This window comes from Podarcis vaucheri (assembly GCF_965113315.1).
Source record: "Podarcis vaucheri genome assembly, chromosome: 5".
Lineage (NCBI taxonomy): Eukaryota > Metazoa > Chordata > Lepidosauria > Squamata > Lacertidae > Podarcis > Podarcis vaucheri.
Window position 1 is genome coordinate 53,955,039 of NC_138763.1, and position 126,056 is coordinate 54,081,094.

A 126,056-nucleotide genomic window follows, 5' to 3' on the forward strand; every position below is an offset into this window, starting at 1 on the left:
GCTCCAGTTGTCCTGCTAGATTATCTTCACAAATGATGTCCCCAGGCTGTTGGTTCTGATAGACCCCTCCGCAGCTTCCATTACCATCTGCTATGTATCAGGATACATAGAAACAGGTCTCAGAGGCATAGTGTATGGTGGCTCTTGTCAGGGTATGTTTCAGAAGGTCCTGCTTGGGGATTCTTCTTCCCCATGGACTTGTGGCACATGAGCTGGGGCATTGTCACTGTACTACCCTCTTGGCTGTGATGGCGCTACTGCTCATCAGGACTAAGATGGGTCAGGGTAGGTGGCAACAAGGGCAGGGGAAACTTTGGGTTGGTGGGAAACTTCGAACTAGAAACTCTTGGGCAAGTCACTATCTCTTAGGTGGCCATTGTAGATATCACATTCCCTGTCCCTCTGTATGGTGTCAGCGGACATATAGGTCATGATCACACAATACTTCAAGGACGGCCTCTTTCCATATGAACTTACCTGGAAGCTGAGATCATCCTCTGAGGCCCTTCTTTGTGTGCCTCCTCCATGGGAGGTCCCGAGGTTGGCAACGCGAGAACGGGCCCTTTCTGGCTATCCATTTGTGGAATGCTCTCCCCCAGGAGGTTCGGCTGGCGCCTTCATTTTACACCTTTAGGCACCAGGCGAAACATTGCTCTTTAATCAGGCCTTTGGTTAATTGACATCCGATGCCCTTTTAAATGTTTTGTGGAAGGGGGGGATTATTGGGTTGTCCCTGTTTTTGTTTTTATTTGTGTGTTTTATATTGTAATTTTGTGTTATAAACAGCCCTGAGATCTACAGGTATAAGGCGATATGCAAATTTAATAAATAATAATAATATGTGTTGGTCTTCAAGGTCATTAGTTTTAAGCCTTTATGTCAAAAGCAAGTGTATTTCTCTCTTAAGATTATTAACCTTCTGCATTGGGAATGAACCACGCATCAAGAGTTGGGAGTGTTCCTGCTGTTATTTAAATCCACAAGCACAAACTTGTTCTCTAAGCACCATCAATGTTTGCCAGGTGCTGTAGAGCAGAAATGTGACCTGAGTATGAAGATAGGATTGTGGTGCAATTTGAGGATGAAGTAATGGCATCTCCCTGTTAAGTATAATAGTGGCACAAAACCACCATTCCCATTTGGCTCTTTTAAATGCTACTACAAAACTTGGCATAGTGGGATATGCCCTTGATACTCTAAATGGCATTCCTCAATAAGGCCCATCAATAATTTATCTAAGAGCAATATTTGTAGAAGCATTAAATTAAACAAAGGTGCCATGGGGAATTTAAAGATCCTCTTCTGCCAGGTTAAATCGGAAGAAGAAGAAAGCAGTAAGCAGATGCCCCATTCCTCTTGAAAGAAAGATTCCCCCAATTAAGCCAGTATCTCAGTGGCTAACATTAACTCTACCCCATACCGCACAACTGTCCCATTTCAAGCAAGACATCCCAGATTTACAGAAACTACCCTGGCTTCTGATCCCAACACCAGACGTCCTGTTTGGGCTGTGCCAGAGCGCAGGACCAAAAGACACAGATTTTTTGGTTCCATGCTGTGGAGCAAGTGTAATTTATCTACTAATTTATCCAAAAGAGATAGAAAAAGCAGATTCATGCTATTACGAGTTGTGTGTGAGATTCCTTCTGCCTTCGTTGCGATGTGCTTAGAGCAATCAAAAACAGATTCTTAACCCAGTCAACTCTTCAATACAACTCATTGTTTATTGTTGAATAATTTTCGTATAAAAATCACTGTATCAATAGAATAAGGGTTTTTTTAAGAAAAGAAAAGAATCTAAATTGTTCAAATGCAACCAGCACAGACACATAAAAAATATTTTCCTTTTATTTTCTGGTGCTGCCTAGATCTTGAGAATGGTTTATTTCAGTCCTAAACACACGTATATCCCTGTGGAACATATTCCAAAGTAAGCAAGTATAGTATTTAAGAGCATAAAACCACACTGATAACAACAATATTACAGTCAGCCAGGCTTACGATTGTCGCTTATCTTGATAAGATCACCAAATAATAATAATAATAATAATAATAATAATAATAATAATAATAATAATAATTTATTATTTCTACCCCGCCCATCTGGCTGGGTTTCCCCAGCCACTTTGGGCAGCTCCCAACAGAATTATATTATATCTAAATGTAAAAGGTTTTCCTTTATGATAACACAAACACAGTGAGCTTCTTTACTCCATAAAATGCACATCTATTGTTAGTTTAACAACATTCAGCTCCTCCATTTAAGCATTTACAGATGACTTGGTTCAGAGATCTATTTAGATGAATATTTATTAAAGGTAACTGAAAGACACCTTTGGCTGTTTCCACCCTGTTCATTATTTTTCCAGCTCTATGAGAAGTCTAGTTAATTTATATTCAGGATGTAAAGCATAGTTCATCACATATAAAAACTGTTTGGGAAAGCATGAATTGTAATTTAAAGGTACTGTGAGATATATAAAAAAGATCATACTTCTGGGTCAAGTCCTATTTATATCTGTACTATTTAAAAAACTAATATAATTGAAGAGAGGCCACCAAAGAGGTAAAAAAGAAATATAATTTCATGGCCATAAACCAGCGTTGGGTTATGTGAGCTCAAGACCATTGATTTTAGTGTAACGTTAATGTGCATGTGTTGGCTTTTGATCATTTGGAATGCATTGAAAAGCTACTATCCTGGCCCAGCAATGCCTAATGGAAGATACTATAACCCACCTATTAATATTTCAAGAGAGCAGCAGGCAAGAGCAGGCAAAATAAGAGATGAAAATCAATGCCCATATAAATGAAATGCGGTTGTTTGGTTATTGGCTATGGCTCTGTCACATCTAACCATATGGTTTCAGGTAGTACCAATCTTCACCATAGTAGTCTTATATTGTAAGATGTGAGCCTGGGATAATGGCTCAAAAGATGAAATGGAACAAATAACATGACAATCTTGATTTACGTACCCAGATTTGTCTTAGTATTAATATCTGGTCATTGTGACCACAGGGACCCCAAAACATGGAGATAGTGAGTTGCATCAAAGCAATAGCCGATCAGAGATTGTCCATTTAGACTGTATACAAGTTGCACCTGCAAGAAAACAGTGATGTGCAGTGTGGTCCTGTTAACAATTCTACCCACTCCAGTTCATTCCCCAACAAACTATTGGAGTGTGTTTATTATGAATGCATTTGCTTCACCACCACATATCTCCCCCCCCCCCTTATATGTCCTGGCAAGCAGCAGCAGCAGCAGCATGACTGACAGAAGGACAGGCACATGGTGCCACACTACCATGCTATCTGCCACTGCTTCTGCTCTTGATCTCCAAGGCTTGCCAACCTGCCCACTCAGTTCAGTGATCTTGAGGGTGGGGGATTCCTGCAGCTGTTCTTGTCCGATGGAATGCCTCGAGCACAGTGTGGCATGTAGCAAACATTGCCCCTTTCCTTTTACTCCTTCCCCCAATGAATCACTTAGTGATGGGCAGGAAGGGAAGACGTATAGTATATGTATAAATTATATGGACTTGAAATCTGAGCATTTAATGCTTGGAAGTACAGCAGTTGACTATAATGGAACACCTAAACAACAGCTCATTGATAAAATAATGCAGAGAGAGTTGTTATTGATTATCTAAAAGCCTTTCAGTATCCAAAGAAAGAGCTTTCTAATTTGAACTACTGTGATCCAAGAAAATTAGAAGAACTGCCTGCATTCTAATTTGCACTTATCTGACGGAATAATAGAATTAGGCTTGTCTGCAGTAATCCCCCTCCCCCTATTTCCACAGAATATTTTCATAGCACAACATCTCTGTGTTAGCAAATGAAGTAGAATTTTGAAAATGTGTTGGGCTTTACCTTTTATTAGTACAGACCTGAACATGGGGAGGGAGTGCACAGATACCCAGTTTCTTGATCCATGTAGACTGGATCATGCTCAGGAATGGGTCAGGTAGTCTGTGCCCAGTCAGAAGGCTACTCAACATCTTCTTATCCCAACATCAGGATGCTTTCAGGAGCAGATTAAACAATGTCCCAGCAATTTCATGAAAATACTTCTCAGAGATACAACAGCACATAACAAATAGGGACTGGCAGCCTGGTTTGAGAGAAATGAGTAGAATTCCCAGGCCTAGGAACTGAATGTGGTCCTTCAGGCCTCTTCCCAAGTGTCACACTCTCATCCCAAAACACAACAACAGTGGCTCTTAGTTGAGAATAAGAAAGGGATCTTTATTTCGGCTAAAAATGTTACAGGCTCAGCAGCAAGCATAGGGCCCAGAAATCAGGATCCCAAGGTAACTCATACAGAACTGAACAGAAGCAATGCAGATGTCCCAACAATTTCCCCTCCCCTCCCACCAAGCTTTTAAATATGAGTCAGGGTGAGTTAACTTGCAAGACTCTCTCACTTACATGACCATTTGAAGTCATGCTCTGTCTGGGTTAGTGCATCTGATCCAGTCCACAGAGGCAGCACTTGGTTACTGGCAACAAGACTGTGTCCTGCTAACTCCTGCTTCTCCTCCACCTCTTCCTGCTCAGCCCCTCCCGCTGGATGGAGTGTATCCAAACTGTCCAGTACCTTGCTGCAAACACTCCATTTGGGGGGTTTAATGTTGCCTACTGCTGGTGAGAGACTGTCTGGAGGAATCCTCTTGTCCACTTGGGTATAGGTTGGGCTCCACCACAGCAGAGCCCCCCCCCCAACTCATCTCTACTCAATAATCTACCCTTCCAGAACACATTTTAAAAGGGCCATCAGCCAAAGGCCAGGTTAAAGAGGAACGTTTTTGCCTGGCACCTAAAGGTGTATAATGAAGGCACTTAAGGCATTCTAATCTGTATATATACACAGGATACTGACCTACAACACAGTCCTAATCCTGTCTACTACTTGAATTCAATGGAGCTTATTTCCAGGTTTGTGGGGTTGTTGTTGTTGTTAGGACTGCAGTCTTAGTGCAGCAAACACCCAGAAAGCCAGGATGAAAGGGTGGGAGGAATAGCAAAACAGAGTGATATTTTGAATTCCCTGGGAAATAGACATTAATCCATACAATGGCAGAAGCACAATAGATACTACATCTTCACTCCTTGGGGACACCCCCTGATCATATTCCGATCCATTATCTGTATCCATTATCTATACTCTGCAGTTTGCTTTCTCTTACTGGAAATTTCGTTTCAGTTGTTGCCAGAGGGCAGATCGCAGGAAGTTATACTGCACAGTACCCAAACTATCCCCTCCTTTCAAATATCACGTAACTGTCGGAGAGGCTGTACTGTAGCCTGTCGTCTGCATGCATTATAGCTCCGGTGGAAATCAATAGCCATTCTGCACAAAGTATTAACATCTGACAGACGGATATTTCTCAGACATGATTGGTTGCAAGCTCTCTCCAGGCTCCTTTGGGTATTGTGAGGATAACTCCAGTTATAATATCAAGAGCGCTTTAAGCATGGAACAGAAATAGTGTATTCTATTCCTCTTAAGCGGAAGAGGTTTCACAGGAGTGCTGGAGCCTTCTTGAGTCTGCTTTTGCAGAGACAAAGTTTTGAGAAGATGAAGACAGAACCATCGCCTTCCCAGACAGAGAAAAAGTCCTGCAACCAAGTGTTTTGGACAGTCTTCCCTCATGTCTGCTTCATTTGTTCCTTAGTGATCTACGCATTGCTGGGTGCTCTCATGTTTTCTCATGTTGAAGGCAACAGAGAAAGCAATGAAACAGAAGCATATCAGACTTTCATGCGACAGCTTTGGAATCTGTCAAAGAATTCATCAGGTATGTGCACAAGTAGCATTGGCAGAGATGTATTAACCCAAGTTTATTTCACAGAGTGGATGTCAATTCTCTTGTCCTTTTGAATGTCTGAATATATTTGGGCACCTGTGACTCTGCAATATACTGTGTTGGGTGGTTGGTTTGTTTTTTGCTTGTTTTAATGTGAAAGGATTTCTCATCCTCGGAGGAATCTCTGCTCCCAGTTTCCGAACATCATACTTATCTCTGGTTTATGAAAACAGCAGCTCCTTAGTTCTTCTTCCCCATTTTATGACTTTACTGTTGTGTAGATCTTTCTCACCCCGCAATCTTGGTCATGGGTTGTGGGGCACTGCCCATGAATGGACATTTTGGTGTGAAACAGATTCCTTGGTTCCAGTAAAGCAGTTCATCATTTCGAGGCTTTCTTTCACACCAATTACTGTACCATGAGTGCCCTACAATGCTACAATCCTAAAGTCAAGTTTTGTACACATTCTAAGAAGCAATAAGTCCTTTTCGAGGAATGTGATTGTTCCAGGATGCATCATTTTAAGAAAGAATGGGTTTGGAGCAACGGTGATAATTTATTGAAAAAATATTTAAGATCCAAATTTGTCAGGAACATTTTGTTAAAATTATGCTTTAAATTCAATCTCAGGTTTAATTTTATGATGTTTTCTTTCTTCTGTCACTCCTCAGTATTTTCTCCATGCCTTCGCTCAGTGCTATGGAAAACATGTAAAAGCACATGATTGTGTTACCAAGCAGGTGCTGTTTGCATTTATTTCAACACCCGCTAGAGTGGAAAACCCCACCCCCATCCAGGAATTAGGGGAGAACAGCTGCCAGATCATAAGCGCCCCCCTCCCGTCCAATCATTTCTTTCCTCTCCATGGAATGATGCACTGGAAGAGAGGCGTGTGTGGACTTGTTTTTAAAAAGCTAAATCTCAATAAAAGCCAGCCAGCCAGTCGGTGCTGAATAATTCAATGGTCCTTAGCGCTTACTTATTGTCCATCATCCAGGACCATAATTTTCAGTTTGTTTAATACTAAATCCCACTTTCTTATGAACAGGAAATGAGATCTCCTTTGATGAGTTCAAGGAAGAAGCACGTAAGCTGATTGAAACAATTGAATGGGAATGGTTTGGCGACCCTAAAAAGAAATGGTCCTTTCTGGGCTCTCTCTTTTTCTGCTGCACTGTGTTCACAACAGTGGGTAAGTATGAGTTTTTGAAAGTATTTTGCACTTGACTTGTTAAGATAATTGAGCTCATCAGCATGTCTGCAAGAAATATATAAACCCCAGTGGGGACCTGTAGCTTCTTCAGCAACAGCATATGCCACCAGAATCTCAAAGTTACCTACATTACACCGTGAATATAGTCATTTGAGGGTGAATGTCGGTGTCCGTGTACATAGGAGTAACTCTTATTGAACTCAGAGAGATTACTTCCAAATATATATATGCATAGGGTTTACGGTTGCAAAACTACAATCCTGTGCTCATTTATCAGGCAGTAAGTCACACTGGATACAGTGGGATTTACTTCTGAGAAAACATGTGATTGTACTGCAAGTTACATCAAGGACCTCTCATAAAGTTTTTACGTACAACGTGTTATAAAAATAGCTGAAACAAACAAGTAAGTTAAGTCATCATTGGCTGCAGAAACTTCCCATAGAAAGATGGGGTAAAGCTCCCAGGATTATTCATTGGGGCAGCTATATAAGGGCGTACAGGATGTGTGACTCATGAGGGTCCCCAGGTACACCAAATCTAGAAATCTTCTTACATTTCTGTTTGGAAAAGGTTTAAAGTTATTGCTGTTAAAAAAAATAACATTTGCAATATTCGAATATAACTTTATTATGTCAGTTAGTATTATGTGTAAAGACATGTCTCTAATTTATATACATTCTGAAGATTTGTGCTTCATATTTTAATCCCCAATCAAATCACATCACATCAAATCTTTACTAATCTTGTTGATGAACAACATTTAGAGAACAGGATAAAACACATGTAAAACAAATTCATTTTATATTTAATTATATTCCAACAGAATATTAATACAGTATTAATAATAATAAAGTGATAAAATATCAAACATTAAAAACTTCCCTAAACAGGGCTGCCTTCAGATGTCTTCTAAAAGTCAGATAGTTGTTTATTTCCTTGACATCCAATGGGAGGGTGTTCCACAGGGCGGGCGCCACTACCGAGAAGGCCCTCTGCCTGGTTCCCTATAACTTGGCTTCTCACAGTGAGGGAACTGCCAGAAGTCCCTTGGAACTGGACCTCAGTGTCCGGGCAGAACAATGGAGGTGGAGCTGTTCCTTATTAATTTTGTTGGCCTCCATCTATCTTGAGAGACAATGGAGTGTGCCTGGGGGGCAGGCGCAAGTCAAACTGCTGTGCTAGCAGCACTGAAGTGACTCCCCTGGGGCACAAACCAGGGCAGTGTGTATGGAGGTCCAGGGCTGCCAAGATGACAAGACAAGATCCCCCTCTCAGCCTCTCTGTTGTGGTTCAAAGGAAAGCCGAGCAATATGTTTGGCACCAGCATTGCTGCAGGAAGGAGGTGTACAAGATGCTGTCCAACTGTCTTAGGGACTCCACTCAGGATTTGTGTAGGGTTTAGTCCTTAGCTTTCTCTTCTCCCAAAGATATCCCGCAAGGCAGCAGAGGTTTAGGATCAGAGTTCTCCTTCTCCTAGATGGGCTGCCTTCCCAGGTGTATGAGCCCCATCTGCCCGTCACTTCCCTCTACAGCATGTGCAGAAACCCCCTTCTTTCTTCACCATTGGACCCACTACTAGTCTTGCCCACTCAATCTGGCAGCGCCTGTCTTCACGGGCAGGAGAAGTCCCTAACTCACCATGGGTTTGAGACCCATCGGCTACCCTCACCTGGTTTCGCCAGCCAGTTGAAGTCATTCCTGGGATATGGCTGCTGTCATGTGCTGACAGCTTCTAAGAGCCACAGGTGAGAGCTGAGTGCAGGGTGGGGACCAAAGTGGACAAACTACCCCAGAAGGAGAACCACGTGTCCCCCACCACAGGTACTACCCCTCTCTTAACACCCCATTCACCCCTCATATTTAATTCAGCTGCTAATAATATTATTTCATCTCCTGTCAGAATATACTGGTATATAATCAAATTAAATTGGGAGCTCCCCCTGCAGAAAAAAACCCAATTTTTTCTCAGTGAAATATGATTGCCACTACCTCAAACCAGGAAGAAGAAACCAGTCAGTAGTCTCAAACCGCCATAGTGCATAATGTATAAATGATGATTTGGTTTCAGTGTCAGAGCATTGATGCCTCTCTTAGTGCTTAGGCTATGTGCACTATGTATATTCTTGTGATGCATGCACCAGAGATAGATTCCCTACCTCTGTATGCACAGATAGCCTGTATGGTATAGTGCTTAGAGTACCTGGCAGACTGGAGTTCAAATCCCCACTCAGCCATGAAGCTCACTGGGTCACTACCTCTCCACCTAACCTACTTCACAGCATTGTTGTGAGGGTAAATGGGAAGGAAGAGGAAATATGTATGCCACCTTGAGCTTACTGGAGGAAATGTGGAGTATAAATGTAAGAAATAAATGAATGAATCTTCAGGTCATCAGGGTATATGGTATACCCCAATTTATTTCCTGAGATTGAGGTAAAGACAATAACTTATAGGGGCCACTTCAATAAACATATTATGTGGGTAACCAATGATATTCAAGGAGCAAGTAAAATCTCACTTGGAGTTCTCTTAAAGATATATTAGCAAGGAGCAATGTTAGTTTTTAACATTTGCATTTTCCTTCCAGTGTAGTACATCATATGGGGAAATCTAGTCTTCTTCTGCTAGCTAAGTCATTTAAGATGACTGTTTCAAGAAAGAATCACCTAAGCAACATATGCATACCAAAAGATTCACAGTAATAGGGACCTAATTCGTTTTTGGCTGACAAATGTCATATTGCTATTTCTAGCAATTGAATTTATAGTAAAATAAGCAACAGGGTAGATCCAAAAGGTATCTCATAACAGAAATATTACATGACATGTAATAATACATGACAATTTTAAACAAAAATAAAATATAAATATTAGTATTGATGTCATATGATGATTTTCAAAAGTTAAGACGTGATTGACACTGTTCTGCATTCTCTCCCCCTCTCCTCACTTGTGGCTGGTTGCTATACATTGGCAACCTATTTCTTGATTGTGAGCACTTTGTAACTACACCAACTTTTTGCAATTATCATTTTTGCTGTCGTCAACAATTCTGGGATTACAAGACAGTGCATGTCTGATTGAATCCAGGCAATAAGGATTTGGGAGTTAATGGCCAATTATAGTCTGTCATTGATTTCTGTTTAAAAAAAATTCCCAAACTGTTTAGACAACAGTTTGGGAAAGAGGGGATGTTCACTGAGACCTTTCATGAGCACCAGAGGAGGTACCAACTGGCACAGCCATCCTTTGAAATTCGCACATCTTTGAATTTTTCAAATCACTCCTCCAGGGTAAAATGTGCATAAGAATCAACTTATTGTTGAAATATATATATTAAAATACATTATACTCAAGAAAACTGCTTTCCAAAAATGTGTATATTAGGTAAAACTGTGTACAAAAATGTGTATATTAGAAGAAAAAGAATATAAAGGGACAGAAGAGTAGAGACTACTTAGCTAGATGGACCTGATATGTGGCAAATTCCTACTATCTAACTGAGATCCAGTGTAGTATAGTATTTAGAGGGCCAGGGAGTTCCACGTTCAGACACCTGCCCTCTGTCCTTGGGCCAGAAGTTATATCTCAGTCTAGCCAAGACTGCTGTGAGGATTAAAATGGACCATAAGACATTTTATTTTTGACACCATACATTGCAATCCAGCAACAGCATTCCAAGTGAGATGGGCTGAATCAGTTAAACAGCTGGCCCACTGCAGTCAGTGAGGCTGCAACCCACAACCCACTTGCTAGGGTAGAGCATGACAGGTGTGTTTGGATCTTATGGCCTTTAGGTTGCAGAAAGCTATTGGATCAGATGTCTGTCAAGAGCCATCTGTCCCCGTCCCCTTGAGTAGGCAGAAGCGTGGAAGAGAGAGAATAAAGACGAGGATGGGTGTGAGGGTTAGGTCCACTTTCAGCTCTGGTTATGCCAACTGATGGCATTCAGCCCAGCATAGCTTATTCTCAAAGACAGATGAAAGATTGACCATCCTTGTACTAAGGAGTAAGTCTCATTAAACTTGGTGAGATTTGCTTCTGTAAGCATGCAAAGGGAGTTTGCAGTGATGCAAGTAGTTCATGCAGAGTGACCTTACTCATTCTGACTTTCCCATGCTGTAGCCTCACAGTTAGAAAAGCCGTAGAAATGTTTCTATAACTGAAGTATCAAAAAGTTGATTGTAAAAAATATTTCCAGTGAAATACTAGTTTTCAAATCCTGTTAGGGCGCAAATGATAAATGAGCAAATAAAGGAATCCAGTTTGAATATGACATTCTTAGCAGCTGCAGCAAAGTCCATTTGTATTAACCTAGAATAAAATCATTATAAAAATTCATATGTTGGGTATTTGCCACCTTATATGTTGAACAGAATAGATAACATTGACTATTAAAACTACTGGAAACATACAGGTGTTGTGAATGAGGCAGAAAAATAAGAATCTATCTTTTAAGGAAAGAAAACCTCCAAGAAATTTGAAAATATTTTCGTACAGCAGGTTTTTCAACGTTATCTTAAAGCAGCAAACATATAAAAGGATATTTGTCCAGCTGTAGACTTGCACTGGAGATTTCATACTATCATAAAGCTGGAAAGAATAATAATAATAATAATAATAATAATAATAAAATAGTTCTCTGCTCCAAAAGAAGGCTTATCCTTCTACCAGTTCTCTTCCCCTTCCTGTTCCAATCCATATACGTAATCCAGACTGTTGTGGCTCATGAACTAGAAGGTGCCTGTAAGGCAAATACCCCTGGACTCAGGAAATCAAGCCAAGCCAGCAAAATCATGAAAGCAATGCCAATCTATTTGCTGAGGGTCTTTTTTGTTTATTTGAGATAGGAAAGGAGGACACTCTCTTTTGCCTGTAACCTCAGGCAGAATTTGTTAGTATTTGGGTGGACTGTATTGTTAAAGTATTTTACAAATAACAACCCCACCCCACCCCCCAAAAAATCCCAGAGTCTGGGCTTAAGCCTTTTCAATTACTATCATTAAGAGATAAAAAGGAAACAAAAAAACCCCACTCCATACATTTAAATTATAGCAATTAACTCCCTCCTCTAGCCAATCCCTGAAGTCTACATTATTAGTTGCTTCCAGGTGGGAAAGTAAGGAGGGAAGGGCATTCCAAGCTTCAAGGCCACACATCAAGTTGGCTGTAAAGTTGAGAATGGAATCTAAAGACTGTAGGAACGCTTAGTAGCAAGAATGCATGCAGTATTTGGACGTACTTCTATAAGAACTTTTCTGGGAGTAAGTCCTATTGAACTCAGTGCAACATGCTTTTGAGTAGACACAAATAAGATATGCTGTTAAACCTTTGGTTTGCTAACATCTCTTGATGAACTAAGTAGCATATGTAGTGACAGATCTCCTCATAAACTATCTTCATATTGTACTTTGTATGCAGTGTGGAATCACTGTACCCCCCCCAACCCAATTTTCTATTAGTTCTTAGGAGGAAAGGATTCTGATCATAACATATAGGAATGTTATTAATGCAAGTTGACATTATATGATTTGATTTGTTGACACTTTGCCCTTTGCTGCTAGATCTTTAAGGGAGAGTGAGGCCACTGCCTCAGACAGCAGATACTAAAGAGAAGGGAGCAGGCAGAACTGTGTGACCCATACAGACTGCCCTGAAAGCCCTAAGGTAGCTTGCTGTCCTCAGATGGGGTGGATAATTTTGTCCCATTGCCAGATGTAAGAGTCAAGTACAAGTTTGATCAACTTCCGTGCATGGAATGGGAGAAGTACCATCTTTCCCTTTGCCTCAGGCAGCAAAATGTCTTGGTCTAGCCCTGTGTTGTAGTCAACCGGTGTATTACAAAGAGATGAAGTTGAAGTATGCTAACATCTTGCTAAATCACCTACCAGCACTTAAAAAAAGAAAAATCAACCAAGGATTAGCAATAGTCAGCCTTTAGTTGAGCAAAAGATACCCAAGTTAGATACAGTGGTACCTCGGGTTACAGACGCTTCAGGTTACAGACTCCGCTAACCCAGAAATAGTACCTCGGGTTAAGAACTTTGCTTCAGGATGAGAACAGAAATCACGCGGTGGCGGCACGGCAGCAGAGGGAGGCCCCATTAGCTAAAGTGGTGCTTCAGGTTAAGAACAGTTTCAGGTTAAGAACGGACCTCCAGAACAAATTAAGTTCTTAACCCGAGGTACCACTGTACTGGAAGAATGTTGTTATTTGCAGAAAAGCATGAAGAAACTAAGGATAAACTCTACAAAAGGAGGCAACTTTCCCAAAAAAAATTTTAAATGCACATAAGGGGACTTAAAGAAACCATTTCGTCTTGCATTGTAGGTAGGAAAACTAAATTCTGCATAGTATTTGTCACCTGCAATAGAAATACATGAATGTAGTAGAGCTGTCTGTTTTTAGACTTCACGTTCTGGGTGGCAGGGAAGCAATATTGGATAAACGGAAGAAATTCTTTGCATATTTCAGCAGCTTGGATTTAATTGACATACCAGTGAAAAAAACAAATCAAATGGAATTTAAATTGTACTTCTCTGATTCTGTTTGGTTTCAGGTTATGGTCATACCTACCCTGTGACAAGACCTGGGAAATACTTGTGTATGCTGTATGCATTATTTGGCATCCCTCTAATGTTCTTAGTTCTCACTGATATGGGAGACATCCTCTCATCTATATTATCCACATCTTACAATAAAGGGAGACAACTACAGTCAAAAATATTAGCCAGACTTTCTCTTGCATCCTGCTGGAAGAAGAAGAGAGACTCAAAATCTGGATCCTTAGCCCTCAGGCAAACCAAAGTAGTCCTTCATGAACCTTTAAACATCAAAGAAGTGCTAAGACATCATTCTTCACTGAAAATAAAGCCTTGCCAAAGTCGAAATGCTGAAATATTTGAACAACTTATTGCCAGGGAGAACCAGTTCCTTGCACCACCGAGACCTGGCAAGTTTGAACGATGGAGTTCATGCCCTGAACTGGATTCAGGGGCAATGATGAACCACATGATTGACAATATTGACAATATAGGGAAAAGAGTAGAAAAGCTGGATGTGCCATTTTGGTTGATGATGCTCATTGTCTTTGTATACATTTCCTGCGCTGCCGCCATCCTTCCGCGCTGGGAAAGCCGTTTGAATTTCGAGGGCGCTTTCTATTTCTGCTTCATCACCTTAACAACAATTGGCTTTGGTGACGTTGCCCTGGAACACCCCAACTTCTTTTTGTTTTTGTCATTTTATATTGTGGTCGGCATGGAAATTGTCATCATCGCTTTCAAGCTGGGACAAGACAGGCTCATTTCTCTGTACAAAAAGTTGATCTGCTGCATCGGACGAAAAAATACCCCACCAAAAATGGTATGAAGAATGTCCATCTAACTAAAAGGAGAGGCAGCAACATCAGTTCCAAACTCATGTTGATGGGCAGCTGCTGCAGGCTATTGCAAATGCTTTTGTTTTTCGACCTTTGATTCAGTAATGGAAAATCACGATGGGTGATTATTTTCATTGACAGTGGGATCTGCTGTAAACTAGTGAAATGATTATGTAGCAGCTGAACACAAATGATAGTGAGGGCATTCCTCCCCTTTAAGGAGTTAAAACTGATGGAATAAAACTATTCTTTGGAACACTAGGAAATATAGAAGGTGCCTCTCTGTTAAATATGAATATTTACAATTGTGTGGACATATCAACCATTTGGCTCCCCCCACTCCATTGGCAATGACAGTGGTGAGCTAGAATAATTGATAATAACCATGAAATATTTACAATATTAATATACCACATCTTACTGAAATTGGTTCCATGTACGTTTACGCAATTGAAATAAAATAAAACAGACAATTGGTAAGATTTCAAAATGTTTAAAGTTTAAAAGCCTGGGATAATAAAAGGGGGGTTGTTTGGCACCTAAAATATGATGGTGATTAATCAATCAATCAATCAATCAATCAATCTATATAACACTTGATGCAAAAAAAGGACTTCAACATGGTTTACAGGTATATAAAAATTACAGAATCATTGAAATATAGGCATCCAAAATTAAAATGTGCAATAAAACAATTTCATCAAAATATAGACAATTGAATCTGCAATTAAGGGGTCATCCATAACAGCAAGAACTCCTTGATGGACACTGGTGTGGAAGCTGTTTTTCTCTCAGCTGTCCCTGATCTAAGCATGGCAAATGGCTTTGAAAACCACTGAGAAGAAATCCAGAAGAACCCACCATGTTACATTCCCTCTGTATCTCCTAGAGGTGGTTATCAACCAGGGCAACCAAGGCAGTTTCAGATGGCAACATTACTACCATGTGAACTTCCTGGGGCATGCCATTCCATGAATGAGGCACCATGGCTGAGAAAGCCCCCTCTCCAGTTATCACTCACTTCACTGATGTCACCCAGGTCTATTTTTTGTGTGTCACATCTGAACCAGAAGTGGCTGTATAAGCTCTGGACTGGATGCTGTGGTGGGCTGGATGAAGGCTAGGAAACTGAGTGAATCCTGGCATGACAGAGCTTCTGTGGGCAAGTGGTTTCTGTTGTCAGAAGATAGGCCAGCTGTCTGTTCTGGGCAGGGTTGCATGACCTTTGAAAGTGCAGGCATGCAGTCTGGGGGATGCTCCTACAGGTGTCTGTCACTGGAAACTCAGGTATCTTCCTAGGCTTGAAAAATCTGCCAATAAGCCAATATGCTACTGGGTCCAATCTCTTCTTCTTCTTTCTTTGGCAATCACTCATAGCCAAATATGGTCTTAACAGTGTGTCCGTAAGTGACTGTGGAGGCCAATTCTGGACCCACAGATCAAATTTAAGGTGCTGCTGTTAGTATGTATATAAAGCCTTAAACAATTTGGGGCCACTGCCAGGCAAAGCCACCCCCTGAATGGTCGGCAGCAAGAAAGTGGACAGGTGAGAGATGGCTGAGGGCAATCTGAGGTTGGTGGGCCAACTGCCCATTTGCCCTAACAGATCAACCTCTACCAGTAGCAGCACTGATGTTATGGAATTCCCTGCCAAAGAAGATCAAGCAAGTTCCATCTGTATTAACTTAGAAGCAAAGATCTTTGTTTAATCAAGCTTTCCTGAAATGTGACCAGTTTTGTATTATTAGTTACTTGACTGACAGCACAGTATTCATGTTTGAATTTTATATTGTTTCATGTAATGTTTTGTATCATTCAGCACTTAGGTGGGACTTTCCTTTTGACTGAATGGTGTATAAATTTGCTAAAGAAAATAAAGAATAACAGGAAAGAACCTTAGCTAATGATCTGAGAGTGCAAGCAGGAAGGCACTCCTGCAAGTACTGGGATCCCAAGCTGTTTAGGCTTTAAAAGTCAATGCTAGCACTTTGAGTGGGCATAGAAGTGGGCAGCCAGCCAGTTGAGCTCTTTTAATGATATATGACCTGAATAGGCTGTGCCAGTTAACATCCTGGCAGCTGTATCAGCTCAAGCTTCCAAACTGATGCCTTCAAAGGCAGCCCCAGATGGAACACATTATAGGAATCCAATTGGGAGGTTATCAGGGCATGGGCAACTGTGGACAGACTAGCCTTGTGCAGGAGAAGCCACAGATAATAAACCAGGCAAAGCTAATGAAAAGCACTATGACAGCCTAGGCTGTAGCTTGCCCCATGAGAGAGAGAGAGAGAGAAGGAAGGCAACTAAACCAGTCCAACCAACCCCTTCTTGGCCACTTCACCTCTGTCACAAAGGGGATGTCTTTATTTTTCTCCGGGTGCCTCTGCTAAAAAGCCCTTTAATTGGCACAACTTGCTCCTAATACTGAGTAGTGTGGCATTTAGGGTGCAATCCTAATCCTGGCTGCCAAGCAGCAAGGCTTTATCAAGCAACAGGCCACATCTCCAGCCCCGACACACACAGCAGCCGACGTGGAAGGTGGAGGGAGGCAGCAAAAGTGCTGGAGCTGATGCATCAACTGGGCCCAGTGTCATCACACAACAGCAGTGGCTCAGGATGAACAGATCCTAGGGCAGCTTCCCTCCTCTACAAAAATACTCCATTTCAGGGTAGAGGAGATCCCGTAGGAAGCACTGCTGCACACCGAACATTTCGTAGGCAGAAGGATAATAACATCAATGGAATGAAACCTGCAACATTTCACCAGTGGCAGAAGGCTGGAGGCTAGCTTAGCCAGGAGAGCTGGGTGGAAATGACTGAACACTCCCACCCCTGGGCCTGGTGCAAGAGAGAAGATTGAATTGGTTTGCCAGGCACTGAATGAATAACAAGGTCTCATACCCCGCCCCCCCCCATGAAGCTTTTCACAATGTGTTCCTTGGAAAATATATGTGGCTGAGAGGGATATGTCAAATTTTCCTGCATATGTCCAATCTTTGTTTGTTACTTTGCAGAGAATACTTGGATAGAGTTTAAGCACTCCTCACACATCCTGATCTTCTTCTTTTTATGGCTCAACTATGTATTATGTGCTGCTGATAATGGATGGTGTTCAGAATTGTGTGTGTGTGTTACTAATAGCTTTTGTGGAATGTGGAGGTGAAGGGCCAACTGATTCTCATGCTTACAGAGCTCAAGAAATGAAACATGGCTGAGAGCAAAAAAACCCCAACAACCCAATAAATTCTCAAAATCATAAAAACCGCAATTTTTCTTATTAAGCATAGTGAATGCATTTCTTCTATTTCCTACAGTACTATCACTAGAAACTTTCTTTCACAACAATGTACTCCTGTTATTAAAGCACATAATGAAAACTCACCTTGCAAACAGCAAAGATTCCTCCCCCCAGGCATGCACTTGCTTTGAGTTAGCAGTCATTGTGTGCACAACTAACCTGATTTAATGTTCTAGCTGCAGTTACAATAATATTTTCAGAGAGTCAGAGTTGGGCATGCATTGTCAGTGTTTCTGTAAAACTGCAGTCTGAAAAGCACTTTAAATTCTTATACCAAATTTTACCAATAATAACTTGGCTGAACAGACTGGTGCCTTCTCACCAACCTTTCATTTTCACAGTGAAATCATCTCATAGCAGGGCTGTTACAAAGATTAAATCAATGACTCTTAATGTATACCTTGATCACAGAAAAGCGTTGTCATCCTAATGCATGAATATTTTCCCAATGGTGCTTACACTTGGTCTCGAAAGTGGGTTTGATTCTCTTTGTCACACAAATCCTATATACAAGTGCATTTTGATTGTCAGAAAGTTCAGTAGTGCAGAACTGGGTATACAGGCTTTCGTATCAGTGAAGTATTCCTGGTAGGGTCACTGCTCTGACTTTTAAAACCCTGCTTCAATACAAATGGGCAGTTCTTCAGTATGTATCATTTGATTATGCTGGACTCCTTTTACAGTTGACATTTTGATCTGAGCTGATTGTTTTTCCCGTATAAGAAGCAGGAGCACTGCTAGGTACTTAAGAGATTAACAACCCAGGCCCATGCCACAAATTGGCACAACATATGCATATGCTAATTTATATGCATAGATGCAAGTTTAGGTGTCTGAGTGAATTAAGATGGTGTGGCTGGGGTCTCTGCCACTGTGCTTCATAGCATCCCCAGCATGCCCTGTAAGCAAAGGCTCCCCTCCCACAACATGACACTAATTTATTGCCCTGCCAGTGCAAGGATTTCTGCTTGCACAATGGGACTTGCCCCCTTCCCCATGTGTGCCCCTCCCCAAATCTGCTCCAGAGGCTAGGGGATACCCCCAGATCAGATTTAGGGGGCCTGTGAGGGAAGAAAGTCCCACTGCACAAGCAGAAATCTTTGTGCTCATGGGACAGTTCCTTAGCACTACATTCAATGCAAGCCCAAGCAGATTTTTTAAAAGTTTGTTTTTAATGGTAAAGGAGTCCAGAGATCTGGGGCCCAGCATAAAAGATGTGGGTCTTGGAGGGGGCCTGCTAAACCACCCACTAACCACACCCCTGGTAAGAAGTGAGAAAATAAAAATCCACGTTCTGAGTTCCTGATCTTTTTGCAAACTGTTAATGACGTTTGTCCAATAAAAGCAGTTATTTTATGTTTGTTTCCTATGGTTTAAGCAAAGAGTATTTAGATAAACGGGCTTTCAGTAACCTCAATAATCATGATTGATTGCTAGGAATTAATGAATAATTTATCATATGCTTTAATGTATGCAAAACAATACTAATAAAGGTTATGCCTGCATCACACCATTCTAGGTATTTAATCTTTAGTTTCATTTGGCAGCTGTTGTTCCAAAATAACAGCACTGTTTGGAGTGACTTACGGATTTCTTTCAGGTTGCCTGATATTTACTTATGCTCTACAATGCCTCTAAGCTTGCCCTGATATAACTGAAAAGTAACGAAACAATTTCACCCAAAGCTCAACTAGGGCTTCCAGGAAAACATAGGTAAATATGAAGCTGTCTTGAAATTACTCTGGAGATGTAAATTTGGGTGGCCCCTCTGAAGTGGCACTTAGTATGGACTCTTAAGTCCCCAAAACAGCACCATACACACAGAAGAGGGAGATATCAACAGACCTGGTGCAACCCCAAGGCTTGCAGATAAACAAAAGGAAACCTTTAGAAAAAACCTTAGGCGTGGAAACCCTAAAGCAAACGAAACACAGTGGAAAGGGAAAATTGAAAATAGGCGTGGGTGGGAGATGGAATAACATAGGAGCACCAGAAGCTGCCTTATTGTCAGACTCACATACCCCAAACACCACCGCTGAATGTCCAGCACTCATTCAGCAATTGGGTTCTCTCCAGATTGACGTTTGCTCCAATTTTGCATAAAAGAGCAGGTTTTCTCCGGGAAGGGCAAGGGGGAAAGGCACAGCACAAACAGAAGTGTGGAACACTTAAGAGGTGTTTTTAATATTTCGTTGAGAGCCACCCAGAGCGGCTGGGGCAACCCAGTCAGTTGGGTGGCATATAAATAATAAAATTATTATTGTTGTTGTTGTTGTTAAGTGTAAGAAAGACTAATAGCAGTATAGGCTCAGCAGCAAACCTAAGGTCCAGAAGTCTAGATTCTAAGAGATTCATAACCTAATGGATGCTTCGAAGATGTCCTGAAAGGTAACATGTCCCTTCTGCCAAACTTTTAAAGACGAAGCAGGCTGAGCTTCCTCATTACACACTCTTGTTCTGTGGGCCTGCTTTGTAGACATGTGCTCTCTCTGGGTGCATTTGAACCCACCAAAGAAGGTAGCACTTTGTTTTCAGTGACAAGACTGTGTCCTGTCCCTCTGCCTCCAGCACCACTGCCATCTCCTCCTGTTCTGCCCCTCTCTTTGACTGGTTGAAGTCCTGCCTGCTCCCTGACAAGGCTCAGTACTCCCTGGAGGGGCAGGGGAGAGAGCTGGCCCATCTGCTTCTCTCTCTTTGACACCCAGAGGCAAAAGCAGAGGACTTCCCTTCTCCATGCCTTTGTGCCAGCCTTCCAGCCCTCCATCGGCTCTTCCTCCTTGACCATCTGGGGTAACCAAACTATGACACATCCTGATGGAACCACAGAGTCCATGACACCTATTCTGAGCCAGACAATTGTTCCATTTAACTCAATATTATCTAAATTGATGGGCCACAGCTTTTCAGGGTTTCAGGCATGATTGAACCTGGGTCCTTCTGTACATAAATCTGTGCTCTTCCACTGAGCTCTAATGTCAGAAATGTCAAACAAGCATGCTCAACTGTTTGAAGTGTCTCTCACAATAATGTGGAAATGAAAGAGAATGGAACTTGATCTAATATCACCACAATTCTGAGGATAGTTTCTCCCAGGAAGACACCAACAACGTAAAATATAATATATTCTTTGACATAACAGAGCTATGTCAAAGCCTGATATTGGTTTGGAAAGGAACATTCTCAATAGTGACAGTGCTTCTTTTCTGGGGGTACGCAGGGGTACGCATTCTTCTAAACATTTTGTGAATCTAAGTTTGGCCTCCTTGAGGGGGAGTATTTCAATATGAGTAGGAAAATGAGAGTACCCCTAAACATTTTTTTTTTTAGAAAAAAACACCCTGAATAGTGGCATCCCAGTTTGGAATGCCCTCACCTCCCATGATAATAAAGTGTCAGCTCCACATAAAAATGTGACTATTCACACAGCCATTTGGCTAAACTAGTGCCCTCTCTTGGCTGATGGAGTTACTGTACATTGCTAGCACATTGCTTGGTGTTTGTTTTTTGTTTTTTACATTAAGTTGTATTTAAATGAAATATTTTTGTTGTTGTATTTTAATGTTGTTCCTTGGCCTGAGATTGTGTGAAGAATAAAGGGCTGCCGCAAATGAACAAATAAAATTATGCTGGGAACGTCTTCATGTAGTGGGAGCAAAATGCTCTTGTAAAAGTCTTGGGGGTGGGGGGAGATCATCTGAATGTATCCGTAATTCCATGGAAACAAGATAATCAAGAAAAGCTATAGCACAGACCTTCTTCTAAAAGCTGGTGATACTTGATTCTCTGCTTCAGCAGAATTACTTGGCTTTCATGCTATGTTGGCTGTTGGCTGGCTCCATGCTGAGTGCTCTGAAGGAGCAACTCATTGACTTGTGGAAAGAATAAGTGACTGTTGACACTGCTGCCTATTGCCGTATGTGATACAAGGTCTCCAGAAACAATCACATGTTTAGAGGATTGTGCTTCCAGACGGCACATACTACTCTTCCATAAGCTTGCCTTGCTATTCATTTCAAACAATGGGTCAAGTACTGAGAGACTAAAATGCAAACAAGACCAGCAGTGTTAATTCAGGTGAAGGCTTTCACATTTTAGGTGGTTTTGTCCTGCAGAAACATACTTCAATACTGTAACTGATAACTAGGAGTTTCTGATTTGCTCTATATCAACTTCAGCTGGTGGAAACTGTGCTTCCGCTTTGGGTATGGTTCCAACATTTGATAAACTGGGAGCTGTCTTTAAAAAGTGCATCCTGTCTGCAAGAAATTAAACCATTTCCTTCAGTAGTGGCTGTGTATGTAATATGTTTAAAAAGTGAAAAGCGACTGGCCTGAAGTCACCCAGTGAGCTTCCCGGCCAAGTTGGCATTTGAACCCTGAAATGCCTTCTCATGAGTGGAGGGCAAGTCCTCTCTTTGGGCCCAACCTGCTGAATTATATTTTGTGTTTTCATTTCACATTATTATGGTACAACAGATTCTAAGTTATAATTTGATAATTATTCTAGGTAGGTCCTTGAAGAAATATTTAAAATTAGTATCCTGTTCAATTCCAAATCTACTGCTACTTAGCTCAAAATTCCTGCAGCATATGCTTTTAAGTGCTTTGTTTTCATTGGCCAAATCTCTCCCCCCCCCTCAGTTAATTGTATTCTAAGCCACATAATGAATTTAAATTTTAAATTAAAGAACTTACATCAAATTTCAAAATGTGGATGTATTCATATTTTTAAAAAATCAGCTTGCCCTAATAATTCCTCTAGGGCTGCCACTACAGTATCTATCACATCTACATCATATGTAATGAAAATGCATTTATGGCTTGGTAGCAAATATATTGCAGTATAGCTTATTAAAGCATGTCCATGTCATAAATTTGGCCAATTTGCTAACATAAAAGAGTCTGGTGACATCAGCATTGTTGTCTGTCTATGTCCAAATGATGCAATTAAAAAGCATTGCAAATAAAGCATGTGCAGCATGCAATTGTCCAAATGGAAAGTGTTCCAGCTGTACTGCCTTTATTTTTTCAAATTACATCTTGGAGCATAGCCATTTGACCAGCATTTATAAAAAGGCCAATGTCTTATCAGAGCATTCATTTTTTGTGTGCTTCCATTAATAAATACACATTATGATCATTGTGCAAACACACTGGAGCCTTCCAGCAAGCACCAGGGAGAAGAATGCAAAGGTTTCAAATTATAGCACTTTCCATTATGAACCAGCTATCTTGAACCTAGCAGGAGGGCAGAAGTGGGCTATTTGAAAGGAGCAACAAAGCAGGATTCCCCCCCCCCCCAGCAAGGGAGGAAATAAATATAGTGAGCCTATTTGTGAACAAATATGCAACTTCTGGTATATGGATAAAAGTTGTAGTTGTTTTGTTGTTGCTGCTGTTGCAATGCTCACACTTTTGAAGGACTTTTCAGGCCTGTGCTCACTCGGTTCTGTTAAAAAACAACAAGCCAACAACAACAACTTGGGATTTTCATTAGGAAAAACTACCGTATTATTCGCTCTATAAGACACACCAGACCACAAGACGCACCTAGTTTTTGGAGGAGGAAAACAAGAAAAAAATAATTCTGAATCTCAGAAGCCAGAACAGCAAGGGGGATTCCTGCGCAGTGAAATCAGCAATCCATCTTGCTGTTCTGGCTTCTGGGATAGCTGTGCAGCCTGCATTCGCTCCATAAGACGCACACACATTTCCCCTTCCTTTTAGGAGGGGGAAAAGTGAGTCTTATAGAGCAAAAAATACGGTATATACAGTGGTACCTCAGGTTAAGAACTTAATTCGTTCTGGAGGTCCGTTCTTAACCTGAAACTGTTCTTAACCTGAGGTACCACTTTACCTAATGGGGCCTCCCGCTGCCACCGCGCGATTTCTGTTCTCATCCTGAAGCAAAGTTCTTAACCCGAGGTACTATTTCTGGGTTAGCGGAGTCTGTAACCTGAAGCGTATGTAACCTGAAGCGTCTGTAACCCGAAGTACCACTGTATGTGCCTTAAGAACATGAAAACATAAAATGGGCCTGCTGGATCAAGCCCATGGCCCATCAGGCCCACCTTCCTGTTCTCACAGCAGTAGCCAACCAGATGCCCATGGGAAACTTGCAAGCAGGATTCAAGCACAGGAGCACGCTCTCTCCCTGTGGTTTCCAGCAACTAGTTTCAGAAGCATGATTACCTCTCTGGCCATGGAGGCAGAACATAGCTATCATGGCTAGTAGACTTCGATAGCCCTCTCTCCTCCAGGAGTTTATCTAATCCTCTTTTAAAGCCATCCAAGGTTGGTACCCACCACTGCCCGTCCCCCTGGGAGTCAGTTCCATAGTTTAACTGCACCCAGAATGAAGGAGCACTTTCTGTAATCTGTCCTGAATCTCCCAACATTCATTGGACATCAGGCTTGCCTCTTCTTTTCCGTTTCAGTAGAGGGCTTGCTACAAACATTATTCAGAACCTGCTGATTCAAAGAATGAATTGGTGGCATGGTCTGGAAGGCAAGCACATCCCCCCACCTGCTATTTTCATAGTTTGAAAGTAGTGAAGTGACCTGGTCTCCTCCTCCTCCAATCCTGCTACAGAAGGCACATAATTTTTTCCCTCTTGTTCTTGGTACATGGCCAAATAGTTGAGGGAAGATGGACAGTCGTGCACGATTTCTGCAGGAACAGCAGCCTCACTATCTCATAGCGATATTTTCTAATTTTGAGAGAAGTTGTTTTCTCACCCAAACAGCAACAACAAACTGCACTGTAATTCCAAAGCTATGGCTTTTGTAAGAGTGATTTCAGGCCACATCAAACCATTACCTGCTTTCACATCTATGGTAATTGCATCCCTGATGTAATCTCATTGGCTATTCTTAAGGTACCCAAAGCTGACTCATAAATTGTGAGCTTAAAAGCCCACATGAAGAAGTGCTAAGTCTTACATATTAGACTATATGCCTGCAGGCAGGTCTATTGTCCTTTTTTTTAAAAAAAAATCTGTACAGTGCATCACTGTAGGCATAATTTGTTATATGGTGCATTAAGGAAACTCATATCAATATAGTGAATGCACAGTGATAGCAGAATACTCCATCGTCACTGTAAATATGCAGCACATGGGCGAAGCACCATTTTTCGCTGGCAAAATCTTCCCAGACATTTAGTCAATTTCTGCCCGGACACTTTTTGCAATATTCTGGCTATGTCCAGGAAATTCCAGACATATGGCAACATAAGATGGTTTGGACAAAGCAGCTGTTAAGGCACAGGAGCTCTGGAGTGGAGGTGGGGAGGGACCACCCTAGCAATAACTTGCTTTCTAATACATCCTCCCAAGGACTTTTATTGCGTGCTTCCAAATGCCTATCCTTTTGTTTGGAAGGCTGGCCTCTGTTCTATGTGCAACACAAGTTGACTCATCAGACAGACTTAGCAGTGGCCACCAGATGGCATCACTGAAACATATAGTTTTGAAACACAAATTGCTCGTGGACATAAAAAATAAAAAGACACCAAATGGAATCCTCTGACACAAACTGTTATTCTTTGATCCCTTGCTTCAGCATTCTCATTCCATCATTATTTTTGTAAGCATAAAATGTCATGCAAAGACCAAGACCTTAACTGATTTTAATGTTGCAGGTAAATCCCATGGTGCAGTGATTTACAAAGCCATTATTTGGGGAAAATGAGGTAGTAGTAGTAGTAATAATAATAATAATAATAATAATAGGCCCAGAGCCACAGTGCAGCTCTGTGACAGCAAAGCCCTCAATTTTCAAAACAATTTGGCTAGTACTTTAGTATACTGTTCTTAATATTAGCACATTTTCATTCAGAATTGTTATTGAGAAACTATGTAGAAGTACCCAGTATATTCTGTCAACTCAAAAGTGCGCACTTATAATCTAGGTAATAATTAACATTAGAAGACAATGTGAGGAATAAAAAAAGTAAAAATGCATTTTAGGAGAATTAGAAATTAATCTTCATTAAACTTTTGTATATTGATATTGGGGCATCAATATACAGGTCTTAGGCTGCACTCCTATAGACACTTACCTCAGAGTCTCATCAAAGTTAAATTGGCAGGTATAGGATTGTGCTGTTAGGCTGCAACTCTGTGCAAGTTGAAAGCAGGCTGCTCAGGTAAAAAAGAACACAGGGCACCTGCACCTTTAATAGCTGTATAAAAGAGAGAACTTCAGCAACTATTAAAGATACAAGAGCCCTTTCTCCTTTTTTCACCTGGCCACCCTGCTTAGAAGTAATTCAACCCAATGGAACTTATTTCCAAATAAGCACCTATATTGTTGTGTTCATATTTCTTTTAGGGAATTAAATATTGTTCGTATTTTGTATAACAGCATTTATTCAAATATTGTTATATGGCATGTTTCAAAATACAGAGCCAGCAAGAGCATTTCTGAGCATGTGCAAGGAATACCTCCCTTGCCATTGAATGCTGACTGCCTACAACATCAAGCTCTGAGACGAGAGACAGGGGATTCTGCTCAGAGGTTGGGCTTCCAGTCATGCACAGGTATGTTAGATATTTAAGGCATAGCAGTCAGTCAGAATAAAGCAGGCCTATGGTCTCATTGATTTTAATGGGAGGTATTTAAGCTATAACTCTCTTCCACTGAAATGAAATGCTTTGGTTGGATCATGCCATTAGAGATTAAACACTGACTATATATAAAACACATGTCATATCTTAAAACAGTTTTAACAAGTGACTTAAATATTGGCTCAGTGCTTGCTCTACAAGGGATGATAAACTCTGATGCATTTAATAAGATGCTTATGATAAAAGCATACCCGACTAATGCCAGGTGTTCAAATGATGGACTGAGAAACATATTTTCACTACCGCCTTTTTGGTTTTGCTCTGTGACTGTGTGGGTAGCCAGAAAAAGGGCAGGGTTTCAGCAGCTAGGGTTTTTACAACTAGTAAAGGGGGTCTGGGAATAGCTCCCTTTCCTGCACAACTAGTGTGGAGAGCCTGTTTGCAAGTCACTGGTCCCTCAGCCTGCTAGCCAAAGCTTCTCCTGTTTCTTGAACTTATTTTGGGTAGGGCAGCCAGAAGCAGCATCTCTGTGCATGCCTCCAAGTTGTGCAAAGGACTATGGTAAGTGGTGTCATGCTTGGGGATGCTTGAGGGGGGTGTCTGATGATTTGGGACAATATTAGCAGATGGCAATGACCTAGAAGGGTGTGCCTTTTTGTGAAAAAAGGCCTTCAAGATTGAAGTTGTCATTACTGCCCTGTTCCCTTGCTCCTGCCTGCAGTGCCCTGGGATGCCTTTCAGATCTTTCGTCAAACATCTCGTCAAAATCGAACAAGGTAGCAAGTGAGTCACATAATTAAATGTTCATCTTCTGCTTAAGCTTTTCATTCAGCGGTGAATCTCCTCCTTTACTGGTTGCCCGTTTCCTGGAATTTTAAGCCCTGTGCAGGTTTTGATTAGTCCACCCTTTGTCTCAGACGGCAGCATATGATTCACAGTCTTGATGGTACAGCTGATTGCAAGTGTTAGCAGTGCAGCAGGCTTGTAAAATGTCAGCTGTTGCACAAAGGTCTAATTGCAGAATGACAATGGTCTCCCCTCCCCTTTAAGTACTACTGTGACCACCACTGAACCCTTCCTGCCCCAAACACTTAAGAAAACACAGGAAGGCCAAAACACCAGTGATTTTGCACCTGTGAGACACATATGCTGCCTATTATGGTCTTGACTTCCTGAAAAATGAAACGCTGGAGATTTTTGCATAACATACTTTCATTAAGAAAAGAAATACGGTCTCTCTTATACAGATCTGATAAAACAGCTGACAACTTAGCCAGAACCAGGAGGAATGAGAGACGGAGATCTGTACTGAACAGCTCCATATATCCATTCCTGTGTCTTTGGGAATCAGCCTTCCCCAACTGGGTGCCCTTCAGAGGTTTTGCTCTAGAATTCCCATCAGCCCCAGCTAGCAGTTAATAAGTATTTTAAATAAAAGCAATAAAATATTTATATAAAAGGAATAACAGAGTTCACATTCTCCTGGTCATTCTGACCGGTCCATAGCAACCTGGAGCATGCTCAGGGCTGTAAAATTCTGCAAACATGGGTCAACCATTTTAATGCAACTTGGATTTCTGTAGAGCTTAGTCATATCAGAACTCCTGTTGTTAGTGTCAGCAGGAGATAGATCGGGCCTCTGTCTCTTGCTTAATTATGGTCTCCTGTACAAAATGTTTTGCATTGCAGTAGTCCAGGGATGTTGAAACAATCCTCTGCTTAGATTCAAACTTTAAAGCTGACTTTCTCAGAAGAACAAAGCGGCAGCAGGATGTAATGAGCATCCAATGATCGTAAATTACTTATTTTATCTCTAATTTGCCCCTTTATTACTTTGTCTTTGTCCTCCCCCCCTTTTTTTACAAGGAGGGAATTCGTACTAATATTGCAAATTTAAGGATGGAAGCAACAAAGGCAGTCTTTTGAGGGTTGTTTTTTTTAGCCCTAGCAGGTCTGTCTGGTTCGAGGAGACTAAAACTGGCATATTTGAAAGGGTCTTATCTGCCAAGATTCAGAATATCAATGTATTTATAAAATATATGATCCAAATACTCTGGATCCACATACTTCACACATACACTGTGCAAGTATTATTATTAAATAAAAATGTGTGCTTTATTATTTAAAGAAGAGGTGGCATGGTTTACACTTGCTTCGAAGCCCTTCCCAGATGTGCAGAAGTTTGTAGGACTGACTTAGTTGTGAGGAAAAGGTACTCTGTACATGCTCATGGCGTATTTCAGTTTTCACATACAAATAATAATAATAATAGTTCCAGCTTAACAGGAAATTGAAAACAACAATGCCTGATCATAAAAGAGACTTCAGAAACGGTTGCATTTGTAACATTCTGAAAATCATATTACATGGTCATAAATTACATGGTGGACATGCTATGAACATCTGGGTGAGAATTAACCTATACAATGTCCTAAATTCCATCTAAATTTCAGGAAATTTGGAAGCCTCCAGCTGAGGTTTATCTCTGTGGTCTCTGCGGTTCCAAAAAAAATGGCTTGACTGGTTATAGCTGTGCCACCCTGTGCATGTTTACTTGGAAATAAATCCCAGTGGGTTCAGTGGGGTTTACTCCTCAGTAAATGTGTATACGATGGCAGCCTGAATCTTATTGATGTGATTGCACAGTTTTTAGCTTCTTCTAAGCTTTGGCTCGGGACGCGGGTGGCGCTGTGGGTAAAACCTCAGTGCCTAGGACTTGCCGATCGCATGGTCGGTGGTTCGAATCCCCGCAGTGGGGTGAGCTCCCGTCGTTCGGTCCCAGCTCCTGCCCACCTAGCAGTTCGAAAGCACCCCTAAGTGCAAGTAGATAAATAGGTACCGCTTTATAGCGGGAAGGTAAACGGCGTTTCCGTGTGCTGCGCTGGTGCCGACTCGCCAGAGCAGCTTCGTCACGCTGGCCACGTGACCTGGAAGTGTCTTCGGACAACGCTGGCTCCCGGCCTCTAGAGTGAGATGAGCGCACAACCTTAGAGTCTGTCAAGACTGGCCCGTACGGGCAGGGGTACCTTTACCTTTACCTTTAAGCTTTGGCTCAATCTTGTTTAGAAGCCATATCTTCTGACGCAGAAGCCCAGTCTCCTGATCCCAGATGTGTGGGAAGTACTGTATTTCTCTCTGTGATGAAAGCAATACATTCTGTGCTAGTGCAGAGGCGCTTTCTTCTTCATTGAATTTTGCAGGCTGAAGACAAGTTCTCTGGCTAAGCCCTGAACCAAATTACATCCCAGTTCTTTTCTTCTTTCTATTCCTCTCTTGGTTCACATTGCATGGCAAGTAGCCAGAAGCAAAATGGCCTTTGCAGTGAGAGAGAGAGAGAGAGAGATAAGAAAACGGAAGCTACAGTTGACTCAGCACTAGCATTGTGGTTCAGTTTGCTAAAGATCTTGATTTATCTATCGAGCCTAAACATGCATCCGCTTCCCTCAACTCATCTTTATTTTCAATCTCTGCTGCAGGAAGAGGCTTTAAAGGTAGATCTATGAAACTGTTCTAATGGTGTTTCAAATAAATGGTGTTTTGGATGTTTTCCATCTGGGTGGTGGTGGTGGTGGTGATTACCTGCCCTTCACCCTAAAGTCCCAGGTGGGTTAAAACTATTTAAAATACAACATTAAAAGCAGTCTTAAAATAAAGTATTTTAAAAATACAATAACAAAGAAGAAGGTGGGTCCTGAAAATATACAGGTCAGGTACATTCCACAACAATGGACATATATCAGGAAATCTAATGAACATTTGTAATTAACACAAGGACAGTGATCCAATGAAAGGGTGTTTAGTTCACAAATCTGTCATTTTAATAAATGAACTGAGTAATCAGTTACAATTAAATGAATTTGCATATTACCAAACACTGATTATTTGTGCCTTTTGGAGATACTGAAGGGAGTATAAGCGGATATACAATTTGTTGAACAAAAACTGCCATCCATTGTTAGTAGAAAGGCTGCTGCTTTATGTTCTTTACTCCTTTTTACAGCAGAAGCAAAATAGCCTCACCATCCTCCCAAAAAGGAAGAAGTTGAAAGTGCTTAAACTCACAGCTCCAGCAATTAAACCTTTCCCAGGTTGAAAATTGCCCCGACTCAATAATTTATTCAGTGTAGGTAACCGAGACTGCCATTCCTATGAACACTTAGCAAAAAGTAAATGCTGTGGGTTTTGGATCTTGCTGCATTCCACTGATAAAACATATTAATTGTTGTAGCCCTAATTACGACTTTCAGCTTCAGAACCCACTGGTATATTTTCACCATGTCTTTAAATCCTCCATCATAGGATATTTCACTGACTGTTCCTTCTCTTTGCAGTAAATGTATAAGGGACAGGAATATTAAACCTCTGTCCTAAACAGATACTGCTAGACTACCTATCCTAAAGAGCAGCTGTTTGCCTTAGAAAAAGCTGCCCATCCATTCCCAGGCAACTTACTTAGGATTTTCTAATAGCAATGTGTACATCATCTGAAAATGTCTGGAAGGTGGAAATTACTTGTACGTGCTGGGGACAATGTTCCATTAGCAGCAATTTATTATCCTTAAGAGCCTCACAGGAGCATTTATTAACACAACAGAACACAGACATTCACAATCTCTTGTAGTATCACATTGCATTTGCCCATTTATGAATCAGCACTATATTGCTCGTTTTATTCCTAGACCAATCCTTCTATTTCTTAAAATCTGTCCTAAATCCATAGGACCAATTGAGGGAAGGGAGGGTGGTGGGATTAATCCTGTGACAAAATAAATTGCCGTAATTGAGAAAATACACAAAGCAGGCACATGACATTACCCTTGGTGTTAGTGCTTATAAAATGCATGCGTTTTCCAGCGATATTTTAATTACATTCAACTAAGCTAAGGAACAGTTTTCAATTCTATGTAAAAAGCTTTGAGAACTTGTTTAAAAAGCAATATAAACATTCTGTATGAATAAGACTGCAATCCTACACTTACATGAGTTCAATAGGGTCTGCAGTGCAAGTTTCAGGTAGGACTTGCTGCAAGATTATTTGCACCTCCTAACATCAACCACTGGCCTGTGGATGAAAGAGTATCTGTGTGTGAACGCAAGCAATGTGTACATCCAAACATATTGGCTTGGAGCCTAAGAAAAGTTAACCTCAGGACAGTGGCGTAGCGTGGGGGGTGCAGGGGGGGCCGGCCGCACCGGCCGCAACATCTGGGGGTTAGGGTTAGGGGGCGCAAATCTACGGGTTAGGGGGCGCAAATCCACGGGTTAGGGGGCGCAAATTACTTGCCTTGCCCCGGGTGCTGACAACCCACGCTACGCCACTGCCTCAGGACATTCAGGGAGGTGAAGTTTCCCATTCCTCCCTCCCAGCTGCAGGCAGCTGCAAGGCTTTTCAGAGGTTGGGGAGCCCGCCTGAAGAACATGGCAGGAGGTGTCAGGAAGGGCTGCTGAAGTGCAGAAGGAATGGGAAATGGTCCTTCTGTGACTTAATTTTAGCTTCATTCTGTAAGCTTTCTTAAATTAACTCTGCCCCCCCCAACACGACCCTCAGACATCTTCCCTTTGTACTGTCTCCTGTCCCTCCTAATTTTTTATTTTAAAATTTATGGGGTTTGCTTTGCTTTTTCTTTATTTGAAGGGGCTGCCTTTGCATGGGGGGGGGGGTTGCCTGCTTTTTTGTCTGGGCTTTATTTGTTTTGGGTGGTTATGTTTTCCCTCTTTTTTGGTGGTTCTGAGCATCACCAGTTGTTATTTTGTGAGATAGGTATTTTGTGGTGCCTTAACAGTTCCTTAGATTTCCAAACAAGTCTCCAAGCCTCTGAAAGTTAACTTACCTTAGGATTCAGGTCATTGTCATTATACCAGTTTAACTGATATAACTACCCTGGCTTATAGTCTGAAGAAGGCACAGACAATTTCCTCTTAGAGATACTCTTTCCACCCCCATAAAGGATTCATTGGAGAGATAATAATGGTTAAACCAACTGCCATCAAGCCAGTTGTCTGTGGGAAGAGCTGTGTGAAAGAACCAGCCCTGACCTAGACATTGATACCTGCTCAACTTCTGGGTCAGGTCTGGGATGCTTTGGAGGGAAGGGTTGTTCTTGAGTCCTGAACATCTACATGTGAAAGCCCACATTATCTGACACTCTGCACTTTAGTCAATGTCTTGATGAAGCATGTTTGCAAGCCTCTGTGGACCTACTGATGCCACCTAGAGAACTTTTATATGTATTAAAAAACAGTATATGAACTTCAAAGGAATAAACAAACCAGTCACTATGAAAGCCCAGCTAGATCTTATATGGGAGAACTGATATTATATCTTTCCACATTGCTTTCTTTTCCTAAAAGCAAACCTTGGGCTGGATTTGCATCAGAAACATGGCACAGAAGAGGTGGTTTGAACCCTCCCCCACCACCCACCAGAGCCTCCCTATCCAACTCCTTATGTAAGAAAATAACATGTAGGGAGATCCAATAGCAGTTCTCCCATGTTATGTCTTGTTTAGTCCTTAAGTCTATAAATTTGAATGAATTTGGGAAACTCATCAGTTTTAAAAGGGGAAATTCAGTATCTGATTCAAGCGAGCCACAATTTTCCCCATGGATCTCATCTGAGATACTCATGTATATACAAAACACAAAACACTGATGTGTGAGACATACTGTAATTATAATCCAGCATGTAATTCACATTTAGCATCGTAGCTGCCACGATGGTGGTGTTTTGGCATTCCTATATTCTTTTGCTTTAACCTTGTTGCCTTGGCTTATTTATCCCTGATCCTAAATCTCTGTGTGTACGTGTGTGGACACACACACACACGTGTCTGTACATGCACTGATTTCTCAGTCTACTTCGTGCATCCAGTTAAGTAGTCTCTTCCCCATGAAAGCTCATGCCACAGCAAATCAATTCATCTCCAAGTTGCCACTGCACTTTCTGCCTTTTTCGATGCTCATGGAAAGTTTGCTTTGTACCTTTCTTTCTACCTCTGTGCTCCTGACGAAAACTGTTTATGGGCTGAAGGCAAGATGTGACATTTTCTTTTCAAAGTTCAGGGCCCAGAGGAGCACAGATGACTGTTTCCCTTTCTTAGCTTGCCCAATGCACAGTTAAGCTACATGTGCTTGTCAAATGAACACAGAGGGGTGCACCCTGATGTAGCCAATATTTAACTGAGGAAGCATATTGCTATTTTATTTTTATTTTATTTTTTTAAATGTGGACCGTTGCACACAGGTCATCATGCAAACATAATCACATTTGAAACATAGATCTATAGTTACATCCATTTGTACTTCCACCATGCCTAGAAGGTGGTATTTACTGCTCGGTGCTTAGAAAACTAAATGCCAAAAGGTTTCAAGAGCAGTGTAAACAGTCAATATAAACACAATTTGCATGTAATGACTGGATTCCTCTAACCTCAAGCGATGGGAAGATTATTTGTCAGATGCCTTTTTGTGAGAGACAAATTTCCAGAAACAAATAATTAGGTTTGTAACACTGCAGTCAGTGTGGCTTCTTATTGATTATGAAGCTAAAGCAAAGTTGCCCTCAAGGCTGTGTCAAGTGTTAACGGAATACTAGGTTTGAAAAGACAGATAAAACAATGTGAGATTTAGCCTGGTTGTTAGCCGGCTTTTATTTTGCTTGACAGAGCCTCTCTTCTTGTTAGAGTAACGAGACATGGCAATAGAGGCCTTCCTTTCAGGGCGCAGAATGGGAAGCAGTGTGTGTCTGTGTGTGTATAATGATATAGCCAGCTGCTCCTGAAACCATTGGCCATTAATATTTCCCCATTGAATGGATTGCCTGACAAAGTTTAAATGTTGTGTTTTTAAATTCCATTGAGGTTGTATTGTTAGTGCTTGATATGATTCCTCGGAAGAAAACTTTTTATGGTGTCAAAAGGATGCAATGGAAATAACAAGAATGGGACAATACTTGGCCGCAACAGAATTTAACAGGAGAAAAGATTGACACAGGAATCCAGTCAAGGAGTAGAGAACAGGGGAAATGATTTGGAAAAGCACTGCACAGGTCAAGAGTCCATGGAATTAAGACAGTCTCTTAGGAATTAAATATAACATACGAGAAATCAGTTCTCTGAGTGCTGGTCCTTAGCTAGCCACAATGAAAATCACGAGGGGACGTTTTGATAGGGTTGGAGCATCTCCATGGTTTGTAGACCTTTTAAATGATACTATCTTACATTTGGCACTTTATTTTATTATATTATTGGACTGGTTAAAGGTGTGTTAATCTTGACATGAACTTGTATGACTGCTCTGTATACTGTTGTGTTATATTCTTTTAAAAAATATTCTTATTGTAAACCTGAAATAAAAACATTTTCTCCCAACAAGGGGAAAACTATATCTATCTAAAAACAGCCCAGTGGGCAAGTGATGCTGACTTTTTCTAAGGGAAAACAGAGAGGTGCTAGGAAGAGATAATGGAACTTAAACATTCCATGCCACAAACATTCTGTTGCAGATCCCACTAGTTCAATACAACATCTGTAGCGATACAGTTGGGATGTGGAGTGGGATTGCTGACTCCTCATCCTGACTCAGTGGTTTTGCAAGGTCAGTTTTGAAAGTTGTTCTAAAATAACAGGAGACTGAAGTGGTAGAATTGTGGGTGGTAGTATGTCAGGCTGCCGGTAGACCCTGTATTTTGAACCCTTGCCTGTGTAAAAAGCTTGCTGAATGCAGTGAACAGTGGCACCTAAACTATTTTGCTTCATGCAAGGAGAAACTAGTTTTCTAGATTTTGAAAGGTGGGAGCATTAAAAATGCATACCTCTCCCAAACCTAATGGTGGCATCTTTATGCCATTTTAATGGAACCATGGAATGAATTGCACATCCACAATAAAGTTTGTGGTATTTGAGAACATTTGTAGAGTTATTAAGGGAAAATAAATTTATCCCTACTGTGTTTTTAATTTTTCAAAGGGTTAATCAGACACACAAAACCAAAATACAGTGGTACCTTGGGTTACATATGCTTCAGGTTACATACGCTTCAGGTTACAGACTCCGCTAACCCAGAAATAGTACTGTCAGAGCTGCTACCAGGTCCCAGCTCACATAGGACCACGCCACACAGCGTCCACTTTAAAAGAGTCTTTATTGAGTTACAGGTTTCATTTCCGAACTGCAGCGTGCAGCTCTACACCTTCTGCCCTAGGTCGGCGAAGACCCATCTGAGTCCCCGCCTCTTGCACACCAGCTTAATACCCTAGCCTTGCTCCACCTCCTTCGCCTCTCCCTACGTCTCTGGGTCCTTCTGCCCTCCTGGGACTCCTCCCTTCTACTCTCCTCTGACGCTGACCCCCCTGATCCTTCCGCTTCCTTTCGGCGGGCTTTGGGACCTGGCTCACTCTCCGGGCTGCTTACTGCTCCAGCTTCCGCTGCATTTGAACTTGGCGCGCGCGCCCAACTCTCTACTTTCCTCTTGACCGTTGCCTCGCTCTCTGAGGAGGGCGTGACCACCCCTGACTCGTGCCCTCCCTCCTGCTGACGGCCTCCGGAACCCGATGCCTGGCTGCCTTCCTCCCTGCTGCTCTCAGTCTTGAGCGTGGGTCCCGACTTCCAGCTGCTGCTCTCTGAATCTCCTCTGTTCCCTTCCTCCTGGGGTGTCCCCCCGGATCCCCCCCTTGCTCTGCTCACTGGGGCTCCCTTTTGGGAGTCCTCTGACTCACTGCTTAGGCTTGGAGATCTCGGGTCGTCATCATCACTCATTCTCCCTTCGGCTTCCTCCCCCTCGCTCTCTGTTTCCACCCTTCTCTGCTTCTCTGCTTCTGAACCCCTGACATCCATCCCCCCCTCGAAGCCCCCCCTTCCCCCCTCCCCGCTGTCAGGTGTGGGTGCTGGGTGCTCCATCATCATGGGAGGGAATGCTGGATACAGGTCGCTCCCCGTGGGTGGCCGCCAACTGAAGACCTCCGAGTCTTCCCCCTCGCGGTCGTCGACGTTGACTTGTTGCTCTTCCATCTCTGTACCGCCGTGCTCGAACCCGAGGTCCTCCCCGAACACGTCCATGTCAGTCTCTGCGTCGGTCGCTCGACCTGGCATCTCCAGCCACTTCCTGCGCCATTGCTCCTCTGGTCGATCGTCCCACCAATACGAGTTGCCTGATGCCGAACCTGCCGGTGAACCTTCTGGGGAACGGGTGCTCCGTGCGGGTTCCCCTTCTGAGTCGAATCCATGGAACGTGCTGGAAGAAAGTGTGGGTGTGAACAACCAGTCGTCGAAGAAGCTCGCTGGCATGGGTTTGTGTGGGAAGAGGGCATGAAACTCGTCCTTGAGCAGGGGTTCCTCCAAAGCGTAGTCTGGTACCCAGGTATTGGCGCTGGCCCGGGTGCCCTCTCTGGCTAAGAGGTATTCGACTCCCTCTTCCCCCCATCTGGAGTCCAAAATCTCCGTGACCTCGTTGATGTGGTCCTGGTGCTTCACCTCCCGCGTCTCCGTCCGTTCCCGGAGCGGACTTGGCGCCGTCCCTGGCTCCTGGAACCTGTGAGGTGCCTTGTAGGGAGTGAGCACCGACCTGTGGAACACCGGATGCATTCTGGAACCCTCCGGCAGCGCCAGTCGGAAGGCTACCGGGTTGATCTGCGCTTCGACTTGGTACGGACCGATCTGCTTGTGCCCCAACTTCTTCTTGGCAAGTGACCTGGTCGGCACTGCGTGGGCTGCCAACCAGACCCAGTCTCCCACTTGGATCACTTCGCCAACCCGCCTGTGCTTGTCAGCTTGCACCTTGTAGGCGTGCTTAGCTAGCTCCAGCTGCCGTCTGAGTTGATCGTGGACCGCCTGCAGCTCTGACGCGAACGCGTCCGCCGTCTGTGGTTCTCCTTCCCCCACTCTCTCCAGTCCCGGGAAGGTTCTGGGATTCCTCCCATTGTTGGCAAAGAACGGCGTCACTCCTGTGGACACGTGCTTCGTGTTGTTGTAAGCGAACTCGGCTAGCGGCAGGTAATCCACCCACGTCGCAGGCTGTTGATTGGCATAGCATCTCAGGTACTGCTGCATGATGGCATTGACCCTCTCTGCTTGCCCGTTGGTCTGCGGGTGTCTTGCTGATGCCAGATTGACCTTGACATTTAGAAAACCCATCAGCTTCTGCCAGAAAGACGAGATGAACTGGCGTCCGCGGTCGGACAGGATAGACCGTGGCAGGCCATGCACTTTGAACACGTGATCTATGAACAGTTTGGCGGTTTGTTCCGCCGTGGCCACCTTCGCACACGGAATGAAATGTGCCATCTTGGTGAACAAGTCCACCACCACTAGCACAGCTGTCTTGCCTCTCGAGCTGGGTAGATCCGTCACAAAGTCCAGGGCCACCCTCTCCCACGGTTCAAACGGTGTTTGCAGCGGTTCTAACAGTCCCGCCGGTGGTCTGTGTACCGGCTTGGCCCTCTGGCAGGTGTCGCACCTCGCGACGTAGTCCGCGACCTCTCCTCTCAGCCTGGGCCACCAGAAGTCTCTCGCGACTAATTCCATCGTTTTCTCTGTGCCAAAGTGACCGGCCGTGGGTGCGTCGTGCAACTGTTGCAATACCTTGGCGCGAAGGTCGTCTCCTGGTACATAGACAGCCCCTTTGCGTAGGAGCAAGCCGTCCCGCACCTGGAACTCGTCCGTGGTAGCCGTGCCTCTGAGCAGTTCCGCCATCTTGTCTTGCGCGAATGAGTCGTCCCGCAATGCACGTCGCACCGCATCCAGGTCTACTGTAGCTGAGGCACACGCCCACGCCGTCGGTGCGAAGATGTGCATGGCCGCCGCTGGCGTCACCTCTTCTAGGTATTGCGGTTTTCGGGACAGTGCATCCGCCATGATGTTGGTGTCGCCTGGGACGTACTCTATTCGGAAATTGAAGTCAGCAAAGAACTCCGCCCAACGTATCTGCCTCTGGTTCAGGAACTGAGCCGTGCGCCAGTGCTCCAGATTCTTGTGGTCCGTGCAGACCTGCACCGTGTGCTTGGCGCCGATTAGGAAGTGCCTCCACGCCTTGAAAGCTGCATGAATGGCCAGCAACTCCCTGTCCCAGATGGTGTAGTTCTGCTCCGACTTGCTGAGCTTTCTGGAGTAGAACGCTCCCGGCCGCCACACCCCCTGCGGGTCTCGCTGCAGCAGGACAGCTCCCACGGCTCTGTCTGACGCGTCTGTCTCTACCCTCAACGGTTTACTGGGGTCGATATGCAGCAGTTGCTTCTCCGATGCGAAGAGATGCTTGAGCGCTTGAAAGGACTGTTCCGCCTGCTCCGTCCAGATGAATTTCTTTTTTTTGGAGCTGAGCGTGTCCGTAATTGCTGCCGTCTGCATCGCGAACCCCTTGATAAACTTGCGATAGAAGTTGGCGAAGCCGACAAACCGCTGGACCTCCTTCCGGTTGCGCGGGCTCTTCCAATCCAATACCGCACGAACCTTGGTGCTGTCCATGGCTATCCCCTTGTCCGACAACTTGTATCCCAGGAAATCCACCTCCGTCGTGTCGAACTGGCACTTCTCCAGCTTGGCGTACAGTCTATGTTGTTGCAACCTGCTGAGCACCTCCCTCACGTCTCGGTCGTGAGCTTGCTGCGAGTCAGAGAAAATCAGGATGTCATCCAGGAAGCAGACGCATGTCTTGTAGAGGAGTCCCTCCAACACGTGATGCATAAAAGCTTGAAAACAGTGAGAGCCATTTTGTAATCCAAAGGGCATAACTCTGTATTCGTAGGTGCCCAGCGGTGTGAACATGGCCGTCTTCCACTCATCGCCCTCCCGCATGCGGATGAGATTGTACGCCCCTCGCAGGTCCAACTTGGTGAACACGCGTCCCTTGCGCACCGTCGCGAGGAGGTCGTCAATCCTGGGCATGGGGTAATCAGACGGTTTGGTCATCTGGTTCAAAAGGCGGTAGTCCACAACGAGTCTTTTTTGGGGCGTGTCTTTCTTTTTCACGAAGAAAACGGGACTGCCCCCCACTGCCTTGGACTCTCTGATGAAGCCACGCTCCAGATTATGCTCGATGAACTGTTTGAGTTCCTGCATTTCATCTTCAGACATGGAGTATAGCCGCCCCTTCGGCAGCGTCGCCCCCGGTAGGAGGTCAATCTTGCAGTCATATGGCCGGTGAGGGGGTAGCTTGTCCGCCTCCTTCTCGCAGAAGACCTCCAAAAAGCTCGCGTATTTGTGGGGGACCGCTTGCAACGTTCCCAACTGCAGTTGTGATTCCTCCTCCTCTCCCTCCCGTCGGGGCAGGATGCAGTGTTCTGCGCAATAAGAGGAGCCGAAGATCAGTTGTCTCTGGTACCAAGCCAGTGTCGGACTGTGCCTGTCCAGCCAACTCATGCCCAACACAATGGGCGTGTCCGACAGTTGGGTGACATTAAAACTGATGACTTCCCTGTGGTTGCCAAGGCGCATCACCATCGGTGGCGTCTGCTTCACCACCTGCCCCCCTAGCAACTCTCTGCCATCCACTGTGACGACTTGCAGGGGCAGAGTGGCAGGCAATAGCTGTATAGCGTGCTGCTCCACAAAGCTCTGCGCTATAAAGTCTGCGTTGCTTCCAGAATCCACAGAAAGCGGCACTTCGATAGTGACGCCGTCGGGTAGCTGGAGAGATGCTGTGAGCTGCACTACTGGTTTGGGTGGGAGGGGATCCGTGGGTTGCAATATCGCTGGGGACTGCTTCACAGATGCGTCTGGCTGGGCCCCAGTGCCTCCGTCTCCAGCCAGACATCGTCGTTTCCCTGCTGTGGTTCTCCTTGCTGCGTTGCTGCAGTCACCATTGCTGAGGCTGCAGTGTGCTTGTGGAGCCTCCGGGGACACTCCTTCGCCAAATGGCCTGGATCCTCGCAGATGTAACACTTCCTGTTCCCTCTAGGAGGCTTCGCTTTCACTGCTGCCGGTGCTAGGGCTCTGGCTGCTGACTGAGCCCTTGCACCTCCAACCTCCATCGGTTCCCCTCCCCCTCCTGGCGGAGGTGTGGATTGCGCACGCGCTGCTTCCCTCGGAACGAAAGAGAAACTTCTCGCTGCTTCGCGCCCTCCACGTCCTTCATCTCTGCACCATGGACGTTCTTCCAGCCTCACCCCCACAGTCAGCGCCCTTTGGACCACCTCCTGCGTGCTTCGGGGCCTCTCCCCCCTTGCAATTTCATCCTTAACCGCAGAACTTAGACCCTCCCAGAAGAGGTCTCTGACAGGGGGCGAATCCCGATCCCATTCTAAAGCACTGACCAGCGCAAAAAATCGGGCGTGATACTGCCGGACGCTCGCCCTCCCTTGTTTTAGTCCATGAATCTCCCGTCTGGCAAGATCCACATCGATAGTAGACAAAAAACACGCATCCATCGCTTTGATAAAGGCATCTGCATTCTGAAGCGCCGGATCTTTATCCCTCCACAAATTGCGCAGCCAGGCTTTGGCATCCCCATGCAAATGGGACAATATGAACCCCACCTTCTCTTCCTCATCTCTAAAGTCTTTTGCCAGCAGTTGCAGTGCGCACATTACGTCTGCTCTAAAATTAGGGTACTGTTGCAAAGTCCCATCGAAATGAGCCACAAGCCCTCCTGCTCTCCGTGCCAATCCCACGCCCTCCGGTCTGGGTCCCGGTTGCCCTTGCTTAACAAGCATTTCAAACCTGGCGTGTAGGTCTCTGTAGGCGGCTGTAGTCTCCTCCTCCCGTTTCTTGGAAGCCAATACCTCTGAGGACAACTGGGTCACTGCCTCTTGCAGCGCGGAGATCCTCTGTTCTTCCGTCATCTTGCTAACCTTTGTGAGCTTGCTTACAGACACCCCTCTTCCTCCCCTAGCGGCTTCTGCTCCCGCTGCGAGGTTTCAGGTTTCTGAAGCTTTAATGAGATGGGACTTACTGTCAGAGCTGCTACCAGGTCCCAGCTCACATAGGACCACGCCACACAGCGTCCACTTTAAAAGAGTCTTTATTGAGTTACAGGTTTCATTTCCGAACTGCAGCGTGCAGCTCTACACCTTCTGCCCTAGGTCGGCGAAGACCCATCTGAGTCCCCGCCTCTTGCACACCAGCTTAATACCCTAGCCTTGCTCCACCTCCTTCGCCTCTCCCTACGTCTCTGGGTCCTTCTGCCCTCCTGGGACTCCTCCCTTCTACTCTCCTCTGACGCTGACCCCCCTGATCCTTCCGCTTCCTTTCGGCGGGCTTTGGGACCTGGCTCACTCTCCGGGCTGCTTACTGCTCCAGCTTCCGCTGCATTTGAACTTGGCGCGCGCGCCCAACTCTCTACTTTCCTCTTGACCGTTGCCTCGCTCTCTGAGGAGGGCGTGACCACCCCTGACTCGTGCCCTCCCTCCTGCTGACGGCCTCCGGAACCCGATGCCTGGCTGCCTTCCTCCCTGCTGCTCTCAGTCTTGAGCGTGGGTCCCGACTTCCAGCTGCTGCTCTCTGAATCTCCTCTGTTCCCTTCCTCCTGGGGTGTCCCCCCGGATCCCCCCCTTGCTCTGCTCACTGGGGCTCCCTTTTGGGAGTCCTCTGACTCACTGCTTAGGCTTGGAGATCTCGGGTCGTCATCATCACTCATTCTCCCTTCGGCTTCCTCCCCCTCGCTCTCTGTTTCCACCCTTCTCTGCTTCTCTGCTTCTGAACCCCTGACAAGTACCTTGGGTTAAGAACTTTACTTCAGGATGAGAACAGAAATCGTGTTCCGGCAGCACAGCGGCAGTGGGAGGCCCCGTTAGCTAAAGTGGTGTTTCAGGTTAAGAACAGTTTCAGGTTAAGAACGGACCTCCAGAACGAATTAAGTACTTAACCCGAAGTACCACTGTATTTCACAAATCAACAAACATTTTCATAATAATTGCTTTGCATTAGCCTTTCCTCAAAAAAGCTTTACAGTCATAGTTCCAGTAGATTAAAACTACGTTCTAATGTAGATAGAAGCAAATCTGCATTTGTAAGTTAATATTAAATGTTCACAAAATGTTCACCTAAATAAGGTGAGGCTTAAAATTGACTACTTTGAAAACAGTAGTAATTCAGTGCTTGAATTGTTATGCTTAATTTTGACTTAATTTAGGAGGATGCTAGAAAGTGTGATATGTTAAGGATGAATGAAACACACAGAAAGAACTCTGCTGGACACAAGCAAAATAATCTGATGATTATTCTAAGTTCACTCGTGTTGATCACAACCTGTTCTACAAGGGCCCAAGACATTATTCAAGGGAAATTTAGCAGTTAGGATCACATGTAGTCGCAGTTGGTACAGTCACAGTGCTTCCAAGTTTGAGTAACCAGATCAGCACCTGAGAGAGCTCCCAGTGAGCCAAACCTGGCAGAAGTTTCTTCCCTCATTGGATAACATGGGAAGATGCTAACACAGCAAGTTGTTGTTCTCCTTGGATTTTAATGGCATTTCCAGGCTATAACATTATTACTCCTCTATTCTAATTGTTCATAAATCCTACAACAAGGAGTTGCCTGGTTTTGTATTCTTAAGCTTTTGTGAAGCTGAGGAGAGGGGTTGTGCGGTTGGTAGCTCATCCTCTGACAATGTGGTTATGTATTTTGGCTGGGACAGTGCAAAAGAGGGTCCCAAAGGATCCCACTTTGAGACAACACCCCAAACCTTCTGCTTGTCTGCAACATCCCTCATGCCTTGTAAGAACCCAGAGCCAGGGGTTGTGACACACATAAATTACGGTACTATAATTTCTCAAAATTCCATTCAGGTTAGACCCTAAATTTTGTTGCACATTCTCAGGGCTGCAGAGTATTATATATATATTCTTAAAATTGCTTCACTTTATAATATAATTTCATCTGAAGCCACACTGCATCATGCTTTTTGTAGTTTTGAACTTCCTTTTCCTTTGACTCTGAATGGAGTAGAGGTCACTTGGGAGTAAACATTCAATATTTTAAGTGTATCTTAAGTGCAAAAATGTGGTGCTGTTGGGATGGACAAAATTATGGGATGGACTCGAGGCAAAGGACTGAAAATATTACAATAAATATGGCATGCTGGTAGCTCTTATATTGAAAATCCTAAATTACCAAAATCTTCCAGAATGAACATACAGAGTTTCCTCAAAAAACTATGGATTTCAGTAAGGCTACATGAATTTCCAGGCAAGCATACTGATGCAGCCATAGTATTTGAGTATGATTTTACTATTGATGGATTTTGGCTGTGGTCGTATTATTTGAAATTTAGTTTACAATTATAATATAAATATTGTGCAGAGAGAATAACCAAATGTTGCCATATTGTTCCACAGATATTGACCTCTGGATAATGAAATGATAACTTTGGAATGATTTCTATAGGTCCCTTGCAAGAAAAAGAGAGTGAGATGTGAGTAGCATCCAGGAGCTGATTGGCAGACCTTTGTCTTTTCTGTGAGCAGACATCTATTTTCTTCCTTCTCATTTAAAGATTCTAGTCATAACTGTGACTCAAAGCCTAATGATCTTGGAGATCTTGGCTGAACTGTGCCCATCAGAGGAGGCTGTTAACAGAAGTACTTTAAAATACTTCATCTATATTTCTTTTGTTTTAGCATCAAACGTTAAATGAACCACATCAAATAAGAACAAAATAGCACTTCTGCCCACTTAATGGGCTAACTGCAGTGCAAAGTGCCCAGGGCAGCATGCAGTTACGCTTCAAATACATCTTCACTCACTGATAAGATCCAGACCAGACTATAATGAAATTAACAGTGTATATCACTGGCCCTAGCACACATACACACTTCCTAAAGCATCAGATTAAAACAAGGGCAGTATCCAACTAAGTCCTACTTAGAGTAGACCATTGAAATTAACGTACCTACATTAATCCTACCCATAGATTTCAGTGAACCTTTTCAGATAATTATTGTCATGTGGGCAGGGTAGGGGGGAAGAGCTATTTTCCCTCAGACTTACAAACAAAACGAATGCACACTATGGAAGGAGAGTGGAGGGAAAAGGTAGAGGAGAGAGATCAATGTGAAAAGATCAGAATTTCAGCAGAAAGTTAAAGTATATGCCCTGACTGGAAATGAAGTTGTATGGCTGCCCCCAAAACCTTTGCAGGCACAAATATTAATAATAATAACAGTAATAATACATTTATTGTCATTGTACAACCTGTGTACAATGAAATGAAATTAAATCATATTGAAAGGGGGATTGTACATGACTGTCCCGATAGTATGCCTTGTGAGCACAGATAACCATGAATGCACAATAAAAAGAACACCCTTAATTCACATGGATACTTGTGAATAAACAGTTTGTCCAAATGTCCATGCATGTTCTGCTGTGGCAATGGAAACCTGTCCAAATTGACCTTTAGATGTTACCACAATGCAAGTATTAATAATATATCTGTGCACAAATAAGTACTCTCAGAAACAATTTCAACCATTTGTGCCTAAGGTACTGACAAGATCCCTTTTAATATATATTGGCTTTTTGTATCTGGCGGTGAGAATGTCAGCTCCTTGGAGGCAAGGAGGGCTTGAGAGACTAAGAAAGCCGACGATTTAAACTTGAGCAATACTAAATAGCCATTGTCAACATGGACTGCAGTGAGATGGGGCAAAGAATAGCAGTCTACAGATCAGAAGGCCTTTCATGTCACGATGTTCGCAGTACAGTATATTCTGTCACAAGCAAATTTGTTCCTCTCCATTCTATCTACAAAACATGTGGAAATACAACTGAAGGCTAATTCTGCTTTGATGTTCTATGAAAGCCCAATTCCTTTTTCTTCTGATGCAATATTTCTATTGATGTTTCATTAAAATGCATTAAAAATGTGATTCCCTATCACCAAAGCATTATCTACACAACTATTCATTTTTTGATGGACTAGGACTTCAAATACAAATGTAATTACACATATGTTTACAGCTAAACCTTCAACTTGAAATGCATGTCTGTCCCTGTCACTCTGGTCAGTTTTTGTACATAAGGAGGTTTCAGAAGGCATTTACATATCATGAGGAGAATTATTTTCTATCCCAGGAAAATATATTAATACACACTTTGATATGACTTCTTACGTATTTTAAAAATGCCTTATTTATGCCTAATGCTTTACAGACCTTTACAGACCTAATGCTTTACATGAGTCTGACCCAAACATGCCATGATAGTTAAGCAATGCCTTTCAGTCTCTTTCATTCTCTCAAGAGCCAATGTGGGATTTAGGTTAGAGTAGTGGGCAAGGATCTGGACCTTGGGGCATTCATCACATCACATCTCAGCCTAACCTAATTCACAGGATTGTTGTGAGAATAAAACGAGAAGATAGAACAACCATGCTGGCTACCTTGAGCTTCTTGGAAGAATAAATTAAAAAGAAGTGACCAAAATGGTTAGATAGAAATGTAAAGGTAAAGGGACCCCTGACCATTAGGTTTAGTCGTGGACGACTCTGGGGTTGTGGCGCTCATCTTTCTTTACTGGCCAAGGGAGGCAATGCACAGCTTCCGGGTCATGTGGCCAGTATGACTAAGCCGCTTCTGGTGAACCAGAGCAGCGCATGGAAACGTCGTTTACCTTCCCGCCGGAGCGGTACCTATTTATCTACTTGCACTTTGACATGCTTTCGAACTGCTAGGTTGGCAGGAGCAGGGACCGAGCAACGGGAGCTCACCCCGTTACGGGGATTCGAACCACTGACCTTCTGATCGGCAAGTCCTAGGCTCTGTGGTTTAACCCACAGCGCCACCCGCGAAACATATAGAACACTAAAATAAGGACACTTATAGTCCACTACCTTCTGATGGCTAGAAAAATCTGCTCAAGTACTCTTTTCTTGAAACTCATTGTATGAAGTCTGCCTTCTAATGGAGACTTCATCACAGAGCAAACCAAGGCGTAGTTGGCACAAAAATGTTTGGTGATGGAAAATCTGACTTTATGAATTTAAAGCATTTTCAAATTCTGGAAGAGAGATTTTTAGTGGCAGCCAAGAATGTAACTCTGCTTACAAAATGCAAGTTGTATATTTACTAGTATGGTCATAGAAACACATTAGGTGGGATCCAGGCTAAGTTAGGTGAAGTTCCTACTGAAATCAGTAAGACTCCATGGCTAACTTGCCTGGATTCCAATGGGACCTAAATTCAGCTAATTTACTGACATTAATGGGATTTACTCTCAGAAAAGTGGGCCCAGGCCTTAGTCTGGTTCCACCCCAGTGATCATAATCCATGTTATTTTTCTGTAAAAAGAGGTGCCAGAACTTCTCCCTTGTTCTCTTATCATCATCATCATCATCATCATCATGGCAATGGTGCCCACCTGAGAGGTGCTTAAACTGAGTTCCGCCAAGTTCCAGCTGAAGAAAAGCTCTGATCATAATTATTATCATAGGTATGCCAATGATAATGATTATGTTCAAGCAAAGAATAGTGAACTATGTCTACCAATGGCCTGAGAGAATCGGCTGTGAGTCTTGCTGGACCTGCCCCCTTCCTTGTGCTACATTACTTGTGTGGTGGACAAATGATCAAATCAGCTGTGGAACCTGCTGAAAGAGATTAGTCAAATGTTGACTTCTTTTAGAAATTAGAATTCAATTATTTGTTTGGAGGGGGAAGAATAACCATGAGATTCTCCTTTCCTCACTGCCATCTGAAAACTGTTCCTAAATATATTTTGTTGGGAGTAAAATCAGTATTTTTTCTTTATTATTTTACTTCCAAGGAATTATATGTAGGATTCGGCTGCAACCAGTACCCTGCAAGAGTCCTTGGGTAAGTGAATATATATAATGGTGTAGAAATAAACTGGCTAGCACATTTGCAAAGCTAAGCAGGGTCTGGTATGGTTTCAAATTGGATTGGAGACTGTGTGTTGAGATTCGGGGGTTGGGCTAGATGACCCTTGGATTCCCTTCTAGCTCTATGACTCAGTGACTCCATATATAGTCATTATAATTCAGGGTGATCCCTTATAAAGCATAATAATAATATAATAATAATAATAATATATTATTTATACCCCACCCATCTGGCTAGGTTTCCCCAGCTACAATGAATGCCAACAGGGAAACATAGGAGTTTAATTTGTTGTTGTTGTTGCTGTTGTTGTTGTTTAAAAACTTATGCTATTTTAAAGGTCCCTGTGGTTTAACAAAGCTGCTAAAGGACCCATGCCGTTTCTAAATATTTACACATTTGTCTATAACAAAGGAAGGTGCATCTGCTATTAGCAGCAGCGTGGAGGAGGCGAGGAGTGTCAGTATCCTGCTCAATGAGTCCCAGCTGGAGACGCCAGAAAAACCCAGCTGGCGGAGTGAGTTCTTTACACATCGCGCCCCTAGTATTTATCCCTCGCCTCGCAGCTGCAACAGGGACCAAGTGCACGGCAGCAAGCGATGGTTTTGCTGCTTTCTTCCCGGACCTCCAAGCCAGGCGCTTGCCAAAGTCTGGCAGAGCCGCCTGAGTAGAGCATCCTCCGGGAGCTCCTTGCAAGCGGGGAGCATTTGGTCCAAGGCAGCGGCGAGGTGACGCGGGGAGTAAAAGCGGGGGCTGGGTGGAGGTGGGGCTGGGAGAGACGCTTGAGTCGAGCTGGGTGCCTGCTTGGAACAAGCAGCGCCCCAGAGGAGTCTATTGGGAGCGATAAGGATCTGGCGTGACGTCAGAGAGGAGTCTGGTAAGTGGAGCTGCCCAGAGGCGCTGGGAGCTCTTTCGAGTTCTGCTGGAGAGGACGAGGCAGCGTTTTGCTGAGGCGGAGGGCAGCAGGCAAGCAGCGGCTGGGGGAGCCTCGCCCGCCCAGGAGGGTAAGCGAAGCCCCTGGCGCGTGGGGAGGGAATTTAGGCGGGAAAAGGGAGCAGGCGAGAGAAAAGGCGGGGAAAAAGTGAGGGCGAGTGGCGCGCCCAGAGGGAGAGGCGTGGGGTGGGGCTGGGAGTGGGGGGCGCTCACGTGGAGAAGTGAGTGAGGGGGGCGGGCAGGAAAAAAGGGGTCACGAATGTGAGGTATACTTGGGAGGGAAACGTCGAGATTTAGGCCTTGCAAAGCAGGGGTGGGGGGAAGCTGTGCCCATGGCTGGACTGGAACACCCATCTCCCTCGACATTTATTTATTCATTGCGCACGCGGTTCTCTTCCTCCTTCAATCCCCACAACAACCCTGTGAGGCAGGGACTGACCCAGGTTCACTCTCTATCCATTACGCCACACATGCTGGATGGGGTGGCTGATGGGTTTTGGAGTCCAGTAGCATCTGTAGGGCTGCAGCTGCCCCACCCCTTCTGTGTGGGATACTGAGATGGAGCAGGGAAAGTATCTAGTTGGGCAATGAAGGTGACAAAATACTCAAACAAGTATTGAAAAAAGGGCAATAGAAGTGGTCTAGAAGCGTTAATCCCAGTAACCTTGGTTGCTGTGGCTGGCTCAAAAATTGATACTGGCACCTGTGGGTTATTAGCTTTGTAAATTGGCTGCTGTTTTTTGAAGTCCTTAAAGTAAAGGGGTGAATAGTGTGTTTTCCGCACTAAGGTCAGACCTGAAATTGGGCGAGAGTTCTTCTGAGCATGTACAAAGAACATTTGGCTCACTGCTGGACTTTCAAAGCATCTAGGTTTAGAAAGCTGCTTGTAGGTTAGAGAGAGTGGCTTCCAAGCTGGTTTAATTGTTGGCAGTTATATTTCAGCACTTTGTAGGAGAGGACAGTGGGGGAAAACAGGGAGCACAAAGGTAGTGCTCTGAAAGTGCACGTTGAGTTCACTTTATGTGTCTTGTTGTGTAACACAAGCTGGTTTTTTGGACAGTGCCAAAGATACATTCAGATTCTCTTCTGATGAATGGAGATTTCAGTCATCTACAGTGCACCCACTATATGGCGGGTTCAAAACTAAGGTTTTCTTAGTTAGCAGGACACACAGTAAATCCATGTAATGAACTTCTACCCAAATGCAATTGCAGAAAAAGAGCAACCAGTCTCTGGTGCAAAAACTGCTTTGTCAGTCAGAAGGGAGTGTAATTGTTGGTCAGCGAGAGTGTATAGCGGGGTTTACATACATTTGGTAGTTCGCACAATAATACCCCTTTGTGTTAATAGCATCCTTACTTTGTGTCCTTTGTGTGATGGACACTTCTCCAACCTGTTGAATCAGACATGATTGTTGAACTACAATTTGCCCTGTTTGCAGGTTAGAAAACAGGAGAGACATATTTTTTTCTGAAAGGGGAATTTGAGGGATTGATCAAGGTGGTGCAGGAGTCTTGCTTTGAGGCAAATTTGCCCCTTCCCCATTGTGCTGAGTATCTTGTCCTCACAGCCCAAGTTGCAGCAGTAATGTAGGGATCCCTGGTCTGGAGTTTCGACTAGGGTTTTGAGAAGTCAAATGTTAGTAATCCATTATTCCTGTCTGATATCCTGTTTGTTTATGGCCAAACTAGATTAAGCAGTGAAGAATTAGAACGTGAGCATTTTCTAATATGGGAATTGGAACAAAACATAATTCAGAGAGATGTGTTCAGTCCTCTTTGAATGTAGATTTTCTTTAAAAAATGTATATATTTGTAGCATTTGGAGTTCTAGATGTTTATGATTTGAAAGCTAAGCAGAAGATATATACTCACTGGATACTGCTGACCATTCATAGTGCTTTGAGAATATTCTAAATGAAGCTGAAGTGCTTGATGTTCTTCGCCTTGGGAAACATGTGTAGACGGATTAATTAATACAGAAGTGGAAATGAAACCTGCTGGCTAGAGATATCTTCCATTTATACCAGTTCACTTAATGCTTATACTGTATTTGAATGCATCTTTATTGCCCTTATTTTAATATGTTTGGGTTCTGGTGGACTTCATTGCTAGTTCTATCTCCACCCTTCCCCACAACCCCTTTAAATCCTACATAATTGGACTTGGCAAAGTTTTTTTTTTGGTAGTCAGTTTTATGAAAATGGCAAGTGGCTTTTGTATAGTAAATTAGAATGGTAATGCTGAAACCAGTGATGAGAGCTTGGCTGGAATTATCATTTGTTTTCATAGTGATCACAGGAAAACATTGATTTACTATTATAAGTAGGTCCCAAATGCAGCAGCAGCCTCATTGACCCCTCCCTATTATGCCCAGGAATGGAAGAGAAGCAAACATCTTACATTTCTGGTGGCAGATTGGAAATCGTGTTCTTCCTTAAGAAGGCTGCCTTGAAAACAAAAGGGGATAATGCATTTTAATTTTGGATTTGTATTAAAATATTATTTTTTATGTTTGTAGTATAAGCCATTACTCAAGGGAAACTAAACCATGGCTTGGAGTGAATTCGGTGTCCTCAGCTGGCTCAGAGAGAGTCGGCAATCCCGGAAACTAATCTTGTTGATTGTCTTCATTGCTCTGCTCTTGGACAACATGTTACTTACTGTAGTTGGTACGTAGTTGTTTTTTATTCTTTCCTCTTGTTTTTTTAACAACCTTTAAAGAAGGCTAAAATGCTACAATTGCTATGAAAGTGCAATTGATTTCTTTATAAACAAAGCTAGCCATTTGTTAGGACATATCCCTTAACCATTTCCAGTTACAATTATAATAGTATTGCTTCTGTGGATATCTGCAGGAGCCGTCAAATAATGCTTTGAATTAAAAAAAATCATAAGACAAAAATAGCAATGTAATTATTTTTTAAAAAAATCTACAGTACTTTCCTTTGTGGTTTCACAAACCAAAATGACAGTGAGGATAGGACTTGAGATGCATGTTTCCTTTTGATAGGCTCTTTTTCATCTTTGAGCTTATGAGACTATTTAGCTTTTCAAAGCTACAGCATTTGGTCATCATAGATTATGAATATGGCCACAGATGGAAAAACTTGCACCACTGCTTGTATTTAATAAGAATTGGCCAGAGAAGTAAACACGACACCCACATTATTTGACTTCAGCAAGGTATGATCAATACCAAAATACTGTTAGGTTGGTATTCAACCTAGTTTTACTCAGAGTAGACTTACTAACATTACTAAACCCATAGTGAAATCTTCTTAAACTGCGCTGCACTTGTTTTTGCTGGTCAGCTTGTAGGGCCAAGTTTGAAGCAAGTGGTTACTATCGTGGAATAACACAAGTTTCCTGCTTTGACTCAGCCTTGGTGAGCTAATTGCTCTGGGTTGTATGTGTATGCCATTACCGAGATGTTATCTTGTGTAATTAGGCGTCAAAAGGTGGGGAGGAATGCATCCACAGTGCTGTAAAGTGAGGAACCTGAGAAAGCAACATAAGAACATGATGCTTGCTGCAGTACATTGCTACCAAGATAAACCATTGTTTATCTTGCTGTCTGAATGTAGCCAATGAAAAGGCATGAAAAATTTCTTTCTATGGCATTGAATAACAAATACTCTTATGCTCAGTAGTGGACAGCATGGTGGGTGAGTTGCTTCTGCTTGCTGGGAGGGACTAGGTTCCAAGGATGCTCCTTGGCAGAATGAAGGCTCTCTTTAAATATAGACCCAAGTGTTTTAATTGTTGTTGCAACCAGTTAATAAAGTGCTTAATCAGAAATTATGTGCTGTAGAAACTTTGAAGATTGCTTTATACTTGTCCTTTAAGTTGGCCTCTTTTCTCAGTGGTTTAAATCCACCATGCTCTATACACGATTTCTTCAGCATTTCAAAATATCGTGGAAGTCCATTTTACAAATTCCTTATTGTTGTGCAGTCTAGGTTTACCAAAATAAACTGAAATCCATAAATTAGAGAGCTGGTGCTCTTCTGTCTTGTTGTATCTCCCCCACTATAACACACACAAACACACATGAAACCTTGAGTGTCAACCTGGATTTAATTCTACTACCAAGTCTTGTGTGTTATTGATGTTAAGGAGATTTGCTTTTAAAAAATAATAATCTGACATCTGTGGGTTTCCCCCCCTAACTATAAACCTAGCTTTGCCTTCATTATTCAGACTGCCACTTCAACATAGTGAAATAATTTGGAATGGGACTGGCTTCAAAAATGGACTTTCCAAATATTGATAACATTTGAAGTTGATTATCATATCTTCATTTTCCTGTCTCAGTTGTCTAGATTTCCTAGCTGTTCCAGTTTATACTCCTGCCTTTTCGGTGCTTTGCATCTTCCCCCTCTCCCTGCTTGAAAGCACCATGTAACTGTTTGGGTAGTTATTTGAATAACACTCTTTTATGGCCGTTTGTGCTCTAACGGGAGCAATACAATGTGTCTGAGTGACACTCTGAAGTGTTTATTTTCCTGTGTGTTTGATGTTATATTCTTGCCAGAGTTGCTATTTTGTTCTGAAATTGAAAAACAACCTTTTGCAAATTTGTTGCTGTATCACTTGGCCTTTCACATCTCGATAGAAAGGTTTCCTAAATAAATATAATTGTTGCCACAGTAAATCGATCCAGACATCTGCAAGTCATGATGCACGTAAATGACTGTTGATTTTGTCACTCATATTTCCTGATAAAACATGCTGCTTCACCTGCTTCTACTATTTTTAGTTCTCGTTTCCTTCCTTTCAATACAGTTAGGAGGTAATTAGGATTTTAAATCGCATGCAGAAGTTTAATCTTACCTTTCAGAGTTTAGCTTTATCCCTCCTGCATTATATAAAAGGAACGAGGTACTTAGTGGTGGAGAAGCCAATGTTATATGGGATTCTCCAGCTTTTTTATTGTCAGGAGCATGGGATCACGTAGGAGGCAGGGCCATGGTAAGTTGCTTCTCTGCCTCTTTGGTTACACTTTAAGTCTCTTTGAAACCAATAAAAAATAGCTGTGACTTAGCTCCCAATGAAATCAGTGGGACTTAATTGCAAGTCCTGCATTTCAGTCTGTCTATATCCTTTATTCTTTAATGTTCAAGCTTTGTGTAAAACAGTTTGAAGAATAAACAAACTTAATAATAAAATAAAGAACAATGAAAATAGAGAACTCTGGTAAAACGCCTGCAGAAGAGGAATATAGTGTTCCTGATAAAAGATACTGAATGAAACTTGTACTATAAGTACACAATGCTCTCTAGATGTTTACTACAACTGGCTGCGGCTGATGGGAATTGTAAATAAAACAATTCTTAGCGTATTGGAACAATTCTTGTGATGTGTTGAAGACAATAGCAATTAGGTGACTTTCAGTATAAACACCTCTTGTTTATATTTTATTCCCCACTCTTGGAATAGTAGTGATTCTTTTGCCTTAGCAAATGAAATATATTCTTTGCACCGCGTTATGAAAGGGAAGTGTGTGCATGGCATGCGTCACTTTCATTCTTGACTTTAAATGACTGGAAGTTTATATTGTAATTCAGATCAAAAATACCATTGGAGGCTGTGGGGTATGCAGGTTAAAACTGCCCCACTTCTCTTTTCATCATAACTTACCCCATTGTATTTTGCAATAATGTATCATCATGATGCTTATTTATATGCCACTGTTTCAAATTATACTCAAAGCAGTTAATCACAACAGTAAATAAAAAATAAATGTGTTCCACAAAAACAACAGATATATGAAATACATCTTTCAAAGTGTTTTATACCCACATTATCAAACCAACAAAGAAATTCATCTTATTATTATTAGCTACATATTTGCACTAAGGTGTCTCAAAGCAATTTACATAATAAAAAATGAATTACTAAATTTTCCTATTCATATGAAAAACATTCAAATCTGTTTCATCAACTGTATGGGTCTTTCCCCTCTCCCTTGACCTGTCCTCTCATACATATAGTGCCTAAGAGCTGGATTACTGGTTGCTGGTGCTCAAGTCTATCCAGAAGTCCTTCCCCCACAATATTTGATAAATTGGCACTCTCTATTTGCCAAACGTAGGAATTTTTTCCGGGAACTTTAGAGTTTAATTTCCTTGCATTTTAGAGAAATGAACTTTGCATTGAAAATGGATGCCATGCAGAACTTTGTTGAGCCTTGTTGCAAATTCTCCTGACCATATGGAAACGAGTAGGGGAGAGGGGTTGAATTTCCATCATTTTAGAAAGTAGCGGCACCTATGTTTTCCCCAAAGATGGAGGTAAGATAGGAGGATGCCCAAGGTGTCAGTGTTTCAGTTTGCATGAGAACTTCCTGCACATTTTTGTAAGGAGCACAGCTTATGATTCAGTGATAACTTATGTACTCTTCCATGATTTCTGGCAGTACGTACTGTATAACCTGAAAGCTTACACAATCTTCTTGTAATTTGATCCAGCAAAGGTATAACATTTATGTATGTTTTGATAGTGGTATCTGTATATTTCCCTATATAATATTTGTTCTGTTTGTTTTTTCAGTGCCAATTATTCCCAGTTACTTGTACAGCATTACACACCAAAAAAATGCAACAGAAATCCAAACTATTAGGCCGGAGACATCTACATTAAGCCTGAATAGTTTTCAAAGTATCTTCTCCTATTATGACAACTCCACAATGATTACTGGAAATCATTCTGAAGGGACAAGACCAGGAGATTTTTATCATGCTCGGACAGAGCAAATGGTGGTAAATATGACTAAGGCATCACCATCCTCTGACTGCCCCAAGGAAGACAAAGACCTGCTAAATGAAAATGTCCAAGTTGGTTTGTTGTTTGCTTCCAAAGCAACTGTGCAGCTGCTTACTAACCCTTTTATAGGGCCAATGACAAATAGGTATGCTCTATCTCTTACACACTAAAGTGGCATTTAATACTGATCTGCCAGTTTATATATCAGCATTTCAGAGAGAGGTTTGCCTTTTTCCTTTAATTATTTGCATTATGTGTATGTTTTCGTTGATTGCTCACATTAATGGATTGCTCTTACCAAAATATATATCTGAATAGTAAATCTCCTCTAAGCCTGCAATATTTTTTAAATAATGGGCTTCTATTAGTTATGTTAAATAAATTTAACATCTCCTTCCTTCTGTATTCCTTGAATAGCACTTGTTTATGAAGGCTTTTGTAGAAAGAGGGAACCTCTTTTATACCAGGGTAAATGCCAGCATGTGTGAAGCAGAAATACATAACAGTGGTTGTTATACTTGTAAATTTTTTGAAGATTGATCTTTGTCTTCAGAACTTTTCAATATCATTTCATACAACTACAAAATATGAAATTATAAGATTGAAGAGCTTCTGAAGGTTTTGGATTTTTATATCTCAGAATAATATATATAATCTAAATCTAAATCTAAATCATGATGATGTTTGTAACCTATCCATCCGACTGGGTTGCGCTGGCCACTCTGGGCAGCTTCCAGCATATTCCAAAACACAATAAAACAGTATCTCATACAAACAGGCCACCATCTTGCTTGGTTAATTAAAAACTAGTTGGAAGTCTGGGAGTGAGGGACCAAGACCCCCAATTTCAGCAGGTGCCAATGTCCTCAGCCTAAGGGAATTTGTATCACAGGTCATAGGCTGGTCAACTCGGGAGCAGAAATTGGTTGCAGGCTGTGCAGCCATCTATTCTGCTAAGGCCAATTGTGTTGCCACAGTAAGTTGCTTTATGGATTGAGAGGCAATAGGCATGCTTGAGTGAGGAAGGCAGGTTTTATTAAAGCACAAAAAGCATATAACTGAAGAATGCACACTTAATGGATCACAGTTTAAACAGACTATATAAGGCATATTACTGATAGCTAAGCAGAGCTAAAAATCTATAATAGTGTATCTCATGCCCTTTCTGCTGCTGGGGAAATCCTTGCACTCACAGAACATTCTCCATGTTGGATTCCACCCAGTGTCACAATCCTATGTTTCTGAACATCAAAGTTAAAAGCACAAAAAATAGGGGTAGAAGCAAAAGCTAACAACAATATTGTGATCCACTCCCACAGAGTGCTTAGCAACTGCTCCACCTACTAATTATGGTGGCATTTGCTGGTGATACATCCACATTAGCCATGCATGAAAGACACCAATAAACAAAGAGCAGTGAGTGGAATTCCAGGATGATGTTCCACTCACACATACTATCATACACAATGCACAATCATGTTATGAGGAAAAGGCCATAACATGTCTGTCAGAGCTTCAGTTGGCCCATTAATTAGGAGATCTGTATGTAATACCTTTATGGAACCATCATCTTCCTTTCCCAAGAAGGATTCAAGTCCTGATGCAATACCAAGGATCCCCACAAAGACAGCATGAAGAACATTGCATACATCACATTTGTATTGGTATCCATGTGAAGTTGTCCTGAAACAGAGAACACTAAAGATCTGGGATGAAAAGAACTATCAATCTGCCCTACTCCACTTTTCTTTTTGTTTTTTATACACACTATATTTAAAGCACATTCAAAGTGCATTCTTATCCTCAAATAATTCTGGGCACTGTTGTTTAAGCTGGTGGAAATGTAACTCATGGGGTCAGCTGCAATGCCCAGAATTATTTGATTGAAAATGTACTTTGAATGTGCTTCCCTGCTATAGTGTGTACACAACTTTAGTCTGGCAGCCAGATCCACAGAGCATGTGGGGTTTGCTCATCATATGTATGCATGTTCTTCCATGTTGTGAATTGTCCAGACTGCTGATGATTGCAAATGGAAAAGGGCACATGGCTCTTGCACCATTTAATAGTTGTTTAGAAGATACAATTTCAACAGGTGTTTCTTGAATGACAAGCTGTGCCTGCCTCGACTCAACTTCCCTCTTCTACACAACTATTAAAGGTGAAGAAGTCCTATCTTCTCTTTCACTTGGCTACGCTATGTGCAGACAGAACTCTTGGAACATTGAATCTGTGTTTAATTTTTATAATACTATTTTACTTTTTAAATGTATCATTGTAGAAGAGATTTCAAAATATTAAGCTGTTTAGAAGTGTTTTTAAGTAAATATGATACAAGTGAAACAGATTGTTAGTGTTTCTGCAGATGGAAAATGTGTGATAGATAAAGGTAAAGGGACCCCTGACTGTTAGGTCCAGTCATGGACAACTCTGGGGTTGTGGCGCTCATCTCGCTTTACTGGCCAAGGGAGCTGGCATACAGCTTCCGGGTCATGTGGCCAGCATGACTAAGCCACTTCTGGAAAACCAGAGCAGTGCACAGAAACGGCGTTTACCTTCCTGCCAGAGCAGTACCTATTTATCTACTTGCACTTTGACGTGCTTTTGAACTGCTAGGTTGGCAGGAGCAGGGACTGAACAATGAGAGCTCACCCCGTTGCGGGGATTCGAACCGCCAACCTTCTGATCGGCAAGCCCTAGGCTCTGTGGTTTAGACCACAGTGCCACCCGCATATGATAGGTGTATCACAGATAGAGTTTTGGAACAATGTGGTATCTGAGCTGCAAAGCTGGCTTTCACTTATAGACCACTTGGAGGATTGTATCGTGTAACAGCTGTGCAGCTAACTGTGCACAAATAATAGCACTGTGCTATTACCTTGTGCTAATACCATGTGGTATAATAAAGCAGAATTAGACAATTGTAGCAAGTATATTATTTTTCCACATTATTTCATTGCAAGAAAATAAATCTATAAATGGTTTAACGTTTAAACCATTCTTTTTAATGAACATTCTCGTTACCAGTCAGTTCTGTGATACTGGATCCATCTTTTCACACAGTCTTGGTAATTTATATATACACTGCTAGTCACTTCCTGCTTTCTATCAGCCTAACAATGCACACTTTTCTGGAGATCAATACTTTCCTTTAGCTGGAGACATACCTTTTTAAACATGGTGGATTCTGAGCTGCTTCACTTTTGCCCCTCCTGAACTACAAACTAAGCATTGTATCAGAGCATTATGAAGAGAAGTGTGCTGATCCAAAGCCTCCAATCTACCAGAATAATTGGTTGCTTAGGGTGGAAGTAGCCATTACCCAAAACAGATGCTGCCAAGAAATTAACCAAGCTAGTGTGGTGCTAATGTGTTGGACTAGGACTTGGGAGATCACCATTCATATCCCAGCTCAGCCATAAAGCTTACTGGGTGACCTTGGTCCTATCATAAGGTTGTTGTGAGGATGAAAGGTACATCATATAGTGCATCTTAGAGGAAAGGTGGGATATAAATTTAATATAATAGATAAAATGAAATCTAAACATAATTTTCTGCCTCTTGTTCCACAATATATGACAGTTGCGGTTGGCATGGTGGGGCCAAGATACTTACTTGATCTTGAAGGTCTGCTGCTTGCCAGGCAAGGTTGGCACAGTGCAAATGCACCAGCAGAGTCAATTGGGTGCTCCTGCTGGTGCACTTGTACTGCAACGCCTTTCTCAGTGCCTCATCCCACCCTGCCTCTCCTAGTAAGCAGTGGTGACTTGCCTACTGGGAGATCAGGTAAGTGTCTCTACCCCTTGACACCATCTGCTAGAAATGTGTGCTGCCCTGCCCTGTTGACAACTAGTGGCATTTAGGACCTAGCAAATGGTCCGATAGCACCTGATGCTTTAGTATTTGTTACAGCTAAATAGTAAGGCACAACGGAGAGACCACAGAGAGGTCCAGGTAACTGAATTTTCTAAAGCAGCTTTCTAGTGAAATAAGTCTTTTAATGTATGCTAAGATGCAGGAAAGCATAAACATCAAGCCAAAATATTGTGTTGGTTTTGTTTTCCAGAATAGGCTATCAGATTCCCATGTTTGCTGGCTTCTGCATCATGTTTGTCTCAACAATTAGTAAGTGCTTTTCCTCCCCTGCCTATGTCACCAAAAATTATTTTATTATATACTGGAAATGGAGGGGTGGACAGATAGGAAATACACAAATGGGGACACTAGTTTAAAGCATGCATGAGTGTACTGAGAAACTTCCCTGCTTATATTGTTCCATAACAGTATAGTATGGACATGATCATTCTTTGCTTCAGTTTGGGGGGTGTTGCTTGGTGCCTAAAATATTTGCTTTTCTTGTCCAGTCCAAAATGTTGAATCAGCAGCACTATTTACAACCCAACACAGTCAGTGGGAAGAGAAGGCTGCCATTGCCACTTTGCCCGCCTTCCTTTGCTAGTTTACAAGCAGCCGCAGAATAATTAAAGAGGAAACTCTATGCTCTTCTACTCATCCATCCGAATGTTTCCTTGTGCTGTATCCATGTTCTCATGGAGGCTTGACGTTAGCTTGGCTCTTCCCGTGCTATTTTCAGCAAAGCACTTCTGCTGGCAAGTGTGAACTGTATCTGGTTTGGGACACTTCCTCTGGTGTTTTTTATGGTAAATGCATTGTGAAATGCCTTTACAAGATCCTGGATCAATCTAGTTCAGTTTAATACAGTTGTGTTGGTGTGTTCTGTCTTTTCCACAGTGTTTGCCTTTTCAGAAAGCTATAAGTTACTTTTTATAGCAAGATCTCTTCAAGGAGTCGGATCTTCTTGTTCTTCTGTAGCTGGTAGGTATTCATATGCACTACATGATATAGATTGGTGGTTGCTAGATCTGTCATTTTGAGCAACCAACATATTCTTGACTCTGTCGTTTTAGCCAAGTATTTATTTAGTTAAAATAATTTTTCCTTTTCATTTACCGTACTTCCTCTATTTAATCAGATAAATTTTCTCCATCTAGCTTTTTGCTGTTTACAGATGAGCCGAAATGGTCTAATGACCCCATTATTGTCGCTTTTTAGAAGAATTATTGCATCATTTTCTTTTGCTTTCAAAGTTTTAAAATTCAGTTTTATAGGTCAGATGATATTAATATATTGTGTGAGGTAGGAAACATTTTACTGCATGTCGTCTTGGCTCTTGGGATTCCTTTTCCTTCTCATTTGGGTGTTCTATTTTCAACAAGCTTGCTAAGTTTAGCTTTTTTGTGAACAAATGAAGCATGTTCTTGTGCTTCATATGCACCTTGCTATTCATATCACTGTGTGATTTCCTGCCTGATTTTCACACTGAGAATAATCATCAGTACTGACTTGTCCTTTTTCGTTTACTGCTTATGCAGGTATGGGTATGCTGGCCAGTGTGTATACTGATGATGAAGAAAGAGGCAATGCAATGGGGATTGCCTTGGGAGGCATGGCTATGGGGGTATTAGGTTAGTATGAGGAAATTCATTGAAAAAGAATGTGTGGTTTCCAAAAAGAAAAAAAGGTCTATCTCTTTCATACACTGATGCCTTTATGTACCTACACTGCAATAAATGCAGGTTTTAAAATGTTCTAATCAACAGCGGCTAATGGGGTAGTGCTGCTGCCATCAGGACACCACTGCCTTTGCCTTCTTGTGAGTGACTGCTGTTTCTAACAAATTAGTATGAGTTTCCATATTGGTACAGATTGGAGAAGATATACCTGTGGTGCTGTGTAATCTTAATTATTTCTGCTGTATATCATTTAATTGAGTTATTTGCCTCAGGGTTGTTCCTTTCTGCTAAGTGTCAAATATTTCAGTTATTAATATACAGGTATCTCTTTGTCCTTCCTCTGTTTCATAAACTCATTTTAGTGACATAGCTAAAATATGCTAGAACAAGATCTGCTTGTTCAGTGCCACTTCCCCTCTTTCCTCTTCTGTGCCCCTGGAGGAGGGTTGTGTGAACTCCCAAAACAGGTTTGGTAGAGGAGGATGGAATACAGTCGTATCTTGGTTGTTGAATGCCCTGGAACTCAGACATTCTGGCTCCTGGAGGATCAAAACCCAGAAGTGGCTGTTCCAGTTTTCAAACGTTCTTTTGGAAACCAAACGTACGACAGGGTTTCTACAGCTTCTGATTGGTTGTAGGTGCTTCCTGCAGCCAATCAGAAGCTGCACTTTGGAAGTCGAATGGACTTCCGGAATGGATTCCATTCAACTTCCAAGGTACAACTGTAGTCCTGTTGCATGAGTGGACCTCATTCATTGTGTACATGCCCCACTTAGAACTATGTTGAATTCCACCCTAAGAAATGTGTAAATGACTTTTTTTTTGTAGTGGGACCACCTTTTGGAAGTGTAATGTATGAATTTGTTGGGAAGACAGCACCTTTCCTGGTGTTAGCAGCATTGGCTCTTTTAGATGGTGGTAAGTAAAATTCCCATATCTATGACATGACCAATAGCTTTGAATTGTGACATTGTCACCTACATTTATTTTTGAAAAATACCCCAACATTATGATTTCTTTTCCTGCAGCAATACAATTGCTAATTCTGCAACCATCCAGGATACAACCAGAAGTAAGTAGTTTAGTTCAACAATTATTATTTTTTAATGCTGGTATTACACTTTCCCTAAAACTGAGGTTATTTATCTGTTGATAGAGTCAGAAAGGAGCATCGCTGCTGACACTCTTGAGGGATCCATACATCATAATTGCTGCAGGTATTTGCAGTTATTGCACACTTGCATTTATTTGTTGTGGTCATTTCTGATCTGTATTTGGTAGTCTGTGGGAAGGATCACTTAGTCCGACTAAGGAAGGATCACTTGAGCTGCACGCACCAGCATGCAGCTTGTGCACATTATGGTTAAAACTATAATGTGAGCAAACAGCCAGTGTTGTTTTCAGGTATTCAGTTGTGATAGAAGGACAAATCTACTACCTTGTGCTCATAGACATATGAGTTTTTCAGGTGGAGATTATAGTGGAAAGATTACATTAGACATAACATTTTATCTTTGTAAGAACAGTGCTGAACTATTGCTTCTTGCCCTCAGGATCACAGCACTAGTGAGACCACAATATTGTTTTAGGGATTCTTCATACAGAGTCTAATGCAACTTGGCATATTTGAACAAAGAATGACAGCAGTGGTCATTTTTTTGCTGAACTGTGTTACAAGAGGAGAGCCTTTTCCCAGGAGAAATAATTTATCTGTGATTTAAAACAAATTAGACTTGAATTTTAAAGATAACAAGCTCCTTTACCTGTAAATGGCTGCAGCATGAGTCTGTTGTATTTTTTTATTGTGATCAAAAGGGTATAAACATGTTTTGAAGGTACATTCAGCACTGAATGTGCTGTTCGACAAAGTGGAGTGGCAGTTTGTAGATTCAGGGCTTCTTTACATAAGACAAACATCCTAGATTTCCAGGTAGGAAAAAATGCATGAACATAGTGTGTGCATGATGATTCCACACTGCCTGCTTTGTCACATGTACATATTGTAATCCAGAATGATGGTGCATTAGTATGATATATTGCTATGGCAAAATAAACCCATGTGTGTTTTGTTGCACACGGCATAGTACATCAAGAATATATCAAATAGTCCAAAGTTGAAATTCAGATATGTACTGACAAATGCTGTTTAGCCCATGTCCCTTACATGGAATATCACATTTTCTTTTGAATATATTAGATGCACTCAATATATTGGGACATTGTCCTGTTAAACATTTGATTAGCTGGGATCGGGCATCCTGTTAAATTAGTGGTGACCATTTCTTCACAGGCTAAGCAGCAGAGGGTAAGGCAGCCCACATATATGCATAATCATATATATAGAATTAGTGTGATCTTTGTCAGCTTTTTATGATGAAGATTAATCCTTAATTAAGATGAATTTGGGTGTGTACTTACAGTACTGACAATGGAGTCCTATTCATGTTTTCTGTGGAAGTAAGTCCTCCTGTCTTGAATATGGTTTACTCCCTAGTAAGTATGTTTAGGACTGCATCCTGAATCTGCTTATCTTTTGCACGCATGCAAGTTCATAATATACCATATGGTGAATGCCATCCACAAGTATATGCACATGTACCAAAATGTGCATTTGAATCCACTCTTAGTTCTCATTAGCTTTATCTCTCCAGGCAACAATTCTATTTTATTACAAGTGATCAATTCGCTGGAGCCTGTCTTTGCATGCAGGGGAACTCCCTAACTGCCAGATGTATCACTCTGATTTCCTTTGGACCACATTAGTGAGGCTGAAGGGGGGGGTATTGTCATCTGGGCAGCCCAGGACCTCCATACACACTGCCCAGATTTGCACCCTGGGAAGGTCACTTTGGTCTGACTTCACCCTTGGAGGTGCACTCCATTGTCTCTTGAGACAAATGGATGCCAACAAGTGATCAACGCTTCAGTTCCCATAGGGACGAAAGGGACAAAAGGCAATTCAACTAACTAAATGTCCTGGTGGATGGATGAATGTTAGCACAATGAGACTTTCCCCTCTTATCAACCTCAAATCTGCTCCAGAGAATTGGTGGGACCCCAATAACAGATTTAGGAGACGCATGAGGGGGAGCATGTTCCATTGCAAATGAGCTGACAAAAAGTTCACATTAGCACTACATTGAATACAACTGAAAGTCTTCAGTGTTCTTCTTTTATTCTGCTTCAAGTACCTGAGGAATAGGTTTTAAACAAACCTGTGTCCAACAAAGTAAACTGTTACTGAACAAAATTAGAAGTATATTTTCAGATTACAGTAATTATTTTGTTACAACCGGAGCATGTGAACCAGGTGCAATAGAATTATTGGCAAATCTCCTATTGATAACTGTGTTGCTCCTACTAGAGTTCACAGTATCATCACATGCTGAAATATTTTGTCTTTCTACTCTGAAATGCAATGAAAATAGGGAAATCTTTTGGGGGTTTTTTTTTTGGGGGGGTAACTGGAGTATATATGAAATTACGGATTAAATGACTTTCCTCCCACACTAGTAATTTAGAAGTAATCAGTGTTGTATTATTTGACAAGCAAGTCTTCAAAAGACGTTTTGTTTCTGTAAGTGTTGCTTTTTCAAGCTGTTGATTGGAATTTAAGTGAAACAATTCCAGCAATTTGTTTTCCATCTCTTTCCAAGGATCAATATGTTTTTCAAATATGGCAATTGCTATGCTGGAACCAGCTTTGCCCATCTGGATGATGGAGACAATGTGTTCGAGAAAATGGCAACTCGGTAAAGTGTTTTCTTTCATTTATTGTATTTCTGATCCTGAGAATGTTTGTGATTGCCATCTCAGATCATATGACAAATGGTAACATTTTTTAAAAAATGTGTCTCTAGACAATTGAGTGAATACTGAAGATTGCTGGTATGCCATTATATAGTTTATATTGCACATAATCAAGGGACACTTTGGTACCTATTTATTGGGGAGGCAGTGGAAGACAGGAGTGCCTGGCGTGCTCTGGTCCATGGGGTCATGAAGAGTCAGACATGACTAAACGACTAAACAACAACATCCTGATTTCAATGAGAGGTTATATGATGCTGTCATTGAGCATTCATTTTGGTTGGTTTGTTATGCACTGTTGCATCAAGCAATTGTTAACCTACACAAAATGTTCCATACCCTTTTATATCTGTGTGTCTTTCTCACTTCCTTTCCCCAAGTAACTCCTTTACATTCCACCTGTTTTTCAGCACACCCCACCAGTGGCGTAGCGTGGGGGGTGCCAGGGGTGCCGGCCGCACCGGGCGCAACATCTGGGGGGGCGCGCTCGCTGCCTCCGGAGTCGCCGAAGAGCCTCGGGCGCGGGCTGTAGCAGAGCCGCATGTCTCGCGGCGCCCGGCTGAAGGCACCCGGCAGGCAGCGGCTCTCAGCGCTCGCCGCGGAGGACGCGCCAGGCAGCCCCTCCTCACAGCCCCGCCTCCGCCGCTGCTGCTGCAGCTGCTGGGCCGTTGCATTTTCCTCGCCTCTCTGCCCCCCTCCTCCTCCGGGCAAGCGGCGTCATTTGGGCAGCAGCGCCAGCGGCAACTCGCAGGTTAGGGGTTAGGGGGGGCGCAAATTACGTGCCTTGCCCCAGGTTAGGGGGCGCAAATTACTTGCGTTGCCCCGGGTGCTGACAACTCACGCTACGCCGCTGCACCCCACCCCGGTTGTGTCAGCTTTCTGTGTGCGCTGAGCATGTTCATTCTTCATTGGGCTGGTTTATTCCCCTTCCCTACTTTAGTGTTTGTTCCAAAGTTTTTTTGGGTTGTTTTTTTTGTACTTCTGTAGATCTCTAGATATCCTGTTCTTGTGCATGAGTGATATGGTTTTGGCTACAGAAAGGTGAACCGCTGAAGTCTTTCGAGTTTGGTGTTGGTATATATGGCATTTTACATTTATCATAACCCAAGTTCAGTATAGGAAAAGAGAATATGTGTGATCAAAGTTATTACATATGTATCCTGTCTTTTCTCCAAGAAGCTCGGGGCAATGTGTTGGGAGTTTTACCCATTTCATCCTTATAAATAACCTGTTGTTTTCTGGGGGTGAGGAAGGAGAGGGGCTGAGCCTCACTGCCATTACATGATGACATGGGACCTCATTGCTGTTCCACCTCCAGGCTGTCAGATGTTTGCCTGCCTTCTGCCCCCTCCCCTTCACTCTGGCTGGCATGAGCAGCAGGGCTGCAGATGCAATTTGTCCTCTCTGTTTGAATAAATTCTGCCCCTGTCCAGGTCTGGATTGCAGCCTTGGATTGCAATACTCTTAATATTAATTCATCTCCTTTTAACACAGTTTATTATTGTGTTTAATTTGGAAGCTACCTTTCTTTTGTTTTATACACACACACACTACTTCACTTATGCACAGATACTGGTGTCTGATAGCAAGTATTATTTTTTAAATATAACAATGGTCTAAATTTGATGGATAATCTTGCTAGATCAAACAAAAGGCTTGAAACAAACCGGATATTAATTTTTTTTTGGTTCAGGCTGAAGACCTTCATTAGATATGTTCTAATCAAAACTGCTGTGTCTGAACTTATTGCTTTTCCCAATGCTTCACAGAAACCAATGTTGATAAGATAACCCGTTCATATTTTTCAGGCGTTGCTTTTATTCCTGCCAGTGTATCTTATCTGATTGGAACTAATATTTTTGGGGTCCTTGCACACAAAATGGGACGGTATGCTGAATTTAAACATTATCTAATTCCTTAACACAGTTGTACAGTATTTTCTATTCTTTCAGTGTTCCTTCAGGTAGCTGCATTATGAGAAACAAACTGCAGCTTTCATGATAAATAAATTAACCTGCTGCTTTATTTTAAAGTTAATATTTTAGTACTAATTGTAGTAGAAATGCTGAAGTAAAACACATGTTTAGTGCCTACGTTTCTTGGTGTCTAAAAGATAATGTTTCTTCTTTCATAGGTGGCTTTGTGCTCTAATTGGGATGGTAATAGTGGGAATAAGCATTTTGTGTGTGAGTAAAAGTTGATACTTTGAAGAGCAAATTCTGTTATTTCTATAATTTCTATAATTTACTGATGGTTCTATCCTTTTGGTGTGGGTATTTGTAGATGTAAATTGGGGGAGGGTATTTGGGATTCAGTGATGACACAAACTTTCTTCAGTCTTATTTTGAATGTAATCCCCTGAAGGGTGCTGTAGCATTCGTACTTTCTTGGTTTCATGCATAAGACTATGGAGAAGAGAGCTGCGGGAAGATTCTATTATATTTGTTTTTTATCTGGGCTGTCTTTATTTGTTGTTGCACACAGTCTCCTCATTTACAGCAGCGTCACTGTGGCTGATTAGCTTCTTTTAACTTGAACCTAAACTGTTATGGGTTATTAGATGTTTCATGCTTGATGCTAGTAGGGAGCAATCATATGCTGCTTGGGAGGGCAGCTGAAGGGCCCTAATGAACTGTGGACCTCTGTGGGTGGGTGGAATGAATGGTGTGGCATGATGCCCCTGGTGTGGCAGGAAAAAGCTGCCATTGGTGGGGCCAGGATCAGGACACGTTTGGGGAGTGCCACGTGAGGCTGTGAATCTTCATGATCCAATTCCCTCTTGTTTCCCCAAAATCCCACTTTTAAAAGGCTCGACTAAACTAGTCCAAAGCTGGAGCTGGCATATTTAATTCCCTTCCATTGCCCATAATATGAAGAGTGCAGGAAAAGGATACCCTGGCCACTGCACCCTTCTCCTTGCACCCTGCCCTTTGATCGCTGTATGTCAGAACTTACTGACTACAGTGCATAATAATAATAATATTTTATTATTTATGCCCCGCCCATCTGGCTGGGTTTCCCCAGCCACTCTGGGCAGCTTACAGAATCTATAAAACATAATAAAGCATCAAACATTAAAAACTTTCCGATACAGGGCTGCCTTCAGGTGTCTTCTAAACATTGTATAGTTCTATTATCTCCTTGACATCTGAAGGGAGGGTGTTCCACAGGGAGGGCGCCATTACTGAGAAGGCCCTCTGCCTGGTTCCCTGTAACTTCGCTTCTCGCAGTAAAGGAACCAGAAGAAGACCCTTAGAGGAGGACTTCAGTGTCTGGGCTGAGAGTGATGGGGGTGGAGATGCTCCTTTGGGTATACTGGACCGAGGCCGTTTTCAGTGAAAGCAGTATGATAAACATTAGCAGAAAGCTAATAGATCAGATTAAAGCTAATAGATCAGATGAAAGAAACACTCACCAGTAATTAAATGAAGGTCATATGATACAATCTAGTAAGCAGCTTGATGTTTGATTTTGAATGTTTGATTTTCTTTTTTTCAGGTGCCACTTGCTAGAAATATATATGGACTCATAGCACCAAATTTTGGGGTTGGTTTTGCCATTGGTAAGGAAAACACAAAATACTTGTTTCTGTTTTTTGATGTATTCTATTTTTTTGTGAGTCGCTCAGAGACTCAAGTAAAACAATAGAAATAACTAACCAATCACATTGGTTCTGCTCTCCAACAAAGACCTGCCCTCCCCCACAAAAATCCTGGCTCCACCCATGCTAATAGGGTTAAAAAGAATCTGCACTTTAATATATTTGTTAATAGATAGGACCCAGTTTAGATTTCTCTAGATGGGGTGAATGTCCACCTGTGTGATAACTGGGGAGTAGTAGTCCTGCCAGGTGCGCATTCATGTTCTCGCATTTCAAGTAAGGGCTGGTTCATATGCACCAGGCTAGTGACTGATGGGAAAAGGGAAGGAAGGGGAAAGAGCTCTGTTAACTTATGGGGATTGCCTCCCATGCTCTGCTGTGTTCTAGAGTTTAATAATTATGTTGCAGCATATCATCCTAAACAGTAAGGCCCATAAGCAGACTTTCATGTGTGGCTTTGCTTACCAAACTCTGTATGGATGTATGTGCTTAAAAAATCAAGGGAAGCTGTGGATGTGTTGATCCTTTCTGAATTGGGCCTGCTTGTGTGCATTTCCTAAGAGATGGTTGATTTTGGGGGGATGTTGGCTCTGAATCCAGAACCCTTCCCAGCTTCCACTGCTAATGGGTGATCAGCACTGCCATAGCTGACTTTAGCTGCCACTCACAGCAGTGGGTGTGGCCCACAGCTACAGGTGAATAATTCTGGCTTGGGCTTTAGCTTCTGGGGGGCAGGTGGGGGGCGGGTCAGAGAACTTAAAATTCTTTGTAATTTATATGACATAAATTTTCAGATAGTTTTTTTAATGTAAATTCCCTACTGTTCCTTTCCTTTCAAATAGCAATTTATGTATTGCTTGAAATGCAACAGGTGAACAGATTCAAGTTTAAGTAATTCAACCAGGCATATTAGCAATCTCATCTTATTTCAAGCAAGTGTGTTTAGACTGTGCTGAGAGTAGTAAAGTCATGTAAGTGTCTTTATTATACAATGAAGGACAGGTGATGAAATAATTAGATATTTAGAAGTTTATCTTCTTTTGAAGGTCTTAAAAATTCTCTGAATATCATGTTTTCCAATTCTGGAGAAAAGGGTCAGAGGGTTGTGCAAGATTATAACTGTATTAGGTTTTGTGAAGAGGGTGGTTTTGCATTTGCTGGCAGATCTTTTGTTTAGGACAATGGCACCATCTTAAAATGAAAAAAACCTCATACATTCAAAAATGGTATAAGGAAAATTGAACACAATATATTGGCCATAAAAATGAGCAAATTATCTCACCATTATGTTTTTTCATATATTCATGCTTTAAAGTAAGTTTTCTAAACTGTGGAAAGAGGAAAAATGAAAGGTCTTTCTCAAAATAGCATTTGTTTTCTCCCTATCTTATAACCAGGGATGGTGGATTCTTCGATGATGCCTATTATGGGTTACCTTGTTGATCTGCGCCATGTTTCAGTCTATGGAAGTGTCTATGCAATTGCAGATGTTGCATTTTGTATGGGATTTGCTTTAGGTAAGAGCTGAATTTGCTTCTTGAAATGCATCTAACAGTACCAAAAGGATATTACAAAGGCCTTGGAGCAAATGCTGGCAATGCCAGCTGCCTGGTAGGCTGCAGCAATAGTGGGGTTTGCTGCATAAAATATGCAGGTGATGAGGCTGTAGAAGAAGGTAAGAAATATCCCTTTCCCATTGGCACTATTAGCTGTATCACACAGAGGCTGTAGTCATGCTGTTCAGTCTCCACACTATTGGGGTAAATATCTACCCAAGTCTCTGTTAGGACAAGGCAATTGCATTGAAAACTCCATCAGCTAGACTCTCTTCTGAACTGATCAATAAGAGTGTTCTGCTTACATACAGAGATAACAGCTTTTAACAGGGATGACAAAGTTGTCACAACCTGGTCAGGAAAGAACAGCAAGAAACTAGCTAGGCTGAAGTCAAAACCCCTGACATTCCATTCGTCTACATTCATTTTCTCTCCCACCTTCACACTTACTTTCTGTTTACTCTCCAAGAAAGATGTGGCCTTAAGATCTTAGCTGGCCCAGGCCTCTTATAGGCCCAGGCCCTTGCAGACTTCAGACCCATACATTCTGCTTCCACAGATTACAGAAAAAGAGAGGACTCATGAACTTGTATTAATTTGTGGCTACTGGGGGGGGGAGAGAGAATAGAGGGAAGGCAGAATACCTTTCTTTCCCTTCCATTTCTGTAATTATGGGAACTGTTGTCAAGCCTTTTGCTTGGTAATGAAACAAAAGCACTGAACTAGTGGGTAGTTTTAAAATCCATGTTGAATTTGTACTATTTTCACTGGCTTTAAAAGGCATTTAAAAAATCAATAATTTTCCAACACACAGGTTTTCAAGCATACTGTATATTTGTTAATTCTGCTCATACAGTATATTATGTTAGGACTTATTTTTTTTCTTGCTCACAGATTCTTTTAGGCTAGTTCTTGTTTTTCTTATGTATGTACCCTAATACTTTTCCTTTTTTTTTAAAAAAAAAATGTGTTTCCCAAAGGTCCATCTGCTGGTGGTGCCATTGCAAAGGCAATTGGATTCCCATGGCTCATGACCATTATAGGAATCGTTGACATCCTCTTCGCTCCTCTGTGTTTGTTTTTGCGCAGCCCTCCTGCCAAGGAAGAAAAAATGGTAAGCACAAACTTTTTCTCGCTTTGCTGTATTTGAATTCTGATATATTTTAGTACATAAGCAAATAGAGAAACAAACTATTTTGTAATGTTCTGTTTCATTAGCTGAAATCAGTATTTTGTATTGCGTGGGGTAACTTGGTTTGCACAAGACAAAAAAAATTACAAGGCTGGCTTATCTTTGGAAACCAGCAGTAACAAAGTTACTATATTTTGGGTGAAGTTTGAATTAACAGTGCATGTTAGACATCTGGTTTTCTTTGATGTGTGAGGCTTTGCCACATTGATGCTGGAATTCAAGTAACTGTGAAGAGTTCACATGGAAGGGTATTTGAGACTAACACCTTCTCTGAACCCTCAGGGTAACAAATTGTGTCAAAAACCTGAGGCAACTTTAGGAACAGTGGAATGTCTTGAAGAACCTTCAGGCGTCTGATTTCAGTGTGAGAGCCCTCAGGGTTGCTGCAGTGCATGCACAGAAGCTAGGAGATACTTGGTTCCAATTCTAAGCCATCTGTTGCTGAAAGCAATAAAATGCTTAACAGATATACTAATGCAGAACTCTGTTCTTTTTCAGGCAATACTTATGGACCATAACTGTCACTATAAAACCAAAATGTATACGCAGAACAACATCCAGTCACATCCAATAGGCGATAATGAAGAAGAATCAGAGAGTGATGAGTAATTTCTGAAAGCCATATCAAGTAGTTTAATGTATACAAGTGTTTCCTGTGGAACATCTCATCAAGACGTTTTAGTTGTACTGTACTTTTAATAGTAAAATAGTAAACAAGAAAAAGCCAAAGGTAGCTTTATTTATTGCCCTTGATTATGAAGCAGATTACCTACTGCCTTATAAAAGGAGAAGGGAAGCTTTTATAGGAGTTTGCTACAGTGTCAAGAATTTGTGCATTTCACATTATGTACTATATTTTTTATTAAATGAGTAGTGTAAATCTAAATCCAGATCTATGCCTTTAAAATGTCCATTCATTAACACTTTGCTTATTCCACCATTTTCTCTATTTGACTGATCAGCAGCAGAGAGTGCCTGAAACTAACAATGATAAATTATCTGATTGTACACTATATAAAGAAATGAAAATGTTGCATTTGTCAAATAGCTTTCCTTGAAACCATGAAATAGAATACATAATTCCCCTAATTTATATGCATTTCCCCATTATTCCTAGAGGAAAAAAATCATTGAAAAATAAAATATGGAAATTGTGAAGGATACATTTAATTGAACTCCTTCTTGGTTCATCTCTAACTACTATTTACAGATAGTAGGTACTACACCAAAAATGGCTGTATATTATGCTTTCCAACACATTTGTGCAACTTAGGTGGGGGAAAAACTATCTGTATAGAAATATTGATTCACAGTGTATTATATGATTTAAATTTTAGACAAGTGTTACTAGGTGCACACCACAAATTAAATCCAATTTGTGTCAGACACTTACAGATGCATAATACTTGCAGATGGACAATCCCTCCCATATAACACAAGAGAAGACAGTTTAGACAAATATATGACACTAGAAGCAAGACTGGTCGATGTCTGAACAGTTTCACCTAGTCAATTTGAAACTTCTCAACAATTCGGATGAAATTGTTTTTTCTTTATTTTTATTTCTTAAAGCTTTATTTTGATTTTTAATTAAGAGAGTTGCAAGACACAAATGTCTCCTGGGGGACCTGTGTGTCTGCCCAAATAATGTAAATCTAAGAGCTATCAATTAGGTAGTCAAATTTTCACTCTTGGCTGGCCCTCGGGTATGAGACTACAGAACCACAGCCTTAGAAAGTATTCCTGCTCTGGGCAGAGTAACTTGCAGCAAGGGGATTTGGAGAGACGAGGACTGTGTAGATTGCTATAAGGGAGGAATATAATACCCCTGCCTCTTCTAATTGATAGGCAACTCAGCAGTCCATTGAGCCCTACAACAGTGTTGTCCTTCATTTGGACCTGAGCTCATGAAAGGATGTGTGGTGCCCTTAGTTGTGAAAATAGAATTCCAACAAATGATAGACCATGTATCAGTATCAAATATTTAGTGTCATGTACTTGTCATGCTGTTTGTAAAACATGATCTCTGTGCCTTCTTTCATTTATCAACAGATGGTTTGTGTCTTAAAGCAGACACTTTGTTTACATATTTTTGTAAGTGTATATATATTGGTCAAAATTAGAGATGCTGTAGATTAATTATTGTTGTTAATTATGCAGAAAAGTAACAACTTGGAATGTTATCATTTCTTGGAAAAACCCCAAAATAAACGGTGGACAATTTGATGTTGTTTTGCTACAAGTGATGTACAGATTAGTAGAATGACTCCAACATTGTCTTCTAGGAAGAAAATAGGCTTATGATTTCATCATGCTGTTGCACTCTTGCTGTAACAGCTCTTGATATGATCATACGAGAGCTTAGGGGAAGCTGTTTCAAACCACACCTGTTCCTGCATGCTGTTTCCATATCCTTAAGTCAGCACCATTCCTGTAGCACAGGACAGTAAAGTGACTGATAACAAGAGTACTCTGTTGTGTGTATTTTGCAAAGGGTGCTTCTATAGCTGTAGTTGCAACTTCTGCTGCAAAGTCACTTAAGAGTACAGGATTTGGTCATATACAAATTCAGACTGCTTGACTTAACTTACAGATAAATGTTTGTGCTTTAAACAGATTTTCACTTGCGAAAACAGAACGTCTGTCTCTGTTCCCCCTGTGGAACAGATGGGGGCACAGGGAGAGAAGATGAAGCCCTATTTATTGCAGGAGCAGAATGCTGCTCAGAGTTTTGGATATAAGCCTGTTTTATTTTGTTATATAGGGAGTGGCCAACTCCCAAGAGACTGCGATCTACTCAGAGTTTAAAACTTGGCAGTTCAGATTGAGCTTTTAGGGAGGAGGAAAGCCCCATTTTTTAGGGGTTCAGGTCAAAGTTGTTGAGCTTCTTTGGGGGGGGGAGCCAGTGATCTACCGGAGACGTCCAGTGATCTACCCATTGGACATGCCTGTACACTATCAAAATGCTTCTGAATGGTTCAAGTTACAAATCAAATATCCTGTGATAACTATTCAAACATGTTTTTAAGCTTTTTCTAATGGAAATAGTACTAATGCGAATAATACATGGTTTCAGTAGAACCTTGAATAATATACCTCACCCATCAGACTGGATTGCCCTAGCCACTGTGGAAGTGAGATCTATGTCATAATGTGTGTATCTGAAGAAGTGTGCGTGCACACAAAAGCTCATACCAATAACAAACTTAGTTGGTCTCTAAGGTGCTACTGGAGGGAATTTTATTTTGTTTCGACCACGGCAGACCAACACAGCTACCTGTAACTAGAACTATGTCATAATGGTTGCATTTGTTTCAATACTTATCTGAAAATGCTGTAGTCTGCATATTGTTTTTCTATCAGACTAAACTTCAGAAACATCCCTTCAAGTGGCGTCGGTATAACTTGGGTCAGAGGAGATGGTTAACTTTATTATTTTAAAATGAAAATTAATACTAAATCTGAAGAACTTTATGACTGAAGCTTTAATTTCATGGTAAAATGAATTTCAAAACGTTTTTTATATACTCACAAGCATTAGACAATATGCCATAGCTGTTTCACAAAAAGAGCATCATTGTGGAAATTCTCTTCTGAACACATTGCACTGCAATTTTGTACCTGTAGGCCCACATCCATATGAAGATTTGTCAGTTTTTGCATGTGAAAAAGACATTGGTCCTGTCACTTTGATACATGTTTCTGGAAGGAGGAGAAAGGCTCTGTAGTGTGCAGCTACAAAGGGATGTGCTCTTGGACTAAGGTTAAACCCACACAAAATGAAATATAGGCCCTAAAGCAACTTTTCAAGGTTGCATTGCCAGTTTCAGGATATGTGAGACTGAAACATTCCCCCCACAAAAAATCAAAATACTGTGAAGTTTAGGTCTGCAATGCCAAAGTGCATTTAAGGAATTTATACTAATTTGATGTAGATTTTTATCTATGCAGCTTTGCAACAAAATGGATCCTGATAGGCAGCCTACAATACTTTCAATCCCCTGCACTTGTTGAGGCCCCCCAAATGCAGGAGAAATTTAGCATGCTACCTAGAATGTATCATTGAATCCTCTGTGCAGATGTGAAAGATGTTCCTTAGCTAACAAGTCAATGGAAAGGAACAGTGAAAGCAGTCTATACCACTAGCCCATCAAGCTCAGTAGTGTCTACAGCGAGTAGAAGTGACTCTCAAGGGCTTTAGGCAGGTGCCTTTCCAACTCTATCTGGAGATGTCAGGGAGTAAAGATGGGGCCATCTGCAGACAAAGCATGTTCTCTATCACTGAGTTGTTTTCCAGGGCATCACTGAAAGGATTCACTTGAAGATAAAAACTTTGGATGTCAATCCTCTACAACATAGATAAGATAATATTTGCAGATAAGTACTGAAAATATCCTATAAATATAACAGCTTGCAACAGAGAAACTGAGAACTTATTTTAAAAAATTTATTAAAGCTTGTTTTCATGATAAAATCATGTCTGACAATCATCTTGGGCAGACTTTCTATAAATATGTGCAAGTGTCAAGTAGTTACATACCACTACATCAAGATATCCTTGCTTTCAGTGGCATTTTTTATTTTCAGCTATGTACAGTAAAGCACAGAAGCAAAGAATATAATAGGAATGTATTAATACAGCTTGCCTCTCAAGATCAGTGTTTGTTATGTTTTCCCTTGCTACCATACAATTATTTTGCCACCATTCTCACGCAACATTTAGAATATTGCACTACATTTAATTTATTATACAATCATCATAGCAGAGTATTGATACCAAACTTTTCATGCCCGTTTCATTAACTGATAAACTATAAGGTATTATTTTGAAAAAACCTAATGCCTATATTATTTTTGCAGCTGTTTTCTCAAATGAGCAAGTGTTTCAAGGCAGTACCTGGACTCAAGCGAAAAACTAATGGAGAATTATTCCAAACCACCTCAGTTGGTAAGCAACCCAGAAAATAAATTGAGAGATAAAATTCATTAAACACAATATTGAACTCTTTTGGAGGGGTTTATTTTTTGGAAGTATCTAGTATAAGTTATGAAGCAAATTTTTTAAAAGAGCAGAACTGTACCCTTTTTTACTAGTATGGATTGTATTCTAATTTAATATTCGGCTCAGTTATGTTTTTTTAAAAAGCAAAAGGTTATTCTTAAGGCCAAAAAGATGTGAAGAGGTTGTTATCACTCCTATACAAACTGAAAAGCAGATTCAACATAATAGGATATCTGATTGCTTGTCTGTCAAAATAAGAGGCTTTAGGTGTGCTAGCTTTGCCAATTTCTACAGGTGTTTGTATATATAGCACAAGGCCTAAAATAATGATATGGAAAACAAAGCCTTATGACACATAAATGTCAACCCCCCCAAATATATTTCTTAGCAGACCAGCTGAGGCTTTTAAAAAAGAAATTTAAAAAAGGTCCCCAATTTCTGTTGGGCCCAGGAACCAGTAAGGAAACTCACATGCTATATTAAAAAGCTGGGTATCTAACTAGCATTTTTCTGTTCACGATGGCATTACAACCAGTGGAAGTAAATTATTTTAGCATTTCATTTACCCTTTAAACATTAACACACAAAAGTCATACATTTTGTGGAAAAATCAATGCTTAGGTAAACAGAAAAAGCTACAACTCAACTTAAAAATAGGTCTTTATGCATTATAATATTACAGTGATATGTTCTATAAGGCTTCCACCTATTTTTACATTAACATATCTTTTGCTGGTACATTTCCAAGAAATTGCTATACAATATTGGTACAGCTTATGATCAGGCGAAATTGAATGTTTGTGGTCTTTAAGGAAGGAGAGAGGGGGAGATGAGCACCTACTGATAATTATTTGAGCTTTGAACTAGACATATTTTAGAATTCTTTCCCAGCTTACAATTCTGCTAAACCCATAAAGGAAAAAGGTATTCAAGTGTCAATTAAGCTTCAAAAATCTGTGACTGAAAAAAATTATGGAAAGTAAGCATCATGATATGTAGTAACACCTTTAGTAAATAACTGAAAATAAAGCCTGTGTTGGCTATGATGCATGATTGGCAAAAAAACAGAACACCCCTGCTCTGAAATAAATCAAAGAGCCAAATAATGAGACACAATCAAAATCTTCAGAACCTGGTCCCCATGGCTGTAAATTTCAGCATGCAGTTAAAAATCAAAACATTAAACTTAATAATGGAACGGAACAAAAAATAAAACTGTATTAGCATGAAACTTTAGAAAAAGTTCAAATAAATTAATCTTCCAGTATAAACTTCCAAAATGTTCTTTAAACACAAATTGGACCAGCTATGTCAACAAAAAACAAGAAAGGGGAACTATACTTGTAAAGAAAACTCTAACTATACTCTTACAGAGATTTAAAAAAACACCTGTGGAAAAGCAGCTTGTATACATTTTACCAGTGTTTAATTACATTTTAATGTATCTGGTGTGGTTTTGATTAAGTGCAAAGTATTTTCCCAGTTTATCATTCTCAAGGCCAAATGTGCAACATCAATCTACTAAGTCATCAGATCTTTCAAGCTCTCCTTCTTTTAGTAGTTGTTCGAGTACTGGCTCCATTACTAGAGCACTTTCAACTTCATTATCCATTTCTTCGTCTTCATATTTATCCTCTTTTCTGGATTCCAGGTCTAAAGCTTCTATATCTTCAATGCCTGCTCTGTAGTGAATCATAAGGAGTGTTAGGGCTTGCAGTCGTTCACCTGATTTAGCCAATGCAGTAGACAATAGCATTTTTTTCCTTGTATCTGTTGTTTCTTTCTTTTCTCTTATTAAAGAATTGTTATTTTCCAGTTCCTGGTCTATTTCATACTGTAGTTTTTCCAACATAACCTCTAATTTTAGGATTCTTTCTTCTGTAGGCAAACCTCTATAAAGGTCTCGACCAATTTCTTTAACAGCAATGTAGACACTATCATCTAATCCACCTTCTTTTCTTGCTAACTTTATCCCTGTACTTGCTTGCTTGGAAGGGCTACTTGGAACACCAGTTTCTGTGTCGCTACCTTCATTATCGGAACCATGTGGTGTGTGCTTTGGCGAAGGTTCTACTACATCAGCCCCTGGCTCACTAACACGAACTTTAGGAACTTGACGAAGATTTAACAACCGGGAGCTAGTGTTGATGATATGTCTTGTTAAACCTGTTGTTCTGTTTGCAGTTTTCAATTCTGTATCGGCACGAGATGCTGGTACGCTTAGAGAATCAGGGCTATCAAATTTAAAAGTGCGAAGGTCTCGTTCAAGCCGTCTTGTGGCTCCTAAACAAAATGGGCTTTCCGTTAGACATTTTTCTTGACATTTTTTGTGACAAACGTATGCACAAACAACACACTGTGATGCTGCTTTAGTCCAAACTTTTTTTTTGCAGTAATCACACCAAGTTGGATTCTGAAACTGGGTGTCCTGAAAATTATGCTTGTTTTCAGTGTAAATAATCTGTCCAAAATAAGGATCCTCTTTGGGAAGAATGGGAGCAGATTCATCTTCTGAAATATTTTCTTTTTCTTTTTCCAGGAGAAAACTGGAGTCTTCTGGTTCACCCTCTTTTAAATATTTAAAATGTATAGTAATATCACCGTAACAAAAATTTTCATTGAAACCTTTGTGAGAAATCAAATTACGCAATGCAGTTCTAGTTACTGAAGCTTTAGGTGCAGGAGGATTTAATCTAAATTGTCTAATGAATTCCATGGAGGATGTAGCTATACAATCTAAAGCTATTTCTTCAAGTTTTATGCTTTCATATCCTAAACAGAGAAGCCCACCTAATTTGAAAGGATCCCTACACCAAACAGCAACATTTAGGTACTTGTGCTCTTTTTCTACTTCAAATATGTAGGAAGAGGTCTTTGTCCTTGTCCATTTACCTAATCGTTTGCGATAAGGAATTTCTGGTGTTTCCCATGAATTATGGTTTTCTGTAGCTGATCTAGAACTTTGTGAAGATTCTGAAGGTTCTTTTACTGTTTCTAATTTGTTTGTAACTGCTTTGTTTGTAACTGCTTTGGGACTCTGTAATGATTCTGAAGCGTCCTTCATTAATTCTAGTTTGTTTGCAGCTGGTTTGTTTGTAACTGCTTTAACATTCAGTGTGGAATCGGAAGGCTCCTTAACAGCTTCTGGTTTATTTACAACTAATTTGGATCCTGTAGGTTCTTCTTCTATATCAGTATTTTTTGTTAGCTTTACTGAATTTTTATCTCCATTACTTGCAGGAAGTGGCTGCTTCTCTGGTTTCTCAGCAGATAAGTCACCAGTTTCTAGTGTATTTTGCACTTCATTAGGAAGTGGTGTGATTTTAAACTGTGGCCTGGGTGGGACAGGAGGTTTACTTGTCTGTTTGTTTGTTTGGTGGGTTGCATCCATATTTTCAGAATTTTTTTGTACCACTTGTTTGGCTGCCTCTCTGAAAAGTGCCTTTCCAGTTGCCTGAGGACTTCCAAAATGTCCCTTGCGGCTTGGTAGCGGTGATACAGTTCCAGGTGGTTTTGCTGTAGATGACACTGTGGTATGCTTGGGACTGGTTGAAGAATCATCTCCGGGTTCATATGACTTTAATTCATTTGCCAAATCCTCAAATTGTAAATCTAGTTCTTTGTTTTCTAGATCTGCTGATGTCTCCTCATCTGGAAACACTGAGTTTACAAATGGTGCAAGACTATCTTGCGGTACTGAATTCTGTTGGTTATAGCCAACAGGCCTCTCATAATGTACGATGACTCTGTCACCAGCCTGTCTGATGAGCTTTAGCACTTGTATTGTTGATGTAATTTTCACTCCTGTCAAAAAAGAGAAAAAAAATCCAAGAATCAATAGTAATGAAAAAAATATATATATAGCTGACTTTATAAAACATTCATGCCCTGTTTCAATGAGGACAATGGTCATACCAAACACCAGATTCTGCTGACTGGGAACTGTGTGCACAGAAAGGGCCTGACACATGGAGATCTTGGCAGCACTTTGAGCGGAATATCTTGTTTCCATGATGAACAAGACAATCAGATTTGACAGCATACATGTGAAATGGAACTCTGGCCCCTCCTAGTGGTAGGGTGATAGGCACCTGAATTCAGCTCCTTATTGATCCTAAAGGGAATTGGTACCATCAAACATGGCAGTGTGAAACATTTGGTTCAGTAGCTAACCATGTAAACCATTCCTGATTCAAGGAAGAAGACACAAGCTATTAACATAAACCAGAGCCATGGAGAATACTTTCACTACTGTCACTCCAACTGATGATGAAGAAATAAATATGAACTTACAAAGATAGAAGTAAGTTGCTAATATACCAGAATACAGTGGTGCCCCGAAAGACGAATGCCTCGCAAGACGGAAAACTCGCTAGACGAAAGAGTTTTCTGTTTTGGAGGTGCTTCGCAAAACGAATTTCCTATGGGCTTGCTTCGCAAGACGACAATGTCTTGCGAGTTCCTGCTGGTTTTTCCTCTCCCCTCCCCTTTTTCTAAGCCGCTAAGCCGCTTATCAGCTGATCCAATCAGCAGATAAGCTGCTAAAAGCCGCTAATAGCGCTAATCCGTCAATGGGCTTGCTTCGCAAGACGAAAAAACCGCTAGACGAAGAGAACGGATTATTTTCGTCTTGCGAGGCACCACTGGACCACATATAGAAAAATGTTCAGGAATCTGTTTTGTGAACTCCGAATTACTGGATACTGTTGCACTAGAACCCAAAATACTTCCTCACTTTCGGAATGGCTGGTGCCTAATCATGTGATATGGGCCAAATTATTTATATATTTTTCAGGTCTCTAGGTAATAATTTATCAATAATTATTGTTGCATCAGTCCATAGTGCCTGCAAAAACCATGATACATGTTTAGGTGCAGCTGGAATCTACACACAGGCAATAGCCAGGGAAGTGAAACTGCGAAGCAACAGCTGCTGGGAAAAATCACCCTGTAGTTCTGCCAGGTAAGAAACATTGTGATACCATCTAGAAGATTTTAACAAAAGGTGGTTTCAGATGAACCCCATTCACATTTAAAATATTGAAGAGGGTGATGTGCTATACCTCTAATGTACCTTCCAACCTTCTAGAATGGTGCTGGGGGGCTGCAGTAAAAGCTGCCTTCCCCGCCCCCCTGCCACATGAGTGAAGTCTAGGTTCAAGGTCCCCCTTTGCCAAATGCACATTTGAATCTGCATTTTCCACACATACTCTAGCAGCTGCATCACACTGGTACACTACATACCAGGAACAGTGTCAGTGCCTTTTGGTTTTGATCTGCAGGCACTGGGGTAGGTAAATTTATCTTTCCAACATAGCAATTCCACGAGTCCATCAAGGAGGGATTGGGACTGAAATTAGTGGACCCTCAGATTCCAAAGTTCTATTGGGAGTGAAGTGGCAGGGCAGAAGAAAGGAAGGGAGCAGCGCCCCCCCATCCTTCCTTCTGGTTCCTCCACCTTTTTTATGATCCCTCCCCTACTGTTTTTGAATGGTGGGGGGCAGGCAAGAAATGTCATGTCCAGGACTAGCATAGTTTGTTCCATACTTCAGTTGTGAGCTAGAGAATGGGAGGGCTTCCTCTGGCACATTTTCCTTGCCCCCCTTATGTCTCTACTGACCAGGGGTGCCACTTGAATAAAATATTGGGAGGGCCCAGGTAAGTTCCACCCCACATAATCAATCACATGATGCAGTGCACGCACACCATTTGAATGGCAAAGCCCCCTCGGCCCCTCTAGGAGATGGCTCCTATACTACTGACATCTGCAATGCAAGGGTGCTGTAGTTTCATAATGATTAGGAGACAGCTCACAAGATCAACATCACTCACCCAAAAGTGGGTCTCTCTCTTTTTCTCTACCCTGGAAAGAGATTCTCTAAATATCCTCTAGTATCCCATCTCAGGGATCATAGGATTGAAGTGTAAATAAACTTTAAAAAAAAATTGTATTCATGAAAAAGAAAAACACAATTGCATGTAAACAAAGAAATGTCTAATGAGTGGAGACACCATGTCTGTCTTTGAGTAGGGCCAATTTAAATGTGTTTATATTGATCTTCAGATGCTTTCAGTGCAATTATGGAAGTCAGGTGTTAAGGAAGCTTTAAATCTACAGTAATGCATTACAGCAAGTACTTTCAGAGCAAGTGCAACCTAACTGTTAACAGCAAGAGGCACAAAAACATAGTTTTGGATTAGAACAAACTGTAGGTGTAACCTAGAACCGCAGAACTGAAAAAGATTTTACTGTGTCTGTTTTTCCAAGGGTAGGTAAAACTAACATCAGGGCTGACAGGATTGGAACCTCATACACAGGCAGGCTTGGAACTGGGAAGAGGTTTTACGATGTCAAAACAAAACAAAACCCTGAGGGAAAGAAAGCCAACAAGAGTTTGTATTTGATATCCTGCTTTATCACTACCCTAAGGAGTCTCAAAGCGGCTAACAATCTCCTTTTCCCTTCCTCCCCCACAACAAACACTCTGTGGAATGAGTGAGGTTGAGAGAGAGAAGAGTGACTAGCCCAAGGTCACCCAGCAGCTGCACGTGGGACGCGAACCCGGTTCACCAGATTACGAGTCCACCGCTCTTAACCACTACAGCACACTGGCTCTAGGAGGGTGAAGCAGCAGGACAAAGTATGGATTGAAATGAGCCCAAAGAAAATGTAGAGAGAGAGTAGGGCTTAAGGAAAAGGACAGTTACAACTGGAAAAGAAAGCAAGAGGAGGTTATAAATAAACCTCAGGTCACTTAAGTACAGGACAGGAGTGAAGAACAACAACAACAACAATATGCTACGTGTGGATGAAGGTACTAGTACAGTATTAGGGAAGCTGGTCCAGAGAGGATAACTAAAGATGGATCTGACATACAGTTTTATCCAAGTTGTTTTACTACTTACCTCCAATAGCTATAAGCCTATCCCCTCTCTGAAGATCAGCAGCTGCTGCAGCTGAATTCGGTGTGATAGTTTCAATGACAACATGCCCTGTTTCACCTTCCTTAACTTGTATTTGGCGCAGAGTGAGTCCAACACTTGGTGAATTTCCTTTTATTAGTTCTGCCTGGGAAGAAAGAAATTGTAAAATTGTAAAATGAAATGACATTTAATCTGGTATCTAATAAAGATTTAATGCATAAGGTTGCTATGTTTTCTCTAGACAAATCTGTCTTACAAAATGTGGTATGTTTAAAACAGGTTTGATCAATAATGAACAATGTCATTTTCTATCCATGTTTGCAAAAATGAATGCATTTTATCAAATAAAGTTGAATATAAACATGTTACGTGAACTATAGCATACTCCAACTCAGCAGAACACTATGTGATCCATGACTTTAATCAAGCCAGTTAACAGAAAAAGAAAACCAAATTAAGATCAGCTCTACAGATATCATATGCTGTATTCAAAACCATGTGGCAAACAATTTGCTTCTTCCAGTACAAGTAGTGCTCAGGGTCTCAAGCAGAAGTTAATCTGAAATGCTGCAAATCAACATATTTTGCATTCAAAAATCTTATTTTACTAAAGATGAAGTGATTTGAAATCATAGAGCATTTATTGCTGTAGGGGATAAACTAAGCTCAAACTATTTCCCATTTCCTTTTTTCAAAAAACATCATATGGGCATCAGGGAAATACATCTGTCTCCCTTCTCAGAGGAACATTAAGTTTTTTCCAGGTACAGTCTGAAGCAAACAAAAAGCCTGCAAAACCAGGGGCAGAAAAACTTATACATTTATGGTGGACACTGACAGGTGGGAACACCCAGGTTAACTCATTTAAGATAAATCACTTAGAAATGTACCTGCACATTTTGCTTCAGAAACTACTTTCCTAGGGCTACTTTAAAAAAAAAAAGCAGCTCAGCGTCTGGGCATGCCAGTGAAGGCATTTGTGGGTATGATGGCACCTGGCAGCCCCCAACAGACATCTAAAACTGATTTATTAACAATATGAAACACATACCAATAAAATTGCAACAGGAGCTGCAAAATGAGGCTCTCTCAACAGAAGTTATAGAAGTCATAGAGCTGGAAGGGACCCCGAGAAATCATCTAGTCCAACATCCTGCAATGAGGAATCCTGCCCACAGCTGTCCTTGGGTGGACCTGAACCACTAACCTTCTGGTTAAAAGCCAGATGCACTGACCCATTCAGCCACCTGGCACCACCACCCCTCCCCAAAGGCTTGGGCAAAAAGGTACATATTTTTTCCTGCTGACAAAACAAAAAAACATGCTGGAGTGTGACACACCTCAGAGGGGAGTTCATTCAACAGGTGCGGAGCCCCCACAAGGAAAAACCTTTGATGGGCCCCTACACAATGGACCTCATTAAGTGCAGTTATTACCCAGATTCTTCTAAGCAAGGGTTACAACTCCTTACTGTGGTTGTGTGGCTGCAATGGTGGCTTTTGGGAGAGTTCTGTGAGATCTTGCTGGAAGCTGCCATTGCATGATCCTAGTAAGCAGAGCTTTGGCAGGGGTAGAAGGGTGGGGGACACCTCAGGCAACACAAGGGGACAGGCCGTCCCTGGCATATGTTTTGCATGCAGAGGGGTCAATCCCTGCCATCTAGTAAAGGAAAGCAATTAGTAGAGCTAGAAAAGTTAACTGCCTGAGAAGTTGGAGAGCCACTGACAGTTTGAGTAATACAGGGCTAGATGGACCAACGTCTAACAACTTCATATGTACAAATGCTCATATTTTCCCAACTTAGAAAACATTCTCTACTGTTAGAATATGTGATTTATATAAAAGGGGGCTTTTCTGGGCATACTTGTAATAGCTTATGTTTACCTTCGAATTGCAAAGCAGTAATTTTTCAGAACACTCAGAAATAACCAGTTTCTGTGACATGCAAGACGCAATCTCTTTAGCGATTAGCATGAATTGCCCAGGTATTCCAAGCAATGACAATTATGGAAGCAGCAGATACAAACAACTACAACAGGGCAACTAGCATTTAGGAGGACAGTGTCTGCACCATGTAAAAAGGAAGCCATTGGTTTTACATGCAATTCTGTTCCTCTTCTAAAGAAAGCAATTTAGAAAAAGATGCTAGTGTAACTCATGCTGAATGGTTATTACTCATTGACTTTTAGTTCTTGCTAAATGCAGTTGTGATGTTCTCTCAGTCCTGAAAAAATGGAAAACAATTGATTTTTCATATTTCAATTCTGACAGCCACTGATAGAAAAGATTCCTCTAATATAGCACTTGAGCATGGATCAGTTGTATTGCAAAATGTTGTACAATCTCACATTAACTGACTCATAAAGTTAATTTTCAAATATTGCAAGAAGAGCTGGGGGGGGGGAGAATCAAGAGGGTTTGGGGGCCAGAAATGAGTCCCAATCTCTCCACACCATCAGCACTGCTTTTAGAAATCGCAGTTGACTTGGCAGAATAGCTGTGATTAAAATGTCTATTCTTCCAAATTTTTCATATTTTTTCCAGGTTTTGCCCATCCATATTTCCTCTTTTCTTAAAAAAATGGCAATGACAGCTAATTCTATTTCTATGAATAGAAATTCTAGTGGGAAAATATAGAATAAATTATAAAACATTATTTAGGCATAGATGTAAGGGAGGTCTCAGAATGCCCAATCTAGCAATTATGCAGCATTTCAAATTAAATCTCTGATCCCCTTGATTAGGGGGCAATATGACATTCCATTGGTGCAGACCAAGGCCCCTCCCTCTTCACCATCAGTAAGGGCATTTCATTTCCAAAAACTGTCCCAGGCTGAGTAGAGCAAGATTCAAAACTATTTCGCTTTTCAGTGCATAGCTCTAACACAAGGTGCAAGCTAGCTCTTCTGTAAGCAGAATATACTTAACATAAAAAGAACATCTTAGGATTGCACCCCTTGTCTATGGTTTCCTAAGTACCAATAGTCTCTTCTGCTTTTCCATTTCTTTATCCTGAGCTATAAAATGTTCCTACCTCTTTGTGTTTATTTCCCCCCAAGGACTATTGTTCAACATTAGACTGTGCTGTATTTTTCACTTTTCAACAGCAGCTGACTAAACCAAATTTCAGTGCATCTCAGGGAAGCAGAATGACCCCAACAGTGCCATGTGCTGTGTGTCAGGAGTGCTTTCATCTGCTTCCCTGTAACTGCTTTTGTTTGAAAAACCATCTAGGATTTTTTTACCCCAATATTATAATTCTTAAGCTGAAACTAAGATAATGACATAGGTAATTTGGGGGGGGGGATGTTTTACTATCCCAAGTGAAATTCTAATATGCATCTGGGTAGTAAAATGTTCCAAAACAAAAGCAATGTGTTTTCTATCAGAAGAAGGGCACTTATCTGCTTCCTTGGGTTGATTTTTTAAAAAAAACTGTGTGGTACATTTGTTACTCCAATATACTAACAGTGGCTGAGACAGAAAAAGCACCTCAGTGGCAGAAATCAATAGATTTCACAGGTTTTTGTTGTTGTTGACAGAAATAAAACTTAAAGGTTGAAATTTGGGAGCACCCTGGGTAGGTGACAACTGTGCAGATGATGATATATCAAGAGGGACTACTTAGGTGTAAAGAAAAGTATCGGTGGGGTAAATTTTAACCACAATTGGAGGGAAGAAGGTTTTTAAATAAACTAATTGTTTGACTGGCAATTTTATACTATAATTATCATTTTATTTAAATTTTATTGTGAACTGCTTTGAGCACAATGTATTTGTGAAACATATCAGTATTATTTGCACAGTATATCATGACTATTATTCCTCTGCATGCAGTAATTTGACATTTCATCTCTATATATGCAGCTGAAAACTGTCTGTGCTTTTAATACTTTTAAAAAATGATCTTTTCTGTGAGCCTTTCAAAGAGTAGAATGTTCAGGAAATTCTGCAAGTCCTAGAGACAGAAAGAGTGCTAGAATTTTGCCCTTTTTGTTCCTATTTGCAAACAAAGGGATCTATGTTACCTTATCATTTTAAGATCACTCAGTTCTGTCAATTACCATAATACATCAATAAGGCAGTTTTATTTCCTACTGAGGAAATTTGTTAGCTTTCAAATGTCAGCAGAAAATCATGAAGAGTAAACCTCTGTTTTCATCACTGAACTCTGGTGGCTCATATCCCTTGACCTATATACTTTAATATCCTCTAAACACGAGTGTGGTAAAATAATTAAAAGTGAAAAGATTCTACAGTATGATGGCATTTAAATGATTTGATAGCTTGGAAAAGTAAAGATGGAATTATGTTTCTATGCCATTAAATCAACCAATATTGTTTTGAGTTTTATTGTACAAAAATAGGTTTAATTTATGGATTTGTTTAAATGCCACTTTCCCTTCAAGGATGATTAAATGCTTTAGCACAGAAGTAAAAATAAGGAAACAGCAATGTAAAGAAAACAAACATTTTTAGACAATCATATGCCCTAACACCTACCACTTGACAGGGGCAGAGAACAGACCCAACACTGGCCTGATTTGCACAATAACAGTAAACAATGGTTTAATAAAGCACAAGTTGTCCCACAGAAGTTCAAACAAACTATGGCTTGTTTCTCCAAAGTTTGATATGTTTCTTGTTTGCCTTGTGCCTTTCTGGTTTGGTAAGCACGATATGGGGTGGCTGAACAAACCATGGCTAAGGAGGTGTGGCAGGTCTGCAGGTTAACACAAAGTCATAGTTTAAACAAAGGTTCACAAGTCAACAATAAGCTTCTGATCATGTTTTTTGACACAAAAAAATCTCACTAGTGTACAGGGTTCACACATAAAAATAATTTCTTAGCATATGTGAACCAGACCACATCAGTGTACTTCAAAAACCCTTTGGTAGGAAGAAATATGATTGGAAATGTCACTCTCAATAGTATTAGTTTGTAACACAGTTGGCCAGATTCAACTAAATAGCTGCGCTAGCAGAAGCCAACACAAGATGTCTGGCTGGTACAACAAGGCTTTCCCTTGACTCCTTCTCCTGTGTGCCCCATCAGCTATAGGGGGTCAGGAGAGTCCCCAGAACTGCATGTGGCAGGAGGACAGGAGAGATCATTCTATCATGTAAGTCATGCTAAGGTGATAGCTATGCCAGCACAATAATTCTTGTGCTGGCATAACTAACTCTTCTTAGTGCTATTTTGAATTCCACCCAGGGTATTTTTCTTTAATGCTTTCAGTAGGTTATCTCTTGTGCCTTTCCCCTCTTCCTCCCCATAATTCATATTTGGGCTTAAGCCTTTATTAAATTTTGAACATTCTCTCCTAAAAGACCATACACTCCCTTTGCCAGGTATATGGAAGATGGCCAATGTAAAGCCAAGTTTTAAATACACCCAGAGAAGATCCAGAAAACTCAGATCTGTCAACCTAGTTTCTGTCTCAGAAATGCAAACTGGAAGAAAGCGCCTATTAACAATTAAACATTGAGAAAGCATCAGTTTAGCATGTTTAAAAGGGAAGTCATTCCTTAGTAGCTTTCTGGAGTATCACCAAATATGAAGATAAGGACAACCTGGTGAAATGAATTCCAAACCTTTTAGAAAGGAATCCCCTATCAAAGGCTTCTAAAAAATATGGTTATCATGCAGCAAGAAGGAAGGTCCTCTTATATAGACTGGCAACGAGCTAGAAGGAAACAAGCAAAAGTAGGAGTAAATGGCCGTATTTTTTTTATATATAAAAGAAGATTAAAAGAGTAGGCTCTCCTCCAAGAACTGAGAACATTACTCTCATAGAACATCTTTCTAGTAACAATGAGAGGAAATGCTCGGTAAGGCAATATATTCATTGCTTGATACTGAGCTTATCCCAATAACTTGCAAAAATATGTTTTTGGGCAGAAGAGGCTGGTTTGCACATAATGTTAAACCATAGCTTAAAACTACATACATGAACTAGAATAAGCTTGGGCAAAGTCTTGGCCTCATGTACTCTCTCACCCTCCCCCCCACCTCACCCTGTACAGCTGGGAATAGAACTGGCATGTTTACATTCAATTTCCATGAATCCTGGCTTCTTATTACACACAAATCAGGGGCAATTGTTTAAGGTTAAATTAAACAAGTCAGCTTCACAATCCATGGTTTGAAGTTGGCTTGTTCTGAAACTTAAAAAGAGTTTGTTTTATGCCATAACTAACAAGCCAGAAATTTTAAGTCTACATGCCAGAAGTCCTTCTCTTGGTCATATGGGAGGAGGTGAGGTAGCATATTAATCTGAGGCTTCACTCTGCTCATTCTAGTTTGTTCATATAGTCATAAAACATGTTTAATGTGTCCAAAGAGAAACAACAACAACAACAACATCATCAACTAGTATTGCTAGTGCTATGACATCAGCACTTAGCTTCAGAAGGAACATATTCTAAACATGGCTGCAGTAGCTATGAACCAGAATACCAAGAATGACAATTAGCCCTTGAACCATTTCAACTTTGCCTCTCTTTTAGATATGAACTTGCAGGGCCAAGGACAGATGACTGTTTTGCAACCTTTCCATGGACTACCTGAATGGAGTGTGCAGGCCATATTTTGAGAAACACTGGTTTTAACACAAGCCAGGACTCCCAAGTAAATCACACACATACATAGACACAATATTAACTAGATTACGCTGGAACCTTGTAACCAGGCAATATATTCTGTACAATATATCACATATGCTTTAGAAAGTCATTTGAAACTAAGCACATTACCTGGAAACCACCATGTTTAGTTGGGTCAAGAAAACAAACATTGTTATCACTCTTACAAACAGGCCATATTGTTTACACAAATAATTAGCTTTCATGCTGAGTCCACCTTTATAGCTGAAATCACTTGTCACTGTAAATCAATTTCAAATGAGAAACATGGCTGTCTGCAAGTAATACTGAAAACTCTGCCTTGTGTCCAATATTTATCTAAGCAACAGAACAGATTACCATGTGAATACAAAATGGATTGTCAGCACAGTGCATCTGTGAAAAATAAATACTCCTCTTTGTTTCTTTTAGGATTTGTAGCTGCTTAAAGAAAATAAACCAAGTTAAGTTTATACCCTAGGATAACATATGTCTTTACAAAACATGTGTTACAGTGCACTGAACCATCATTAACACCTAAGCCATCCAAACAATAATTAATTAATTAATTAATTAATTAATTATTAATAATAGTAAACCTACTGTTTCAAGAACAGAGTTAAGAAAGGGGAAACTGTAACATAAAATAGGACTGGGAACACCTTGACTTTTCCTCATCCAAAGTAGCCAAGTTCAGCTAAAAAAACCACACCTTGGTGCATTCACAGTATGTACAAAATTGTGTCCTTTATTTATTGGAAGGATCTTGGAGGGAAAGGACAGATATCATATGACTGCAGACATTATTATTATAATAATAATATGCACATCAGGGTAATGCTTGCAACTGTTGCCAGGAAAGGGAAGATAGAGGAAAGCTATTTCTACAGAATATAACAACTTTAAATTAAGGCAGTTACTAAGTAAGCCAAATAGTTAATGCTCGACATGAGAAAGCAGACAGCTTTCCATTTTACATGCAATATGGATTACAGAAAGTTATGCAAGTCTCAAAATTATCCCCCATTGTATTTTCAAATGCTAAGTTTTACAAGACTTGGTATTTTCATAAAAAGTGACATTTTCAAAAATGGAAGGTTTTTTATCTGTTTTTTGCCTTAATCTCAGTTCTTTCCTTTGACAGGATTAAAGACTGAAATGGCAGACTTCAGTAAGCTCACTAAAATACTATTACTGAGAGACATTTGACTGAGTCTATTTACACTATTATTTCACCACTATTTCAAGTTTACCAAGTAGTTGAAAAAATGGCATTTTATTAGAGTATGTATCATGCCACACCTACTGCAATTTCTTGCAATGGGGGAAAAAAAACTAAAAGAGGACCCAATAAGGTTACATATTTTGATATGTTTATTACATTGAGTGTCATGAAAGTCCAGCTCAAGCCAACAACAGAGTTCCTTGTAGTCATCTACCAGTGAAGTAGCAGCATAATGTACCCCAGTTGTCTTCTCTAGCCATTAATGCTAATAACCCTCTAGGAATGCCATCAATTTTGGTACCCTCCAGTGTTGGCCATTTACTGGATGACATCAATTCAACCATATGATTAAGTTGGCTTGTTTTATAATAGCTATTTCAATTCAGAATGCCTCATCTGCCAACCAATAGGTAGATAGATATAGTAAGACTGTTTTCTTTAACCCAGTTGGCACATAATGCTAAACTATGTTTCAGCATTATGAGAGAAAGCAGTATGAGGAGCTTGTGCACTCCTTCCTCCTCCTCCTCTAAAGTGACCAAATGAAGATCAGAAGCATCTACTTCTGTTTAAGATTAGCTACAGTTTGGCTTTGTTGAAACCCTAAAACATGACTAACCTTAACTATGTTTAGCATAAGCAAGTCAGCTGCATAACCCAGGGTTCAAAGATGGCTTGTTTCTACTAACCATAGTTAAGGCCAGTGCTTTTTTTTCAGGGGGGACGTAAGGGTATGCAGTACTGGCACCTCTCTTTTTGGGTTAAAAAGTGTGGCACTTACTCTAACAACTTCATGGTGAGTACTGGCACCTATTTTTATGGGGGGGAACAGTGGTTAAGGCTAAGCATGACCAATTGCATTTAGTCTACAATGGAAGCAAAACCATCTCTTCAGAGCAGTGCGAGAAAGGAGAGCAGATAGCAGGCAAACCCAAGGTTTACTATGGTTCATTCTGTTAATGTTAAAACATGGTTTGGTATTCAATGAAAATGCAGTCTTTGTTAATTGGGAGACTCAACAATTTGTTTGTTTGGAAAAAAGACTAACACTAGTTTAATTTTCCAGGTTTCAGTTTTAACAAATAGTTTGTTCAATGTCACTTAATGGAGAACATCTAAAGTCTAAAGGAAAGTCCTGCCTTACTTCATATCCAACTACTGATTAAAATCAATCTAGTAATGGAAAATGGAAAATTTCCAACCACAACAACTACTGTATATTCCATAGCCAAAAACATATGAAAAGGGTTGTAGCTTGGTTATAGGTTATGGGCATTGCATGGGAAAGGTCCAAGGCTCAGTTCCTGTCATCTCTAGGTAGGGTTAGGCAAGACTCTGGTCTGAAACCCTGTAGCTGCTGCCCATCAGTGTAAATACCAAGCTAGATAACTTGGTGTAAGGCAGCTTCATAGGTTCACCTACCATATTAATCTCAACTTTGAACTGGATAAATAAATCCAGAAACCCCATATGTAGCGACCTCTCATGTACAATATTTTATCTGAAGTATTTAACTTTTGCAGAGTTACATAATAGTATTGATTCTACATGCAGTTTCACTATTACCATGCCCAAACTATCTCAACAGCATCCATGTGCAACCACAACTATTTCCCATTAATTCGTTTGTACATTTGGTTTCTCCATGTAATGGTTTATTTGCAATGTTAGCATATTAGGGGCAATGTGGAAAATTGCAGCCCATGCACCATATAAATTTGCTTGAAACAGATCCATCTTCCATTGTAAGTGACATCTGAAGTAATGCACTGGACAGGTTTAATAACCTAGAATCTTTGTTCAAAATCAATTATACACCAATATGTAAAGGGACATGATTTGATTAAAGTCTCACTATTTTTAGTCATTGTACATCAAGCTGTCTAATTTATCCTCACTGCTTACATAACAAAAGTATGAAAGCAAGACCTAAGGTGGGTATTTTGCAACTGGAAATAATTATAGAGGACAATTTATAGTAAGAAAAAACTATTTTGTCAACTGCCCATGAACAAATTTAGCTCTTTCTGTCAACTTGCAAAACAAGAAATTGTTTGAAAATATCCAGACTTATGACATTTGAGGTCCCTATACTGTGATTTAGTTTCTAGGTCACAAAGGACCATTATTCACATGCTAATCCATTACAATTCATTTATTTCAGTGGGATCAATTTCTACATAAGTGTTTATAGGTGTACATTTTAAAAAATAGCAGTGGTATGGGGAAATCAGAATATTTCTCATTACAATGGAGGTTGTAAGGATTGAACCAAGGATCTTCGATTTACAAAGCATGTGCTCTGCCATGGAGCTATGTCGCCTATCCTCACCATTCAAATATCACTTTTGCATGGAAGGGCTGTGGCTTCATCTGATCCTGTGGATACTCTGTGTAAGATAGCCTACCTCTCTCTACAGTGTTGTCACTGGCTTTGCAACCACAGATAAGGCTCCTTCTCATGTTGCCACCCCCACAGCACACAAAGAAGGGGCCTCAGATGATGATCACTGGGTCTTGGTCAGTTCATATGGGGAGAGGCGGTCCTTCAGGTATTGCAATCCTGAGCCATTAAGGCTTTATAGGTGAAAACCAGCATTTTCACCGGGACACAAAACTAATTGTCAGCCAGTGCTGTCGAGCCAGGATCAGTGTAATATGCTCAAACTGTCTTGCCCCAGTGAGCAACCTGGCCGCCAAACTGCACCACCTGAAGTTTCCAAACCATCTTCAGAGGCAGCCCCACCTATGATGCATTCCAGTAATGTAAACTAGAGGTTACCATAGCATAGACAACAGAAATTAGGCTATATCTGCCCAGACAGGAGCGCAGCTGTGCCACCAGGTGAAGCTGTTGGAAGGCACTCCATGCCACTAAGGCCACCTGAGCCTCAAGTGACAGCAAAGGATCCAGGCGTACCCCCAAGCTACATACCAACTCCTTCAAAGGGAGTGTAACCCCATCAAGAGCAGGCAATTTCCCATCCATCCGGTCCAGGGAACCACCCACTAACAATGCCTCTGTCATATCTGGATTGAACTTCAGTTTCTTGGCTCTCATCCAGTCCATTACCAAGGCAAGACAACAGTCTAGCAAATCCACTGCCACATCCACAAAAGTAAAGGAAAAGTAGAGCTGTGTGTCATCAGCATATTGCTGACAACATACTTTCCATGCACCACCTTCCGGACACGACCATCCAAGTAGGACCAGAGCCACTGCAAAGCGGTGCCACCCCTAACTCAGAGAGCCGCTCCAGAAGGATACCATGCCCAAATGGTATCAAAAGCCACTGAGAGGTCAAAGAGAAGTAACAAGGACACATTTCCTCTGTCTCTCTCCTGACTGATGTCACCACACATAAAATATTTCCTTAAACAGTACTCATCTAGCTTGAAGTCTCTCTTCCTTGCAAACTTAATCTTGTCCCCTGCCAACTCATGTTCCAGACTATTGTTCTGCTCGTAAAGGAGAATCTGAGTATTTTCACTAGCAGCTTGAGTGTGTTTTAAACAGGGTGGATAAAAATCAAAGTTTTTTTTAAAAAATAATAATTAAAAAATCAGTTTTTTAAAAAAATTAAATTGGATTTTTAAAATAAAATGCTTTTGGAGGAAAAATCTTTCTAAAGATAGTTTTCTATTTAAGTTACATTATAGCCCAAAGGCTATTCATCAGGAAATGAGGATTTGTTTCAAGTTTTTCATGTGTGCTAAAACTCAGTCTAAGGTTTTTTTTTAATCGTTTACCCACATCGGTTAACAAACATAGATACATATGCTATAATGTTATTGTTTCAGTTAAATAAATTGTTTAAATTGTTATTAAGGAAATGATTATTTTTCTCCTTCCAATAAAATACAGCAGAAAAGTTGTCCAAATATAAACAATAATTTCATAATTATCTGTCTATGTATTTCTGATAGGTATAACCAAATCAGTAATTTTTTGATGTAACTGTAAAAACTACGCCGAACATTTATTATTCCAAAAATGAAACCTTCCTCTGGTTGCAAATATTAAGAGGATGCCAGCAGGGTTGAACCTTTTTGTAAAAAAATGATTTAAATCAAGCCTTGCTGAATAGTGATTTAAATTGTGATTTAAATCTATTCGATTTAAATCAAATCCACCCTGGTTTTACACATTTTTTCAATTTGAGTAATTGGTTTCTGGTATCACCATAATGCCAAGAATAAACATCTTGTAGGTTAAAACACAACACACACATCATCACCAGTTTTTAACTTCTTTTAAAACAGTTCTCTCTTTCCTGCTGGTCTAATTCCTACTCTGCTGTCTAGTTATATGGGTAGTAATACTGCCATCTGGTGTTGAAATGTATGTAACTACTATGTATGTTAAGCGAAGAAACACATATTTACAAAGTACGCAATTGGGTTGTGGGCAGGTGGTATTTATTTGCAAAAGAAATCCTCCAGATGTATTCAGATTGCTTCCCCTTACTGGCCCTCTTTGCAAAAAGGAGCTGATACACAGAATAGGGAGACCAATGCGACTCCCACACTTTCACCAAGTGTTGCTTATTTCCCTCGGACATCTGCCCACTACTAAAGATTGGGATTCAAGTACAATTGTACCTTGGAAGTCCAACAGCTTAGTTCCCGAATGTTTTGGCTCCTCAATGCCACAAATCCAGAAGTGACTGTTCCGGTTTGCGAACTACTTTTGGAAGCTGAATGTCCGATAGGGCTAACGCTGCTTCCGATTGGCTGCAGGAGCTTTTAGAAGCCAATCAGAAGCCACATTTTGGTTTTCAAACATTTTGGAAGTCGAACAGACTTCCGGAATGGATTCCATTTGACTTCCAAGGTATGACTGTAATTTGAAGGCCAGGGGCCCAGGGAAGAAAACAACAACTGTATATATGTACAGGAAAAGCACAAGGGCCAATCCTTATGTCCATTAGCTGGCCCAAGAATTGACAGGGGAGATTTCCATTGGGATCTACAGAAATCTCTCTCAAAGAATGTGGGGAGCAGTGTAGGTGAGTGTGTGAGAAATAGATCCTGCCCTTAATATTTTGATACACTGTATTCAAAGTATTATTTCAGTGCTATTTATTTAAACAAATTTTTTGATGTAATTGGGTAAAAGGTTACATAGCTACTTCATGTGCATATTCTTAAAGGTGGAGGGGTTTCCTATTGGTTTTATCTCATGAACTTCTTAGAGACAAGAAGTGAGTACTTAGTATTCAATTGTGCTTGCTTGTCAAGTTATTAAGTGAAATGAGGGAAAATATGAGCCATCACATAAAAATAATATAAAATAGCATATATATAATTTACCGTCTTGATAAAAGATCTTTCTTTTTCTTCCCAAACTTTTTCACCCAATTCAAATGTGCAATGAATAGATATTTCTCTCTCATAGGATCCAAAAATAAGTAATCTGCAACACAAGAATATCAGTAGCATTAACACAAACATATATTTTAATTCATTGTTTGTAATTGGTTTAACATTTGCCCATATTAAGGAACCCCTTAAAATATTAAATAACTTGAATGTATAGCTAAGCCCACATGATTCTACTTGACAAATGTAGCACAAGTAACATCAGAAGTTTTATAAAGCACTTGCCCCCTCTAGTGGGAAAGGAGGATACATGAACTTGTTCAGATGCAGTTTCTCAATTTCTCAAAAACATGCACACTGAAGTAGGCAGAAAGTTGAATCTTGCACTATTACTACATATGTAACGGTGATAAAGAATGAAGAAAATTGATCATATTTTAATTGATCAATTTTGTATTAACAGCCTAGTACTCAAGACATGCATGCTTCCATATTCTGGCATGCACACCTAACACTATCACAGAAGAGGTGTGATAGGAAGAAAAAATAATGATCATATTTAAAAGCCGGCCCAGGATCTACCAGATCCCAAGTAAGTCTAACTCCCATATCACAACAGCATCATGCACAGTCTGCAGCCTAGAGCTGGCAAAAGGATCAGGCCCAATAGTCCTTCTCAATCCCATTGCCATGAGCTGCTGGGCTGTAGCTCTGCAAGGACTCATCAGCAAGGAGGACGGATTTGTCTTGCACACTAAAATATTAAAATACCAGCGGATAAAATGTAATTCATATACTGCTGTCTGCTATTTTGATGTTATACTTTACATTACTCTGTCAAGTAAATTATCTGTATTTCATCTGCTTGACAGCTCCTATCATCAGTTCTGTTTTTAGAATCTTTCAACAATTAAAACCTTGCAGATATCAGAGGCAGGGAGCTATTAGTATTATAAACTTGATGTTGTAAGTGCAACTGTCAACAAGTACTCTGAATATTTGTTCTGTTATAGAACCCACTAAACAAAGCTGTACTCATAACAAAAAGCTAATCATCCCCGGCCTCCAAATCAACCAGCCTTAGATTTCAGTAGACCAGATCAGTAATTGCAATTGTTATGAGTTTTAAGGGTTGACAATACATTTTAAATTTGAATTGCTATCTAAAGATCTGCTTGATAGAGTTACTCATTTTTGCTCAAGAAGTGCTAAGGCAGTAGTTCTATACAAATTAACATGGCAGTAAACCACACTGAACACAGCAAGCACTTGATTGCACCATTAATACTTAAGCATGAAGCAGTGTTACAGTCTATTCCTACTCCATTTAGAACACCAACAAAATGAAAAAAGGTATTCTTCATTTGAAATACATTTTCAAAGATACAAAAAAAGAAGATACAAAAGAAAAGAAAAGAAGAAAATGTGCTAATAGAAGCTGCGAGCAACAGCTCCTAATCGTCTTTGTAATTAGCAGAGAAAAGCAAACTAATGTAAAGGAACACATATTTAGGAATTCATTTTAAATAGTGTTGGTTAACAAACTCATTTTGTTTTTAAGAGCTACAGTCACATTCCACAATCCACAAGGGAAATCCAATGGAAGACATTCAGTGAAACCAGACATGCAGAGAGTACCAAGAGCATACCTTGAACATTCTATTAAGGAAACTTTCAGTCGTCCTTCAGTTAGTGAAAAATTTTGTATACTGAGATTCCAATCTCTAAATTCTTCAGGTGGCACAACTTGAAATGGAAAAAACGGCTTGAACCTAGTCAAAATATATGTATAAATAGGTTAAAACTTTCCCCCATAGGTGAAAAAAGCATACAAAATTTACACACTGCAACGAAGAGATGAAAGGTCTGATTGTAAGAACAAAGCAACTGCGTAAGTAACACTATACAATACAGTGGTACCTCGGGTTACATACGCTTCAGATTACAGAAATAGTACCTCGGGTTAAGAACTTTTTTTCAGGATGAGAACAGAAATCGTGCTCCGGCAGCGTGGCAGCAGCAGGAGGCTCCATTAGCTAAAGTGTTGGTTCAGGTTAAGAACAGTTTCAGGTTAAGAATGGACCTCTGGAACGAATTAAGTACTTAACCCAAGGTACCACTGTATGTCGAATTGAAAATTAACATGATTTTGTCAGATTTGTTTAAGAAATATATGAAACAGTTATCAATTGGAAACTTGATTTAAGACAGTCTTTTTTCTTGCCAATTTAAATCACTGATTAAAATTAATCTACCCAGCCCTTACCCTCTTCCCAAACTTTCCCCCCATAGGTCACTTGAAAATTGCTGAGTGTCTTGTTGGACCATTTGATGTTTATTCTGTCTGTTGTAGAAATTGTAATGTGCTGTGCTAGGTGCTGTATCATTTTTAATTGTATTTTTATCACTTTTTTATTTCTTATACAGTGGTACTTCAGGTTACAGACACTTCAGGTTACAGACTCTGCTAACCCACAAACAGTACCTCAGGTTAAGAACTTTGTTTCAGGATGAGAACGGAAATCGTGCTCCGGCGGCGTGGCAGCAGCAGGAGGCCCCATTAGCTAAAGTGGTGCTTCAGGTTAAGAACAGTTTCAGGTTAAGAATGGACCTCCAGAACGAATTGAGTTTTTAACCCGAGGTACCACTGTATTGTATTTTATTGTATTACAATTTGAATACATTGAAGTTCAAAGAACTCAAATATTAAGTGTTCTTCACAGACACACTGTGCACCACTGTCTGCCGATCCCTGCAATAAGGTATTTGCCTGACATGCGGATTAGAACTGAATGGCCATGTCCCTATCCCCAGATGTTGAGGCTGGCTTTTGTTGCAACAGCAAAAGCCACTTTTCACCCTACTGAAACTAAAGTCAGCCAGCCTATTCATGTTATAAATTAATGATTTGCAAATATCTGTTTCTTCCATCAATATATTTTGGGATCCCTAAAATCTCCGTTGGGCCTGGAAGTTCTAGAGGCTCAGACAAAGTTTCCAAGTTATCCACAGAAGTTCAATTTTTACTGAGTAACAAGTTGCATATGGCTTGCCTCCTCAAGACACCTTATTCTTTATACTCTATGGCTTGAAGTTGGCTTGTTTCAGTAATCTATCTTTAAGACCAACCACAGTTTAGTTTGGTTCAGACCCACTCTAGACATGGTTCAGCACTAAAATTGCCCTGGTTGGTGACTTATTATGAGAGAGACAGAGTGTGTGCAACCTTGTAGATCCTCATTTATCTCTCAAAAGCTTTTTGATACCACTGACCCTAAGTGTCCTTTTGGAGGTTGAGGATTGGAGGCACTGTGATATGGTGGGTGTTTTTCCAGCAGGGCTGTCTCCAGACAATAAACATTGGAAGACCTCTTCTAGGTGCCTTGACAGTTAAGCAGAAGAGTCGTGCAGGGTTTTATTCTGTTCCCACTGCTGTTTAATGAAACCATGGTGAGAGCTATTGAGAAAGTATGGAGCATAGCATCACCAATATACTGATGAAACGTGACTCTATTTTTCCATAAGCTGGTCAGATGGTATAGGTGCTGGTGTGTGTGGCTTCAATGGCTAAGAGTGTCTATCAGCATTTATGGCTAGTTTGCCAGCTATGGTCATTCCTAGACCAGGATAGCCTAGCAGCCCATGCCCTAGTAACCTTCTAATTAGATTACTCTAACATGTTCTACAAGGGACTGCCCTTGAATACTTGAAAGCTGCAGCTAGTGTAAAATAGAGCTGCAAGGATTCTAAGTGGTGTTGCACTCATTGCCAAATGTTACTGGGATCAATTCAGGGTGTTTGTTAGCTTATAAGCAGGCTTGTGCAGAAGTGGAAGCAGCCGGGTACACTTGCCCTGGGCCTCAGAGGGACTAGGGACTGGCTGCTTTTTTGAGTTTATAAATTTGTTCTAACAAAATTCATGCCCTGGGCCTCAGACGTCTGCCTATAAGTCCTAAAAAACTTGGAACCCAAATACTTGAAGGAGTGCTTCTGCCTATATCAGCCTGCCTGAGCCATTGGATCTCATTGACAGCTTAGCTCAGCAGTGATTCTAGAGAGGGCTTTCTCTGTAGTGCACACATTTATTGAACTGCCCCCTCCGAAAGATGCATAATGTACCTTCACTACTGTAATTCTGGTGCCATCCAGACAGCGTTTTGCCCAGGCCTTCACAGAATACTGAACAAAACAGAATCTCTGGATGAGATCAGCCACAAGAAAAGCAATCAGTTTACTGCAGCTATACATCTCATTTTAATTGTGTAGTTGTATTAATTATTTGGAAGACTGATTTAGAATTTGTTTTATTGCTGTTTTAATGTGCAATTGTAAACTGCCCTAGGATTCTGTCACCTAATGGGCAGTATGAAATTGGGTTTTTTAAATATAACAACAACAACAACCTGTGGTTAGTTAAAAATGAAAGCGAAAGCTTCTATTCTCTTTAGAACTGAACAGGCAGTTCACCTCGGCTTGTTCATGTAATGATAAATCCAGTTTTTAACCATAGCTTATTGTTACAACCAGATGCAGCCAAGTAAATGCCAAGATAAAATTACTATAAACTTCTATCCTTCTAAGCAGAGTTCACATTAATTTGCTCACCTTTGCATACATAAAATGTTAATGGATGCAGATACCAGCATGCTAGTATCTTAATGGATACAATACTAGCATGCTAGTATTGGAATAACTGCTGAAAAAGTTTTCTCAACAGGGACAGCATAAAGAAATAAAATAACTCCTAACACATTCTAATCAGAACTATCTGTCAATGTTGTGCCACTGAAATTATGAGTTTATGTGTGTCCTTTCACTGACCTCTATGAGAAGGGGAATATCAAATGACAGGATTGCACAACAAACCCTTATGCTCTCCAGAGGGGCAGCTGTGTTAGACTTAAAGACTAACAAATTTTACAATGGTATCATTTTATTATGCCATTCAGAACAATTTCCTCCTTATCATGTGGGATAGTGTTTTCCGAAAAGCAAACTTGTACTGGAAATAATCAGTACAAGTTATTTTTGTTAGAAGCTAATGTTTATACACTATTACCAAGACAGTAAGTTTATAACACAGACTTCTACTATGGCCTGGCATATACAATATAACTATTGCAATACATTTTACACCCTGCAGATCTGATAACTGATCATATGGCTACATTTGCTGCAGATACAAATTTTACCAGTGCTGCAGAACTACAGTGCTCTACTCTAACCAAGGGTGCAGATGTTTATCTGCATTCACAATGCAGTTTACAGAACCTTGTCAAGATACCCATTGCATATTATTTAAGTTTAAAAGCAAAGAGAGCAGAATGGAATTTGGCATGTTTTTCAATACAGAACTCCCCAAAATAAATAACTGTCTCCATGAAGCAGCTTGTGAATTCAATTTAAAATAATTCTCAAGCTCAGCATAATTTAAAATTGGATTTTCTTGAGACAAAGAAGATTTGCAACTTTAGGCAGATCCATTTTCCACCAGCAAAAGATACAGAACCTGTTCTACAGCTAGGTTTAGCTGAACTGTAGCGCTCATTTTAAATTTGTAAGATACGACTAGTCAAAGCTTCAGTAATGTGTGTCAATAATATATTATATAAATACATGATTGTTTCAAGAATAAGCAGGCTTCAACAAATCCACTTGTCATGATTAGTGCGGCACCACCCCTGAAGAGGATGACAAATGGTTAGTCTTTGTCATCAACTTCAATTTTCACCAACTTGAAAATTCTTTAAATTTACCCACCCTCCTAGAAGATTAATACAATTTTGGGAAGAGGTTAACCCAGCTACCATCTGCCAAACCTACAAAACTGGGGAGGGCTGAATACTTCAATCAAGCACTATCTTAAATAGAATAACGACCTATAACTTATTATTGCATTTTTATCCCATCCTTCCAAAGTGATCAGACTGGTGCACTTGAACTAACATATTTTATACTCAAAACAACCATGTGATGTAAGTTAGACCTCAATACAATAACTGGTCCAAGGTCACAGAATGAGCTTCATGGCAGAGTAGAATATGAAAAGAATCTCTCCAGCCCTAGTCCAACACTACCCACTAAACTACACTGCCTGACCTGCTTTGGAAGTCCCTCTAGCGAATACATAAGACAGATGTTGCACAATCCTCTTCATATTTATTTATGCATGAAAGTTATACTCAGAAAGTTCTGAGTTAAATGGAGCTTCTTAATTAAATGTACTTATGATTGCTTTCATTTTTAATTTCTAAGGTATGACCAGTTAAACTTCAGTAATGTGTGCCAACATCATTATGTAAACAAGCATAGCTTCCTAAATATATCTGTTATTTTTAGCTGCCACCAGGAAAGATGCTTGCCATCATCAGACTATAAAAATAAAATGATTTCTCTTATCCTTTTGAGACAGAGACTCAGCATTAAACTTTCCACTATTCTGTCTCATATTTTCAACATACAACACCTTTGAAAACCTCTTAAGTTGTTGAGTTCTTAAAATATGTCATCGAAAACAGTAATTTAGTGCTGCCAATTTAACCTTAACTAAAGGCTAAAAATTGAATGCATGTGTCCCAATGAATTTAGTGGTGTTTATTCCCATGTAACAGGAATAAAATCAGGCTATACTAACAGTTATTGCAGTTATTAACTCTTGGCTAGCTGCTTATATATCCTACCATAGTGAGGAAACATTGCAGAAGCAGTATGTAAAAACACATAAAACTTAAAATAGACTCTTGTTACTTCTTCTTTCACACAATCTTTAAGAAACATATAGTAAAATGATGTGTCCTTGACTGACACCCCTGACCATTATCGAGTTACAAAGATGTTTCTGCTGAACAGAAGTTTGGAGGTTTGATGAATGTATCTTCTAAACGTATGTCTGACTACTTTCAAGTTATGAAAATACTATCTTCCCATTACTGTCATAAGAACAAATGTAGGAAGAAATTTGAAACAGCCCTAAAAAGTACATACACAAATGCATGTGAACAGGGCTTTATGTGGGGAGGAAAGAAGCAGCCACAAGGAGCTGCTGTTTTGAGCGGAAAAGTGGGGGAAGTTTAAAACAGAATTATTACAAAATCTCCACACACCCCTCCAGCAGCTTTCCCTCCTTGAAAGGTTCCATATAAAAGTTTACAAGAGTACTTAGGCATTGCTACTCGCACTTCCATGGTGGAAAATAAGTTTGGAGGAAGATATGATTTGGAGTAGATGGTTGGCAGGGAAAGGGGTTAAGTATATACCGTATTTTTCGCCCCATAGGACGCACCGGCCCATAGGACGCATCAAGTTTTTTGGGGGGGAAATAAAGGGAAAAAAATTATTTCCCCCCCAGGCGCTTGTGGGGCAGGCAGCGTGGAGAAGCGCTCTTCTCCCCGTCTCCCACCTTCAGATCAGGTCCGGGGACAGCCTGCAGATGCGCTGCATCTCCCTGCTGTCCCCGGAGTGGTGGGGCAGGCAGCGGGGAGAAGCGCTCTTCTCCCCGCCTTGAGATCAGGTCCGGGGACAGCCGGGAGAAGCGCTCTTCTCCCCACCGCCCGCCTTGAGATCAGGTCCGGGGACAGCAGGCAGCGGGGAGAAGCGCTCTTCTCCCCGCCGCCCGCCTCCAAACCACTTCGGGAGACAGCAGGATGGTGGCGTTCCGCCTCCCTCTGTTCCCCCGATCTTGTGGGGCTGGCGCTGGGGCTCTCCTGAAGCCTGGAGAGCGAGAGGGGTCGGTGCGCACCAACCCCTCTCGCTCTCCAGGCTTCAGTGAAAGCCTGCATTCGCCCCATAGGACGCACCCACATTTCCCCTTCATTTTTGGAGGGGAAAAAGTGTGTCCTATAGGGCGAAAAATACGGTACACAAACACACCCCAGTCAGATTTCAGAGGGTGCTTTTCATTTTTAATAACACACATTTGCATGCGATATGCAGTTGCCCCTCACAGAAAATAAGGAATATTTTCCCAGTTTTAAAAGATGTGTTGTGACAAAGATGTGAAGTAAAATCAAGTACTCCATTACTGCTCTTGCATTTCAAATTAAAATGCTGCGGTGACTAGAAGCAATAACTGGCAGAATTCTCACTTCAATGCAGTTCTTAAAGGCACAGGAGTCCTCTCAGGACATAGATCTGGCACCCCATGACCTCTTAGCTCCCTCACCCACATCCCCAATGCTTTTCCTTTGGCCTCTTGGCTCCTATACTTGCCTTTCCCTCAGGATCATATATTTCACCCTGCTTTTCTTCATTTGCCTAGCCTCTGGGCACACTCTACTTCATACATTCCCTATCCTCCCAGGCCTTCTCCCAGTCAGCTTAGCTCACCCCATACAGCTTTTCTTTCAATAAAGTCTATGGGGTTCTACACCCAGACAGACAATTATTCCTTTTTATAACTTAGACAGTGAACCTTTTGTTGCCAATTTCTTGGTTCTCTGAGGAGTTAGTTAGAATGTTCTGTGCCATCACACGAGCTCATCTGATGTCCAAGGCATCATTGCAAGAATCATGTTATAACAGACACCAATTATGTTCAGTTCAATTTCTATAATAAACAACTGTCTCAAAGTAAAAAACGTAAACTATATTTGTAACTTATGCTTTTTGGAATATACACTGGCAATTTTTAGAATGCAGGAAGATAGAGGATTAACATAATGGTTCCCAGAAAGAATATTCTCCAGTTATCTAGAGTTTACTTGAAAATATTAATAATTGTTCCACACAATAATTACCTTTTACTGTTGTATCTGTGATGCAGAAATGTTACAGAAGCTCTAATAAAGATGGTTAGCTATTCAACAAAGGCAAGGGAGAAACAATATGCAAGAGTATACTATAGAGATAGACAAATCTGAGGAAATATGTTGATAAATGGTGAGAATGAGGATTCACATTATTCATTCTTTCCTAAACACCATAGGTGCCACATAAAATGGTTATGTCATATTCCGAAAGATAAAGAATTCCACTGGGAAACTGTTAGCATCCGGCAAACCTAATCTAAGAAACAAATTGCAAAAAGTATACTTCAATTTAAAATTACCATACCTGCAAGTTAAAATCATATTTCTCAAGTGAAACAAAAAAGTAAAGAATTCCGCTCCTTTTATGTAACAGACTAATGTCCTTATTATATACAGAGCTCCCTTACTGATTTAGCTATGTTAAGCAGATTAGGTATCTAATGGATGAACTCGCAAGACCTTGAATTAGGAAACACAGCAGCTGGCAGATTTTTCATATTACTTATGTGGAAATAACTTCTCATAGAAGCAGGTGTGTGAAAAGCAGAACTCAATGCTTTAGTTGCAAAGCACTTTTTGAAATGCATGTAGCAAATATTTTTTATTATTATTAGTGTAAACCAAGCTTCAATATAAGTTCCCCAGGCAATGAATAGTATACAATAAACCACAGAACTGTCCCCCCAAAACAAGAAACAACACAACTATAACTGTCATAACTATGATGAAAAAATAACCACCAGCAGCTTAGATTATCATTATGCAGTACTGATGTGACCATCTCATAAACCTCTGAAGGCCAAGTGGAGCAGATGCTTCAATTCCGTCTGATGTCTTTTCATCACCTGAAGATGCATCTCCAGATGGAGGAAAACCCATAATCAGGGAGCCATATTGAGAGGTTAAGTATGAAGGGTCTACAAAGATAGGCCTAAGAAAGGAGACAGAAACAACACTGCCTATATGGTGGCCCTGGACAAACAGCCATAGTGACAGAGGCTGCAAAATTACCCATACTAATTCAAAACAAATAGCAAGCCTCTACTATAAGCTTGTAATAGTAAATGTAAGGTAAAGGTAGAGGACCTCTGGACTATATAGCACATGGATGGATGCATATTGTAAGATCTGAGTGCTGGAAAACCAAATGCAATTAGGAAGGCTGTTTTCAAGCATTACTCTTCTACAGGAGGTCCCAGAGGCCCAAGGGATTGTTTCTCAATACAGGCATTCTTGCTAATTATATATACTTCATTTCCACAAGTCTTTTTCCATGGGACTGGAGCACCTTTGCTAAAATTAATATTTAGATTAATTTTTTAAAAGTAACCTAAAGGGAGGGCATGATGACAGTTATTAAAATTATGATTTGTGTGGGCAAAATAAAACAAGGTAAGTTTGTCTCCTACCTTCTTAAAACTTGGATGAACTTAGGATCATCCAAAGAAGTTTAATGGTGGAGATTCAGGAAATAAAAAAAGAATTTCTTCTCACAGTGTGTAAGAAATTAAATGAAGTCACCGCTACAAGACACTGTAATGACCAGTGTTAAGCTATTTTGTAAAGAGTATTAAACAAATACATGGAAGGTGTCTATCAAAGACAGGCCTCCGTGTTCAGATGCAGTATGCCACCGAGTATCAGCAGTTGTGGAGCAACAAAGGCAGTGTCCTATTCCCTTCATACCCTACCTGTGAGGCACAGAGATGCACTAGGTTAGCAGCTATGGGAAAGTGGATGCTGGACTAGATAAACTATTAGTCTGCCCTAGAAAGTATCTACTTAAACTCTTAACTTTTCCTTCCACAGCTAGCAATTATACCCATCCACTGATTTATTTGTGGAATCCTCTTGTAGTACTGCACAAAGCTGGGGAGATTGTCTTTACCTGCAAACATCTAATCAGTAACAGCCTCAAAATCTGTGTTGGCTGAATTTGTGTATCTACCACTTGAATGGACATCATTCAACATGCAAATTCACAAAACAGATGTTAGAGAGTAAACCAGTCACCTTCAATGCAAGTTGTTTGCCCCAGAGAATTAAGTGTCCCAATTAAAAGAATGTTCTAATTCTTTTTTAATTGCTAATACTTACTAGAAAATGCAAAACAAAGAACACAAGCAATAGACTATTTACTGTTTTATGTCCATATTGCCACTTAATACCTATATTGTTAGTTTGTTTGTTTGTTTTCTTTATATACCACCCTTCAGACAGAGTTGGTTGTATTCTGTAAACCAATAAAAACACAAAAACCAATAAAAACACAAAAAATACATAATAACAAACAATATATCTGCAGCTTGAGGTCAAAGTTGCCTTCCCCAGTATGGTGTCATCCAGACATTATGAGCTACAGCTCTCATTATTCCTAACCATTTGCCATGCTTGCAGGGATTTGAAGTCCAAAACAACAGGAGAGCAGCACATTGGGAAAAGCTTCATTACCTGAACCTTATTTGTCCTATGCATGGGTGATTAGAAATGTTAAAGTACCTTGTTTTTGTACTCTACATTACTTTATCCTTTCCAGGACTTCCAATTCTTGACATACCGGTACTTTAATAGCTTTTTTTAAACAATAGCATTTCATACGCTCTTTGAGCAAAACAGCTATTTTTCTTCATCTCTGAAAGATCCCTTCATCGTTTTCATTTAAGTACCTCTTTGAAAAGGAGTAATTACCACACCACTTCTTTTCAAATCTTATTAATTAGTAAATAGGCTGCCTATTATTATTGTTCTGTCCTTCAGTCATACACTGGTAGGAAGTACTATTCCCAAATATCTGGAAATGACTTGACACCAAGGTGACACCTTGCCAAAAAAGAGAAGAATTTGGACAAATGTCAAAGCCTTGGGGTTGATCCAGCTGGGTCAACACATTACAACTCAGGCATACTTCGTACTGAGAAGATTGATCAGCGTGTATTACTTCAGCCTGCAAGAAAGACAATAAAAATGTCTAGCACATTTATGTTTTAGTCTAACCTTTATCCTGATATGCTAGTTTTCTAGTTACCAAAAGCAAGGCTGCAATATGTAACTATCCAGTTAATCAAATATCCGTTTTGATTGGCTGAAAAAGGTGCCCATGATCAATAAGGCATCAGGCGCCAAGTCCCAAACCAATGGATTCAAGTTACAAAAAAGGAGTTTCTTACTAAATATCAAGAAGAACTTTCTGAGAATAAGCGCTGTTTTGGCAGTGGAACATACTCCCATGAGAGGTGGTGGTCTCTCCTTTCTTGGAGGTTTTAACGCAAATGTTGGATTGTCATCTGCCAAGTATTATCTAGTTGAGATTCCTGCCTTGCAGGGTACTGGACTAGATGACCCTCGGGATCCCTTCCAACTCTACAATTCAACTTAGAATCATAGCATCGTAGATTTGGACAGATTCTATGATTACACAAACAGTACTTAAAACCTGCAAATGCCATCTTAGAAAAGGATTCCCTCCTCTTTAAATATCTAGTTTGATTATCACTTTAATACTATCTAAGTTCAATATTATTATAATTAAATCAAGTTTAACTAAATCTAGGCCACAGCATCAGAATACACAAACATACAAGATCAGGAAAACTTTTAATCAAGGGAGAAGTTCTATCAACAGAACCAACTGAAGGATATAAGAAAAACAAAAGAAGCCAATTTTAGCTTCACTTGATCTAGAGATGGAAAATATCAAATCAGAGCCAATGTTGTTACAAAGCAGCAATTAATATTCTAACTCCTTTTTTTTCCGTCTAGGGAGAAGCTGTTTTTAAAAACAGATATGCACTAGATACGTTTTTAAAATACAAGATGTGCCATGTGAGAAAAGGCTCTTATAACCACAAAGTTACATTTTAAAAACCAGTCTAAATTTGGGATTATAGTTCAAATTAGAGACTTGCTAGCTGAAACAGTACATCATTCCAGGAGGGGTTTATTAATACTTCAGAAAGCACCTGGAAGATTGCCTCACCAACATCAGATTATAATAGATCTGGAACCTGCATACTACAAACAGGGAGAACAACAACAGCTAGATCTGTGAAAAAATAACTTTTAACCTTTGGTACTAGCAAAACTTATTAGACTCAGTGGCCATATTTCAGTTAATGAAAACACCAACATATGTAATAATCACAGATCAATTCTGTCACCAGGAACAAGATAAACTCCTATGAGGAACCAAGATCTGTGCTTTCCAAAGTCACTAGGAAAATAGAAACTTGTATCATAAAGGAAAGACCAGAGTTGTCTCTCCCTTTTCCATTTCACGCCTTTTGGCATTTAATTCAACTGTGAGAATGGAAGTGGAAAGTCTTTTTATGATATTTCAGTGTTTTGGGTTCTTCAGCCAAAATTTCCAGCTTAATTTAAAAAAAATGAAGCAAGAAGGAACAGCAACCCTAGCCACTAATGTCCACTTATCTAGAAGCAAGTTCCACACACAACGGAACAGACTTCTAGGTAAATATGAAAAGGATTAAAATTTTGAAAAATAAAATAAAAAGCTGTCTATTTTCTGTCTATATTAAGGTATTATCTAATGAATAAAGGAGGTCACTTTTATACTGTGGTAAATTCCAGGCTGGTTATGGAATAGCCATGCCTGTAAAGTTTAGCTGTTCAACTGTGGAACAGATTCCCATGATGGGTGGTGGACCCTCCTTCCTTGGAGGTGTTTAAGCAGAGGTTGGATAGCCATCTGTCATGTTTGATCTAGTTGAGATTCCTGTAATGCAGGGAGATGGATAATGATGGGGTCCTTTCCAACTCTAGAATTCTATGATTTTATAATTCTGTGGTATCAGTGATTTACTGTCGGTTAGGCCCTATTAAATTTTCTCTACCAATATCCATTGGTTAAAATCCACTGTAATGCAAGGTGTTCACTCACACAATGGGGCTTCTCTCCTCCCTCTGCACCCCCCACTCAAAATCTTTCTGAAAGTTCCAATATTCAGCTTCATCAGATAGCCACAAATTCTGGCATTATGAGGGAATTTTTTCCTCTATCGACTTTCTATGTGCTATGCATAATTTTATATGCTTATTTCATGTTGCCTCTTACTCATCTAAACTGAAATTCCCCAAAAGCAAAACTTACACCATTTGTTCAATTGCAGAATACTTTGTAGTGTGCAAACAACACAATCGCTCCAATGATTAGTTGAACACTGCAAGGCACTCCCACCCCTGAATGAGGGAGTCTGCTTCCTCTCCAAGGGGATCAGGCTGATGGAAACAGAATCTTCTAGTGCTCAGGAACACATGCTATGTGAAAAACTATCCAACATCTCCCAGCGCCTTGCATGGTAGCTACTATTGCATTTAGAATAAATCCAAGTACTTTATTGTTATACATTATAAAGCTCTAAACTTAGTATTTGGGATTGAGATATGTAGGATATCTCAAAATTGGTGTTTTTAAAATGTATGGGCACACATCCACAATCTAACATTAAGCTGAAATACCCTGTACAACTAATGATAAAGATGGTAAAGGGAAAGGAAGGAAGAAGACAAGTAACCACTCCTTTCAGGACAAGCTCCACACAGAAAAATAATTTCTACCTGCATTAGTCGTTAAAAGACAAAACCAAAAACTGTGAAAGGCAGCTGATCTGGACTAAATATCAACAGAGTACATAATCTTTTGAACATGGCATGGGTGTTTTAAAGTGTTAGAAGAAAAGGGTGTAGTCAAGGGGTGTCAGTGAACAGACAACAACTTTTCTCTTTCTTCTGCTACTTTGTACAAAGTCATTTTGCCAACAGAGACTATCTACAAAATAAGAGAGCATTAAAACCATGCCTCTTAAAAATTCTAGCAAGTTTATGTAGTTTACCAAAACAAAAAACAACCCCCCCCGCATGCTTCCAATTTGCAAACAGAGTTCCATAAATACACTCACCTGTTTGCCAGTTGCAAGCATCCCTGCACCAAACACCCAGCACAAAAATATTCCCACCCCAGGTTGTCCATAAATAGAAGAGTATCAAGAGGAAACACAGAGAGTCCTCCATTCCCAGAGTTCTCTGCAGGTCAAAGAGTACCAAAGAGTGAATGAGATGTTATTTACATCTCTTGCAAGAGAGAGAATATTAGTTATTTTCCCTAAGTAGAGAGGAAAGAAAGACATGAAGTTTCTTTCCTTCCAGAAAGGCTTTTGCAAATCAGAGTAGAAAGAGATTTCATAGGCCACCTAGACCAACCCCCAGCTAGATCCAGGAAATCCAGAGCAAAAGCATCCCCAACAGATGACCAGTCTCTACTTGAAGACCTCCAGCAAAAGAAAGCCCAACCATATACCCCAGGTAACTGATTATTGGTTTCATGTTCTTACCACTAAAAAGTTTTTCCTAACATGCAACCCAAGTCTAACTTAACATGCAACACTCTGGTAACTTAAGCCCATTATATATGCTCTTGCTCTGGGATAGCAGAGAACTATTCAGCCCTTCAGTATTTATGCTTGACAAATCTATGTTGGCTTCTACTAACCACTGCGTTTGTCAAGATTTATGCTTACAAATTTGTCCCTATCTAATCTGTTCAAGTATCTTTCCTGGTAGCAAAGCAGTCTAATCTTCCTCTTTTCTGAGAACTGGACCAACATTTGCCTATCTCCAGTACTTGCCTATTCTCAATGATATCTAACATGATAGACAGAGATTCTGAGAATACATCAGCAGCTTCTTCTAGTAACCAAGAATGCAATACACCTGACCCTAAAAATCAGAACTCTTTTAAGGTAGCTAGGCATTTTCTGACCAATTCCTCTTCTATCTTAAATTGCAATCCTGACCCTTAACTACTGTCGCACGGTCACAGACAGTTCCCCTTTTAGGAGAAAACAAGAGGCAAAAGTAGTTCCTTCTCTTTATTACCGGTACATACTAACATTTCATCATCCTTACAATGAAGCAGGCCTGGTTACCTTCCTCTTCCTTAAACCATACAATCCATTTCATTACATAGTATGCCAGCCTCAGTTTTCCTAACACTGTCCTAACAAGTCTGGGTATGCATCTGTATTTGCCCTCTGTGACGACCTCTCTTTCCTTTCATTTTTTCTAAGTCCGGGGGGGGGGGTAGTTCATCACCAAACTTTTTGGTCAGCAGCCTCAGCTCTTTACATTTTGCCTCATATTTTTCTCCCATTAGAATTGTGATTTGCCTTTAGTAACTTCTTCACTTCATGAACTCCCACTAGTCTTGGGCTCCTTTCTTTATTAGTATATCTAGCCATGGAATCCTACCTAGCATTTCTCTGAGCTGATTAAATCCAGCTTTACTGAAATCAAAGGTACATGTTTGGCTCTATTCACCTTAAGCTTTCCACATGATCAAGATTTTCAGCAGACTGGAAGAAAACAGCAGAGTTACTGCTTGCACTTTCTTCAAAAAACAACAACAGAATAAGGGGCACCATGAGGTGTGGAATGGGGGAGTGGAGTCAGTAGTACAACTAAAATCTGTGGACCTATGCATATGTATACAAACCATTTCATCTTCTAAAAATGCCACCTTCAGAAGGCATTTTTGCGAATGTTATCATCATTGTTGCTATTACCATGTTTCAAATACTACTAAACAGTGTTTATTAAGAATAAGTCAATAGAAAGTTTTCCTTCCAACAATTCCCCAAACTATAATGTGAGTAAAGTATAGCTTTGCTCCAGTTAAACCCAAAGCACCTTACCTGATTTTATAATGAGGTAAAGTATGTTTGCGCCTAATGACTTTCTTGAACTGGCTGACAATGATGGAAGTAAGTTGTGGCAAGGGCCTTCCTTCGAACTGTGACTTGACTTCAAGACCAATCACAGGCTCGTCGACAAAGGCGAAAGACCAGTGGGTGAAGGGCAAGCGGGTGAAGACCAGCCTCACCCGACCCACCACCCTAGAGATCTTGGCAAAGAGATATGCCGACTTGCCAAAGACAAGGTCGGCATCAATGGCCAAGTGGAAGCCACCGTTGTACTCAACGTCCACCTCAAAGTCTAGTTCCTCGGGGCATCCTTCCTCGCTACAGGTCACGGGCCTCAGGATCTTGATGTTCTTGAAAACGGGCACAACGTTCCCGAAGGCAACGTCTCTCAAGCTGAGCCCCTCCAGCACCTTGCCTGTCACCTTTGTCTGGAGCAGCTCCTCAAACTCCACCTTGATCTTCCTGGTGACCCAGTGCCTGACAAAGCCAGTGTCCTTGAGCTCCCTGAAGAGAAAGAGACAGATGGCATTGAGCCAGTAGAGGGTCTCCTCGGTGAACTCCACCACCGAGCTAGAGGAGGAGTCCGGGTGGGTGCCCTGGTCATTTTTGGAAGGGGACTGGCTGGGGGGCACGCTGCGGGAGCCAGCCCCCTCTTGGACCCCTCCGCCGCCAACGAAGCCGGCGAAGTACTCCTTGAGGCTGGTGTCGGGCACTGCCCGGGTGGTGTAGATGCCGGTGTTGGGCGCCGAGGACGGCCCCTCGGGGGCTTCGGGCTTCCTCCGGTAGAAGAGCAGGATCTGGCACAGCAGCGTCAGGCAGGAGCCCAGCAGAGCCGACAGCAGCATTCCATACACCGACAGCATCGCCTCAGCGCCTCTCGCCGCCCCTCACGCAGCCGTCTACCCCGCGGCCCTCGCCGCCTCACGCCGCCGGCGCCACGGCCAGCCCCGCTACCTCCATCTTGCGGGCAGCGGCTTGAGGGGAAACGGGTGCCGCCGCAACTCCGTCAAAAAACAAAAGCAACAACCCGGGGAGCTCGAGCTCGACGCAGTCCCCCCCCCCGCAACGCTCGCTCCCCTCAGCCGGCCCCAGACGACAAACCGCCGCCGTATCCACAACTCCTTCCCTCCGTGGCCCGCTCCGCCTCACACAGCAGCAGCGGCCGCGGCATCCGGGTCTTTTCTCGTCTTCTCGCGTCCACCGCCCCCTTCCTGAGGAGAGACCAACTGCCACTTCTCTCCCTTTGGCTGCCCCGTCCCCTCTTCTGTCAGGATTGCAAGGGCTGGGGAGGTCCGGGAGTGGGTGGGTTACGTCATAGGCTACGCCGTCCCATGCGCTGACCTCATAATACTGCGGAGGGAGGAGGGAAAAAAAAGTAAGGCGGAAAAAAGGAGATAGGAAGTGCGCATGCGTGTTTGTTTCTGGCCCCTCCTCCTCCTCCCTTCTGTTGCTTTTGGCTCCCGCTACTCCCCCCGCCCGTCCGGCATGTTCTGTGTTCAAGGCTGGTTGAGAGGTTAGTTAGTGTTTATAAGGCAAAAGGGTTGAAAGTGTGAGGGTCCTTAAAGGCACCGCAAGAAGGAAACGTGGTCGAAGCCTGTTTCGAGGGCAGGCTCGGGCTGAATCCTGTCTCCACCAGGGGGATTGCGGAAGCGGTGTTTTCTTTATCAGCATAGGATGCAAGCGGTGTTCTAAGAATAACAACAGGGATTCTGAATTCGGACACGCGCGCACCCGCAACCCGCTTTGCTGGCCTGGATTTTATTTGCTCTCTTCCCACCTGGTCCACCGACAAAGCAATTGCAACCAGCGCATTAGTTTATTGAACTTATAAGCCGCTTGCTACAACAGAACGTCCCGAAGCGATAGAGTAAAACATACACAAGCACATCAAAAATACTGTATAATTAGAGCAGAAGCATCAAATGCTTGGGTGCTACCCGAATGTCGTGGGAAACAAACGTCCTTTTTTTGTTTGCACTTCACCGGCATGCTCCTCCCACCCGCGTCGTTTTCCTATCTCCGTGAAAATCACTCCCTTTCTCCTGCTTTTGGTTCAGATTTAGGCAACTCCTACTGCCAAGAAAATGAATGAAAATATTCTAGCCAAGATACCATTGGCACGCAGCTTATACTTCACTGAACATAACAGTTTCAAGCAAGAAGGTAGCCGGACCTTGAAGGATTGCAGTGACTTAAATATGCCGAATCAACGCGAAGGATGGCTTTTGTAATGAAACAGACAAATTGAAAGGAACCTGTAAACTTTTTTCCCCATGCAAAAATAAGGGGAAGAGGGAGAGGAGCGGGTGCGGAGCGGGAGTGGGTTTTGGGTGTGAAATTAGGCTCTTGTGAACATGACAAAATACAAAATCAAAGTCCAGCGGATGGGGGTTGCCTTTATTTACCCTTTTAAAACAAGGCCTTTAACCTTAAGAAACACGCAGAACTTGTATATTGCTTCATATATGCTGTTTACGGACCAATTACACAATGCAACTGAATTAGGCACAGATTTCATTATGCTAAAGGGAAAAGAATAACAAACACAGGTTTTCCGGTTTTCCATTAATGTTATCCAGATTCAAAAGTGCAATGGAGTATTAATTATTCAGAGTCACTGTTGTCCCTCTTTTCCTCTAAAATAATGGTTATTGGATGGTATGAAAAACTACATGTCTCTAAGTGATGCTTTAAGATTGCAGTCCAAACAGCACCTACTTGAAAAAGCTGAGCAACAGCAAGATTCCGGGGTCTTGGCACTTTGGGTAAAGAGTTTATCTTTGAGGCAAACCTGCGACTAGTGTTTTTGAGAATAAAGGTTTGTTTTATACAAATTTACAACCTGAGTTTTGATGGAGGAAGTGCAGAACATTACACTCCAATAGTGGCTCTCATTGCTCCTCTCATAGCTTCAGCAAGCTTGGGTCTGAAGCAGCAGCCAGTCATGTCCCCATCCATGTCTCGATGCAGCCTGTTCTAGCCAGCGCACAGTCAGTTTTGGCCTTCTCCTTCCCCCAAACCCTTGCTCAGTTAAAAAGACAAATGGTGATATCACACCTCATGTTACCTGATAAGTGACCTAGAGATAGGTCAATTAATCAAGAGTCTAAATTTAATCACACTGGACAAAGAATTGATAATATTGTATCCTTTGTGACCTTACTGCACAATGTACTTCTACATTGTTGAAATAAAATAATAAATACCTGTAAGTTAAAATTGAGTTTTTTAAAAAAATCCCTTTAAAAACCCTTAGACATGTCTTCTGAATTGTTTTGGGGATGGATCCAGGGTGGGGATAAGTGGGTGTCTGACCTGCCCCCCAATCAGCATACTGCAGTGTGTTGTGGGGGTGGATTTTTTTTTTTTAATGTCTGGCAATGTTTTGTTGGGTGCCATCCATCACCAAACACCCTCAGTGGGCTGTAGCTGTTTTGAGCAAGTCTGGTGTTCCACAAAATTTGAATAAACAAACAAACAAACAAATAAAGAAAGAAAGAAATAAAGTGCCTGCACAGGCAAAAGGATGCATGTCCAAAATGAAACCAGGTTTTCCACAACTCAGGGCGGGTGGGCTGCACACATTTTAACTCACTGTTTTGCACAGGTCTGGTAGATAAATATTCAGGGTGGGTGGGAACACATATTTCAAATACATCCCATTGAACACTGCCCGCTTGTGCGGATGGAAAACAATGAGATGATGATTTTAATTGAAAGGGCTCATGTGTGGACATACCTATGCAAAAGCACACATTAAAAAGTTTGATGTACGTGACGCACAAACTCATTAGCACTTGGGTATGTATACAGCCCTAGTCCTAGGACCTTCTGGGAAGCACAGAAGCACATGAAGGCAATTACCTTCTCCTATATCTTACCCCTCAGTCCTTGGCATTCAGAGGCATATCAACACTGAAATTATAAAGCATTTCCTTTGTTTTGAATGACTACCCTCAGTTCACAACACCGTATTTCAACCTAACATAAGGTGTGTTCTTTATTTCCAACACAAGAGCTCTTGTTTTTGAAACTGGATCTGGCAACCCTGCTTTTGCATAACCACTTTATGGAAGGGAGGCTGAAATTGCTGACAGGTGCAGCTGTCTAGCCCTCCAGTGTCACATAACATATCGGGATGCAATTGGCATGTGGCACATGGACAAAAAAAATGACATTAAGGGATGTGAATAGATCCAACCTGGCCAGATAATGCAGGTCACATTGCTGCAAAGAGGAGGAGACTGGGCAGATGGCTTTTTGTCCTCTTATTCATTCTCTCTCTCTCTCTCTCTCTCTCTCTCTCTCTCTCTCTCTTTCTCTGTGTGTGTGTGTTTTAAAGGGAGCTAAGGCAATTGTCACAGGTAGGTAGCAACTTTAATTCCAATTTGTTATTTTTGTACACCAAGTATTTCTGATTCCCAACACGTAGATTCATCTTGCAACATAAACACTGGCAGATTTCCAACTATGTGTCTTTTAGCAAGCTACTTTTTTCCATTGTGTCTTTTGTGTGGAGAAGATGGATAGGGAGCAGTAGAACCTTGCCCTCTCCAATGAAGCAGGAAAGTTGGAAGATTAAGGAACAAATAAAGTACTTTCATACTTTACATAGCGCATAAACTGGGGAATTTGCCCTCACAAGAGATTGTGATGGCCACCAAAGTGGATGTCTTTAAAGAAGCTTAGACAAACACAAAGAGAAAAAGGCTATCAATTGCCACTAGCCATGATGGCTATGCTTTTACCCCCACTACTGAAGGCAGTATGCCTCTGAATACCAGTCGCTGGGAATCACAAGTGAGAAAATTGTTGTTCTTGGTCCTCCATGCAGGCTTCTCCTGGGCCACTGTGAGACCAGAATGCTGGAAACCAATGAACCTTCGGCTTGTTCAACAGGGCTCTTAAGTTTTTTCCTTTGCTAATCACATTACATGTATAGTTAGGGACTATTACATTTACATTATATGAGATCAGCAGAAAGGCAGGAATGTGAAGCCCAGTCAAGCAAAGTGTGTGGAGCTACACTAAATCAACAGCTGTGTTTACTGTGGCAGTTTGATTACTTACCAGAAGCAACATACAACTCTTTGATTTCAAAGTTGCCACACTTCTGGGATTAATATTCAGGGCCATTAACATGATTTATTTTGTCCACAGCAATAACACAGGTATTATATGCACCACAGAAGGAGCCCACGTATTTTTCTGTATTAATAATATATAAATACGAGTTAATGAGGGGGGGGGGAGAGAGAGCAAGAGAGACAGTTGTGTTAATTGACTTTCCGAGATGCTAATCTATGGCTCATTAGCTTTAAACATAGGTCTTGCAGCATGGTGCCATGTAGAAATAATGTACTTTAGCTGGAAACACAGCACAGTAAATGCAGTGTGGTGTTCATCCATTATTCAGCTTATAAACACACACACCCCTCTATTTGTTCTCCGGAGAGTTTTAGGAAGCAGGATGATTAAAGGCACAGGAAGAGAGGTCTGCAGATAAACATGCATAATAAAAGCCTGGAGAGGAATAAAGAGCTGGTGCTTAAGTATGCAGGAAGAACTGTTGCCTAAGCTACATGCTGTGGTGGTAGTAAAAAAAAAAAAGGCATCTCAATCACAAAGCAGAGATGGGGAACCTACATCCCTCCAGATGTTGCTAGACTACAATGCCCATCATCCTTGGACAGGGCCAGTCCAAAATATGGCAGAGTGAGACAGTTATCTTAGGATGGAGGAGTGGTGAGGACATTGGTGCTCCCCAGATCCTCTGCTCACTTCATTATTAACTTGGCATATATTATTAACTTGGCATATATGTTTAAAACAGCCTTTTCTAGCTTCCATGACAAACTGGGAGAGCAACTCTGGTATCCTTCTGGCCACTTTGGCCAGAAGGTCTCATTCTGAAGGATCCCCTTGGCCTTTTCTCAGAGTGAGGTGAGGCAGTGAGGAGGTAGAGCAGAGAAACCACCACTATTGCTGGTGATTGGGGGGGGGGCACAGTGTGGAGAGACACAAATGTCTTTGCAATGGCTGAAATCTTAAAGATGCAAATACTCAATGTAGGGCAGAAACTCAAACCAATAAAATTTTATTGAAACCAAATATAGTGACATGGCAGTCAGCCACCTTATGATTCAAACAGCATCCACACCTTATTGCCAAAAATACACTAAATTCTATTTTGAAGCACAGGCACAAAACCATACCTTAGCCAAAACACACATATTTTCTCATCCTTCTATTTAATGCCTCCCTCTAGCCCAGGACTGAGAAAAAATGTTGGACTACAGGTCCAATCATCCCTAACCACTGGCCATGGTGGCTGGGGCTGATGAGATTTGGAATCCAACAAATATTTAGAGGGACACAGATTCCCCACCACTCCCGCAGCCCTCCATGCGCTGGAGAGTTAACTTCTGCAGCAAGGCTTTTCTATGCATGTAGGCTCCCAAACGGTTTAGAATCCTAATATTCCAGGGTTCTAGACCATGCAAGAAGCTTTCAGGACTAGAACTGGCCCCCTGCTGCAGAGGTTCAGCCCCCAACAAGTGAGAGAGCTCTGGGAGAGGTGACAATGATAATGAAGGAGCAGTGAGGTCAGCCAGAGAGTATTGCCATGCTTCCCCTCATGCAGTGATAGTCGCATGGGGCGAAGAACTCTGGAAGGCTTAAACTAGTGATTGACAATAGTTCATGCCGCCTTATGCTAAATATATGCAAATCTGTTCTCTTCCGAGAGTGATGAATTTCATCTTTCCTTTTGTTGGCAATGCATACATGCCCACTCTTGCTGCTTTTTATGAAACATTTAGACTTCTGTACATATTTTTATGGGACACTGGTGGCGCTGTGGGTTAAACCACAGAGCCTAGGACTTGCCGACCTTTCGGCAGTTTAAATCCCCGCAACAGGGTGAGCTCCCGTTGCTCGGTCCCTGCTCCTGCCAACCTAGCGGTTCGAAAGCACGGCAAAGTGCAAGATAAATAGGTACCGCTCCAGTGGGAAGGTAAACAGCATTTCCAATCGCTGCTCTGGTTTCGCCAGAAGCGGCTTAGTCATGCTGGCCACATGACCTGGAAGCTGTATGCTAGCTCCCTTGGCCAATAAAGCGAGATGAGCGCCGCAACCCCAGAGTCGGCCACGATTGGACCTAATGGTCAGGAGTCCCTTTACCTTTACCTATTTCTACATGTATTCAGTGCTTTTTCTGGGGGTACTCAAGGGTACACAGTACCAGCACCCTCCCCCCCCCAAAGAAAAGCACTTGTTAAAAGTGTGGCACTTACCATAACAACATCATAGTGAATACCGGCACCTTTTTTCTAGAATAAAAGCACTGCATGCTTCCCAATCTCTGAACAGTGAGAGATTTGAAGGTGCGAGTGCATATCTCTTGTTTTGTTTCATTGAAATTAAGATCACTAGAGACTGAGTTGTATTTGAGATATATGGCTTTATTTGCACATGAGCATGAAATTTAAGGGCTCAGAACATTAACACTCTTGCTCCCTCATTGTGCTGAAGTGGCGGGGCAAAGCCCTGTCTTCAGACTCAGCATAAGTCCTCTGTGTTTCCCAGTTCCAGATACACAAGAGGTAAGATGAGACTGGCCCTTGACCTTTTAGTCACCCACTGAGAATGACATTGCCTCCACCTAGGGGAGGGGAGGAAGACCTGCCCCCTTCTCCTGGAAGCATATCACACTAGTAATTCCTATAGGAACACGCCTGTACTTGGCCTACTATTTACTCATGCAAATATATACTTAGCAGAACTTGTTAGAACCATCAACTTAGCAAAATGACTACTTTTGCAGCCTCTTCCCTACAGAATCCCATCTTACAGATATAAAACCACAGGCTTGGAGGAAACCTAAGGTGACATCCAGACCAAGCCTGCATCCTGTAACATAATTGTTTACGAAAATGGACACGTGTTTCAAACTTAGATATTCCCTTTAAATATACATAAGCAGGGCCCTAATTCTTTCCCGCAGCACCTTGACATATCTTAAAGGGGAAAGCTGCATTTGAAAAAGAAGTATCAATGACTTGGCGGCGGCATTCTCCATCTGGCATCCTTACCCTGTAAGTCACCTTACACAAGTCTCATCTGATTTGTGCATAAGAGTCGGCAAGAGAATGTTGTGCAACTGGCTTCACCTCTTTCCCCAGCCTCCTGTGCAAAGTTAGCACAGAGGGACTTTCATAAACTGTGGCAATTGAAGGGGACAGCAAGTGAAACAACATCCTGAGCTCCAAAGCAGAGAGGCTGTTAAGACAGAAGTCTGTTGCCCTTGCTTTCCCTGAGAGCAGGTTGTTTCTCTTCTCCTTTCTCGTCCCACTTTGCTCAGCCTAAAAGCAGGCCTGTGGCTTAGAGATATTAATGCATGGGGAAATCCTTTTGGGTGAACAGTGTTATCAGCCAGGCTAATCCATTTTGGCCTGTGCACCTGCATCCCTTTTAAGCTTCGTCCTTGTCTCACCCCACACTGTCAATGGCTGTTTAGATGAGGAGCATTTTTAAGTCTGCCCAGGAGACCAGTAATAGTGCATGGCTATTGCCAAATAAAGGAGAGCCAAAAAAGCTACTGTATCATCCCGATCTTCTCTTCAACAAGCCTGCAATCCCACATAGAACCTGGGAGGTTATCGAAAGGCTTGATATCCTCCCTCCCGCCTTTGCTAAAATCAAGGTAGTTGTCTGTGTTTAATTTTATACTAGAGATTTGTAGGCCTTAACACCACCTCCTCACCAGCTGTTCAGTGCATCTGTTGTTGTAATGTGATCTATGTTCCACTCTCTGACTAAGGCTGCAATCCTATACACACATATCTGGGAGTAAGCACCACTGAAAACAATGAGACTTACTTGGGAGTAAATTTGCATGGGATCGTACTATTAAATCTATGGAAGGGTGTTGAAAATATTAAAGATGTGAAATGTTTAATGTCCCATGAGCAGGGTAAACATTACGGGTGGCATTCAACTCCGTTTTACTCAGAGCAGATCCACTAAATTAATGAGCATAATTAAATTAATTTCTACAGATCTACTCTGAGCAAAACTGAGTTGAATACCACCTTAGACTTCATCCTTTTTCAAGGACCATGATTTCTTTCTTATAAGCAACATTTGGCATATGACACTTTTCAAGTCTTAATGAGTTTTACATAGATGAGCCCTGTAAGGCAGTGAGGTATTATTAGCGCTGTATTGCAGCTTGGGCATTGAGGCTAATGATCTGGTGTGTACATGATGGTAAACTGGAGTACTGCTTAGCATGACCACATGAATGCACCAGCTCCCAGAAAGCAACTCTTACTTGTTTGCTGCTCCCTGAGATTTTTAGGTCAGCATAGCAGAAGAACATGGTTGCACAGCAACATGGAATATTGGTTTCCCACATGCTCCTGCGGGTATATGATGAAGGTAATTTTCCTCCATTGCTTTGCTGTCTCTACAAGGGCTAGACAGAAACATGTGTTATCAGTCATGAGCAGTGCTTCCCCCCCCCTAGAAAAATAGGTGCCATTACTCCCCATAAAGTTGTTACAGTAAGTGCCACACTTTTTAACAACCAAAAAGAGGTGCCAGTACTGCATACGTGGTCATTGCCTAATATCCACCTAGTGTGATCAGAACTGAGACCTCTTCCTTTCTAGGCACCTCTTAGGAGAAAAGAAGGGGACAACTTGCAGCCTGTACCATCCCTAACTCACAACCCCGTTAAGAGAGAGCAGCACACCTTGCAGGTAGCAAAGAACAAAGAAACAGAATTTTGACATTTTCAATGGGCTTTCTGTGAGCATGAAAGGAAATGATAGTCAGAGGAATGATAGTCAGATACCCATAGAGGCTAGTGGCGCGGGGCACCTCCCAGCATCAGCTCTCCACCCTTGCACACCTCCGCCATGCCCCGCCGAAGCAGCACCGCGCCCAGAGCCTCCGTCTGCCATGGCCACCACGGCATGAAGCGTCCAGCTGAGCCGGGAGGTGCCGCATCCAGCCTCCGCCTCTTCCCCACCGGAGGAGCTGCCCTCCAGCCACTGCCTGCCTCCTCCAGCCCCACTAGTAGCACCATCCTCCCTAAAAAAGGTCAAAAGGTCAACAATTCTGGGAAATGGGGGGGAGGGGCACTGGAGGGAGCTTTGCACCACGGCGCTGGATATTCTTAAGACGGCCCTGATGCTAGTACCTGTGACCTAGGGAAAAGAGGTGTGTGATCCAGGGAAGAGTTTTAAGATAATTGCTGTACTAGAGTTAGGAGTTAACACTAGCCAGTCACCATTGCTGTGAAATGAACGGGAATGATGAGTCTGGGAAACTGGAAATGTAGAACATTAAAACAAAGATTAGGGATGGAATATGAGTCTTCTCTTTTGTATGTGTGGTGTAGTGGTTAAGAGCAGTGGACTCGTAATCTGGTGAACTGGGTTCGCATCCCTGCTCCTCCACATGCAGCTGCTGGGTGACCTTGGGCTAGTTACACTTCTCCACTTCTCTGAAGTCTCTCAGTCTTATTCACCTCACAGAGTGTTTGTTGTGGGGGAGGAAGGGAAAGGAGATTGTTAGCCACTTTGAGACTCCTTGTTGTTGTTGTTTAGCTGTTTAGTCGTGTCCGACTCTTCGTGACCTCATGGACCAGAGCACGCCAGGCACTCCGGTCTTCCACCACCACCACCACCACCACCACCACCACTACTTCTTCTTCTTCTTCTTCTTCTTCTTCTTCTTCTTCTTCTTCTTCTTCTTGCTTCTACCTTCTGCAAACATTTGGTAGCTTGTACTTTTCTAATTCTTTTTACTATAATGTTATTTCTAAGTGAATTAGTTTAAAAACTGTTAAAACTAATTACTCCTTTTAAGAACCTTGTTTCCTCAAGTCAGCATTTTACTAAATAGCAAATAGATCCTAATGTTGTAGGGCTGTACCTGACATAGTCATATTCCAAACATGGCCACTGAAATCAAGTTAGTCATGACTCTTGACTAAATTAAGTTCACTGATTTCATTGGGCTGTGTCTGAGGTTAGCCAGATGCAGTCCACACTTTTTGCTCTAGGAGAAATCAAGGGCAGGTTTCTGGCAGTCAAAAGAGAAATGCTCAATGCTTTGAAGAAACTGAACGAGACACAGAACATGTGAAGCTTGCTTTTTCCAGTGTCTGAGTGCCCAGGGTACTCCTTAGTGTGAAACCACTGGAAAGCTGCCACATAATTATTATATCTCAAAGCATGGTCTCCTCATCCTGCACCAACTGTCCTCAAGCATAACTAAAGATCAGTTTGTACTCTGTGGCTTTATTATCATTGGTTATAAAGCCTGAGGTTAAAAGACCGTATTGCACTAAGTTTCAGGGTGTTTCACAATTTTGCTCTTGGCCAACCATAAAATTCAGTTAAAAATGCACAAGCTGCAGCATTTCCTGGAGATGTCTGATCTGGTGATATATGCCTTAGTTATATGCTATATGTGTAGCTGTCTTTGGAAAGTCTTCAGAAACTTCAGCAGGTCCAAGATGCTGTGGCCAGATTACTAAACTAGATGAACTAGTGGCCTGACTCAGTGTAAGGCAACTTCCCATATTGCAAATTAGCAGCTTTTTTTTTTTTAAGAACATTAACTTTCTCCAATATTAAAAAAGGATTTTTTGACAACTTTCAAGATGCAGAATGTGCATATGGTGGAAGTAATACTCACATACACTACAGAATCACTCTCCACTTTCATATGTGTGTCTCTCAATCAGATCCAGTAATGATAATTTCCTTTTTGGTTCCTTTTAAGTGTCACATTTTGTTGTTGCACCAGAAATATGAATGAGACTGCACTGCTGGTTGCTTTACTTATATTGGGGCTGCAGGGAGAGAGAGAAGAACTGCAAAAGGAAAAGTTGGGCAATGAATTTGTCTAGAGACAGTGGCCACAAATATGCTTCGGCTAAATGCAGTAAGGCAGCTTGCGAATTTGTAAGAATGGATTTTGTGTCCGAAGAATGATAGTCCTGAGCTGCATGTCCTGAGCTCAGTGTCCTTGACTGGGAGTCCTCCAGATCTGGAAGTGGAGAAGGGGAAATCTCTCTGCTAGTGTCCCAAGTGGACTTCACTGCAATCTCTCCTGCCAGAGAGCGAAGGGGAAAGCATTGTCTTCATTTGCTGCTGTCATGTCACCCTGCGGTGGGGGGATGGTGTTGCCCAGAGGGATTTCTCAGTCAACTCTGCTAATATTCTCTCTCAGTTTACAGGTGTAAGGTTACTGTACTCAGTAGACCATGCATCTGACTCACTGCAGCAATTCTTTCTCCATGTTCCTGGGCTGATAGCCAAGGCTTGATGTCGGTGGAACAAAAAAAAAAAAATATTACCCAGATTTAGCATCAAGAAAGACTAGAATATATGTGCCTAGAATATATTTTGAATTTTCTAAACAGCACCATCAAATACCTTCGTTAAATGTTATTTTCATTTTTATTTTGGCATACTAGTTAGACAGTTAAGAAAAAGAAGAGGAGCAGCATCAGGACAGAACAGAAGATGGTATCGGAGTGCATGGAAGAGGCACAATGGCCTTTGCTGTACAATCCTCTTTTCACAAAATGAATGCACATTTGTGGTGTTCGGTCTACGCATCCTCCTGCAAGGTAGTACTTTTGTTTTGATAGGATCATACTTCTTCAGCAAATATTCAAAGTGCAATTTCTCTAACCTGAGAAGATGAGTATCATTATTGTGATAGTTGGCTTCAATGTATGTGACATAACAGCATCCCCCCTCCATATTATTTTATGATTTTTACATAGTAATTGGGGGGAGGTGTTAATCCTTTTGGGGCAAGCCACTCTCCCACTCTAAAATCTGTATCGGGATATATTTAAGTGCAATAAGCCAACCAGCCCTAAAACCCAGACCTAAGAGTCCTCAGGTATCTGAGCTATCAAGTAGTTGGCCTATAGCTGACCTCAACTGTCATCTAGTATTCATTTTTAGAACAGGGGGGCCATTTGAGAAGCTTTCTTACAAATGGAAAGCTTCCCTTTTCCAGACTTGATAAGTTTTACACATACACACACTCTCTCTCTTTTAAAAAGCTCTTTGATGAATTAATGGCCAAACAGAGAATCATACAGAGCTTTGAAAACATTAAAAAAAATAATCGAACAACAGCCCAAGTTAAGTATGGGGAAAGGGAAAGGCCAGCAGTGGAAAGAACTTTAAATTATCTGGTATTTTCAGCAGTCCTTCAAATTGCAGAACTGGGATTCTGCAACAATAGCTCATGCCACAGCTTCTGAATCCATTGTGAGTTCTCAGAATATGGGAACAGCTCTCCAGGGTTTCAGGCAGAAATCCTTCCCAGTCCAATCTGGAGATGTTGAGAATTGAACTTGGGATCTTCAGTCTTGGGATCTGCTCTGCTTGCAAAGCTAATACACTATCGCTGAGCTACAACCCTTCCCCCTCTTTTTATATCCCATGTGCCTTCAGACCTTCACTGTGGTAGGTATCTGAATTCTTCCCCCACTCTTATAATAAACAACTTACTAATATTGATCTACAGCGAGTTTTAAAAAGTTTAAAACAACAATCCCCTCAAAAAACAAGAGACATTTTTGTTAGGAATAGTTCAGTCTGAAGTTCCTAGCTGTTAGGAAAAAATATATTTATGTACGCAACCACAGCGGCTCGAATTTTGATAGCCCGAAGATGGAAAGTGAGCAAGATCTCTAGTAAGGAAGATTGGCAACTTAAGATGATAGAATTTGTGGAAGCAGCAGGTTTAATTTAGGAATAAGTGAGCAAGAAGAATCTTTAATCAAAGAGCAGTAGAATTTTTTTGCTGCATATTTAGAAAATAACTGTACGGTTGAAAATGCTGGTAGCATTTAAATGAATTCAACAGTATAGCAAATATTTGAAGGATGTAAAATGGAGAAATGATTAGATTGGTTATAGTAAAATATGCAGGAATGATAGATAAGTAAAATGAACCATGAAAGGGGAAGGAGGCAAGTCAATTGTTACACATGGTATTATGTAAAATGTTTATTT

General features: G+C 41.2%; 3 protein-coding genes across 6 annotated transcripts; 2 read left to right on the forward strand and 1 right to left on the reverse strand.

Moving 5' to 3' along the window:
- Positions 1-5,586: 5,586 nt before the first annotated feature.
- On the forward strand, positions 5,587-14,403 carry KCNK18 (potassium two pore domain channel subfamily K member 18; the record flags this gene model as incomplete). The annotated part of the gene is made up of 3 exons (XM_082223750.1): positions 5,587-5,806; positions 6,865-7,008; positions 13,592-14,403. 3 exons carry the CDS (start codon positions 5,587-5,589, stop codon positions 14,401-14,403), a joined length of 1,176 nt encoding a protein of 391 aa, XP_082079876.1.
- Positions 14,404-47,833: 33,430 nt separating this feature from the next.
- On the forward strand, positions 47,834-72,660 carry SLC18A2 (solute carrier family 18 member A2). 4 transcript variants are annotated; one of them, XM_082222689.1, is made up of 16 exons: positions 47,834-47,921; positions 50,498-50,648; positions 54,532-54,889; positions 58,811-58,869; positions 59,497-59,580; positions 60,138-60,230; positions 61,107-61,196; positions 61,307-61,350; positions 61,435-61,495; positions 63,935-64,030; positions 65,897-65,975; positions 66,223-66,274; positions 67,587-67,650; positions 69,087-69,206; positions 70,226-70,359; positions 70,936-72,660. In XM_082222689.1, exons 2-16 carry the CDS (start codon positions 50,528-50,530, stop codon positions 71,044-71,046), a joined length of 1,566 nt encoding a protein of 521 aa, XP_082078815.1. In that variant the 5' UTR covers positions 47,834-47,921; positions 50,498-50,527; the 3' UTR covers positions 71,047-72,660. The 4 variants fall into 4 exon arrangements, with proteins under 4 accessions (XP_082078815.1, XP_082078812.1, XP_082078813.1 ...); XM_082222686.1 differs by lacking the exon at positions 47,834-47,921 and adding an exon at positions 47,947-48,048; XM_082222687.1 differs by lacking the exon at positions 47,834-47,921 and adding an exon at positions 48,138-48,163.
- A 2,210-nt stretch (positions 72,661-74,870) lies between these two features.
- On the reverse strand, positions 74,871-114,272 carry PDZD8 (PDZ domain containing 8). The gene is made up of 5 exons (XM_082222561.1): positions 111,988-114,272; positions 97,184-97,306; positions 95,526-95,628; positions 82,346-82,508; positions 74,871-79,243 (listed from the first exon to the last, which is right to left on the reverse strand). Exons 1-5 carry the CDS (start codon positions 112,857-112,859, stop codon positions 76,953-76,955), a joined length of 3,552 nt encoding a protein of 1,183 aa, XP_082078687.1. The 5' UTR covers positions 112,860-114,272; the 3' UTR covers positions 74,871-76,952.
- Positions 114,273-126,056: the final 11,784 nt, after the last annotated feature.

Excerpts from the sequence above, each read along its gene's own strand:
- SLC18A2 (XM_082222689.1), top strand. The coding sequence starts at position 50,528 with ATGGCTTGGAGTGAATTCGGTGTCCTCAGCTGGCTCAGAGAGAGTCGG. Across the intron at positions 61,496-63,934 it reads ATACATCATAATTGCTGCAG|GATCAATATGTTTTTCAAAT; the intron begins GTATTTGCAGTT and ends TCTCTTTCCAAG. Across the intron at positions 67,651-69,086 it reads TGGGGTTGGTTTTGCCATTG|GGATGGTGGATTCTTCGATG; the intron begins GTAAGGAAAACA and ends TCTTATAACCAG.
- PDZD8 (XM_082222561.1), bottom strand. The coding sequence starts at position 112,859 with ATGCTGTCGGTGTATGGAATGCTGCTGTCGGCTCTGCTGGGCTCCTGC. Across the intron at positions 97,307-111,987 it reads TTACCTCATTATAAAATCAG|GTTCAAGCCGTTTTTTCCAT; the intron begins GTAAGGTGCTTT and ends TATTTTGACTAG. Across the intron at positions 95,629-97,183 it reads TCCTTAATAGAATGTTCAAG|ATTACTTATTTTTGGATCCT; the intron begins GTATGCTCTTGG and ends CTTGTGTTGCAG.